Here is a 144,179-nt window from a genome sequence, read left to right as displayed (position 1 = left end):
AACTGGTTATGCTGTGTTCAGTTAATATCCCTGGAAGATCTTCTCTTTTTATTTTTATTTTTTAAAAATGGAACAGTGGATCTGGGGAAGAAAGAAAGTGGGGGAGAATTGGAAAGAGTAGAGGGAGGGAAAGTAAGGCCAGGATGCTATGTATGAGAGAAGAATAAAAGAAAAAATTAAATTATCAATGTGACTATATTGTAAAGCTAAATAAAAAATTAAATCAATATCTCAGGAAAAAATAAATGAAGCAATAGGCTAAGTAAGATGCTTATAGATTTAAAATACTTCAATGGAATAAATTATCTGTTTTTTAACTTTTGAACCCTGAGTTAACTGGATCATTTTGACTTTGTTTTTTCTACAAATATGTGGTTTACCAAGTTAAAGGAACTCTTTAATGATTTTCTAGGAAACCCGTCTGTTTTGCATTCTGTTGTGATGAATACCATTACCAAAAACAAAACAAAAAGCAGCTTGGCAAGGAAAGAGTTTATTTGGCTTACACTTGCAGGATACAGTTCATCATTGGGGAAAGTTTGGGCAGTTGCTCAAGCAGGAACTGAAGCAGAAACCACAGAGAAATGCCGCTCACTGGCTTCTGTTCAGTCCATGCACATTTGTCTAGGGATTGTACTGCCCACCGTGGTCTCATTTCTCCTACATTAATTACCAAAGAAGACAACCTCTTAGAGACATAACCACAGGCCAATCTTATCTGGGCAAATCCCCAATTAAGGTCCCCTTTTCCCAGATGAGGTATCAAGTTGTAGTTAAACTAAGCAGCTTCAAATTGCTGTTGTCTTTCTCAGAGGAAAGAATGTCATTCAACAAATAGATCGGCATCAGGGAGTAAGAGTGGGGACAATGGAAAAATGAGACCAGATTACGGCATCCCTCTCCGTAGGACTCAAGTGTGAAAAGGAAAGCTTCCCTTACTAAGAAAAGCTTGGGTGTAAGATTTTTAAAAATTGATCACAAACAAGCTAGGAAAAAATAGTATTTTTCTAGTGTTAAAGAAAACACTGTAGAAAAGCATACAAATGAAGGATGCCTCTCCCTGACATAATCACTAATATTTTGCTGCTAGAAATATGGAAATCATGTTTACTATTTGGAACCGAGAGTGAAATATTCCAAAGAAGCCTTAATAATATACTTTATTTTCATTTTCCACATGCACTGATATATTTCTGTACACAGTCAAAGCTTTTAATCATCTGATTTTCTACTATGATCCTGCACAGAAGTCACACATTCATTGTTTATACTAAGAAAGGTATTAAATACACTATGAGATTAAACAAATGAAAGCATAGAATAAAATAGAAACAAATAAGAAGCAAGAAAATATAGATGTGTGAAGAAGGTGCAACTGTTAGAAAAGTTCTTGTTTACTCCCATTGCCACCATAAATGCCGTGACCCAAAGCAACCTCGGGGTGAAGAGGCTTTATTTGGCTTATCCTTCCATGTCACCAGCCCTCACTCAGAAGGCAGGGAAGGAATTCAAGCTTGGACACAAAGAACTGAAGCAGAAACCAGAAGAATGTTACTTGCTGGCTTGCTCCCCATGGTTTCCTCAGTTATCTGTCTTATATAGCTCAGGCCTCACTGCCTAGGGATGGCACTGCTTACAGTGGGTTGGGTGTACCTTCACCAATCAGCAATCATGAGAACGCCTCTCTCTCTCTCTCTCTCTCTCTCTCTCTCTCTCTCTCTCACACACACACACACACACACACACATAGGGTAATTTAGTGGAGACAATTTCTCAGTTGAGATTCCCTCTTCCCAGGTATGTCATACTGACAACTGAAGTTAACTTTTCCTTTTTTAGTGTGATACTAAGCCTCAAACTGAAGGCCTTGTGTGTGCTAGGCATTAACTTTATCAACCGAGCCACATGGCCAGCAGTGCTTGTTTCTTGTAATAGTTCTGCTTCACTGAACCCAGGATCATAAGCAACTCATATTTTCAAAAGTAATATACCTTGCAAATATGTTTGTATTTCTTTAAGTTGTCACATAAGTTGTAAAGCATTATTACATATTTGACAAGTGAGAAACAAAAATCTAAGGGATGACATATGGATTGTCCAGGATATTGTGTTAAATGAAATAAATGAGTACAGTAAAAATAAATTCCACTTATATAAAAAAAAATCTAAATAATCAGTTTTCTTGAAGTACACTGTAGAGTCCTAGTGTCCACACAGATGCATTGGTAGTTGAGAAGGTAAACTAATGATACTCAAAGTATATACAACTCCAGATATAGGAATATCAAGAGATTTATTGTAAAATATGACGCCACAGTCAATAACATTTCTGAAAGCATATAGGTGAATAGTCGTAAAGCCTTCCCATTACAAAAAAAATAATTCATGTGAGGCCAGAAATATTAGCTATAGTTAGTTAATCTAAAATGTTTCTGTATTTCAAAACAATATGCTGTATAAAGCAAATACATGTGACTTTACGTATCAGTCTAACTTGGAAAAGATTAAGCAAGCTGCCCATGACATGTTCCTAACTTCAAGCTTTGTTTTTAGTTTTTTCTTCATTTATTTGTGTGTATGTGAATTTGGGTACACCGGCCTGTACATGCAGAGACCATAAATCTTAGAAGTTGGTTCTTTTCTTCCATGACATGCATCCTGGAAATGAACTACAGGTTATAAAGCTTGGCAGCAAGCTTTTACTCAAGGATCCATCTTGCCAATTCTTAAATATCTTTGGTTCTACACCATGATGCTTACAATTACAGAGATAAATGCCTCATGCTCTCAAGAACAAAAGCTTGATGATAGTATGTGCCTCCTTTACAATAGAATCCCTGATTTAATTTTCATAAAGATATTACCAAAAATCAAATATGACCAATAAGTAAAAGGACAGAATACTATAATTATACAACAACAATGCATGCTATAAGTGTGTACCTATAGACCAGAGGAAACATGTTTAAAGAAAACCGGAAAATAACAATAGATGAAGAAATTAAATTAGGAACTGAAGAGATGGCTCAGTCACTGTCAATGTTTCCTGCTTTTGAAGAAGACCTAACTTCAGGTCCCAGTGGCCATGTCAACTGCTCACAACTGTGTGTAGCTCTCACTCCAGGGGATTCAATGACCTCTTCTAAACTCAACAGACACCTGCACATATAAGGCATATAGTCACATAAGCACACACTCATACAAATAAACGAAGTATACATATATGTATATATATGCATATATACATATAGAGAGAGATAATTAAGCTATACTACATTCAGAAATAAAAACTCTTATTGCTGCTTCAATTTCTAGAGGCAAACAGTGTATATTTATATGCCTTTTAATGACTTTTTCCAATAAGATTAGTAGAGACAGAATCATTTTTAGTAAATAGGAATTTTTAGTAAAAATAACATTGGTAAAATCATCTTAAAATGTTGTTATAAAATACCATAATCAAAGCAAAATTGTTAGAGAAATATAGAGTTCTTGCCTCTTTATAACACAAATAAGAAACATATAGGAGTTGGGGTTATAGTGAAAACTACATAGTGCAACATTCATATGTGTTAGTCTTATTAATTATGCCCATTTTAAACAGTGTTCTCAAGTATTAGGATGCTAAGACTTTAATAGAATCTTTTCTAAATCCTAGCAAATCTGCACAAAAAAGTAGAAAGAATATTGTAGTTTTGAAGAAAAGCAATTAAACAAGTCACTTCAGATTTGACCTAAATTCAGTGACGGGTCTGATAGTTTAAATCTATCTGGGATATAGTATATTCTTCACTACTTGAAAAAGCTATACTGCATAGTGATTTATAGCAGTAGTTCTGAACGAATGAAAACCGAACATTTTTACAGTTGAACAAAATTGGGCTTAGACAATAGGGAAGCTAAAACTCATTTGGATTCACGCAGTGTTTCGAAAACACATCACTAGGACCTTTACAATCATCCCAGCACCTGACTGGCAGTCAGGGGAAGAATCTCCAAGTAGAAATATGTTGACCAGATTCTGCATGCTTAAAACCTCAGGGGAGGCATCTTTGTATGAGTTATCTTTTTTATTTTCCAGTGGAACACAGAAGATGGACCTATAGACAGACAATTATAGTAATCCAAGTTGGACATCATAAAAGCATGAATTAAAGTTTCCCTGCCTATCTGTGACAATACTTTCTAACTCGCTCTATTTCTAAACTGATTATGCGCTGGTATCCCCCAGAAGACTGAAGGTAATTCGGAAGAGCAGCCACCAATTAACATTTACACTCTTCACAGATAAGAGAATGGCTATCATTTTAGTTTTGCAACAGAAAGAGATGAAAATCTACAGGCTGGAGCTTTAGAGGCTTTTAGCATGCATCTTTTTCATATCACCTGAATTATATTTCAGGATGTTTGAGACTTCCAAAGCCATGCCTCCAATATTGAAGCAGGTGTTCTTCCAAGTGAACAGTGAAAACTATTCTATAATAGCTAGGTCAACTTCACAATTCTATTCTTATTCTTTTCTTGGTTCATAATATCTATTTATTCCTGAGATACTAGGGCGCTGATCGAGCCATATTACTGCAAGAAATAAAATGAAAGGATATCTAACTTCTGTCCTTTTACCAAAAGGAGTTACAACAGAAGTTAACAGGGACAGAACTGGATAAGGGGCAGGCCCTGCTGATAAAAGACGGTGTGATCCTCTGTAGGTAGCTAATACAAGACTGAGGCTTCTAAGTCTTCGCATGGCATGGATGGATATCAAAGTTCCTAGGCTGGATTCAGGAAATCCAGTTAACATTACCGTTAGGCCTGAACACATGGTTTGAATACAATAGATGGCTTTCATTTTGTGCTATAAAATCACTTGGTGCTTTGGGATTTGACCTGCTCACTGTGCAGAAACTTTGTACTTGCCCATAAAGATAAACAGATAGACAGACATTCATTACCAATACAAAGTTTCTTTTTGTAAACTCTATCAAGCATTTCATTATTAACTATGTTATATAAGTACTATTTTACTTTCATTTTCTTTGTTAGAAGAGAAGTTTTATAATTATTTTTATTCTATCAGATTAGGAGCCACTATTTAAAGGGATTATAAACTATCGACTAAGATTAATACAGCCTGGCCCTTGGAAAGTTCTGTGCACAAAACAACCATTATTTTACAACAATGATGGAATTGATGATGCAAAATGAATACAATGTAATTTATACACAAAAGGTCATTACAAAATTTGTATTCTTTGGCTTTCTCAAAAATCATCAAGTTAAATCCATTGGATGAGTAAGGCATTCTATACCTGTGATCAAATACCTATGCCCTTACCAACACAGTGAGGAGAAGCAGGCCTTACAAGTGATTATGAATTTGTCCAACTGATAACAAATGCATACAGATATATGTCCTTTCTATAATGAATGTTTTATTCATATACACAGAAGGCAGTTTCAACTCCCCATTCCCCTTTGCCTAGACAGAAAGAATAAAAGCTGATGAAGCATTGTAATCTGGCTACTGTAACTTTTCCTCAACCTAGTAAATTTTGTTGATTAGGTGTTAAAAGAGTATTAAATTCAGATCACCACTATTGTTTAAGCTCTGATGTTTAACATACCTTTCTTGTATCATACGTACTATGGAATTCTATTTTAGTATTATGTTTGGCAGAGTTTATTTTCAAAAGGAAATTGTACTATGAGCATCTCGCTTCATTCTACCTTTCTGCAGTCAGGATCTTATACCCTTTATGTATCTAGATCACACATATTAAATGATATATCCTTTCCTGAAGCACCTCCTATTTCTCTGCTTTCACGGGGAAGTGACACCTTCTTGTCACTCATGAACTGTTCATTGCTTGTCTTTACCATCACTATTAACTCTCTCAAGGAGTAATTCACCTGTTAACTCTTCAATGACTAGCCCAAACAAACACAAAATCACTATGTGCTTAGCTTTCATAATGTTTGAGGCCACAGTAGTCATTTTTAATTCTATTATAGCAGATAATAGTATAGGGAAGAAATAAGATAATATTATTCTCTGTCATCACCAGTAATCACTAAATACTCACTTTAAAAACAATGGATTTCCGATTAAGAGTTAGTCTATGTTTTAAGGTATATTTCTTAGCAATTGCAACGTATTAAGTTTTGTATTATTAAATCAATGATTCTAACTATAGGATTGTTGTCAGTATTTAAGGATAGAAAATAATAATTTTATTAAAGTCATCAACAAACCCATTAACTATCAGGCAAATGTCAATAAAAACAACAGAGAAATTCCATCTTTCCCCAGTCAGAAAGACTATTATTGAGAAAACAACAATAACTTCTAGAGAGGATGCTGGGATACAAAACCCTTGTATCCTGCTGGTGGGAATGGAAATAGGTATGGAGACTCTTTTTTAAAAAAAAAAAAAAACAGCTTAAATTAGATCTACCTTTAGATCCACCTTATGACTCTTCCATATAATCCTTAGGTATTTGCCAAAAAAAAAATATCCAACAACATATTACAAGGATGCTTGCCCACAAATTTTATTGCAGAGTTCTTCAAGAACTAAATTATGGAACCACCCTAGGTATCTTCCAAAAGAGGCTGGATTGGGAAACACAATGGTACTGTATAATAATTAAAAAGGAATGAAATTACATCAGCAGCAGGAAACAAAATGGATGCCACAGAAATTATCACATTAACTGTAACATTGTGCTCAGAAAGACAAAGACTGGCTGTTTTATCTCATTTGTAGATTCTAGACTTTAGATAGATATATAAAATCCTATGTGTATATAGGGCATTATGGTGGGAGCAAAATTATCTTGGAGAATAAGTGATAGTAACTGGAGGAAGTGAAAAGAAAAGAAACCAAAACACTTATACTTCTCTTTGTGGCAGCTTTACCAAGAGTAAGATCAAATGTTAATTCTCCACTTCTCTCTCCCTTTGTCCTTCCCCGCCACCGCCTCCATTTCCTTCCCCCTCCCCCGATCAAGTTCCCCTCCCTCGTCAGCCCAAAAAGCAATCAGGGTTCCCTACTCTGTGGTAAGTCCAAGGACCACCCACCTCCATCCAGGTCTAGTGAGGTGAGCATCCAAACTGCCTAGGCTCCCACAAAGCCAGTACATGCAGTAGGATCAAAAACCCATTGCCATTGTTCTTGAGTTCTCAGTAGTCCTCATTGTCCGCTATGTTCAGCCAGTCTGGTTTTATCCCATGCTTTTTCAGACACAGGCCAGCTGGCCTTGGTGAGTTCCCAATAGAACATCCCCATTGTCTCAGTGTGAGACATCACATTTTCTATCTGTTTTCCTATGTAGAAAGTTCTCCTACCTCAGACACTAATAAAAATAGGTGGTTTTGCAGATTTGGCCATCAGTTATGTTTCGTTGTTCACAGTTTTAAGAGGATATAGTGAGAATCAGAGTCAATATTTGTACCAAGTAGAGGGGGAATAATGTGTACACAAAATAGGCCACTTGTTTCTATAAGAAATGTACAAGTTACTAAACTCAGAGAAAACATGAATAATGTTATGTAGTACATCATTTCATATATATATTTCTAATGGCTAATTCTAGTGAAGTACTTCTAATAAATTAAGTTATATGTAAATATATATGTGTGTGTGTGTGTGTGTGTAATGTTGACTGGCGCTAACTATACACACAAAAATCACCAATTAGAATCTCTACACAATCCTCAAGTTAATCTTCTCATTGAAATATGGACACAAAATATAAACAAAACAGGAGAAAGGAAATTAATGAGTGTCATAGCAAAACAAAAGATAGAACTAAAAGCTGGGTCACCAATGTAAATATACACCCCAACAGGAAAAAACCCTCTTATCCATTGTTCTCTAACAAAAGAGTATGGTAGAGGAATACAGAAGTCAAGAATGCAAACAAAAAAGGGAAAGACACATCTACTCAAATGAAGTGATATTCTATGATATGCATAAATGTGGTAAATTCTAAACTAGAATGAGAATATATCCTACCATCCCAAATTCTTACACATACCACATTCGGGATGGAGGCATTATAAATCCATGATGTAGACTTCAGGTTAAATGGTAACCTGAAGGATGAAACCCATCAATAACACCATGATTAGAGCCAAGACCAGTGGCTAGACAAGTCATAAACCATAACAGAGAAGGTACTACTACTTTGTTAAAAGTGACATAATATTAAACAGATACATAGTAACTTTCATTATACCCAAAAAAAGTCATATCTCTCAAACCTTCACCAGAGTAGCTGCTTATTGCTGTAGATGGAGGTGATTAATTTAAGAAAAAAAAACAATAACTAGTCAAAGTACAGAGACTCTGAGATGACAGAATACTTAGCCATAAGTGAGACTATATGTTTGTGAACACACATACATGTAATTAAAAATATGCAGAGTGTGTTTAACATTCTCCCTTCAAAGACTGAAGTGAAGGCCAGAGCCAGAACTTCTGCAGATCCGGACATGAGTCAGACTTCCAAGTCTGTAAGCAGGAGCCAGAGACCTCTGGGTGTACAGACGTGAGTCTGGAACCTCTGAAGGAATAGACCAGAGCCAGAGTCCTTTGCAAGATGGGGCCAGAAGGTCTTGCTCATGCATTATGCAGACATTAAGAACCACGGATGCCATTCCAGGCTACTATACTCAGCAAAACTTCCAATCACCATAAAAGGACAAAACAAGATATTCCATGACAGAACCAGATTTAACCAATACCTAGCCACAAACACAGCCCTACACAAAATACTAGAAGGAAAACTCCAACCCAAAGAAGTTGGCTACATAAACAAAAACATAGACAATACATAATCTCACAGCTGCAAATCCCAAAGAAAGGAAAAATACACAAAAAAATCACCAACAATGAAAACTAAAATAGCAGGAGATAGTAATCATTGGTCATTAATATCTCTTAAAATAAATGGACTCAACTCCACTATAAAAACATACAAGCTAACAGATTGAATACGAAAACAGAATTCATCCTTCTGCTGCACACAAGAAACAAACCTCGAAGAGAGACATCACCTTAAAGTAAAGGGTTGGGAGAAAATTTTCCAATCAAATGAACCTAAGAAACAAGCAGGTGTACCTATCCTAATATCTAACAAAATAGACTTCAAACTAAAATTAATAAAAAGAGATAAGAAGGACATTTTATATTAGTCACAGAAAAAAAATTCATCAAGAGACAATCTCAATACTGAACATTGGTGCCCTGAGTACAATGGCACCCTCATTTGTAAAAGAAACACTTCTAAAGCTTAAATCACACATTAAACCCTACACACTAATAGTGAAAATCATTAGCACTCTACTCTCACCACTAGTCAGGTCTGTCAGACAAAAAATTAACAGAAAAATAAGGAAACTAACAGACTTTATGACTCAAATGGATTTTACAGACATCTATACAACATTCATCCAAGCATAAAAGAATATACCTTCTTCCCAGCACCTCGTGGAACCTTCTCAAAAATTGACCACATACTAAGTAACAAAACAAACCTCATCAGATATAAAAAATTGGAATAACCCCATGTATATTATTGGATCACCATGGCTTAAAATTAGAATTCAAAATTAGAAAAAATTCAAAATTAGAAAACCCACAAACACATGGAAATTAAACAGTGCTCACCTAAAGCATCAAAGGGTTAAGGAAGAAATTAAAGACTCCCTAAAATTCAATGAAAATGACACCCTGCCTTGTGGAACCAAGAAACTACTAGATTCTTGGATTTCCATTCACAGTTAGTCATGGGTTAGCTGGGCTTCAGCCTGTATATAATCCCAATAATTCAGCCGTATGTGTGTGTGTGTATATATATGAGTACATTATGTGTGTGTGTGTATGTGTGTGTGTGTGTGAGTGGTTAACAGCATAGCCTATTCTTCCAAGGTCCTGAATTTAATTCCTAGCAACCACATGGTAGCTCACAACCATCTGTAATGAGACCAGTGCTCTCTTGAGGAAGAGGTCCATCAACTTAGAACATGAAACCCAATATGGGCTGCCCATGAATGTTTCATCATTGTCAGGTCATAAATAAAAACAATATATTATAGATTAGGATAGATAGACAGACAGACAGACAGACAGACAGACAGACAGATAGATAAGAGAGACAGACTTGGAGAGAAGGAGAAAGAGATTCATTCCATAAGTTCTATGACTCTAGAGAACCCAGACTAATACAGGATGTACAGAATTTATTTAGAGGGTTCATGTTGACAAGTTTTTGTCCCACCAGGTCTCACAGTCTTTAAGTCCCAAAGAATCACACAGAGGCCTATATTAATTATAAGCTGATTGGCCCAGTAGCTCAGGCTTCTTATTAACTCTTATAACTTATATTAGCCCATAATTTTTATCTATGTTAGCCACATGGTTTGCTACCTTTTAAGCAAGGCAGTCACATCTTGCTTGCTCTGTGTCTGGCTTCCTCTCTGTTTGGGTGATGACTGTAGACAGAAATGTCTTATGCTAAACATAAAATAAAAACATATCTTGGGTTCATTGTGTTCTAAATGCGAGAATCACATCAATTGGTCCTCAAGAAAAAAAAAACTCATCTTTTGCCTGCTTACATGTGTAAACAGAGGCATGTATAGAAGAAATCAAGCCAGCCTTTTCAAGGTCACACAGTAACTATTTGGAAAAGTTCAAATTTAACTCAGGTACAATCATTGTTTACTATTAGTAACACTAGGAACAAACTACTCAACTGGTATCTTTGGCACACATTAACTTACAGTACTGTTTCCCCACCATTGACTTTTTTGTTAATGAAACTAAAAAATAATAATGATATATAATATCATGGATATAATACAAGTTAGTTAATAGTATTTTCCTCTCGAAGTATGTTAATTCAATTATACACATATTGATGTGTATTCTAACTTATTTGCAGCCCACAAAAGTTCATTCACTAGTTTACATTGTAATGTTTGTAAGAATAAAGCATGAGCAATATACCTATGTTAATTAACACACATCAACCTTCTATGTGTTCAATAATATGATAAAATTCAATATGTGACTTTATTTTATTTCAAGAAAGAAAAATTATGTCCTTTTACTGAAGACCAAATTTTTTGTTTTTGTTTGTTTGTTTATTTACAGAAACAGTTTACCACAGAACCATATTTCAAGCCCTTCTTTCCTTTGCATTTTGACACAGAGTCTCCATAAGATGCCCAGGCTGGCTTTTAACTCAGTTACTTGCTAGAAGAACCTTGAACGTGGAATGGTCTTATGAAAAAATTTAAGCTGAAGTGGTTTACTGTAATTTACTCTCTCTTAAAAGAAAAAATAAGAAAGACTCAAGCTCCACCTTATATTTTCCTTCAGATTTGATTTATACTAATGAAAATTGATCCAAATAGAAATGAGATTTTAATTATTGATAACTTTAGCAAAATGAAAAGCAAGCTACACTAGAAGAATGGGGACTCTCTTTGTAAGCACAACTATTCCAAGCCTTTAATACAGTCATCAGCTGCCAAATTGACTTAGAATTGCTTAAATGCAGGACCTCAATTTCAATTAACCTTATATATTTCAAAATTCTCAGATCCCATTTTCTCCCCCTTAAGTTAATGAGGCCCAATGATAGCACTCCTTCACAAAATAATATGAAAATATGGAAGAGTTTCATTAAAAATGCATTGGTTGAGGTGAGGATTTGGTCATTATTTCAACTAAATCACACACTTCGATTGAGCAAGATGGAGATAGAGCTCAGTAACTACAACCTAGCACCCCATCCGGGGCTTTATTTCTTGAAGAATAGCACTACCAATTAGCTGACTAACAAGGAGGAAAGTTCTCACAGAAGGGAGAATGGAGAGCAAGGAGAAACCCAGCTGTAATGCAGATTTACTAAATGCAGCTTGGGCTAGATTAGTTTGGATTAAAGCCAGCTAAGCAGAACTACTGTGCAAAGCTTTCCCTCGGGATAATCAGGAAAACACAGGTAGCCATCTGTGCAGGATTGTGTCGACATGTTTCAGAGGTTTCTTAAAACAGATGTCTCCCTTTCTTTCTGCTCATTAATATATATATACTACAAATAATATCTGTTTCATACATGTTTGATACTATGGATCAAAGTATCCCCCAAATTTACCCCCAAATTTACTCCCAAAGGTAAATATTATAGGCATTTCCCTAAATTCTAAACATGTTTAGAATTTTAAGCACTATTTTATTTGATCTTTGGATTGGTTTTTTATAGGAACATCAGTATAAGTGATGCTGAGGGCCTATAATCTAATAAATATTTCATTTAAGTATAATACAAATGGACTATAAAAAGCTTAACACAAGTTTTCAAAGCTGTGCAGTCATTAAAATGCTTTAAAGAAAATAAATTAAATTATTGAATGCATACTTTCTCTGAAATTGTGCTAACAATCATAATCGAGAGAACTTGAAATAAATTAATAATCTGTATAAATATATTTTGTGTTTTTTACTTTATTAATTATGTAGAAGGAAAATAACATACACCATAAGCAAAATGAAAACTCTATTCATCATATACAAAGGAAGTCTGGCATTTCAAAGAATTGAAATGTTTTTTGCTTCTATTTCAATAGGTAGTTAGAAAACACCCATCATATTAGGTTTCTAGCTAGGTTTCATGATAGCATCAATCCCTGTGTAGGTCATAGATTTGTTTAGTAAACATTGATTCTTTTTTCTTTCATAATAATACCAATGAAAACATGTGTTTAATTAACTAAAAGTAGGAAACAATGTTATTTTGTTGATCCAAATCTTTCTATTCAGGTTTCCATAGGTATTTTCAGTTACTGTCTTTGTACTCTTACTAATAAGTCTCTTAAATAATCTTTGTACAACATGTTATTCTACTCCTAAATTCTTCTTTGTAAATTTTTCCCAAATAAACAGATGTTATCTGAACTTAAACGTTATTAAAATAGAGCCATTGGCACTTGTTAAAAGGATTAGGAAATTTGGCTTGAGAACATTTCTGAATTTATTTTTATTTGTTTCTCTGCTTTATAAAATATTTTATTACTTTTAAATTTTTGAAAAGCATCTAATGGAGGAAAAACAATTGAGAATATGCTGAGGTGAGCACCAATCACCTTAACACTTCTCAAATGTATCTAGAATTTGCTTATCAAATATTGAGCCTCGTTTCCTAGTGAACAAAAGCTTTTGTTTTTCTGCCTCAATTATTTTCCATTGCTTGTTACTCAAATATTTCTAAATTTACATTTTCTGTTTTCAAATCATTCTGTGAACACACATCAAATCTCTTGTTCTTCCCAGCATTTTCAATCCTTTTTAAAGATGTATTATTTAGATTTTAATATCATTACAAACATGTATATGTGTTTTTAACCATGTAAGTATATCATTTATTTGCTCTATATCATGTAATGCTTAGAGTCTCTCCCAATTCTCTCAGGTCTTCCACTCTCTCATACTATTCTTGGTGAAATAGCCTCGTAAAATATAGATTGCACTGTTCTGGAAGTCAAGCGATTAGTTCAAATGTTAGCTCCTCTGGCTCAAACTGTATATGACTCTAGCATATGAATTACTCACAGCTCTGTTCATCAATAAAATAACGAATTATAATAAATAAAATTAGTACCATATTATATAAATCTTACATCTTAAATATAAATAATATGTTCATATGATTTTCATATGAAGTGGTAACACTCATACCTGCCTGACCATGGTGAGTTTGCAACTTCAATGCCAGAGGGTAGTCTGTACTTAAATTCCTAGAGTCTTTCATTTGCTCAAATTCTAGCTCAAGAGAAAGATTAGCACAGCTTGCCTTACAGCTAGAATACAGTTGTTCCTGGGCCTCTGGGAGTGACCAGGGTTCCAGGCACGAACCATACATATGCAGGTGGCTAAGTGGAAGGTCTTGGATGCACCTTCTTTTGTATAAGATGATACATTCCACTGGATCAGGAAATAAGAAAATTGCTTTGATTGCAAAAGTTGAGGAAAGACAATGAACCAGACACAGTGATTACAGAATGCAGAACATGGGGAAAGGATTTCTCATATGTATTGCTTCCTAAGAATACAGTAGATTTTGCTTTGCAGGTATAGCAGAATAAAGACTCCTGGTCTAGTTAGTCTGAAAGTTCGGTCAGCATCCAACCTCACCAGACACAGTTCGTCCCATATCTTAAGGAAATAGTAAAGTCTAAATTATATAGCAAGATAATTAAGCACAAAAAGGCAAAAACCCTTTGACCAATACTGGCAGAAACGTCTAAGACTACAAAGAGAAGAACAGGAATAGAAGAAGCCTTCCAAACAATGAGTTCTGTGAGCTACAATGACCTAGTTAGAGAAAATCTTCCAGAACTTTTATTAATCCGCATTTACCTACTCATAAAATATTAGTAGGAAAATTAGCTTCAACCATGCTATACTCCTGACTGATGACCTATCAGTGAATAAAGTAAAGAGTCCCTTTTCATGAAGCCTGTATTCTTTTGCGGAAGAGATGAAGATACAAGACAAAATCTCACTATATATATATATATATATATATATATATATATATATATACATATATATATATGAACAGAGTAACTCCAAAATTAATTAGTGAATGAAAATAAAATATTTAAGCAGAGATCCAGATGTAAAGAAAAATTCTCCATAGAAATATATGACAGATGAGTGATTTGTGCTTTGAGCAGAAAAGAGACTAGTGTGTTAAAATAAAAACAAAAAAAAAAAAATCAGCATGAAGGCAAATTCAATGGAACTCCAGGGAAAGTAAAAAAAGACAGAAGGAAAAAGAGTTCTCCACAGTCTTATTGACACATATGAGACTTTGGGTGGGGGTGAGTTTTAATTTTTTATATGCCCAGTTAAGGAAACATTTTTAAGTTTCCTAAAAAATTCTCAATAAGAAATCAAGAACGGCAATCCACAGACCCTTTCTCCACCAAGTATTTTCATTTAAATGTTATGAAAGATCATTAGACTGTCTGCTTTTTTCTCTCTTTCTTTTTTTTTTTTTTTGACAGTAGAGTAGCAAGGTGTAATGTATAGTCACAGAAGATAATTGTAGTTACAATTAGGATGGTAGACAACAAGACAAATCTAAATAGAAGCAGAAGTGAATATAATTGTCTATTATAGTCAGTTTAGGTGATACTATGGTCCAACGAGACTTTGAGAAACATCTATATTTTGGGGCTTCACTAATCTAACAGGACATTCTGGTAGAATAAAGATTGGTTTAATGAGAGAAAACCAATGATGTCTTGAAGACTCTCACTCTAATCAGTTTGACAGAATATGATGCCACTTTGAGTTGGGTTTGGATTTTTTTTCTCAATTTGGAACTAGAATAGTTTTGAAGTGGAGACCAAAACATAAACATCAACTCATGTGATCTCATAAAATTCACTTTTAAGCATAAGAAAATACAGTTCACACTGCTTTGCCTGATGCAAGATGTTAGGAAATGAAGAGCAAATAGTTTCCTCTCAGAGATCGTTGTGTGACAGGATTTTGCATTTCCCGAATTTTTTTTTTCTTTTTTTTTTTTTGATTTTCGAGACAGGGTTTCTCCGTAGCTTTTTTGGTTCCTGTCCTGGAACTAGCTCTTCTAGACCAGGCTGGCCTCAAACTCACAGAGATCTGCCTGCCTCTGCTTCCTCAGTGCTGGGATTAAAGGCATGCGCCACCACCGCCCAGCTCTGAATTTTTTTTTTGTCTGTCTGTCTTCCTGGTTGTGTGTGTGTGTGTGTGTGTATGATAAAGTTGTTATTTTGCATGATTTCTGCCTATGATAAAATACTGTTAGATATTCCTGCTTAGATATTATCCAGTTGTCACTTCCACTCTGTTTAGTTTTCTTGGAAAGGATGAGGTTTTAATTGTGGAGACAGAGTAACAACAAACTGGTCAGTAAAGAAATCAAAAAATAATCATTACTAGCTCTCTCTCTCTCTCTCTCTCTCTCTCTCTCTCTCGTCTGTTAGTATATTCAAGTGAGCATAGGGTGGTACATACATTCACGTACATGTGCAGAAACAAAAATGGGGTACATCAGGCTTTCTACTCATCTCTCTATCCTGGAGACAAAGTGTCTCATTGAACTCAAACAATTTTCACTGTGTGGCCAGTAAGTGAGATCCCAGGATCCACCTGTCTCTCTAGTCTTAATGCCATCATTATAGGCACAGGTTAATATGCCTGGCTTTTGTTGATGTTTGAAATTCAAATTCAGGCCCTCATGCTTGCACAGAAAGTACTCTTACCTGCTTAGTCATCTCCTTCATCCACATACACAATTTCTAATGTTTGTTAACCTCCTTTCAAAAATATACTTCTGTGAAATGGACAAAGCTCCCTAACTTGACATATTTTGATAAATAGCAATGCATTCCACACTACAAAAAAGAGTGCTAAATTCTATTGAAAACATATGCTGCTAGGTTAGTAGGCATCGTTCTCAATTGGAAACAAAGCAATCAATCAATAGGATGACACAAAAGTAAGCAGTAGAATAATGTGTCATAAAACAAAGGAAAAGAAAGAACTGCAGCCACATGCAATCATGTAGACACGTCTAACATGTTTACAAAAGAACGCAAACTATGGCTTTCTTTGTATAAAATTGAAGAGCAAGCAAATGAGTATGTGATGACAGGCTTTATACTTATTTGGCAAGGAGCAGAAATTGACTAAGGAAAGCTATCGCAAATGCTGCAGACTTCCATCAAAGGAATGGTAACACGAGTGAATTTTGATACAAACCAATTCAACACATTACACATTTAATGTGAGTATGCTTATATATACACACATGTGAGAAATTTCTTCTATAATTCATAGAAGTATACATGCAGATACGGGATAAATACAAGCTAACATATCAAAAATAACAATAACGCTCATTACTTTTTTATTTTATTTATTTATTTTTTGATACAGGGTTTCTCTGTGTAACAGCACTGGCTGTCCCGGAACTCACTGTATAGAGCAGGCTGGCCTCAAACTCCCAGAGATCCTCCAGACTCTGTCTCTTGAGTGCAGGGATTAAAGGTGTGCACTACCACTTCCCAGTTTATAACGTTCATCCTTCGTGAGTATTCAGGTTAGTATAACAAAAATATACCAAATCAACTGATGTATTCTACTGCTCTTTGCTTCAGACAAAAATATGTATAGATCATTAGCTAGCTATAATGTTATAATAAGTTACAGTAAAAGTTTTCTGCCCTGTAAGTAGTTAAAGTGAATATTAATTTATAATAGAGTAGGAATAGGACTGTCTGAGGACATGGGACTAGACTATCAGCTTCTCAACTCCTTCTCAGCACTTCAAACACAAAACGTTTAGGTAGGGTTTTGAGGACTTTCCCCTGGACTCTCAGAACCAAAGGAACTGAGAAAGGGTGTTTCTCTGTACAGAGATAACCGTGGTAAACATTCTGCTGCCTTATACTTCACATACTAACCAGCAGACTGTGGAAGCCTAGCTACCTTCCAGGTTTTCTCTCACATTTGGCCTTTACAGGTCATCTGATTGTTCTTGTCATTGTTCTCAACAATGGGAGAAGTCAGACAAATTTCTTACTGATTCTTCTTTATAGAAATAATTTGAGGGAAATGGAAAATCCTCATTCTCCTTAACTCTGTTTTTTTTATTTCATAAAAAGACAATGAAATGACTGCATAGTTTTTTCCGTTTGGTTTCATTTTGGCAAATGCTGTAATTGAAAGTGTAAAACCAATCAATGACACCTCTGGTTAAAATTTACGTCTGAGAACTATCCCAAAGGAGTGATTTCTGAGGAATAATATGCAGCCTTCAATTTACTTTATCACAGCTGGATATGAAGTTAAATCCCCCAGTTGGAATTTAACCACCCAGAACCAAGCACCAGATGGCTTCTCTTCACCTCAACCCAACAGCTGTGTCCTGATATGCACAGCTGGTCTTCACATTTGAATGACAATATTTAAATGATACCATTATGTAATATAGAAAAATGTGTTTGGGTAGCACTGGTCTTGAAAACTAGATTGCCCCATTGCTCTTAATAGAGAATGCACAGCCTCAATAGTAATTCACATTCTTCTACTTGTGTTGATGGGTCCTGGCTGGGGATAGGAGTTTGCAGCCACGTGGAAAGATTCCATTGCCATTCATATTGTACTAGGTTGTCGGTAATGCTTCTCCTGGGTGCTTACCATGTGAGACTACCTTCACATAAAAACCAGCACAACAGTTTCCATTCAGAGGCAGCAGATTCTTAAAATTCTGTGATAATTAATAGATAATACTTCCTGCCAGGATGGAGGAATTAAAAGGAGCTTGGTAGAAAGCAGCTGCTATAGAAATATGCCAATACTATTGGGATGTTATTGTTCATTTCAGAGTGGAATTTTGGTTATTATCGAATCAACAAACATAACTAATATTTAAATTCAACACTTAAAAAATCTTCATGAAGGGTAACTCTCAAAGAAAATATATTTGAATATATTTCAGATACATGGAAAATTGACACTTCAAATGCAAGATGGATGACTGTATGTTCAAAGTCGTAATGAAATAGAGAGTGGCAAGATTTCTGCTTTACAATTTGACAGAAGTTCCCTATGCAGCTGCTCAAACTTTGATAAATGCATTACCCTCATGATACAGTGGAAGTTTATCCTCCCATGTATTCAAAGTAGGCATAGATGCAAAGGGAAAATTGTATTTTATAATAAGGCCTTCCGCCATAAATGATAGAGTTTATCACTGCCACTTTTAGTAACTAAGGGTTATTAGTTAGCAGACACGACAATAAACTTTTATAAGTTCAATGTTTTCACAGACTTAGATGTAATTGTATGTGATACGATTTCTGTAAACATCTTGGAAACAGAAGAAGGTGCTAGGAGTAGCATTGCTTTTTTCATTCTCCCTGGGAATTCAGTAGACAATACTCCAGTTCCTCACCCGCATCTTGAGTCCACTGACATATGAATCAACGTCTGGCATGCAGAAGTCTGAATATCATTTCACAAATAATAATGACTGAGGCAGAGTCTATACTTCATTTTGAAATTCAAATGAACTTCTAGGTCCAATTCTAGAATTTGACACACGTACAACTTAAGAAAGACAAAACAGCGACAAAGAACCCATGCCATTTGCGCAGCTCAAGCCCTGAAAAAGGGAAAAAGATGCAAGTGAGTCTATCTTACCTAAAATTGTTTATCAGTGAAGCTCTTTGAAGAGTAGAAAAACCAATGTGAAAGTGATGGGAACTAGAGATAAAATCCTGTTGGGTGAAGCAGGAACCCCAAGGCAGTCATTCCAAAAATGTCCTGAGCAGAAGCCAGAAATACCAGGAGACAGATCTGGCTGCTCCTTCTTTGTTATTCCCTATCTGGAAGCTCTGTGGGTGGACATGACTGACCCTGAGAATGAAAACCTAGACATATCACAGGTGAGTCAACTGGACTGACAATCTCACCCATCTTCCCATCCATTTTCATAGTTTTTTTATATAGGCCATCAGCCTATATAAAGTTCCCAGACTGGCATCTAGGTGGTACCCTGATGTGGGATTCCCCTCTGTATGTTGTGAATATATTTTATTACGATTGGTTAATAAAGAATCTGCTTTTGGGCCTATGGCAGGGCAGAATATAACCAGGCTGGAAATCTGAACAGAGAGAGAGAGAGAGTAGGTAGAGTCGAGGAGATGCCATGTAACTGACAGACACCCCGGAACCTTACTGGTAAACCAGAAGCCTTGTGATAAAATATAAAGTAATAGGAATGGGTTAATTTAAGATGTACGAGTTAGTTAATAAGAAACCTGAGCTAATATGCCAAGCAGTTTTTTAATTGCTAAAGTCTCTGTGTGATTATTTCCGGTCTGAGTGGCTGGAAATGAACAAGTAGCCTCCACCTATAGTACCCCATTTCCCTGACTTCTTCCTGTGTTAAGAGGGCTCTGCCTTCTTTCTTCCTCTTAAGTTATCTATAATAAAATACTTCTTTCCAAATCTCATCCTCTAGGGTCAGTGGATTTTATTCTTCAAAATTATGAGACAAGAACCCAAAGGTTGCCAACGCAATGGAAGTTCAGTGAGATTGTGAGTGTCTAGCACCCTAACTCCCAAGGTAAAACCTATCTGAGGTGAGGAGAAGGCCTCGGTCAAGCTCAAAGACACCCATTTCTTCCTGTATCATAGAGGAAATCTAAGAGACTGAAAGAATGTTTTCTCATGTTATCTCTTTGTTTTTTTCTTTCTGTATTCTTTTACCCCAGCTAACTTAATCATTAATGGTTCCTGGGTCAGGAACATGATTTTTCTCTTTACGGGAAGATACCAGGAATGAAGAGAAGAACTGTGATCTTCTTCTTATGAACCCATGACTTAACACTTGTAATTACATTCATAGGTGTCCCCTGAGAAAACTGTGAACAACACAGGCTTTGCTCTCAGAAGACTAAGGAATGGGTCAGTTCCCAAGACCTTTTGGTATCCAAAGCCCAGGTCTCATCCTAAATTAGGTTGTGTCTAGTCCGGATGACCAATATAAATAGGTGGCAAATGAAATTGTCTTCTTTCACAACACACACGGGCCATTTCCAACTCTTGAAGGTTATTCCTTCAAAGCTATGTATGCCCTCCTCCCTTCACTGTTCGCATCCCTTCCCAGCATATCCTGTCTTCTTCTATAAGTCCTATTTTAATAAGGGTCCTGGGTATTAGAATTTCTCTGGGAAATTTAATCCTGGAGATGAAAATGGATCCAATCCAATCAAAAGAAGGAAAGCCTACCATCTAGGAGAAAGACTATCTCCAAAGGCAAAGGCATATTTCCTGGACTTGGTTTTAGCATTTCTCTAAGTTGTGACATGGCTTTGAGCAAGGCAGAGACAGGCTGGAAAGTTTGGCTTTCTTTAGTTAAAGTCAAATTTGAAAATAGTTCATTTTCCCACATGTATATGTTTGAATGCTCCATTTTCCCATATATGTAAGTGGTGTAATTTTTCTCTTAATAGGGACAATAATTCAGACCCATAGTCAAACCTATAGCCAGAGGCTGCAGTCACCCTAAGAACCTCTGACATAACATGTACTTATTTAGCAGTTTTAGTAAGTCTCATCAAGGCAGGAATTTTATGTTTTGTTCGCTACTGTGTCTATAATATGAAAATATTATTAATGCAAATTAGGCACCTAATATCTACTTTGAAAATAAGGAAGTTAAGATGGGTTGAAGAGAAATAAGAAACCGGAAGGCAGAAGAGGGAAAGTAAGGACTGGGGAAGAGAAATTCTGGCAAAGAGGGAAATATGAGGAAATGGACAGAAGGGAATGAGGTGGGCAAAAAGGGAGAGGGAAAGAAGGAAAAAGCATGGATAAAAGAAGGAAAGCATAATTGTCAGAGTTTCTAATAGTAGGGCAATTTAGGCTGAAAAACCACCTTTCTCATTTGTGATCTGAGCCTGGTTTGGGGACTAGGAAACAATACTGACAGCAATGTACGAAAGGGAACGTCATCACATATTATAGTCTCCTTAGTTTCCAACTTCCTTGTCTATGCTTTTCCTTTACCAGCAACACAAATATATTTCACATCAACTAGATTCCCTCTGCAACTCTCACGTTTTACGTTATAATTTAGCTGTTTCCAAGGGATACTGCTGAAAGGTAAAGCGTGCCATTCTGTAGCATTCATCACCAGCAGCCGACTTGATTTCCACTGAATCTCCATTCATGCTCCACACTTTGTTACTTACTGACATTTTTAAATGAAACTTTCCATAATAAATCTTCAAAAATCCCTCTCCAACTTCTATTCTCCAGTTCCATTCAGAAGACTGGTGCAAAGTTGGCAGGCGGATTTTACTGCTCGGAGAGAAGATCAAGGCTATCGGGCATTTATTCCTCCATTTTCCTTTAATCTCTTCTTCTTAAAAAATAACTATCTTATCTCCAGGGGAGAATTGCCATTTTCTTTTCCAGCACCCACTGAGTACCTCAGCCATAATTCTGATGTGGAGGGAGGTTTCTTTGATTCTCAGGATCTAAATAAGATTGATTCACAGTCCAAATTTACACTCTGATGAAGACCAAAGTCCTTTTAAAAGTTTCTAGAAACTTCAATGAATTAATCCTCATGGTTACCTATGTACCTGAACTTTTGCTGCTGTAAATGGGGTCTTATTGCACACTACACTGACTCAGAAGAAAGGTGAAAGTCTTATAAATTAATGATTAATAAAAGGAAAGAAAAAGAAAAGAAAGAGAAAAATGTATTATAACCTTTTCTGAAAAGGCCAAATGATATGTTTTTGACCAGAGAGAATAAAATAATATTCTGGAAATTCTTGTATTTACCTGACAAAAACAGAGAAGCCTTTTCTCATTTCCTGGCTTGAAGGTGGCTGTGAGCCCGGAACATCATTTACAGTCATACAGCCAGAAAGAAACAAAGAGGTCTGAAATGTCATAGTGGCTCTCTATACCTTCTTACTTGTCAGAGAAAGAAAGGAAGGAAGAAAGAAAGAAGGGAGGGAGGGAGGGAGGGAGGGAGGGAGGGAGGGAGGGAGGGAGGGAGGGAGGGAGGGAATAAGAAAAAGAAAGGTAAAAGCCACCTTCAAGTCTACTGGTATTTGCAACTGAAAACCTATAAAGCTGATAGAAGATTCCAGAATTGCAGGTGATAAGTGGGCCACTGGATAAGAACAAATCACCTGCATGATTCCATGTAAGATATATGCATTTCTGATTAACTAATAGATATAATTTAATAAATAAATATTTACTACAAGACATTGCTACTTTGGAGGTTTACACTTATTGTTGATGTTAATTTTTCAAAGTGATTTCTAAATTGGAAGGAAGATAAGAGGAAATCTGTTCTGTTGCCCTAGGCCTCTGTTAGAGTAATAGGTCGCCTTTAGGAAAACATCATAGCATCATAAACAACTGCTATAAAAACATGGCTACTATATACAGAAATCTGTCATATCCTTGTTATAGCAACTTTATCATACCAATGGCCTATGATTAGGATTACAAGTTGAAAATATATTGCAGAAAATTTAGTTTGAGCAAAAAAAATCATGTGAAGACCAACATAGTATTTTAATATTTCAGTCCTTGTATATCATTAAGATGATTTTAAAGGTTAAAAAGTCAAAAGGAAGTGTCTGATTTGAATCTGCTACTGGGGTGACAAGTGGTGTATGGGGAGGGGAGAATAACCCAGAAATAATATCTCAGAAGGGAAGAAAACTCTTTTCTCAGAGAATAATAAGATGACATTTCTGTATAATGATTCTAATTACATCCAGAATGTACAATCAGGTAACATTAAGTATTCCTGGATTAGCAAAAAGAATAGATTCAAATTAGAAACAGTTACCACTGCGCTTTGACACCAGCAAAAACCTTTACTTACAGGTTCTGAAATTGACAAGAGCAAATGTCAATCAAATAAATAGACTGTATTTAGATAACCCAAGTAATAGTTCAGTGGGGACTTGTGCAAAAGAAATTATTATTTCAATGCCAAGTCACGTTTACAGCTTTGAACAAGTAGCAAAACATGGGCATGTTTCTAAAATGGATTTCCCAGCAACCACACAAAAGCCAGAGGGGATGGCTTAGTGTTTTAAGCCTGAGATTTGAAATACCTAGACTCCCTGCAAACTACAGCGTTAAATCCTCTGTAGAACCACAGCTTCAAATGCTATCAGGAAAGACTCAACTCTGCATCCTTTAGAGACTGATAAATTGAAAGCCATGAAGTTCAGCAGAAAAGGAGGGGAATTTACGGCTACCCACAACTACCACCCATCAACCTTGAACACACACACACACACACAGTATTTGTAGCAGCTTTTAAGATGAACGGGAGATTTAATTCTTGGAAAGACTTAAGCATTTTGAATGCAGAAATCACTCAACTCTCATATGCAACAGCTTCATAAACATCAATACTAACTTTCAGACAACCCAAAGTGGACGAAAATATTTTGAGCTTCTATTTAATGCAGTCAAAAATCTGTGCTCACTTTAAGATGCATTCTAGGTATCCAGCCACTTCATGGGTATTTCCACATTCTTTACAGATTGTTCCCCCCAGACACTAATTGATAGATATTTGTTAAATGCTAATTAAAACAAAAGCATATTACTTAATTATTTTTTAAATGTTCATCTAACTCTTACCTCATTCATTAAAGCAAAAAAAAGTATTATTATCTCCATATTATAGATAAGAAAAGCATATCTCTGGAAGATTAAATGAGCTAGTCAGAGCTGCCAGACAGTTGCCCTATTTTTAATTGATATTGTTACAGGAACATTTCCCTTATTAATACAGACATTTTACAAAACAGAAATAAATGATGCATTCTACATTTGAATAAAAATAATTTTATAGCTGGCTTTTAAAAACCATCAACACTACATATTTGTTACATATAATTAATTATTGAAATAAGAAAGTGGGGTAGATCCTAAGAAAACTATGTGATATGGGACTGACTGACAAACTCCTAATATAGGTAGAATTGTCTTTAAAATTTCCTGCTTCATGGAAAAGTCTGCTTAATAACTGTTTTGTTATATGTAATTTTACTATATTAAAGTTAAAACCCTCCTTTTTATTTAAACAGAAAAAGGAAGGTGATGTGGGAGTCCCCTCTGTGTGCTGTAATTGCCATTAATGAATAAACAACTGTTTTGAGCCTAGCACAGAGCAGGACAGGGTGGAGCAGAGTTAGGTGGGGAAGATGGAACTGAATACTGGGAGGAGGAAGGCAGAGTCAGGAAGATACCATGGAGCTACCACTGGAGCTGAAAATTTGCTGGTAGGCCACAACCTCGTAGTGATACACAGATTAATAGGAATGGGTTAAATTAATATGTAAAAGTTGGCCAATAATAAGTTATATTACATGAGGGCCGGTTTGTTGGGGTTTCTGTCCTGCCCTGTTCCGACAGCCAACAAGGTCCCAAAGAAATTACACAGAGGGCCAGGCGGTGGTGGTGCACGCCTTTAATCCCAGCACTCGGGAGGCAGAGGCAGGCGGATCTCTGTGAGTTCGAGACCAGCCTGGTCTACAGAGCTAGTTCCAGGACAGGCTCCAAAACCACAGAGAAACCCTGTCTCGAAAAACCAAAAAAAAAAAAAAAAAAGAAAGAAAAGAAATTAGAGGTCTCCGTAAGTTATAACCTGATTGGCCCATTAGCTCAAGCTTCTTGTTAACTCCTGAAATTTATATTAACCCATTATTCTTATGTATGTTAGCCACGTGGCTCAGTACCTTTTTCAGTGGGCAGGTCACATCCTGCTTCTTTCGTGATTTGGGGAGAACTCAGGAGGAATAGGCTTCCTCCTTCCTAGAAGTCTCCTGTTCTCATCGCCGCCATCTCTATTTCCTGTCTGGTTGACCCGCCTATACTTCCTGCCTGGCCAATCAGCATTTATTTAAAACATGATTGACAGAATACAGACAAGGTTTCTCTGTAGTTTAAGTGCTTGTCCTGAAACTCGCTCTTGTAGACCAGGCTGGACTCAAACTCACAGGGATCCGCCTCCTGAGTGCTGGGATTAAAGGTGTGTGCCACCACCACCCGGTTGACCAGGTGAATTTCTTAGACAAGACTTTTATTTCAGGTAAGTCGGGCGGTGGTGGCGCACGCCTTTAATCCCAGCACTTGGGAGGCAGAGGCAGGTGGATCTCTGTGAGTTCGAGACCAGCCTGGTCTACAAGAGCTAGTTCCAGGACAGGCTCCAAAACCACAGAGAAACCCTGTCTCAAAAATCCCAAAAAAAAAAAAAAAAAAAAGAGTGGACACCATGTGAGGAGCTGTCAGGAGAGGGAAGAAGGCAGGCACAGCCTAATCAGCTTATTACCAAAAACCTGGAGTTTCCTTCCAACCCAGGGTTACCCCAAACCTTGAATAGGTCTAGGAAACAAATTTGAGAATGAGCCAGCCTGAGCCAAGTCAGTGAGATTATTAATGATGGTGTACAATTCCAAAACACGGTAAAGGTTTCTCTCAACTGAATTGTGCTTGTGTGTTTTTACAATGAGTGTGTGAGTGTGTGTATGTGTGTGAGTGTGTGTGTATGTGTGAGTGTGTGTGTGCATGTCCGCTCATATGACTAAGTTGCATTCCTTAATGGATACAATTTACAAGGTGTTATAATGTAGAAAGACTTAAAATTTAAATAAAATTTCCTTCAATCTCAGAAATTTGTCCATCTAAGGATATGCTAGGAGTGTTAATACTGTAAAAATCCAAGGTTACATCCGGTCTAAGTAAAGACTGTCATTTTTAGCATTCTTGTTTGAGATGTCCTTAGGAAAATACAAATGTCTACAGAAAATAAAATCTCTTTATCAGTTTTGTTGAAACTTCTTGACTCTCAGCAGAAAAGGCAAATTAAGATCCCAAAAGGGAGGGTTTTCCCCTTCTCTTGTTCCCTTAAATTTGCCTGTCTTGCCGTGTTGCCTCTGTAAGAGTCTGGGTTCTTTCAGCTGAAGGAATTATATCACCAAAAGAACGAGCTGCAGGAACTAAGATCAATTTTCCATGTATTATATTTTATAATTTCTGAAGGCATGTCTCAGTTCTTTGAACTTATAAATAACAACCCAGGTGCTACGGGAAATTAATTCCGAAGACAATAAGTGTTTTCCTTGCTTTCTTATTCCGTTTCATCCATCTTTCCCATCTCACCTAGCATGAGCTTCATGCTCATTAGCACAGCACAAGTAGTTTGGGCCTCCTCCAAAACCCCATAGAAAGATCATGTGTCGTTTCTTTTTAATTACACCTAACTTTTTAATAGCACTTTCCTGCCTGGGGATAATTCTAGGCTATCTTATGCTGTTTAAATTGCAGATCCAGTTTCCAGTCAACAAGAACCTTGAAGATTTTCTAAGCCTCACAACTCCCATGTAGTTCATATTTTACCAGTCTGGATAGATTTATAGATGCTCTTTAAAATTATGTCTTCCTTCAGCTACATGGACAAGCATCCCAGAGCCCCAATGGGATTACTGGTCCATGCTCACACATCTGCGTGCCAACTGAATTATCAAAAGGAGCAGCCGGTACCACGCATGTAAGGCTCCCATTTCTCCTTTTATTCAAACATTTATTTAGTACTTAATGGTGCCAGGCATGAAGATAAAATAAAATACCTTCTGAAAAGAATGGAGTTAGCGTTCCTGGCTGGAGGCGAGCAGTCTGCACTTCAGTGGGCAAGGTAAGGGGAAGTTTCTATTTGCCCAGCATGTCCTTTCCTTCCAGCTCAGGGATTTGTAACTAAAGGACGTCCTACAAAAGACTATGGTGAAGAAATGATGGAAAGTATGTGTCAAACACACCTCGAACGAATCTGGTCCTAAGCAAAAACACGGCACCTGTATTCAGAATCATTTTCAATTTTTGAGGAAATCCGGAAAATGGGTTAGGTCTGATTTTCAGCATTTAATGTGCATCTAAGTCGGCAAGTACGTCGAAGTCAAATAGTATCTGTCAGTTATCGGAAGCTCATGTCGTACCCCTCAGGGTTGCATAATTTTATATTCATTTTTAAAGAGGTCAATCTACCTTTAAATGCAAGCTAAGCAGTATACTTTATACTTTAGTAAAGAACTAAATGTGTATATGTATCAGCACATCAGCACAAAAAGAAACAAAACACAAACAAAGAAACAAATAAATAAATAAATAAATAAAGCTCCACAGAGCTGGCCAGTACAGAACCACGGCACCAGAAAAAAAAAAAAAAAGCCTCCGGGGGCCAGCAGAAGGCCTCATCTCGCGAGAGTTGAGGGAGTTGGCTGGAGACCAAAGGAGAATCACGAGTTTAGAGTCTCCGCTGGCCGAGACTTTTGTCGTGCTGGCCCGCTGGGCGCGCGGCTGGGTGGGACTTTTCTCGCGCTGCTCCGCTGGGCGTTCTGTTATGGCGCGGAAGTCGAATCTGCCTTTGCGTCTCCTTCCGTTGGTGCTGGGCATCGCCCTGGCGCAGAGCTCCAGCCTTCTGCCCCTGGTCCTCAACACTTGGCCTTTTACGAATGCAACGGCTGAAGGTGCGGAGCGGCGGCCCGGGGTGGGTGGCCGCGCTGTACGAGCTCCTCTGCGGGAAGCTGCGCTCGGCCCTGCTAATAAAGTTACGTAGGGGCGAGGGAGCCAGCTGCAGAACCCGGGCCTCCTTCCAGTCTTCTCCCTGCATCGCTTTGACACCTGACCCTTTCTCCATCCCCCCTGCTACTGCTGCATGTTAGGTTCGGGCATATTTATTGCTCCCAGCACCACAGTTAACTGACCTGTGACCCTCAGGCCTTCCTACTTTATTCTGCAAGGGTAACCTGCCTTACCTTTTGTGGCACTCAGTCTTTTGCCATGATGTGTTCTGTCTCCCACGTGCCACTTCTTGTGAACGCTTTATGTTTCTCCCATACTCTCTGGGTTCCAGTTGATCCATGCTTGTCATGTTTTTCTTGTCACTGAGACTGATGGATAGCTTCCACCCTTGATTATACATTAAAATTATCCGTAAGTTTCTTGGGGCTGTTTGTAACCTACAGCCTTCAACCCTGTCACATTTGAGACTGCTATCATATTAAACATCTGTGGGCACAATTGGGTACAGAATTGAGTGTAGGAGAATTTGTATGTTGGGGATGCATAGGAATCAGAGGAATCAGAGAGAATGAGAAATCAGACTAAAAAAGAGAACCCCAACAATAATAAACAATTAATAATAAACAAAGGAAGTCCAATGTCATGTGCAGGGGACAGTTCTGAGTTAGCTGCCACACACACACACACACACACACACACACACATATATAACCTTCAAAGACTTACAAGTAAAGTGGCTGCCCTTTCAAGACACACCCACTCTACATGAATGTCCACAGAACACCGTAAAAATTTGGAAACTGGGCAACCTCTGAAACACACTGTGTGGCCTTGAATCACATCTATCCATTCTCGTGAAAACGAGAATTATAATTGAAATATTATCTCAGAAGCTGCATGAAGATGAGATTTATTCGTCCACGTGACGTTGTTTGCTGTTGTGATATTGTGTTGGTTCTGCTGTCACAAGTGCTATCAAGTTAGTTATGAATAGTTTAGTCATCTAATGTGTGACACATGGCTGTCACCCCAGCTTTCCGGAAGCGGTGGTAGGAAATCCAGACTTCTAGACATGCATTGGCTATGTGTGAATTTTCAGTTGGGCTTGATCGAATGGTAAGACCCAATCTCACAAAGCAATGAAAAAATGTTAAAGCTGTAGTTGAAAATGCTGTTCAGTTCAACTGTTTCCAAAGAGTTTCAGTTATCCCTCTTAAAGATGACGTGTTTGTTTTTTTATTTGGTTTGGGTTTGGTTTTTCAAGACAGGGTTTCTCTGTGTAACAGCCCTAGCTGTCCTGGAGCTAGCTCTTGTAGACCAGGCTGGCCTGGAACTCACAAGAGATATGCCTGCCTGTGCCGCCAGAGTGATGGGATTAAAGGCATGCGTCACCACTGCCCTGTTTAAGATGATGAATTTGTTACAGAGAAGAAACACTGATAAGGTTGTTAGATACTCACTTTCCACTAAGAGCTGAGGTCTTTGACTTTTTAATAGTAACTAGTGATATAATTTTTGTCTGTATCATTTTAAGTTCCTTGCAGCACTTTTGTACGATTTGATAAAATAATTTAAGATTTCGGCTTAGTGGTATAAATGTTAAAGAAAAAAAAGCTTAAATAGGCCTTCCAAAATGTTCTTGGCTTGTTGTATTTCACTTTGAAAAATATATGCCTATAAATGAGCCCTATTGGAATTTAACAGCATGGCGGACATTAGAGTCTGGAGGTTCTGCCCTGGATGCGGTTGAGAATGGCTGTGCAGTGTGTGAGAGGGAGCAGTGCGATGGCACAGTAGGCTATGGAGGAAGTCCCGATGAACTTGGGGAAACCACCCTGGATGCCATGATCATGGATGGGTAAGAACACTCTGCAGGACGTGTCTCTGTGCTTTCATGTCAGGTTGGCTTATCTTCAGGAGTGCGTTCTTCTGAGAATGAGGTGCGAGGTTGCATTAGTGTGGCCCACTCCACGTTCATGATGCTTGTCCTTTCTAAACACAAAGAGTTAACCCGAAAAAGAAAGCAAAACCCAAAGGCCCTCCTGATAGTAGGTCATCACGGCAAAGTAAGTGGTTAAGTCGCTTTCGCTGATGAGAAGCCCAGAATCCAAAGCTGTGCCCCTGACCCGGTGATTTACCTGCCGTCTGTACCTGCTGTGGCTTCAGTAACCTGAAGCCTGAAGGCCTCTTTTAAAAGCCGTGTTTAAAATAAGCTGTTGAGATATTCAGTAAATTGACTTTCTGTTCTTTAATTTTGTCTGTGGGAATCCATGAACTTTACGGGTTGTTTTCGCTTCTGTGGTAAGATGGAGTTTTAGCCTTCAACATATTGCTGCTTAGAGAAATGCAATTTTTCTGGTCAAGTACCAATAGAAAATGCCTTCCGTAAATCTTCCCGTATTGTTGCCTTACAGCACTGCTATGGATGTGGGAGCAGTAGGAGACCTCAGAAGAATTAAAAATGCAATTGGAGTGGCTCGGAAAGTCCTGGAGCATACAACACACACGCTTTTAGTAGGGGAGTCAGGTATTTTTAACCTACTGAAATTTTGTTCTAGTCTTTTTGTCTATGCTCACTGCAAAAAAAAAAAAAAAAAAAAAAAAGTGTGGAACTCACTGTGAAGTAGAGACCAAAGGAGATCCAAGTTAAAATTACAACTGTTTTATTTCATGTCTGGTTAGCTGGATAGGTTACTTCTAAATCCTGCTTTATCTTTCAGACTGCATTTTAAACAGTGCGTTATTATCTGTCAGTGAGTGATTTCTACTGAAACAGGGTCACTATCAGTTGTCTTCCTACAGGTGTGAGACTCCTATTACACTGTCCCTTGAGTCCTTTCCAAGTTCCATTGCAGAAGGTCATAAAGTAGCCTATAATAAACAAATATATAATGATAAATATATTTATGAAGCAACCTTATAGGCTTGAAATAGAATCGCAGACTCTGAGAAGGATGTGTTTTGGTCTTTGGAATTCATTTGTCTGTTGGGTTCTTTTTCCTCTAGTTAGAGCAATAGAGAATTCTGTAGGTGACAGGGGTAAGCTTCAGAGGAGGAATGGGAGATGGTAGAAGTAAGGCAGTAACAGAAATGTGCACTCGGCCCAAAAGTCTCCAATAGATAGTGAGAGAAAAGACACAGGGAAGCTGAAATCCAGAAATGACTCCCTAAAAACTACTTACATCCAAAAACTCCTTTAAAAGCCCATGTTCCACCCTCCTCAGATGTCTTTCCATACCCCATGTGAGAGATGGCTGACCCAGAATGCCTGTAGTGCATGGTTTTGCTTAGAAATGCATGGGCTTATACTTTTCTCTTTCATCTCCAGCCACCAAGTTTGCTGAAAGTATGGGTTTTACCAGTGAGAATTTATCTACCAGTGCCTCAAAAGCTCTTCATTCAGACTGGCTTGCTCGGAATTGCCAGCCAAATTATTGGAGAGTATGTATGTGAATTCAACATGAAAAAGCAAATTGAAAATGCTGAGTGATCCCTGGGGTTGATGACTCCTGCTCTCTGGCAGGAATTTGTAAATTGAAGGTTCACTGTGTGATGAATGGAGTAGACGCCATCAACATTGTTTTGCTTGCATTTTCATGAAACAAGATCCAAAGTCTAAAATATTTCTTAGACATTATCCTGGTGAAATATATGCAGTATGTTGCCCATATTTTGACTAGGTCTCTGGTTTGTCATTCGTGGAATCAATTTTCTTTACTAGGAATTTTAGCATAAATCAGTTTGATTTTTGTAGGCTGAGTTTTCCTGTGCTGGCAGCACTCCCAAATAACCACACAAAGACTTATTTATTGTAAATGCTCAGCCAATAGCTCAGGCTTGTTACTAGATAACTCTTACATTTTAAATTAACCCATATTTCTTATCTACCCTCTGCCACATGGTTCGTGGATTGCTACCTCATATTCTACCCATCCTGCTTCCTCTAACTCTGCTTGCATCTCCCGTGACTCTGCCCTTCTTCCCAGAATTCTAGTACATCTCTCCTACCCAATCTCTACTGCCTAACTAAAAGCCAGTCTTTTTTTTTTAATTAACCAATAAGAGTAATATACATTTACAGGGTACAATGATTGTTTCACAGAAGATTCGCCACACAGATTCCTTTTTGGAATTTCTTAGTCTCTAATCTGTTTCTTTCTTAGACCATAATTATCAAAGTTTTCAGGGTTTAGCTCAAAAAAAAATTCTTCATAAAACAGCTGCATGGTAACCTTGTGCATGAATGTTATAGGTGTGAGTAAAATGAGCATCCCTAAACTAAAAATCTGAAGTGCAAAACTCTTTCAGCACCAGCAAATGCCACAGTGCAAGTTCCAAAGGCCATGCTGCTTCATTCAATGAATTGCCATCAAATCACAAGTGCAACTAAAAGTGTATATTTGTAATCTTCAGACTAATCATATAGATAGGCATAAACCATAGGTGAATTTTATGCTTAGACATCTGTCCACTCATAAGATATCTCATGAACATATAAAAATTCCAAAATCTGAAGAAAAAAAAATCCAAAACACTTCTAGTCTGAAACCTTTCAAATAAGGGATACTGAACCTGTATTAAGTATTTAGCTTAATACCAATCTGTTCAGACAATCTAAATGTATTGGTGTATTCCTGTACTTATAATATTTAAAGGAGTCTTAGACAGCCACTATATAGTGGCTGCAACCATAGGGGTCAGTCTAGGGTTTGCAGGCTACAGGAAGCTGAAGAGAGCCAAAGATGTGAGGTACCAAACACAAACTCATAAAATGCTTACAACATGACATTTTGGGCAGTTCTGTTTTATTATAACTGGAGTGGGCAGTTCTCAAGTGTGAAGGTTAGAGCTGACAATGCCATATGTCTGTAGTTAGATACCTTATAAACCTAGATTGAAAGTAAACATTCTTTTAAAGCAGATTTTTCTTGAAATCTCAGAATTTATCATCTGGGAACCATATTGTGACAGATAAAGGTTAGGCTAGGTACTTGTTCCATTGTGGCTAATATGTAATTCTAAAAAAAAACTTGATGTCTGCCATTATTCTAAGGATTGCATGGATATAAAGAGGGCATCCATCGACTTGGTCTTTGTCTTGTATCTATCTCATCAATAGAATGCAATTTTGAGAATCCTCAGTTTTCACGTAAGATTAAGTGAATTTTTGAGTTCTTAGTTACTGATGTCTTTTTGGTTTACAACCAGTGATTAGCAGTTTTACACAATTATTTGCCAATTCTTTTTTTTTTTTTTTTTTGGCAGTAGGATGAAAGACTGTTTTATTTACTCATTTAGAAATGCATTCTCATTTACACTTTAGCTTTTTCCTTTGATACACGGGTCATTTTTAAAGTATTATTTATTTTCTAAATATTTGGGGATTTCCAAGGGTCTTTCTGTTATTATTTCTATTGTTCTATTATTCTAATTTAACTGCATTGCATTAATATGGCATACTTACTGCGACTTAAATCTTTTTTTGCCAATTCTTAAAACACCCTTTTAACCAAAACACTTGAATCCTGTTTACAGAAAGTTATACCAGATCCTTCAAAATACTGTGGACCCTACAAACCATCTGGTGTCTTAGAGAAGGGCAGTCCTGTTGAAAAAGAAGTGGATATCCATGGTCATGATACTATTGGTAATTTACTTTTTATACAATTTTATTGATTATTTTAGTTATGATATTCTGTAGCTCATATTCATTTTTATTAGTGTTCCAGAAGTTAGCTAGCTTTCATTATTTTAAATGCCAAGTGAATACACCCTTATGTGTATCTTTCTCTCACTATATATAAATGCACATATATACATATATAATGAGCTTAAACACATACAAATTCATGCTTGTAATACATAAATATAATTTTGTTTTAGCATCTATATAAAGTTTTGTAATTACACAATACACCAAATATCCATTGACTATTAAATTGTAGATTATCAAATTGTTAATATTTAATGCTTTGATTATTTCATGTAATTTGCTATTATATAAAATGAATTGTAATAATTTTTCTAAGCTACATTATTGACAAGTTCTCTTAATCAAAATGAATGATTTGGGGGGAGAATTGCCTTTGAAAAGGTTCTGAAAGTACCTGGTAGATTTGAAGAGTAAGAGTATGAGTTTGGGTTTTTTGTTTTGTTTTGTTTTTCTTGGCTTTTTTTGGCCAATGATACTATGAAACCAAGTCATTAGAGTAGTATAATATCACTGATACAGTTTTCAATATTCTTAATTTTTCCTTTTATCCTACCTGTAATTAATGAGAGAACATACTTTATTTTCTTAATAGAATAGGTATGTAAAAGCACAATACCATAGACTTGATGGATTATAAACATCCTTCAAACACAGCAGTCATCATCTGATCCATTATTTGGCTATATTTAAAGGAAGCATTGGGTACTTACTTTTTTTTTTTTTTTTTAACCTCTAGGTGTGGTTGTAATCCATAAGACGGGACATACCGCTGCGGGCACATCTACAAATGGTTTAAAATTCAAAATACCTGGGTTAGTGTTTCCCCAAGAGCAGATTTCTCATCTCAGCTATGTATTCAATGTAAAGCTATATATGCGAGGGCTTCTATAGGGTACCAAATACAAAACTGAAACCCTTCCCTAACAGACAAGTGTGAAAGAAGCATGGTGCCATGTGAGACTGGCCAAAGCAAGCATCACAGCCAGGGCTTCAGAGTTCAGGAGTGTTGGGTTAGTCTGGATCCTGAGTAGTTAGTGATGTCGTCAGTCTAGTGGTAGTGGAGACTGGGATCTGAACACAGAGGGCTGAAGGAGCACACGCAACAGACGGCCAATGCAACCAGTGTATACAAGTAGTACACTTCAGGTTGAGGGCTTCTGCTGGCTGGAACAGAAGTGGAGTGTGTGTGTGTGTGTGTGTGTGTGTGTGTGTGTGTGTGTAGGAGGGTTGTTGTTTTAAGTAGAACAAAGGCATTAAGTAGGTTTATTAAAAGGAGGAACTGATAAAAGTTTGACACCTTACATAGAAGCAGTGTAAGAAAAGAATTCAGAACTATTCAAGTACTGCAGACATTAAGAAAGGTGTAATAATAGAACAGTCACTGTAAATCTGTGTGATTCGATACAACAAACTGACGACAAGATTTTGCTTAAAATTTGAACTGATAGTAAAAGGATGTAGTTTTGAAGTAAAACATGCTATTTTCATTTATGTAAACATGTGAAATAGCTGAGCCAAGCTATTTAACTTATGTATTATCTCACACGCTTTTTAAAATATATACGCTTAGTGGTTACATATCAAATGTGTTATTAAATGTCGCACATCTCTAGAATCCATTCCTCCCATTTTAATTAAAATTTCTTTTCTTTTTCTGCCAGCCAACATCTCTCCAACTACCCGCTCTCTGCTATAGACAAACCAATATTTTAATCTTTTTCTCTAATTCAGTTTTGTTACACTGCACATCTATCTGAAAAGAAAGTCATATAATTAACGTAGCTGTCTGAAAACTATAGTTAATAAACAAGCGGAAATGCAATCTAGTGAGGAATCTACTTAAAGCAGTAACCAGTGGCACACTGTGAAAACAGCCCCTAATTTTGAAACAGTTCATAACATGATTTAGTTTACTTGGTTTCCTGTTCTAAATTGTTCTCTTCTCTACGCACCAAGTCGTGTAGGAGACTCACCGGTACCTGGAGCTGGGGCCTATGCTGATGACATGGCTGGGGCAGCTGCAGCCACAGGGGATGGCGACATACTCCTGCGCTTCCTGCCTAGGTGTGACTTCTTACCTTTGTCAATTTTAGAGATGCTTAGAACAGTTGTGTCATGTCAGGACATAGTCAATCGATTTTTGTAGCGTGTTTTCCTAATTCATGTGCAGAAGAGTCTTTCGTGAGACCGTGTAAGGTATTTTGGTTTGTTGTTGTTGTCGCCATTTCGTTTGTAATCATTACCTTGAGTCACCATTATCTTGGGGAATGAAAAGTGCCTTACTGTGCTTCGTCAGGGAGAATGCTTCTGCTGTGTTTAATGAACTGACGCAAGGCCATGGTGAAGTAGAAAAACTACCGCTGGATGTCCTGAACACGTGCGGGATTTTCTCCCAAGATTGTAGCTTCTTTCCCCATGCTAATGTAACCTCTATTTGTGACTTCTGACTGGTATTACTAAAATGACAGTTATTCAGCCAAAGTCAAAAAAAATCGCCCTCGTCTGAAATTAACGGTGGATGAGTTGAAGAGATGACATTGTAGCAGAGCTTGCTTGCCCTGATGTTAAGGCTGTGACAGGAATTACTGACTCGTGTTCATTCATAGGTATTCTAAGTGTGACAGTATGGTCGGTTCAGATTTTCTGACGTCAGCTTCGACTAAGGTGAAGTTAGTGTTTATTCTGTTCTCTTATATTAAGTTGTCACCTCTATTTCAATTAGCTACCAAGCTGTAGAATATATGAGAAGAGGAGACGACCCATTCACAGCTTGCCAGAAAGTGATTTTAAGAATTCAGAAGTATTATCCGGAATTCTTTGGGGCTGTGATATGTGCCAATGTGACAGGAAGTTTTGGTAAGTTAGATCTGTGTTTTTGTTTGTCTGAATTTACTAGTGATTATAAAGGAAACACACTTCTAAATGTCTGAGCACCCAATATGCCGTGTTCTATCTGAAAAGGGGGTCTGTAAAGTTCTGAGTGAACATCAATAATGAGCTGTCAATACCTGTAAAATGTTAAAATATGTGCTTAAAACCTTATATTGTTTGGCTGCTGGTTGTCATGGGCTACTTTTGGGCTGTCAGTTCTTGTCTTCTGCACATATCCTAAAAGTGTAGTTTTGGCCCGGAGCACATGTTGACAGGCTAATTTAGTCCGATGCTTTTCTTGCCTAGAGATGGTGGGGACAAGTTAATCTCCCTTACTTCTTTCTCATTCATTAAAACATTTCAGTCATTTCGAATCTCTTGGCTCTGCAGAACAAAACCGTTTACTACTGAGTCAGCCAGACAGGCCAGCAGTGGTACTGTGGCAGTGCTTGGCATGTCTCCTATTCTGTTTGCTTTCCATATGAGCCAATCACAGCTGCGAAGCATTTAAGGTCAACCATGCTGGTTCTCATCACTGTGCTTTCAGATGGAGAATATGCGCAGCTTCCCGATCAATAGAGCTTATTAGGTTAGACTGCTCATTTCTGTTCTTTGATCTTTTACTTCCCACACTTTTGTGTTTGAAGAGCTCGTTTGAAGAATTCCGCATTCTTTTTTAAGTTCTGAGATAGAAGAGTCAAAGAAAGTTATGGGGGCTGCTTTATGGATGAAATAAGGCAGTTTAATGATTCCCTTTTAACAGATAAGCCACAGAAGGCCCAAATTTACATTTGGTAGGGTGGGAAGATACTAATTATCTTACTATAAAATTAAAACTGGACTCTTTCCTAATAAAGTCATGGCAGACGGACCTCTACCCCGCAGGTGTGCAAACAGAAACTAAACTTAGAAAGCATATTGGCAAACAACTCTTCTTGCCTTCTTTGAGAGTGAAAGAGCAGGGTGGAAGGGAAGCAGGCATTTAGAAAGGACTTACAGGTAAGAGCATGTTCTTGTTGCTAGGAAAATAAAAGCTTTGGTAATTTCTCCTAAGAAAGGGTTGGAAGAGTGAAATACTAGAGCGACAGCAAGGGAACCAGCTGCTTGTCCGATGTTCCCAGGGTGAGTTAAGGGCTGGAGAAATGACTCAGAAATTCAGAGCACTTGTTCTGGCACAGGTCTGATGTTTGGGTCCTAGTACCCACAAGGTGGCTCTCAGCCATCTGTACTCCAGTTTCAGGGTGTCTGTCTTCTTCTGACCTCCTGACACCAGACACATACATCCAGGCAAATACTTAGACACATAAAATAAAATAAGTTTTTAAAAAACTATATTACCACCTTATTTCCTCTTCTATGACCACCAACTACCACTATAAAGGGTAGCATGTAGATTATATACATACATATACTATGTGAACATAGGCATGCAAGAGCCAATGTCTAGGCAAATGTTATCTTTCTTGGTTCTGAGACATGCCTCCAGTAACCCTCTGTCTCCTTTTTTTGACTCAAGGTGCTGCTTGCAACAAACTTCCAACATTTACTCAATTTCATTTCATGGTTTATAATTCTCTACAAAGTCAGCCAACTGAAGAAAAAGTAGACTGCATCTAATCCCTTTTGTCCGTTAGCATGTGCGTTTAAAGAGGAAAGAAAGTAGGGCTGGGAAAGTTGCTCGCCGACATCATGTAGTGGTCTTCATTTATTTCAAGTTCTTGTGTGAGTTAAGCGCAAAAATAAATTATGCTGCAGTGACATTTCAGTACCTAAATTTTTACTTATTTATTTTTATTTAAGGTCTGTTTCCCACTTGCAAATGAACATGCATATTGTATGATGTATTTTTGAAGCTTTAAGAGATATTTGGATTTCTAATCATTGTGGCAAGAAAGGTCTATAGTGAGGACTTATTTTCACAATGCTGTAGTAATACAATATCTGTATTTGAGTACTCAGAGTACACAGGCATGCCTGGTCCAGGGACATACTAACGCTATCTCAGAGGATTCGACCAATTGAATTTCTGATGTTATACTGATATGTCCCTTACGGGTGACCATTTTGGTTTTACCTAATGTTCTTTAATAGCTTTAAGCAGGAATAATGCTATTAAAATATATGGTTTTTATTCTATATATTATGAAAAGCTGATAAGTGTTACTTGATTTTCTTTGGATTTCTCGTTGATGGAGTACTCAGTAGGGGAAAGTTACTATTCCATAGAAATCTCTGATCTTTGGACAACTAATATTCAGTATAGATCATTTCTTTTGAATTCACATAAGGAATTCTTTTTTATAATTTTACTAATCTCTTGCACCAAGGTAGGGGTTGCATTAGAAAATGTCAATAAGTATATTGTCTAGCTTGGCATTGTTTCCAAATTTCTGTATCATCTATCCATGACTGACAAGTACAGACACACCATACGTCTGATTTCTCAAACTTATTTTTTACTCCAAAATCGTCATTGCTTTAATCTATAGTCATTAATAAGATGGATGTATTATATTGTTGTCAATACTGTTAGTACTGTTTTTTTTGTTTTCTTTATTTTGTTCTTTATTATTATTATTATTACAAATTTTCACCTCCTCCCCTCCTCCCATTTTCCTCCCCCTCTTCCCTCCTCCTCCTCCCTCCCCATCCCTCTCCAGTCCAAAGAGCAATCAGGGTTTCCTGCTCTGTGGGAAGTCCAAGGTCCTTCCCCCTTCATCCAGGACTAGGAAGGTGAGCATCCAAACAGACTAGGCTCCCTCAAAGTCAGTACATGCAGTAGAATCAAAACCCAGTGCCACTGTCCTTGGCTTCTCAGTCAGCCCTCATTGTCCACCACTTTCAGAGAGTCCAGTTTGATCACATCCTCCATCAGTTGCAGTCCAGCTGGCCTTGGTGAGCTCCCATTAGATCAGCCCCATTATCACAGTGGGTGGGCGCACCCCTCGCGGTCCTGACTTCCTTGTTCATGTTTTTTTAATACACACAAGTATTTGTTACCTTTTGAAAATAACCCATGATATTTGTTCTCAGGCAATCCTACCTATCCCAATTACTTGGGAAGCGACTTTCAAAATGTCTGCTACCAGCACAGAGTTTAGAGTACTTAAATTTGAACCCAGTTTAATAAGAATGCTTAAACTACTTGAAATACTAAATAGTTTTAGCCCAGTTTAGTAATGGTCCTTTACAAAGGAAGTGTTTGATGTCAGAAAGAGGAAATACCTAGATTATTTCCCCGAAGGATTCATATGAACACTACTCAAGAGTATATGTCTAAGGCAACAGGCAATGAGAAAACTATTAACCTCAGTCTGTTCTAAAAATGTTGATAATTTCACATTCTTCACATATTTGCACTGACTCATACTGGGATAATTTTCTATGACTATTTCACTAATGACTTCTTATATGTTGATTCTTATTTCTGTTAGCCACGGTATAAGTCCCGCCGAGTCCTTTCCACGAACCATTGCCAACTCCACATTCCTGCGTGTGGTAGTGTTGCTCTTGCTTCCTCTGATCTACTACAAGCGGCTGAGTGGTTCTGGAAATGCATTTTGAGTGAATTTGGAGTGTGAGACCTTCCCAGATTTTTTTTTTTTTTTTGTATTTTGTCAAGCATGGCAACATGCTGATTGCTGCTCCCAACTGCTTGTGTCCTTGAAAATTATAATGAGCAGACATCCCTGACAGTACCCAGTGGAAATAAATTATGATTCAGTATAGACTATCCTAACTAATATATAAAATACACCAATCAGGTAAAGAGTTTTGTGAACACTTCTAAAACAATATGATTATTTAAAAACCTCAAAATGAATTTCTTTTCCTGCTTAGACAAAGATAACCAGGAAGACGGTGATAAAATATTCATTCTAAAAATGTTTTTAAAGTGTTGGGGATAGTTCCAGATGATGTTTTCCTAAGGAATCTCTCATATTTTTTTTTTCAAAGAAGCCTATACACCTGTATTTAGTGATTCCTGACAATGTAGGGGGGAAAAAAGCATTCACACCAGCATGGTACTGCCGTGTATTCAGGAACTGTTTTTAAGGATGTTCCTAGAGCAGAAATCTTACAAGACTGAGAAGTTCCCCCCACCCCACCCCCCGCGCGAGAGGGCACATTTGTTTGTGTCTAATACTGTTCTGTTTCTCTGTGAGGAAAATGGCAGGTGGCTTTGTTTGCAGCCCCTAATAAAAGACTGAGATTTCCCAAGACCATGTGTCATGCTCACGTTGTAGACTCTTTCTGGAATAAACACTCGGGCACCAGGGAGAGGAGGTGCCACAGGTGGATCAAAGCCAGGCTAGCTCCCAAAGGCACTCCATCCCTGGTCCTGTTTGTCTCTCATTTGATCCTCTAAAACCATGGGGTGGGGCGAGCAAGCAAGCTCTTTGTCTCAGACGTGCCTTCCATTCTGTCTTCCAGCTTTGATGACAGTGTAACAGGCTAATTTGTTTGCAGGTGAGATTGTTAGTTTTCACTAATTTATTTGAGTTGAGCCAGAAGATGATGAAAATAGCCCTTATTTAGGAAGCCCATCTAAATCATCTAAATGGTAACTAAACAAAATATTCAGATGGTGACTAATACAAGTTTTAACAGGTGACACAGAATACTTCACACAAAATATTAAATATTTCATGAAGTTCACATTTCCTCCTGTTTCAAAGTATTCTTAGGAGACCTTGACTTATTGTATTGTCTTTAATTAAAAATAGACATTTGTACTATATTTACAAAAATACCTATCTTCAATATCAACAATCAAGTGATTTCTTTTGACTTTAGATGGTAAATCATAGGTAGTGTATTTTAGTTGATATTTCGTACCCAGGCAATATATCTTCAAAGCCCATAATTTTAAACTATTGAACATTTCTTTCAAATATCATGAGTCCTGATGTGCTGTGATTGAATATAACCCCAAGAACAAGAAAGTTAATCTAGGGTCATTAATAGTACAATTAAAATTGTACAATTCAAATTTATTTGAATATATCTATTGCTGACATACATCTTAATTGGAAAGCAATTCTAAAAATAAATTAATGTATTTTTGTCATTTTTTCTGGTCAATTCTTGGTTAAGATCCCAGGCTTTTGGTTTTTTGTTTTTGTTTTTTTTTTAGTTTTTCGAGGCAGGGTTTCTCTGTAGCCTGGGTGCCTGTCCCGGAACTAGCTCTTGTAGACTAGGCTGGCCTTGGTTTGTTTTTTTTGATTATTAAACTTGTCACATATTACACAGTAAGTTTTCAACTCTCTTACACAATTACAAGATGAGTTGATGAGGTCCTCAAAATATGAATTGTGCTGAATAAGTGTTCCGTGATTTCTGTTTTATTATATAACCTAGGGTCAGCCAGTTTTAGAAAAAGAAAGTCATATTTTACTACTGAGGAAATCACATCTACTTAAAGGATAAAAAATGACCACATTCAACGTGGATATAATGGAAGTCGGAGCTGCTGTGTCCAACCTATTTGCCTCTGAGTTAAGGGGAGGAAAGTTATTTATGGTTCCAGTGCACGGATACTGCATTAAGAATTGGTCATTTGATTTAAACTTGTGACCTTTCCGAGTGGCGCATTAGATGTGTTTGCTCATTTATTTTCACTAATTAAAATCTTATTTCTATAATGTGAATGGTGACATATAATATTTTTAAGAAAATCAGAATCTTAGAAATAATAGAGGTAAACAAAGTTATTCTAATTGCTTATAATCGATCTCATTTCTTTCTGACTCGTGTAAAACCCTTGAGCACCATGAATGTCAAAATACTTCTTTCCATTTCTAAACAAAACCGACATTTTTCATCTTTTTTTGTTCTGTTCATTATAATTAAGACTTGTTCTGTTCATTGTAAATAAGGTCAAAAAGAAAACCAGATTTGTAGTAAAATAAATGTCAGACAATGCAAGCTAGCTTGGTTTCATTCCATGAGGCCAAGGCAGTGTAGTTCATGACAGTGCTACATACATTACACGGATTGGCAGACATTAAATTGTGATCCATCTTCCCTCTAGAGAGACAGTTTTAAGATAATGCAGTATATTAGACGCACGCGGAGGCACACACACTGCCTTAAATGAACTTAATTACTTGAATTCAGACCCTGTTCTCTGCCAGTGATTAACTATGTGAACTTGACAATTAGCTTGATTTGATTGTGTCTCAGTTATCTACACTGAAGGAATAAAAATAAAGCACCTACTGCTACAGTCTGATGTTGGTCTCGCTCCTTCCCAAATTCATTCGCCGAGTCTGGTGCTCAAGGTGATAATAAAGGAGATAGGGCCTCTGGGAAATTGTTGAATCATGAGAGCATTAACTTTAGAGATGGGGTTAGTGCTCTTATGAAAGTGTCTCAGACAAGATCCCTTCCCATTCTTCAACGAAGGCCCTGTCTGAAACAGAAAGCCTTCTTCAGACATGTAATATATTGTCTAGCAGTCCAATATTTAAAGTATTTCGGTCATCTGCTTTTACCTTTCCTTTTCAACATCTTAATAGAGCAAAATTTACAAAAGGACAAGGAGAGAAAATGGTATAGAAAGGAGACAGAAGAGGAAAAAGCTGTCTTGCTCCCAAATGAAATGCACAGTCCTGTAGCAAATCTGAAAGAATCAACAGAACACCTTCTAGAACCAGAGTGTCGTGGTACCACAGTAGCGTTCAAGAATGCCCTCCAGGCATTTGTCCCCTCTTATTCCATCCAGGCTGGAGCCCGTATATACCGCTCAAAGGCAAGAGAATCTACTGTAGTGAATCCTTTCAGCACTGTAGAGCAAACCTTACCAACTTGATATCCAAGGACGCATCTTTAAACTCTAGCAATCTACCCCCTGCCCCCAAGAGATTCTTTTCATCTCCTAATGTGAAGTTCATCCTTTTTGATTCCTCATACTTCTGAGGGTTTTAATAACAAAAATTCAAGTCCAAAGGTTCCTCTGAGAATTATGGCTGACTGTACACTGTAATCCCCTATAAAATTAGACACAGGGCCAGCAAGATGTGCTCAGCTGGCAAAGACCCTTATTACCAAGCCTAATAGCCTGAGTTCAGTCTCTAGAACCTTCAGAGAGAACTGAATCCCATATGTTGTCCTCTGGGTCCCACACAGATTATGGCACACATGGGTACAACCTCCAGCACACAAAATTGATTGATTGACAGATCACTGATTGATTAAAGCACAGACAGAAATTCCCAATCTGAGAGGGAGAAATAGGAGAGTAGCAATGGAGGATCAGAGCATAGCAAACTGAAACTCAGTGAGAAAGATATTGAGGTCCTCTGGCTCCTCGAGAAGCCACTGGGGAAGTGTTATGCTGCAAGGCTCAGAGGCCTTACTCATTGTCACCACTATGACCTTGCCTTTGCATCCCCCATGATCACACACTTGGACTGACTCTCTTCACTGCACTGAGTCATTTCTACTGCAAGTAACCCTTTGCCATACCTGTAAGTAACCCCAATGAAACTCATTGGTTTACCAAGTTAGACTATGTCGCTGTCCATATTTTTGCCTTCAATTTCCTATCTGTGGTGTGTTAACATTTATTTATATCTCCCTCAGAGAGGGGCACACAATATTCAATCAGAAAAATTAGGCCTTTACTTTTCAATTCAGCTGCACTCAAAATCTCAGAGCAAGGACAAATTATAGAGAAATTCCTTGACAGCATATCGCATGAACAGACTATAGTTCTATTCTCAAGAGTCCTCGTTTCTGTCTGAAACCTCATAACCATAGTCTTTGCAGTCCACATATCTTTCACCATCGGCTTTTCTGCATTCTGAATAGAATCACACATCAAGGTCTACTTGTAGTATTCTAGGCTTTCTCTTGCATGTTGTTCCACACTTATCTAAATTCTTTCTGCTTCAGGGCCTGACGCACAGGTTTATTTACAACAGTGACCCCACTTCACTGGTATCTATTTTCTCTATAAGTTACTTTTCCATGTCACTGACCAAAACACCTGAGACAACAACTTAAGAAGAGAAATTACTTATTGTGGTTCACAGTGTCAGAGGTCAGTCTGTCACGGGAGGGTCAGCATGCAGAGAGGGTTATATTGTGGCAGACCAAAATCACACAGGAAATACAGGACTAGATCAGGGAAGGCCCAGCTCCCAAACACAAATTGACTCATTCCTGAGTTAGGCTTCATTTCCTACCTTCTTTTCTTATACCAATGAAGGTATTATTCCAGTCAGTAAGTCAGTGTCTCATAATCCAGTTGTCTTTGTAAATGTCCTCACAACCATCCTCAAATGTCTTCTTTGGATTCTGGTTATTTACTAGTTTTTAAATCCCCCCAGTTATTTACTAATCCAATCACGTTGGCAATAAGAATCATCACAATGTGAAATAAGTAATACAGGGCAAATCTGCTTGGTTCACAATTTCAGAGTTTCTGTGCACAATAGCAGAGAGGGTATGATGGGGCAGATTAGCTCACATCATGGTGGCCAGGAGAGAACATTACACTAGTGGAATTTTCCATATTTTAGCCTTTTGCTCCAGCCAGGCCTCTAGGCCTATGAATCAGACTGCCCACATTCAAGGTAGGTCTTGCCCACTTAGTCAGTCCTCTCATAAGGAAATGCAATGTGTTCTCATCTTGACGCTTACAAAGCCAAAGCAATCATAGCCAATAAACAGCAAATGAAGAAATAGTATTGATAGCAGATTGTGGAACGTGAGTGTGATTTCCAAAGCAATGCTCTCTTGAACAGAAGTGTGGCAATTTTATTTGGGAAGACTGAACAAACTCATATAAGATTACATTTTAGGGGAATTCATATTCCAGAAGGTGCTCAGTGAAGGAGTGCATTTGTACACATGCTTAATTTGACACAAATCGAGAAGGAAGGATGATGGATGAAATTTGGGTCATGCTTATGTAAAGGTGATGTAACACATGTTCAAAAGGCTCAGTTGGTAAACAGGAACACTTGGAAATATGTTCCACTGGTGTCATGAAGTTGTAACTGAGAAACACAAGGATATGTTGATGGTGTGTTGATGAAGAAATGTGTCCCTCAAAGTTATGGCCTCATTTATACACAAACTCTCTGAAATGCTTTCAACCACAGACACATCTACAGATGTGCTTTACCAATCTCTTAGCCACTTCTCAATCCAATTAAGTTGCCAGTGAAAACGACTTACCACAACTGGTTAAAATGACATTAAAAGCAATGATATAATTAGTTCAAAAAAACCTAACAGCAATTCATATAAAATCAGTCTGAGGAAAACTGCAAAATTCTTATGGAGGATATAAAAGTGGACATAAATAAATGGTTAGTGTTAAGAGAAATCACAAGCATCTGTTTAAGGGGATATCAAGGATTTATTAAGAGATAAAAGGGGAAATATGCTTACAAATAAAGGATATGATAGATCTAGTTGCAGAGTCCTTAGAAAGCTGGGGACCAATCATAGTCTGCTTAATGCCACTGCCTCGGTCTTCACCACTTAGGAGAGAGTGACGACCCCCTCCCCCCTTCCCTGTAAGAGATCATGTTAGCAGACAAGAAGCATTACCTCTATTGGGCCAGATAGTCCAAGATCATGGGCAGAGAGTCCCCTTTTTATCTAAACAAGAAAGTTCTAAACCTAATACAAAACTATACAATAAGAACAATTATCAAGTATTGTTCAAGAGAAAAAAAAAGTAATAGCAAACAAGATGGAACTACAGCCAACAAGAACAATCTCAAGGAACTCATACTAAATTTCAAGGTCATATGTAAATTGCAAATTAGAGAGAGTAGTCCAATAACTGTCCTATTCATGAAGAATCTGAATTTAGTACCCAATACCCTTTTAGTAAAGATATGAAAAGATGGTAACTGTGACTATCTAGTCTTCAACACCATCAAAGTCTTGAAAAGGAAAATAATATTACCTGAGTAAGTAGGAAGTGTAAGCAAGCAACTTCTGAAAAATGCAAGAAGTGACAGAGACAGCTGGCTGCCTGGACAGTCACCAGATATTTCTATGAAATGGTGGGCACCCACTTTTAGCTACAGACCTAGAATATCTGACAGACCGTTTTCAGAAACAGGAAATTTTGAAAGACTGTACTACCCTGTCTTGGCAAGGTTCAGTAGATGCTTTTCCTTGTGTCCTGCTCATCCAGAATTGACAATATGCTTACTGTCAGCAGGCAAAGCAAGGGCAGTTCTTTGCCAAACAGGCTATTTTGCCAAGAAGACAAATTTTATATGGAGTGTCTTCAAGGCCCACCATCCTCTCATGAGTGAACTGGTGCAATCATGTCTCACATCAACAGAATTCTAAGTTATTAAAACATTTACATGTCATGTTGTCTAGGTTTATGAAGTGCTTGAAGATTACCTATCCATGTGACATATTTCTGTATATCTAGAAAATCAAACTAACATGACTATAAGGATGGCAAGCATGAGTAATTATTAACCTTTAATTCTTTTCAACTTAAATAGCTTAAAGGCTAAGGATTCATATATAAAAATAAATAATCTGTAAACAGATGTACAGTGAATACCCACTGCAGGTGAGCTTGTCTATGATCATAGATAGATCCATTTATGTCAACAGGCTATCTCTTCTGAACATAATGCTGCAGATTTAATACAACACTATTCAAATTTTCAGTAAGTTATTTCATACATGTTAGTAAGCTATTTCTACAATTTATAGTGAGAAGTAAAAGACCAAATCGGCTAACCTAATGGTCCTACCTAATTTTAAGATTTAAAACCACAGTAATAAGCATATTGTAGCACTGGTGAGAACAGACAGTTGGGTCACTGAAACTGTTTACAAGACTGGAAACAGACCCACTTTATATAACAACTGATCTTTGAGCCAAGAGCAAAGGTAATACAACAAAGAAAAAAAGTCTTATTATCAAATAATAGAGAACAAAATAGATGTCCAGAAAACAAGATCAAGACCCAGAACTTCCACACATCACAAAAGTCATTCAAAATTGATCACACTTTAAATGTAAAATTCAAAACTATAAAGAACAGAACATACAGAAAGTCTAGAAAAACTTGGGCTTAGAGATCAGTTTTACATATAAAACCAACAGCAAGATCCATGAAATAATTGTCTATGAAAGATACCAGCAAGATAATGAGAATGAGGGACAGATTAGCAGACAAAATTTCCAAAAGACTTTTCTTATAATGAACTGTTTTCAATACACAAAAACCTCTTAAAACTGAACAAGGGTTTCAACAACCTTTGTGTGCTGGAGGTAACAACAATGGGGTTATGAAATGGGTAAATGCATGAATCATACACACAACAAGTAATGGAAAGATGCTTCACACTGTACAATAGGGAGGAAATTTGAACTAAAACCACAATGACATGGTGCTATACACTGAGAATGTCAAATACTAGTGAGATTGTGGAGCAAGAAGAAACTCTTTCATTGTTTGGGAGAATACATGATGGCATATACAAAATGAGAAACAATTTACATGGGCCTTATAAAACTAAACATGGTTTTACAATGTGATCAGGCAACCATTTCTTTGCTCTTTATCCACACAATTTGTCATATATATGTATATGTTTTTACATGGACATCTTATGAATAACTTCCCAACTTGGAAAGAGCTAAGGTCTTTTCTTCCTGGTGAGTTTAGAAAGAAACTGTGCTACTTAACATCTGTACTGTTAGTCAATCAATAGTAAAAAAAAAAAGCTTGCAAGCACGGGAATTCATGAATCTTAAATAGATATTACTAAGAGAAAGAGAAAGATGAAAAGGTTGCATAGAGTACAATTTCAATTGTGTGGTATCCTGTGATATAAGTGGAGACAGTGTCTGTGGTTCCCAGAGTTGATGGAAGGAGGTCAGACATGAGTAATTTTCATGTAAATAAACTATTTTATTCAGTGTTGTTATATTGGCAGGTACTGACCATTATTCAATATTAATTTATCAAAACCCAATGGAATTCACCAAGTAAACCCTAATAAAATCTATGAACTTTGAATGACAATAAGGTTCCTAAATTGCAGCAAATATACCATTTTTTTTTTTGGTGTGGTGTTATAGCAAATGTTCCATTGTGATAAGCAAGGCTATGGTCAGGGCAAGATAGGTATATAGGAACTCCTTGGATATTCTGTTGTGAACATAAAAACTTCTCTAAAATATAATCTTTTGAAAAGAATAAAAATAAAAAAAATACTTATAACTTCATTGAAAACTTGAAAGATCAGTGAGGCCGTTACAACTACATTTCACATGGTGAGAATTCTCGGGAGTTGTGTATGAACTGCCCTCTTGGGATATAGGCAAGCTCCATTTGTCAGCACCCTGCCAAGCCTGCTTTATACCTTTCCATTCTGTGCTGGGCCCTGGGTGCCTGAGTTTGTGACCCCTGCTGTGGAGGAGCTGTAATGGCTTCATTCCCTTACTCATTTGTGCATTCGACTTTGAGATTTAGTACTTGAGTTACAATACAGACAACACTGAGTGGAAGTCAGAACACAGGGTTCATAGAAGTGGTGAGTCCAGAATTCCAAATAGAAGAGAGGAATGGCAATTTCACTGAAAAGAAGAGCCAGGAAATTGTCTTTTAAAGATTTATTTTATTTATTTGTGTGTGCATGTGTGTGTGTTCACATGTGTTACGTGGATACCTGCAGATTTCAGGAAGCAGCTGTTGGATCCCTTAAAGGTGAAGTTACAGGCTTTTGTGATTTCCACCAATTAGGTGCTGGAATCCAAACTCCATTCCTCTAACAGAGCAATCAATGTTCTTAACTTCTGTGCTATCCATCTCTCCAGCCCCAAACCCCGGGAGTTCTTGTAACTCTGTTTTCATAATAAACACACATACAGTTTTATATGAATTTGCCTCTAAGACCTCATTTTAACATGGTACCAATCAGATTTCAGCTCTGCCCCATGGGATCCCCGAATTATGAGGTAATAGGTGTTTCCTTTGAATCTTACATTTCTCTCAGTCTTGTATTTCTCTATACCCAGTACAGAGTGGCAAACTAGGAAGTAGCTATTCCTGTTCCCCAAACTCAAATAACCAGTGTCATCTGGAAAGTTACTGAAGACACAGGATTGCAGGATCCTCCCCCAGTATAATGAATCTAAATCTGTACTTCCCCAAGATTCCCAGATAACTCCTAAGTCCATGAGAACCTGAGCAGCTCTAACCTAAGTAGTACCAAGTTCTTTGCCTGATAACTCACTGCGTGAATTTGAAAAAACACAGCACTTGAATTTGACAAATCTAATCTGGAATATGTTTTCCAGTGATGCTACCAGGGTATCACTGGAAAAAAATTTCACTTCCCTGGCATTCATATCTGTCATATTAAGGATATTAATGCATGTTTTATAATATTTAAAGTATTTATAAATAATAAAGTACCCCATACAGGGTCTGCTCTACAGTAGGACTGAATAGATTTTATTTTTACTCCTTGCTTGTGGGATCAATCAATAGTCTATAATTCCATGGCTTTCGGTCCCTGCTACAGATCTTACTTCCTACTGCCTGTGCCCTTATGAAGAAAAAATGCATGAACTACTAAATCTTAACAAAATTAATTTTAGATTCTTTAAATTAATTCTTATTGAGTAGCGCACTATATAGAATTAATCCAGGCTTTACTTATTTATTTATTGCATGTGAGTATATGTGAGTGCATGCATGCATGTGTGTATGTGTGCATATATGTGTATCTGTGTGTCTGTGTAACCATGCATGCCATAGTGTATGGGGAAGTCTGAGACAACTTGTAGTAATTGGTTCTTTACTTCCACTGTGTGGATTCCAGGGAAGGAACTAGGGTCCTCGGGCAAGCACTAAACCTTCTCACTGGTCCACATCTTATTTTTTAAGTTATCAAAATGATACTGTTGCTTGAAGGAGAGATTTGAGTTTCCCTGGAGTGACAGGGCAATTATTGGCTCAGATGATTCAGTTGCCTACTAAGCATTGTAACATAACCGTAAAGCATTCTTACAGGAGAGAGACATCTTTGAAGACATCTTTCAAAAGGCTGCCCCACTGTGCTTTAGATGATACACTTTTCTCTTACTGAATGTTTTTGTTCAAACATTATTCACTTATCTATACATTTTCTATTTTGAATTCACTAGACTGTGACTTTTCTGTAAATCCTTTATGAACTAGGTCCCTCATGGGCCCTCTTTAATTGACTAAGGATTATCACCCAGACCCAGAAAGACAATTATCACATGTACTCACTCATAAGTGGTTTTTAAACGTAAAGCAAAGAAACCAGGCCACAAATCACAATCCCAGAGAATCTAGACAACAATGAGGACCCTAAGATAGACATACATGGATCTAATCTATATGAGAAGGAGAAAAAGACAAGATCTCCTGAGTAAATTGGGAGCATGGAGACCTTGGGAGAGGGCTGAAGGAGAGGGGAGAGATAGGGAGAGGAGCAGAGAAAAATGTAGCACTCAATAAAAATCAATTTTCTTTAAAAAAAAAAAAAGGATCATTAGTAGAGAACACTGTCAAAACCCTAGGCGTGCTTCCTCTTAAAAACTCATGGCACAAAACTTCCAGGAATATGGTGCCAAGGTACAGATGAAAACAATTCATGTCTTCATACTAATAAGCACTATCAGAACTTGACTTGTCAAAGCAAGACATGCTTTCATGAGCAGCCATGTTTTAAGAGAAGATTTTTTTTATAAAACTAAATCATTAATGATAGGATTGTAATAAAACTACTTGAAAGAAAAAAAAGGGGATTGGAAATCTCTGCTACTAATATATTCTGGTATCCATTCTTTCAAGACACAGAGTATCAGAAGAGATCAATTCTCTGGTCTACAGAGGGTTCCCTTCTGTCATCTTGCAAATCTGAACGGCAATTTTATCATTCAATACGGAAGAATAAACACACACTATTCAGGCCCCTCCCAAGATCATTGTCTAAATCAAAAAGTTCATGTCCAAGTTTGTTCTGGCCTCATTCAAAATCTCCCTTTGCTTTCTTCCTTCTTTTCCTATCCACACTTATAAATAAATTCTCAGTCCTTTTTCAATATTCATACCACAGCATGAATATTTCTTTAGATTATATCATGTACGTTCTTAGGTAGACACACTGGCCAACATGAATATTTCTACATTGTTATTAAAAGGCTTTTTCAAACTTGCTAAACTTGAAGTTGATGCTGTAGATAATATTCATGTCTTTGGGTCTAAAAACTTATGACCTTATACTTAGGCATTCTTAGGCTTATAAAAATTATTTTGGTGTTTAGGGTATATGTAAAAAACTTGCCAGGTTTAAGACTTTTTCTAGATTTACGCATTTGATCATGATAATGAAAGTAATTGTATTACCTCTAAATAATACGTCAAGTCATCCTATTTTGGATTTTGAACACATTGTGTGCTTTTATATATATATATGTTCTCTTAGGTTTTATAATTGCCCTTTTCAGTCCTTTGTTCACTTGGATACTTTGGGTAATTCTAGCACATCTGACAGAGTTTGGATATTCCCCACACCTACTTGCATTCAGATAAGTCCCAGCCAGTCATTAGTAGAGAGGGATTATCCCTCCACTCCTGCAGGAGAGAGTTTCACCAGGCACTAAGACCAGAGAGCCATGGGCTCCCAGGGCAGGTGCCTTCCTCATCCTTTGAGATTCTTGCCTGCTTTAGGAAAGCTGCTTCAAGGGTCAGGGAGAGCTGAAAGAATTTTCATGGGGCACAATTTTTATACATGTCTTTTACCTGGAGATTTTTCCATAAGCCAGCTCAGGACCTCTCTGCTTGGTATACAATACAGAAATAACTGGGTAAGTCTTACAAATTGAATTGAGCTGACCATGGATTTGGAGTTACTGCCTTTCCCACTGAGTTAAAGCCAAATAGAGTTGCCTCCCTGGGCTAGGCTTTGATCAGTTGTAGGGTACTTCCCTCTCCCTGACTTAAATACATCCAGTCTCCAGCACTGGTTTTATTTAATGTTCTTGTTCACTTCCCTGGAAATGCTTTTGCTCGGGCACCTGCTGGCTGTGAAAGTGATTAGGATTTCATGGGACCAGAGCATTTCATTTCTAGTAAGCCACACCACGGCCCATAAATTAATATAGGATTATGCTTCAGCATCTACTCCGCAGGCTTGTTTTGAACTGAAAAGAAAAGGCAATTGAAGGATGAAGAAAGAGGAAGGAAATGATGAGATGAAAAGTGAACGCTGTTACAAACCTGACAGTATGTATTAGCATAAGCACGTTCTCTTTGGAAGGAACTGAGGAACTTCTCCCATTGTACTGTTGTTCTTTGTTAGTACTGATAGGGGTCATTCAGTCCACTTGAAACGGGACTCATCTTACACATGAAAAATATCTTACCCTTTGTCAAAATGTATACAGGCAACCTTAAGTGTCTCTGAAAGCCAGTTCAGCAACTGGAGTCACAATCCCAGCTGATCTCAGCATTATAGTCATCCCCACTAAGGTGTCAGAAGCATGAATAAAGGGGTCTCAGATCCTCCAAGTGCATGCTCCCAAAGCCAATTGCTAGCGAGTGACCGTGGTCAATGTCAAGAAAAGCAGGAGATTCATACTGATATTCACAGAGATATACTCTGCCTTAGTTCTAATACTTCCAAATAAAATAAATAAAAATGTTGTAACCAGCAAACAATGACCCATGAGTCAATATAGCCCACTGCCCGATTCTACACAGGCTCCAAGTTAAGACTAGATTCTTCAAAATAGAATGGTTGAAAAGTTAAAAGCAACAATATTGATTATACAAGAAAATTATCTAAAATTCCTATTTTAACTTTATGTATATGCTGACAGCTGCTTTAGTTCGATGAAGGAAGAATGAAGCAATTGAAACAAAGATCTCCAGTGTGTTGTGTGTGTGTGTGTATGTGTGTGTGTATAGTTTCTCAATTTCTGTTTTAAAACAAAAGTTTGGTTATTATACAACAGAAACATAGTAATAATAGATGTTAAAAGACAATTCTAAATTTGCTAGTGAAAAATATAAGAATGCATTTAATATGATAGTTACTTCTTATGGTTAAAAATCAAAATGAAACTAGCAACTGAAGAAATTTAGTTCTAAACCTACTTTTTTTTTTCTTGTTTAATGCATTCAAGCAAAATTGTATTTCAGGTGATAGAAAACTGTAGACTTCTAGATAGATCAAGCACTGTGTCAGGTAACTTTGCTAAATAAAACCAGATAAAGAGGCTATTGTTTTGAAATTGATAACCAATGGGGAAGATGGACAGTAATGAAGCAATCCCACAATGCAATCTGTGATGGGCATAAAATACTCATGATAAAAATTCATTTATTAATGTTAAAATGGTCTTATAACTAAGTAAGTGATTAGTTGGCAAAATGTGACAAGATGTGAATTAAACTGTAATAATTCGTGTTTTGGAGGTTTTCCACAAGCGTAATAGCAGGATGCCGCCTTGACAGTTGGCAGGATCCAACCTATGAAACAAGAAATTTGAAATGTCCATGTAAAAATCTCTATCTAAATTTCTCACTAGCTAAATAACATTTTAGTACCAAAGTAGAAAATAAAAAAGAGAAAATTTAGCATTCTTTTTTATTTAATTTATCAACAGTTATGAATGAACTTTAATTCTTTATCCCTTTTAACTTAGCAGGTATCAAGCACTATATAATGTGATCAAGAAAAATGAGGGGCATTCTGGCTGCCTAGCAGCTGGTCACCACCAACTTGCTCTTATCACATCACTGCAGTTCTGCCACCTTTGACCTTTCACATAAATTTCAGCATAAAAAAGCCACCAACCTGGTGGATATTTTCCTCCCACGGAAAAACAATGCCACCCCCGACTTTTGGACTAGCATGTCAATGAGTTAAGCAAGTATATTAATTTAATACAAAGCTCTTGCTGCAGAGAGAACAAAAGACAGTTTATTCTGAGTCAAATTCAAATGACGGTAGTGGAGGAATATGCATTTGGGTTACTCTGAATGACAAGTTCTATTGTGGAAGAGTTGGCGTTGAACTTTCATAGTCACAGGACAAAAGAAATTCATAAATAATGCATCGATCAAGCATACTGATGGGGACTCTGGAGTGAGCAGGTTACAGCATGGTGGGGAAATCTCATCAGTAGAATTCTTTCCATAGCATCCTGGCTTTGGGTTTTTGGGTGCCTAGGGTTCTGCTCTGCCATGTATGTGACTGACATCACAGTCACAAAGACAGTGTGATACAAGTTAGTGACAAATGACTATTGAGGGAACTAACAAAAGACCATGTAGTTTTGACTATCAGCCTACAACATTCCATTTTTTCATAATAATGAAGTTCTAATCATTCAGTCAAAGGATGCTTCAACAAAGGTGTGACTTTCTCAGAAAACGTAGGTTTATATGTCAGTGTTCTTTAGCCAGAAACAGCCTGACAAGAGAAAGGGAGGAAGGGGGGACAGGAGAGGCCAAAAAGATAAAGACGACAAGAGACAGGGAAAGGAGAATGTAAAGGAGATAAGAAGCAGGAAGGGAGGGAGAGAGGAAGGAAGAGTTAACTTTGTGGGAATTATTTTTGAATGTCAAGATGCTATCTAAAGACATTTATTGACATTGAATAGATAGGAATAAGACATTTATCATATTAGATAGATAGATAGATAGATAGATAGATAGATAGATAGATAGATAGATAGATGATAGATAGATAGATAGATAGATAGATAGATAGATAGATAGATAGACAGACTTTCTCTTCCAACCAGGATAATCTGTTTATAGTCAGTATGGATGTTTTCATTCAATATTTTAGAGTCATTGTTACAAGGTAAAAGAAAAATGAGGTTATTATTATGAATAACATTGTGGTTTGTTGAGTTACCTGGGTCCGTTTGCTTTCTTATTAATTTTGTGGATAGGTGGTACTCTCCAACTGTTACATGGAATCCCTGTATTTACTTGTACCTTGAATGACTTTCCCAGAAACTCTGTTAAGCAAAATGCTAGTTTTCTACTTTAACCCTTCTGCAGTCTCTTTGCTTGTATTTGGGGGCAAACAGCTTCTCATATTTTAAAGAAAATCTTAGAACTTCTATTCCAGTTAACTCCGAGAACACCCTAAACTACTGAATACCGGATATGGCAACTTCTTACAGCTTTGTGAAGAGATTTGCCACCTTTTTGTTTGGGTTGCTGACTCAGGAATTTGACATTCTACTGTTGTGCTTTTAAAAGTATTTGCTGTGCCTTCATTTCTCCCCCCTCTCTGACAGTTGAAGCGGAAAGGTATATTAACTTTTTTGATTCCAATTATCTTTCCTATAGTCTATTGCTGATACACTCTTGTGTCAAGTAAGCTATGTGAAGAAAAAGAAAATGTCATCTGGCAAATGTGATGGCGTTTGAGGGAAGGTGTGAAAGGTATTTCTTGTCATTGGTAACTCTCCAAGAACTTTCTTTAAAAGGCAAGTAGAATTCTTTTGAAATATTTGAATTGGATAGTTATTTTTTTCTGCCAAATTTACTGAAAGATTACCATGCAAATGCCAACGTTTGTTTTTAGAAAAGATGTCAATTGAAGAAGGGTGTTTGCCTTGACTTCAGTCTACATTTTGTTGAAAGTGTTCTGTACAGCATGATAGGTCTTCTCTTTTGTTTACTTGTTATTTCTGTTCTTAAGACAGTAAGTCCTGTCTCAGGAAGATAAGGTTTTGACTACTGGAGAAGAAAGAAGGGCAAGGCGATGAATGCTAGGATGATATCTGGTGAACATGGAGACTATGTGTGTGTCACCTGTTTGATTTTGTGTTTCCAGATGTTAAAAGGTCTTTAGTGTGCCCAGCCACTGCCTTTTTATTGAGCACAAGTGTTAAGGGTTTCTCGATAGCTTATGAAGTGGAATTTTATTTTCTTAAATTTCATTCATTTTGTTTAATAATCATTCATTATTATTTTTAAGTGTTTGGCTCTCCCATGGCCCTATTGAATCAACTGTATATTGTTGTTTAACATATTGAGCAAATTAGGTTACATTTAAAATGTTATCCTTTTTAGATTCTTGTTTGAAAATTGCATACATGCATGAGCTATTGATGATTTTGAGGAAATTCACATCCCCCAAGCTTTCTGGATGGGTGACCAAATTGCTTACAAGGGGGGGGGGGGCAATTAAAAAGGAAATTTGAAGATTTCTTTTTTTAAATCTAGACAGAAAGTGGCAGCTGGGAGTTAGGTTTGAGTTCTTTGTCTTGAACATTACATCACCATGTCTTTGGATGATGTTGCAGTATAAGGGGAAAAGAAAGCTACTTAAGAAGTTCTGTTGTTAGAGGTTGGGCTTTCTCAGTTTCTCCACAGGGAAACAAAAGTCATTATTTCTGAAGTCTCACAGGGACCACAACTGTGCTAGGGAGACTGAAGACTGTTTCTTAACAATTACAGTCAAAAATAAAAGTTTTCAGCAGTAAATCGGTTAATTCTTTTTCCTCTTTATTTGGCAGAAGAATTCTTGTAAATTTCAATAATGCTCGATGCTAAGTCTCATTCAACTGATGACCAGCATTTCAATGTAAATGCCACACTCTCAGTGAGAGTTCCTGCCTGGCCTTCCTCTTAGTATTTATTTGGTCTATAACAATTAAATAGAGATGAATCAGCTCCTTTAGTTCTCAATTTCCTCTACTTTAGTAATTGAGCGTTGCCAGAATAAGAACGCTCCTCTAATCATTCTCAAGATGTTTTCCCATTCGCTACCCAGTCTCCTCATCCTAATGAGCAATCAGCACAACATTTTGTGGCCATGCCGAAGCTACATAGCAATTTTATTGCTCTAGGTTTAGTGAACAAAAAAGGGAGATCATGTTGATTGAATGGGAAGAGGAAAGAAAAAAAGAACGGACAGCAGAACTTCCTCCAATTTTAGAAAAAGAAATGAGAAGACATAACATAAATGAAAGGAAAGGGAAAGGACTCTTGCAGAAAATACAAAGAGTTTCCATCAGCAACGCTTCCGATGGGTGTTGTGGATATGACCCCTATACACACTTCAGTCTCCTTCACACGCTTTGAATAACTGAGTTTGATCTGCAAGGTGATTCCCATGAAACGGAAACAGGAAGTTATCTACAGGGAGATGAATGAAACCTCAAACCTGCAAATGCATGACTCCTTCCCAGGTCAACTCCTATGCTAACAGTACTTAACAAGTTCCTGGTTTTCCCCTCAGGAAATCTGAATGTCCCCAAAATGTGAACTGAGCAAGATTAGAAATCATAGGAAGGAAGGCAAATGCAAATATAGTTCCCATTAATAATAATATTTTTTAAATGGGAGCAGCTGACAGAGTAACCCAAGCATTCAGTTTCCACAGAAATATTGATTAGAATGGTGTGGAAATTCAGAAGGACTGACTACAGACTGTTGATGTGACACAGCAGTCAACAGCAGTTGCTACTCAATGAGAAACAGAGTTTGGATACCAGCATCCATGTCATGAGGCTCGCAAGCACCTAGAACTCCAGCCACTAGGAACCCCAGGATGTCTTCTGACATCAGCAGGCACCTCTATGCACATGTGCACTTATGTTCACAAAGGTACACACACACACACACACACGTTTTTTAGTAAAAGATTCTTGAAAAAGGCAAATGAATCTGGAACTTGATGTGATCCAAATAATCTAGTACTTGATGTGACTAAAATTTTACAGAGCCCAGTCCAATCATCAAATAGAAGTTTTGTTTCCTTTCTGAAACTGGCCTTTGTGAAATTCATCTTTGCTTTTCAAAAGTGAGAATCATGGAGCTGGAGAGAATGTTAAGTAAAGAGTGCTTGCTTCTCTTCTAGAGGACCTAGTTTCTATTCCCAGCATCCAAATGGTGGTTCACAAGTATCTGGAACTCCATTTCCAGGGTATGCAATATCTTTTATTGGCCTTTGTGAGCACTAAGCACACATATAATACAGTTCCATACATGCACAGAAAACACACACATACAATAAAACTAAATTAAAAAAAATGAGACTCAGAGGTCTTTGTTCTCTCTGCAGATATCATTATTTCCTGTGTATCTATTAAACCAAAATGTGAATGATGTGTATCATGTGCCATGTATAACCAGCCTACTTTATTCATTACTTTTATGTCCTTCTTAATGAGTTATATTTAATAAGGAGCAATATGTTTTCAAGATTCCTGGTTGCATTAAGGGTTTATCAAAAATAAAGATTATAATACAATACATTTGGAACTGTTACACAGGTTCTTCATCCATATACTACACTGTCAATTCAAAATAAATAGGGTCTGAGGCAATAGGTCGGTAATTCAAAGGGTTTGCTCTGCGTAAAGACCTGTTTACTACAACATAACTGTGAAATAGAAGGAGCATTAGGACCATGAGAGTCCAGGGCATCTGCTCTGGGTCCTATGTAATCTGTGACTCCATAAAAGGATATATATTTCTCTGGTCAGAGACGGACAACTTCCCAGCTTGAGTGGCCTTTCAGATGACCAAACCTTATTCAAGACACCCTCAAGCCTCCTCCTTCTCACAAAGAAAAAGAAATAAAGATAAATGTGCATATAGTTCCTCAAAAATACATTCTGAAGCATGCCCTTTTCATCTCTGAAGAAGCCTTAGTAAATATCAATGATTTAAAAGCACACTTCAATGCCGCATAAAGGACCTTACTTGCTAGTAACAGCTCATTTACAACTCGAAGAAAACCATCTGAAATAAAACGTGCGAGTATAGCTTTTAAGATATCTTAGCCACTGCAACTTGATAGTATCGATGTTAAAAAGTTCTGGCATTAACGATATTTACCTCAGTAGCCCAGCATGAAAGCGTCAAGGTCACTTCCCCAATCTCCTCTCACTGTATTGCTCTCCAAAAGCGTAAATATGACTGAGTGTGTAGAAGCTGCTCTCAGTGGTCTCATCATAAATCCAGAGTGATGAATGCCTTTCAGACAGTCCTAAGCATCCACAATGGGCTCTAATAATATTGAGGGAAATTTTTATTATGAATACAAATTACCCCTAAAACTCGCAATACATCATGCTGAGTAATATCACAATAAGAATGAGAAAGAATTGAAGCTTTAAATACGCACATACTTTTATGTACTTTGACCAGAATTTTTTTTTTTCCACTTGTTCATTCAATCTAGCCATAAATGTTGTCAGGGAAAATGAAAAAAAAAATACCTGAAACATTTATTTGAAAACTTGATTTGTAAAAATAAAATAAAACAATATCTAATCTCTATTATAAGATTTCAATGGTAAATTTCTAATTTATATTTAGAATAATGATAATGTTCCACCTGGGCTGATTTGAAAAGAACTTTTGATGTGTACTCTTATCATGTAAACTTTATTAGCAACTTCCAGTAATAAATATTTATACTTAGGCAGAGGAACCAAGATGTCAGAATGGCGCTTTAGTTAGCAAAAATTTATGAACGGATAAAGTCACAAGAACCTTGTCTGCTTGGAAATCATATGTTAGCTTTACCAACTTCTTAATATTTATCTAAATAAATCCTGGACACCTGTTCTTATTAGAAGTATTTTATAAAAATGGACCCTAAACGTAAAAGCTCTTGGTGTTGTTTGATTCAAGCCTTTCCTGATTGAGAGTATTAGAAGGTCACAGCGAGATGATTCTCCCTGGGGTCTCTCATGCCATTTGTCCAGATGTTGAGAGGGCATGTACTTGTCTGAGGGTCAGCTAGGCTGGATGCATGAATGGCAGCCTCACTCATGGTTACAGTAAAAATGGTCTGGTGTCTCAGAACTCAGCTAGACTCCACTCTGGAGGCCTTCCTACAAATGGCTTCCCAACTATGGTATCACAGGGCATCAGAGAATCAGAACTTTTATCTATATATTTATTTTAATAAGGTCTAATTTACCTTAAAGAGAATGTCTCAGGAGGGCACGCTCTTTTAGAGTCGAGTTTGTGGAATTTCGTTTTTTTTTTTTTTTCCATTGTACTTAGGTAAATCATCCCCAAGCTCATTGAGATGTTGGGATTGTCAAATAAGTATGTCAGTTTGTTTTTAAGTACACTGGACATTAAGGACACTTGTCTTCTCTGATTTCATGCCAACCCAATATACTATTAATATTGAACGTAAGTTGAGCTTTTCTAAAAGACCTTAAAAGAACACTAATTCATAAATGCTATGTGATCCTATCACGTAATGTGAAGCTAAGAGGTACAATTAATTTTCTCCTCTGTTCAAAATGAAATAATTTTGATTAAAGAAATGGTATCTTAAGATCAGCTGTGGTCACACAGAACAACAGAGAAAAACAGGCAATTCGAAACAGAAGTGAGCACGGCAGTGGTGGCACAGGCCTTTAATTGCAGCACTCGGGAGGCAGAGGCAGGCGGATCTTTGTGAGTTCCAGGCCAGCCTGGTCTACAAGAGCTAGTTCCAGGTAGGCACCAAAGCTACAGAGAAACCTTGTGTCAAAGAAAAAAGAAGAAGAAGAAAAGAAATAGAAGTGAAAAGGTGATTGCTGCATGTACTGAAGAAGATGAGCCCAACACTTTTCTGTGAGGGGAACCTGATCCCCTGTAAGTCACACAAGTAATGAAATCAACTTCTGTGAACCCTGTCAAGCTCGTCTTTCTGACATGTCAGGAGCTCTTTCTCAAACTGAGTAGAGAAAGCATAATTTAACTGGACTTAAAATGTTTCCTCTACCAATCGTCACTGTAGAGTGAAGGAATTACTTGTCTTCTACATTCTGCAATCAGAATGACATGTGTATACAGTATGTCATTTCATGTATCAACCTTTTCTATTATTTTTTTTAATTGAGCATATTGCATTTGTGTCTGTCTGTGTATCTGTCTCTCTGTCTGTCTGTGTGTCTGTCTTCTATCTCTATGTGGTTATATGTACACGAGTGCAGGTGCCATGGAGACCTTATCATTGGATTCCCTGGAGCTGGAGTTACAGGTTATTATGAACTCCTTGTCATGAGTGGGAACCAAACTTGGGTACTCTGAAAGGCAAAGCTTGCCATTAGGCAGTGAATAATCTTTCTAGTCCCTCTATTATCTCTGAAATGCGTTCGGCACACTTAGACACAATAGATGGGGAAAACCATGTTTACATTTAAGGTATGCAATTTGGTTCTATGTGATAGTTTGCATTTGTATTTTGTGTTAAATTTTTGGAATGTTTCTCAAGTTGGCTTCTTTTGATTCCTACAACAACTCTGTAAGGTGCACACACTCAGTATTTGTTACTCGTATTTCTTGATAATGCAATGAAATTTGTAAAGGCAGCATAACTTGCCCACAAAACAGACAAAGGGGACCTGGGCCTTGCTCAGGCAATGATCTTCACATCATGTTTTGAACCGAGGAAAGGCCAATAAAACAACATAAAGTAGCACTAGGTCTGCTGGTTTGGCAAGAGTAGGCTTGATCTCTTTAAAAACCCAGGTGATTTGCCGGGCGGTGGTGGCGCACGCCTTTAATCCCAGCACTTGGGAGGCAGAGGCAGGCGGATCTCTGTGAGTTCGAGACCAGCCTGGTCTACAAGAGCTAGTTCCAGGACAGGCTCCAAAGCCACAGAGAAACCCTGTCTCGAAAAACCAAAAAAAAAAAAAAAAAAAAAAAAAGAAAAGAAAAAAATCCAGGTGATTTGAAGAATCAAAGGTGTTCTTAAACAAAAAAGCATGCGTCAGTCAAAATGGAAAGGGAATGCATCGGAACAGGGTTTGAGGAGCACAGGAACTGGCTGCAGTGTGCTCTCCCTGCCTCAGTGGTCCTGACTTTGTAGCCTATCATGGCCAGAGCATGCTACACTTTGCTTTGCTGTGAATCTGCTTAATAAACGTCTTTCCTGAGTTCTCTTTATCTTCGTGCGTTTTGCTACATGAAGTTTTCGAGAAAGAAATAGGCTGATCCCCAAATGTAGATGTAAATATCTGTAAGGTACACAAGTGGAGGATAACAAATAAACAGAAAGAGCTGTGACAGTTGGAGCCCTGGGGAGAGGTTTTCTTGTTTCCATCATGTCAACATACTGTATTTTCAGGTTTAAAATAAACCTGAATTTTCTCAAAGTGTAGCTTTGTTAAAAAAAAAAAAAAAAAAAAAAAAAAAAAAAAAAGATATGTTTGCCATAGGGGCACTGATGTTATACTAACTTAACTTATGCTTCCCCTTACGGGACTCCTTGTCAGTTTTACTCTGTGTTGTGGTAGTTGTCTCTATGTAATCATTTACAAATAGGTGATGGGAAAATATATTTTGTGTTGCTCTAAATTAGATTTTTGTTGTCAGAGTCCACACACTCGGATGTGCTAAGGAACCCTAGTTACTTAAAAATAAACTATATTATACTCAAAGACCCATTCTAACTGTTTAGTGAGACATTTAATCTTAGTCTGTTGAGGGTCCAATATTCCAGAGTCCTCAAAGTCCCTTGTGCTTGAAGAAGCCCTCCCGAAGCCGACGTGTAAGGACAGTCGCCACTGCCACCAGTCTACCTGTATGTCTCAAATGTATTGGGTTCCAGATCTCCTTTATTCTCTGGCACTCAGCTCTGTTCCTTCTGTGCCACTCATAGCTTTTGAGAAGACTGAGGGTTCCATCTGTAAGTCCTTTTTTTCTGTCAATCAGTCACTATGCAGCCTATCCTTTTGGGCATTGTGGTCACAGACACCTGGAAGCCGCTAGTCTCTCTTCCTTCTGCTGACATTCATCTTTCAAGGTGCAGGTGCCCAGAATGGGAAAACAAAGTTTAAGGGAGTGATTTACTAGTAACTTTGCCCACACCCTCACCCGCACAAGGAGTTATGAAGGTCTGCCTATCTGCTTGGCCCAGACGCAGAGCTACCAAGGAAGAACAAAAAGAATTGAAACCTGTATCATCAACAAGTTATGCAGGTAGTGTAGGGACATGGAAAATTTTAAGAAACTTTGCTTGATCAGGAGCTGGTTAAGGCACTGGGTTCCAGAAACTTTGCAGCATCAAGAGTTAGCTGGAAACAGGGACCTCTGCAAAAGTGTAGACCAACTGTCCCTAACAGTTAGCCCCCTGTCAACACCCTGCTTTGTGGTCTAGACAGGAGCAGAAATTACTGCTTGGGGGAAGGGTGGGGGGAATGCACAGAAGCAGAAGTAGTCCATACCCTGTACTCAGCAAAACCAACCCTCTTGACTCTAAGTAAACCTGGCTTGTGGTTTTTGCCTATATATGTCAACCCCAATGAGGAATGGGAGCTCTCCCTACTGCACTTGCACACGTGTAACGGGGAGCTCCCAGCTAGCTGGCAAAAGAAATAAACCTTGATTTTTGCATTCTGGACTTTACTGGATTCCGGTGGTCTCTCTGAGGGTCTCAACTTGGACACAACACGATGTATTTCATGCCTCAGCTCTTCCAAGCCTCAAGTATGAAACCCCCAAATAGAATCTTTTAAACTCTCTTGCTTCCTATCTACTGATTTGAGGTAGAAATGATCTCAGAAGCTTTATATCTAAATTCGCTTGCTCGGATGAAGATCCTAAGCAGATTAATGGTTCCCCTTATTAAGGAAAGAAAGTTTTTAGAAGCAAAGTGGTTTCAGACATAATCCCTGAGAAGACAAGAAGAAAGCTAGAGAGGGTATTGTGTCAACTCCAAAAGGTCTAGATCAACAAACTCAAGGGAGTGTCTACGAGGGATTTTCGTGATTGGGTTAATTATCAAGGTTGGTAGAAAGAGGCACCTGTTGGAAGCAGCACTGCAAGTGCTAGATAAACAGGCTGGATTCCACAGGATGCTAGCTGAATACTAGCTCTCATCTCTTTCTACTTTGTAGGGATGGAACCTATATAGCCTGCTGCCTTGTGACCATGTCTATGACCATCTGTAACCATGTCATCCCTAGTATGATGAACTGTATCTTTGAACTATGAGCCAAACAAACCATTCCCTCCTTAAGCTGCTTTTACTGAGTGTTCTGTTGCTGCAGTGAGAAAATTAACACATATGTGTACAGACAGATGGACTAGCAGTGGACAATGGGAAGGCTACAAATACTACCCAACTAGACACAGATGCATGTTCACTTCTGGTTTACAGGCTCTCTCTCCTATTTAGACTGTTTTGTTCTAGGTTTCTCTTTCTCTATAGTTTTCTCCTAACAGAGATACCTGAAGTATTTCTCTCTTTTGTGGGTCTTTCAACCAGTGACTGTACCTAACTCCATATCCTTGGTTTTATATTCACGATCCATTATCCACTAACCCATCATTGTACTACGGAGTGTCTTGCTTCCCTTACGTTATAACCTCACCCCACTCAGAAGACTGACTGCATATAAACCCATATAATCCCTTCTCTGTCATTTTTACTAAAGCAATGATATTGCCAGTGCAGACCGTACACTATCTTTAGGTCTCCCTAAAACTCCTAACTACTGTCTGAAAATTATTTGAATGATTCTAGCACATTCCAATGCCTTCTTTTTAAAATCCCTATAGTATTTCTGGGAATTTGTACTTAATAATTTTTTATGTTTTATTGAAGTTTCATTAAAAGAACTGATATTGAAAATTTTTCATAATCCTTCCAAAAATTATTTATATTTATTTATATTTAGATAACATGAAAAGATGTTTAGTTCAGATAGGTAATGTATTTCAATATATCATTGAAACCATTTCAGACCCTGTAGAGCAAGTTATCCAAACAGATCACAAAAGTGGCCTAAGAGCAAAGGGGAAACAAACTAAAAATGTACCTGCTTGCTTGTGCTTCACCCCACATCTGCAGGAAGCTCTTTGTGGGTAGAGGTTTGGTGTAATTTTGTCTCCTAAACATTTTCAACTACCGCTTCACCACTCTCTCAGCCTCATTTTCAACAACCATGACTGTTTATGGAAGGCACTTTCACCGTGACAGTAGTCCACTGTTATAAAAGCAAGCTTTATAATATATATATATATATTATGGTCTATGATCTCAAACTCAAAAAACATATGACCAACTTCTGGATTATAGAATTTTTTTACGTGCATCTCAGAATGAAATGGCATGCTCGTTTAGAATCTGTGACTGAAAGAATACAACAGAAGCCCATGCAATATTCATTCTAGGACTGAGGTGGATGATAAATAAAGGCCCCAGATGGGGAAGGAGAAAGCTGTTTTAATATACCCTACCTTCCAGCTAGTGAGTCCACATCAATAACAAAAGGAGTTGTGGAACAAAGCTATATATAATGGAAGGAGTGGAAGACTTACAAATGTTCGGATCTATAATAACACAAATCTGAACTATATGATATACCTGCCTGGTATAAGTGTGCCATGGCACAATGAGAGAGATACAGCAAAGTGTCCAATTCACTTAAAAAGAACTTTCACCATGGGGGGAAAATCTAAAACCTCTAAAGCCTACAGAGCTAGCAAGGGCAAAAAGTGGGTCCTAGGCCTCATTTGTCTACATTCTGTTCTTCATAGCCTACTTTTCTGACTGGCAGTTCTCACTGCCTTTCACCCACGTATTACAAAAGCTCTGATACTTTCAGTTTTGTCTTCAGCATTTAAATCATCCTTTCACTCAAGCCGAGCTTTCTGATCTGTAACAACTGCAGAATCTTCGTTGCCTGTAGGTTCCACACAGTGTGTCAGAAGGGAAGGGTTGCGGGGGAGGACCAGTACACGAGTCAGGAAAGGAGTGCTGAGAGCATGACACGACACTCTCTGAAACAGAAGTCTGAAGAAGTACAAGCTAAGAAGAGCTATGACAGAGCCAGTAATGACAGAAGAAATGGAAATGAGTGAGGAAAATGCCCATGAACTTGAAAGGGATGATTCACGGGAAAATTTTAAAGGTCTGAGAGAAGCGATAGTTTAATAGGGTGGATATAAAAACTAGAAAATCCTACAATGGGACAGATATAAAACTAGAAAATACTAATCTGTGAAATGGCAAGTGTAAAAACTATAAATTGGTGCCAGCTGGACTTGGATGTGCTTGTAGATTGTTATATAACATTGCTTATATGTTACTATCTGGGAAAGTCTCTAGTATTTGAAACATAACTTTAATTCTTTTGAGATTAACTGATTGAGTACATTTATTTATTCTTCTGTGAAAGTAGACTCAGAGATAGGATTAGAGACAATCAATTATAGAAAAATTTAAGATTTTCATTCCATGAAGAAAGATATCTCTTAAATCTATCTATGATTTGAATACTTACTTGTTTGGCCAATCATTTATTCTTTCTTTCTTTCTTTTTTTTTTTTTAGGGTGGCAGTCTTAAGTAGTTTCATTATTTTTTTTTATTGAAAAAAAAATTTTCCGCCTCCTCCCCGCCTCCCATTTTCCTCCCCCTCCTCCTGCCCCTCTCCCCCTCCTCCCCTCCTCTTCTCCTCCCTCTCAGATTCAATGCAATCCCCATCAAGGTCCCATCAAAATTCTTCACAGATCTTGAGAGAACAATAATCAACTTTATATGGAAAAACAAAAAACCCAGGATAGCCAAAACAATCTTATACAATAAAGGAACCTCTGGAGGCATTACCATCCCTGACTTCAAACTCTATTACAGAGCTACAGTAATAAAAACAGCGTGGTACTGGCATAAAAACAGAGAAGTCGACCAATGGAATCGTATAGAAGACCCGGATTTTAACCCACAAACCTATGAACACCTCATTTTTGATAAAGGAGCTAAAAGTATACAATGGAAGAAAGAAAGCATCTTCAACAAATGGTGCTGGCACAACTGGATGTCAACCTGTAGAAGAATGAAAATAGACCCATATCTATCACCATGCACAAAAATCAAGTCCAAATGGATCAAAGACCTCAATATCAATTTGAACACACTGAACCTGATAGAAGAGAAAATGGGAAGTACCCTACAACACATGGGCACAGGAGATCGCTTCCTATGTATAACCCCAACAGCACAGACATTAAGGGCAACATTGAATAAATAGGACCTCCTGAAACTGAGAAGCTTCTGTAAAGCAAAGGACACTGTCACTAAGACAAAAAGGCACCCTACTGACTGGGAGAAGATCTTCATTTATTCTTTCTAAACCTAAAGTTGGTGTATGTAAAATGGGAGAAGTGATAACTCAAAGTAGGATTTGAAAAGGAGAAAGATGCATATGTATGCAATAGTGTTGGAATATGGTACTTGAAAAAATGTTATAAATATATGCACCTTCCCTATAATTTAAAATATAAGAAATGCAAAAAAGCAGGAGCAGGGGAAAGGAAGGGTATAGGAAAAAACAGAAATATTATTCCAAATGGAATATTCCTTAAGAGTCCTGGGTGATAGATGATTTGAATCTGGTACAGTGGAAAAATCTGACAGTGGAAAAATTAAGAAGAAGAAAGAAGGAGAAGGAAGGAGGAGGAAGACACACACATTCATTAATGTTAAAGCACATGGAGTTATACAATGTGAAAATCCAAGGAAGGGAAAGAATCATTATAGCTCTACTATTCTTTTTATAGGAGTGGCAATGCTGTAGGCAAGGTTGTTTAAGTGAAGTGTAAATGAGTTATGGAGGCTGTGCATGGGTCAGAAGAACAGATGATGATAGCCTGAGACAATGTTCACCCAAGCTCTGAGCCTGCTGTTGACTATAGTCTTTCTATTTGCAAATCAATCTTCTAGATAGTTCAGTCTATAAATATATGTGTAAAAGCCCACGTGATCTTTCACTGGGTGGGAAGAGTAGAAGATAGGAATAAGAACAGGAGTCATCACCGAGGAGGTCTTACTTCCCCAGGTCTTAAAAGTATCACATACTGATAACTAAAACAATGTGTTTGAATTAACAGTAAGAACAACAAGAAAAACACAATGATATTTTAAAAACAAATTTAGATATTACCAACAGCTAAATATCAGGCCTGACCCTTCATTCTGTGTCCAAAAGCATCTAGAGAATTAATTCAGCTCTGTTTAAGGGAAAAATTCAATGCTTCATGGTCAATAAGGCTGCAAAGCTGTTCCCTGTGGCAACTTGAAAGACAGCTATGGATGGAAGGCCAGTAAAGCTTGAGACATTTATTTCCAGGCATTTCCTTTGCCTGCCTGAAATTTCTCCTCATCTCATCAATCTCTTGATATACTCTTAGAAAAATCATTATCCTCTTCTTCTCACCTGGAGGAATTCTCTTCTCTTTCAGACCTGAAGCAGCAGTCACTCTTTGGTGTTATATCAGACAGTTTGACAGTAGCTTGGAAAGTCAATGTATATGAAAGGAGAGCAATACCCCGACTCCTGTCTTAGGTTCTATTGTTCAAATGTTATTTTCTCAATAGTTTTATCACTGAGACTAGTTTTATCAAATAAACTAGGGGCTAGTGCACTGTGGACCATAACAGAGGACAAGACTTTTTTTTAATTTTGTTTTGTACTTCAACTTGTCTAGTGTTATTAGTCACCCGATATCCTTAGCTTTATTTCATTTTTTGGGAAAAAGAATACCCCCGTGTGAAAATGATACTATAAAAAATAGGCTATCCTTTAAATTTTTTTTTTTTTTTTTTTTTTTGGTTTTTCGAGACAGGGTCTCTCTGTAGCTTTGGTGCCTGTCCCGAACTCCGAGATTTCCACCAGAAAAAAAGTCATAAACAGAAACTTTATTTTTATAATAGTGTTAACCTTTGTTTATGACCTAGTTTTTATCGTCAGCTTCTTATTTATAGAGAGCAGTGATGTAGCATGTATCAAGAAGTTGAGCTTTGTTCTTGGGATGCCAGGGTTTTCCACGTAGTAAATCCAGAGCTTAGCAAAATGCGTTGTATTAAGATGAAATTTAATAAATTGCAATCTTTAATAATTTCTTTATGCTCATTAGCAAATAAATATAGGGTGCTTTATTCTTATATAGCAGGTTTGTGTAGTAATCAATAATACTTTTTAAAGACCAAATATAATAAATCCCCAATAAACCCAAATGGCTTAAAGGAAAAGTACTCATAAGTTTAGGAAACATTTTAAAATGTATCCATTGTCAGTAAATAAGAGAAAACTATGTAAATCAATATTTATAATCTTTTGATTGTTTTTCTTTCTTTTTCCTTTCCTTCTTTTACTTTTTCTTCCCTTTGGGGGCAGCTTGAAGCAGGCTTAGACTGCCCACACTGGCCTTGAAGTCATTATATAGCCAAAATGACTTTGATCTCCTGGTTTTCCTGCCTCGCATCCCAAATGCTGGGAACACAAGTGACAAAGTCATGTGCCACCATGCCTAACTTTGATTGTTTTTCTAACAACAAAGGAATATAAAAACACATTTAAACCTAAGAATATATTTGTATGTTTATATTGGTTTTCAATAGAAAACAATGAAATTCCATTTCTGAGTTCCCCAGTTAATTGCACAATCTAGCTGACAGTTTATTGACCTTTTACTTTTATCCCCTCTTCACTGAAAGGAAGAAATGATTCAAATAGCTGAAAAAGAGTCATGGCTAAGAACCCTTCACAAATCCAAAAACCTCAGAAAAGTTAGGACAAAACAAGGAGGTAGAGGACACAAGCCTGTAAACAGATTCAAATACATAAAAACCAGACCAGTCCCTGGCAACTTTGATAATAATGCCAGAAACACCTGGGAAGCTTTGTGCAAAAGATTGATGTCTAGAGTAGTCTTTGATGGCCCATGTCTGTAATCCCAGCTCTAGGCACGCTAACAGTGGAGAACCGAAGTTGGAGTTCAGTTCAACATATACAAAAAAACATTGCCTTAAATGACCACCGCCATCCATAAAATTAATAATACCTGTTCCCTACTTTTAGTGGGTATGATTTAATTGATTCAGACTTAAGCATGGAATATCAAATTTTCTTGAGGCTATTTTAATTTTAATACAAGGTTAAGAATCGTCAGTAGCAGGCAGACACTTTAAGTGTGAAATACTAGGCCTTGTGATAGATGTGAGGGTCCAGAAAGAGTGTTACATTGTCCATGAATTCAAAATTCAGTTTATGATGAAAATAAGGTTCATTTGCTTCTTCCCTGTGTTGATATTGGTAATAATGGTATAAAAAAAGCAACAGTTAAATTTCAGTACATTAACACAAATCAAGACAATGGCATGAAATGGAGCTGTCTACCATGTACTTTCTATAATAACAAATATACTTGAGGTTAAAACAAAAAAGAAGCAGGTTTCTCTAAAAAAAAAAAAACAGTGAGGAAAGAGAAAACACTATTAATTTCATTAAATATCAACTCTTGACTATATATCTTTTTAATATTCCATGACAAAATAGGAATTATACACAAAGTACATCTGGTGTGTACTGAAGTATAATGTCTTGAGGAAAAACATTTGTGGTGGATGCAAGCTAAAATTAGGCCGTGTTTTCACAAAACAACAATTTAATTTAAGGCAGTAACAACTGCAGTTATATAGATTTGTGTGTTTGGTAGACTTTTTATTGAAAATGATTGAAGTAAACCTAATACTTCAAGGCAAGCGTCAGTTGTATTCTAAATGGTATAATTTGAATTTTCATGTGATAATTAAATCTTTTGAAAACATAGCCTCCAAAACTGTGAAATTTACTAGTTTCCTGTTACTCCAAGACTTTCCTTATAAAACTGATGATTGCAATAATAAGTATGATTTTTATAATGTAGCACACATTTTCTTTGTGTGTGTTTCTTTGTGTATGCACAATGTAAATGTTCCTGTTGTGTGCACATGTACAAGTTGACCTTGAGTGTCTTCCTCCATTGTTTTCCTTTATTTTGCGGGTATCGGATATCTCACTGTGACGAGACTTACTGGTCGAGACTCAAGGAATCCCACTACCTTTTCCTTTTCCAGTTCTGGGGCTACAGATGAGTGAGATACATGACTTTAAATGTGTGCTGGGGATCCAAATCCAGATTTTCCTGCTTGCCAGGAAACACTTTGTCACCTGAGCCTTCACCCCAGCCTGCAATCATTGTTACTAAGATCTGCATATTATCACGGCTAACTAAACACTTAATGTGTGGTAATAGAATATTCTACATGCGTAAAATAGACACAATAGAGTACAATTCAGACTAATGAATTTTAGTTTAATGCTGTTAAAGAGCTCATTGATGGACATTTCCTTTCCACGTGGTATATAATCTTTAAGAAATGGCCACTTGTCAATGTTTCATTGTGATAGCAAATTAAAAATTCTGGATTGTCTGAAGAGTCACTAGTAGAATATTCTATTTCTGTTGGAGATCATTTTTATTTAGGGACTTCCGAGGCAAGAAGCCATTGCAGCACAGAATTCAGAAGCATAAATAGGAATCCAGTACTCCTAGCTAACTTTTAAAGAGATAAACAGAAGTTTTCAGCAATTTAATCTGCATACTATATGTGTTTTCATTTTGAAAAACAAAATGTATTTTCCTCAAAAGTATTTTGCTGATTTTTTATTAATGAGTTTATAAAGCTGTTTTGACTACATAAGCATTCGAATACACACACACAATTATTGCAGTTCTTACTAATTTCAAGAGTGTAACTCCCTCTCTCACACACACAAATTTTAAAAATGGATGTTCTGAACTAAAGGAGTCGATAATGAAGACAACTAAGAGACTGTATAGTCCAGCTAAGAATAAATAAAAGGAAGTTAGAGACTTGAAATGAATTTAATACACAGTTCCAAAAGGAGTGTATGTATGTATAGACATACATGTACACATACATGTATATATGGGGGCTAAAGAACAATCTCAGGTATCATTCTTGGAAATTCTATCCTCCCTATTTCAGATTGGATTCCTCATTGGCCTAGAGTTTACCAATTAGGCTTGAGTTACTAGCCAGTGAGCACCAGGGATTCTTCCATCCCTTCCGTCCTAGCTTGGGGGTTGCAAGCATTCATGACTACTTTGTACACGGGTTTTGGGGATTGAATTCAGATCCTGACATTTGCAAGTCCCAGTTAAAAAGAACAGAGAATAAAAATTGATGGTCTGCACAGCGGAGAGAACTACAATAGCCCAGGTCTGGGTTACAGTGATTGAAGATTCCATCACTCCTCCGTGGAAAGTAAAATGCAAATAGTATGACTATTGTAAATTATTCTGATTTTGAAAGTGAATCAGAATTTGCTCTGCGCCTTTTGTCCTAGAGTAACTACCACCATTGATGTGTATGCAATGATCTTTAAGGTTGGCGGGGGGAGGGGAGATGCTAAGTGGAACATGGGAACATGGGAAAGTAAACCATGCTTACTAATGTAGTGGTTGCTTTTCCCCACATTCCTCTCAGTTTAGCTGACTATTGTCAATGTAATGTCTGAAGGAGTGACTGAGGGTCTCTGTGTGACCTCTTGGGTTCTGTTTATCCTTACGGTCTTGGATATGTCATAAAATACACATTTTCAGTACAGATAATTTAGAAGAGTGGGATAAACCTGCTGTGAAGATGTGATTATTGACAAGGTCTCAAGGCACAGTCAGAACCTAGAAGAATACGGAAGTGGGGCCTTCTGGGAAGTGATTATGTCTTAATGATCTCCTTGTGATCACTGCCATTTTAAAAGAGGCTGAAGAGAGCTTCCTTGTTTTCCTTCACTTTAAGATAGAGAAACACTGCGTGGCCTTGAAGCTGAGGTCGGGTATCTCCCAGATACTAAATCTACTGCTCACTCAATCTCAGACTTCACAGAGTGCAAAGCTGTAATCATCGTGTGTCTTTCCCTTTTTCATAAACTACTCTAGATGTGTTTTGTCATAGTAGCAGGAAGGTACTGAGCTGTTGTCCTGATTGGCCTTCATTCTCAACTCAACGTGGCCTAAATTTGGCTGAGGGGAAAAGCCTATTTTGAGCAGCTGCCCAGATCAGGCAGCTCTGTGAGCACATCTGTGAGGGATTGTTTTCATTGTTAACTGATGTAGGAGAGCTATGCCCGCTGTGGGCAGCAACATCCCCCAGGCAGGTGGTTTTAGTATATTAAAGAGCTTACAAAGCATGAGCCAAAGAAGTAGCTAAACCAGAGAGCAGGTTTCCTCCCTAGTATCTACTTTGCATTCCTGCTCCAACTTCCTTCAAAGGGATGTATGTACCTGGTCAGCTGAAATAAACCCAATCTTAGATAAGATGCTTCTGGTCATGGTTCCTGCCATGGCAGCAGAAAGGAGACTAGAACAGAGGCCTATCGTGAGTCTCTAAATTGTAACTTGAAACCTTGAAATATCTTTCTCCTCATTGTGGTGTAAGGATGTGGATCATGCTCCCAAAAAACCAGTGATTTGAGGATAAAGGGTAAATAGTATAGAGAAGATTTTTTTGTTCTTAATTGCACTTATTCCTTTTCTTTATGCGTCTCTGCACATGTGTGTACACACTTGCCCTGGCGTACACGTGGAGATAAGAGAACAACTTGGGGGAATCAATTCTCTTCTCCCACCATGTGGGTCTAAGGGATCAAACTCTGACCTCCAGGCTCAGTGGCAAGTGCTTTTTTCCTCTGAACCCATCACCCTAGAGAAGGCACTTTCAATCTTTGGGATACAGTCAGTTTCTCAAAGAGTTAGGCTTGTTATTTTAGTCTGTGATACTTAAGTAGGTTTGATAGAATACATTTACAAGAGCTGACTGTGGCATGCTGCTCTTGCTTATCCACGCTTCCTATGAAGTGCCACTTGAAAATCAAATTGCCACATTGCATTTACATCACATGTTATGCCTGGAGTATTGTCCTTTGAAATAGATTGGTCAGGGTATGCTATTCACAGAAGAGCAATAACCTACCAGCTTGATATTGCCACTGAATCTTAGCTCTCATGGAGAGAATGCCAAAGTAAGTTATCATATACTACACTTGAAAAATAAAGAGCCTCTTTTGACCAAGTAGAATATGAAAAGAAGAGAAAGTCTCTTTTTAACTAAAAGTGTCTTTATTCCCCAGCACTGTTTTCTATTGGTAGGAAGAGTTGCAAAGTTCATGACAGCTTCTCCTTCAGCATTCCCCTAACTACCCATTTTAACTTTACTTCCAGTCCCTTTGCCCATCAAATATCTACATAGTGGCTATGTACAGTCACGGGTCATTAACTATGCACACATTTCCACTCACAGCTACTAGGAAAAGGCCAAGCACTCCACTTCATGAGAAGTGAATATAAAAAAGACAGTTTTAAAGAAATTTATTTATGAAACAGAGTTCTTAAGATAAGATTAATTCTGTAATGCTGATAGAGAAAAAATAATAACATCCTTTTGCTATCTGCATCCCTAAAGTCATGCTGGAAATATATTCGAATCAATTAGTTACCTGTAGTCATTGTATGCTTTTTAAGAAAGGAAATGCTGGCCGGGTGGTGGTGGCACATGTCTTTAATCCCAGCACTCGGGTGGTAGAGGCAGGTGGATCTCTATGAGTTCAAGGCCAGCCTGGTCTACAAGAGCTAGTTCCAGGACAGGCACCAAAGCTACAGAGAAACCTTGTCAAAAAAAAAAAAAAAAAGAAAGAAAGAAAGAAAAAAGAAAAAAAAAGGAAATGCTGAAGCCAAAGTAGACCCAGAAGCCACTAACATCTCATCTCTGCAATATGCTAATTAATATTTCCAGTGCTCTTGAAGATCTAGTATAATATCTAAATATCTATTATACTATTATATAATGCGATGATGAAATATTCTTAAAATATCTCTTACATTCTAAGAGACTGGAAATTTTCTGGACCTTGTACCCAAAGTTAATAATACACCCTGATCACTTAAGACCTAAGACAGCTATCCTACTGTGTACTCAAATCTTTAACCTGTCTTTTAGAGAAAATGTAACAACCAACTTCACTTGCTTTTGATTTCCATGCAATCATCTTTTACAATGTAAGGAAATGCTTAGCTATAATCTAAAATTATACACCCTTCTGTGCCCCGGGCCGAAAGTAATGGATGCATGTCATTTGCAGAAAGTCGCAAATACAGATGCTGAAAGCAGCTTCCTAAACTCTACGATAAAAGTTGAAAGCAATCATTTATGTTTATTGGTTAAGTCAGATGTTTGTTACTGGGTTAGCTGGGAAAAGTTGGAGCCCTGCAAAACTCTGATATCAAGGTTATAACTTGCTCTTCACAAACTGACCTCAAGGCTCTATTGTTGGACATGGGCTTCATCTTACGGAGTGAGCATTAAATCAAATCCGTTATTGATTGATTACTCCCATAAGCTTTGTGTCACCGGTGTCCTAGCATATCTTGCAGGTAAGACTCATTGATGATCAAATGGTTTGTGGCAACACCTACACAATATTTTGAACATGGAGAAGTAGAGGTGGTACCTCCCTAGAGCATTCACCATGAGAGGCTAGTGGTTTGGGAATCTGAAGATACCCTGCACTGCACCAAAGGGAATAGCACCAGCTCAGTCACAAAACCTTCAGTTTAGAGTGGTGTCCTGCTTGTAAGATATGCCAGGGAAATGGTGGCACAAAGTTCCTGAGAATAGCCACACAATGTCAGATTTGACTTAAGGACTCCATAAGATTGGATCCTTGCCAAACATTGCTTGCGTGACCTAGAACCTGAGAACTACATAACCCAGGGACCTAGGGGAAAACCAAATACTACTAGAAAGGAACATACTACAGGAATATAGCAATAAGATGACTCCTAAGGACATTCTCCTCTAATAATAGATTAATGCCTTGCTCAGTCATCATCAGAGAATCCTGCTCCTGTAGCAGATGGGAACAAGCACAGAGACCCACAGTCAGACATTATACAGAGACAGAGAGACAGACAGAGACACAGTAAGAGACAGAGAGAAAGAGACACACCTTGGAACACTCAACCCCCAAAGGGTTGTCACCATCAAATCCTTCCTTCAGAGCTCAGGGAACTTCCATTGAAGAGGGGATGGAAGGAGTATAAAATCCAGAGGGAATGGGAGACGCCAAATAAACAAGAAAATAAGGTCTACTATATACTATATTTATGACAGAAACAACCTCAAGGCTATGATTTCAGTGAACTACTATAACTAGTTAGTCTGCTCCTCCTAAGGTTACCACCATCTCCTAAAATAGCCTGACCAATGTAGGACCAAGACTTCGGTATATGAACCTGAAGCCAACATTTCACATTCAAACCAGAAGACTAGATATACACTATTAGTTTAATCCATACTATTTTTGATTATTCATTACAATGAGAAAGATCTTTTTATTCCAGATTTTAAAATGATTAGACATATTTGTTTGATATTTTTATTTTCTGATATTTTAAAATTTTGATCCATTTTGACATTATTTTAGTATGAAGGGAGAATGACTGTTGTACTTTTTTATGAATGATTTCTCCTTAAGTATTCCCATTTTCAATTCTAGGACTCCCATCTCTTATGACATTTGGATTCTTTTAGCTACATTATTAAAAGTTTTCACTCTCCATAAATCTTTCATGATTTTGTATTGATGGGCATTTTGCAATGTGTCTGTTGGAAAAGAACCGACACATTTAGAATTTGGAGATTTCCTTTCTAAAAAGTTGGTATTTTTATGTGTTGATGAAACCAGGTTTTTAAATATTTGATTAAATGTCATATTTGCAAGTACTTAGGGATAATACTTGCAAACTGAACTGTGAGCGTAGACTATATCTCTATTCTCTTTTTTTCAGCATATGATATTTGTAGTAGTTCGGATGCTTTAGAGAAACTGAACTAATGGAATGGATATACATTACATAGCTTATCATTAGATTGACGTATACAATACAGGCTGGATAGTTCACAAAATAATGTTCTGCGTGCTGGAGAGGCTGTAAATCCAGTAGCTGTTCAGCACACAAAGCCAGAAGTCTCAGCAGTCCCAGCCTGGCACTGCAGGCTTAGAGGATTCCTGTAGAGCTGCTGGTCCTTAGTCCATACTGGGAAGCAGAAGAATCAAGATTCTCTAACAGTACGGGATGGCCACAGCGATAGCAATGGGATAGACACACTTACCAGCAAGAAGCAGTGGTGGACAAGGAGACAGCATTTCTTTATCTTGGACTTTTAAATCTCGACTACCCTTAGAAGTGGCTGCCCACTCTGATGCAGGTCTTCCCACATTAGTTAATTCTTCCATTCACATCCTTATGTGAGGTATGCCCAGATGTATGCCTCATACATGGTTCCAGATCTCACACGGTTACCATTACAATGTCACTTTATTCTTTTTAGACATTCTCTCTCTCTCTTTTTTTTAATTTTTATTGAGCTCTATATTTTTCTCTGCTCCCCTCCTCCCCACTTTGCCTCTCTCATCCCCTTCCACCCTCTCCTAAGGTCCCCATCCTCCCAATTTACTCAGGAGATCTTGTTTTTTTCTGCTACCCATGTAGATTAGATCTACGTCTGTCTCTCTTAGGGTCCTCATTGTTGTCTAGGTTCTCTGGTATTGTGATTTGGGGCTGGTTTTCTTTGTTTTATGTTTAAAAACCACTTACGAGTCAGTACATGTGATAATTGTCTTTCTGGGTCTGGGTTACCCCACTCAAAATGATGTTTTCTAGCTCCATCCATTTTCCTGCAAAATTCAAGATGTCGGGGTTATTTTTTTCCTGATGTGTAGTACTCCATTGTGTAAATGTACCACTATTTCCTTATCCATTCTTTGGTCAAGGGGCATTTAGGTTGTTTCCAGGTTTTAGCTACAATAAACAATGCTCCTATGAACATAGTTAAGCACATGTCCTTGTGACACAATTAAGTATCCTTTGGATATATACCCAAAAGTGGTATTGCTGGGTCTTGAGAAAGGTTGTTTCCTAATTCTCTGAGAAATCGCCACACTGACATCCAAAGGGGCTGTACCAGTTTGCATTCCCACAAGCAATGTGAAGTGTTCCCTTCACCCCACAACCTCTCCAGCATAAGTTATCATCAGTGTTTTTTATCTTGGCCATTCTTATAGGTGTAAGATAGACATTCTTTCCAACTCCCAAAGCAGTACTTTATACCAACCTTTATTCAAGTCAGAAGACAACTTTTAATTTTTGTTTCCTAACAACACAGAGCTGGCTCACCTCCATTCCTTTCTTCCCTTCCTCCTGTCTGGGTAATGGGAAGCTTGCTCAAGGCCTCATGCTTATTAGGAGACCATTGTATGACATATTTAGTACCATTCATGAGCCAATATCAATAATATAATAACAGTACTGTATTAATAACAATACTGTTATTAAATATATATTTTATAACTATTTGTTTTTTCCCTTCAAATCTATTAAGTGTTTCAGAATACCATCTATTTCCCCAAACACACTTTGTTGTCATGCCTCCTGAGGTGCCTCTGGGGTCTGACAACTGGTTCTCTGATTTCTTTTATGAAGAACTTTTGATGACCTTCATATTTCTGAGAGTCACTGGTCAATTATTGAGATAAATGTCCCTCAGCTGAGATCTAATGTTTCCCTTGTGAATGGCAAGGAATTCTGTGTGTTGGGAAAAGAGGGTCATAGCAGGAACCTGCCTGAAACCACATAATAACTGTGACTGTTAATCCTGACTGCCCGACAAAAGGTGTCCGATGAGTTTCTTCAGTGTAAAGTCACCCCCACCCCTTCCAATCTGGAAACAAGCCATTAGGTGCAGTCTAAATTTGACTCACTGCTAATAAGGAGGAGCGTTTCCATTAGAAAAAAATTGTCTTTTTCAATTTAAAGTACCCTGGTTTTCATTTAATCTACAGATTCCTTAAATATTTCACATGAAATAGTTCCTGTTTTCAGCTAATAGGAATGTCTCCAACATTAGGTTGTTCTAATAAATTTATCATTCTTAATTTCCACTGTGTTTTTAGGAAATTTATTTTAATAGTATCAATCCATCACTTGGACTCTAAAGGCTATATTTTAAAGTTCCAGGTGCTTGAATGTTTATCATAAAACAGCAGGCATAATAATTTCCACTTTTATAATTAATGAGAGGGTCTGGAACCGTAATTCTAACTGGTCAGGCAAGAATGACTGTAATGCCTTCTTAAATTTTCATCTCGGTCCTTAAATATAATTCTTCCTCTTATGAACATATTTTAATTAGAACAGACAGAAGAGGTACACTGACTAAAAGCTAAGTCATAGACATTTAAATGGTTAGAAGTGTCACAAGTAATAAAGTGATTCTCGGGCCATACTTGATATGTATTTTCCCAAGGACAACGTTATTTCTGGAGGCATTTTTGTTTTATAATTTTTTAAAAATATTGTTTAGATTTAACTCTTTGGTCCTTTCATGAGAGAAGCCTAGCCTGATTTTTATGACTAATTGTAATTCTGATTGTCATCATCTAAAAATTCTAAGGTATCAAATCTATCTGTTACCTTTATCATCCTTTTGTTCAAATTTGTTTTCTTAAGCTTTGTGTCAGTTTAATGGAGCCTTTGTTGAAGTTGTCTACTCTCCAGTTAAACTAGATAATAATGTGGTTTGCTTATTTTTCCCTTCCATTGTTTTCATTTTATATAATGCCCAAGGCTCCAAACAGTTATACTTGACTTGAATTTCCCATTTCCTCCTTGCCTCTTTCATCTCAAGCATTTCTAACATATACCCTTACCACAATCCTACCTGCACTGAGATTCTTATTTATATCTTAATCATTTCAATATCAAATCCTGCCTTCATCTCATTTATAGTCTTCTTAAATCTCGGAGTTTCAGAAGATCTAGAATTCTGCTGCTGCACTGCTAACTATTCAGTTTTCAAAGTTTTGTATTCCTTATCTTTTCTGTGGCGATTGATGACTACATTAACCACTGCCCCACACTACCTTTTAGCTCTATATTAACAACTTTCTTGGCTGACTCTTTATCTGATTTCTGCCACCTCACACCCTCACCTTGTAATCCTCTCATCTTAAAAATCACGATATAGGACTTAATTTCCATTACGTTTCTGTGAAAGACCCGTACATTTTGATCTGGATATCAGCTGTTTTTTCTTTAATTTCCTGTATGTCTATTTTCTTTTTTAACTTGTTTTCCTATCAGTAGGGGTACCAGTGAGCAACTGTTTCTCTGTTCTTCCTTTCTTTGTGTGCATGTGTATGAACTGCATGAATATATGTTTACGTGTGCGTGCCCGTCAGAGGTTAAGCTTGGATTTCTTCTCAGTCTTAGTTTTTAAAATGTGTTCTCTTACTGAACCTTAATCATCTGGGCTGTCTGGCTAGCAAGCTCAAAAGTACTCCCATTTTCCATTCTCTAGCCGTAGGATTACAGGTGCCTGCCACCATACATTGCAGTTTTTGCTTGGGTTCTGTGAATACAAACTCAAATCCTCAACCTTACAAGACAAACACTTCTCCAGCTGGGCCATGTTCCTAGCCTCCACTTCTGCTTTTACCTGCTGAAATCTGGTACACACGACTATCAGTGTTGTCTAAATAGTCTACAGTCGGTAAGTCACCATAGGATCATATCTTTATCTTTAGGGTCATAGGCATTCGTTTCAAAATAAGTAATAGAAATGCAAAAGATGTCTATTTGATCTCATTGAATGCATGTTGCATTAGTACTAAAGTCTTCCACTTCTATCAGTTCATTTGATCCATGGATTAAAAGAAAAAGATTGATTTTTAACATATTAGTGAAATATCTTAAGGTATATGAAAATGTCATTCAATCTTTAAAGTGCATGTACCATGGTCATTCACTTAGGTTAATAAGACTTAACCTTTCTGAAAGGATTATGGTATATATCAGAAAAGCTATTTTTGAAATAGAAAACAGAATTGTTTATAATTTTCTACTTTTATAAAAATATTTTTCTATTTTATAGATTTTTATTTCTATTTTCTATTCTAAAACTTCCATTTTCTATTCCTTATAATTTTTTTACTTTGTTTGTCAAGAGGTTACATTAGTCTATGTGTTTACCTTTAGTATATGTGTTTATATATGTTTAGTCTATGTGTTTACCTTTAGTATATGTGTTTATATATGTGTTTAGTCTATGTGTTTACCTTTAGTATATGTGTTTATATATGTTTAGTCTATGTGTTTACCTTTAGTATATGTGTTTACCTTTGTAAAAAACACCTATCCCGTGTTTTTTTTTTTTGTTTTTTTCGAAAGCAAATAGACATAAAGATGGAGCAAGGAATGATCCTGCCTTTAGAAATGGGAAAGACAGCAATCCTGGCCTCCCATGTTTTCACATAATTTCAGAGCGTGCAGGGATGTGATGGTGGCACTCTCATCATTCCAAGGGTGTTTCCATTAGTGTAGAGTCTCCTGCACACACGTGAGTCTCTAGGAAAAAAAAGAAGAAATAAATCAAAGCCAAACAACTATTTTATATGATGCTAGCTGTAGCATGCTGGAGGGGCTAGTGGAACATCTGAAATTTAATTGCCATGAATACCAAGAAAAAATTTTTCACTGTTAATCCAAAGAGTCTCTGAACTGACACAAACAAGCAAATGCCTTTACCCTGTCACACTTTTCTGCCGACTGGAAACAGTACACACAATGAGCCCCAATGACCCCAATCTTCAGCGTTTCTCAAAGTCTCTCTGTCTCTGCACCCTTGGAGCTGTGTTCAGGAAGGGTGGGGGGAGTGAGATGTAGAGCTGCTACCTGACACCAATTCACCTGGGAGAAAGCGGCTTAGAAACTAAGTCCTGTTTGTTTCTAATGTGTGATATTGAGCAGCCATTTTTCATTAGTTTTGACTCTGCTTCTGCTTACTCCGCTTTTCTGATATGTTGCAGACATTGTCGTAAGCTCACATTCCAGGCCTCTGATGAAAAATTCACGAAAAGCCCTCTTAGTCTTTGTTAGGGGTTATATGTGAATCACTTTCTACCATCGCTCCCGAGATGAGGAACAGACAGTCGGAAAGGCAGAGAACTGATAGAATTTGTTCTTCCTATACGGACAACTAGTTACTTGCCAGGCCTGATTAGTATAGGGGAGGGAAGAAATGTCTCCCCAGGAGGTTGAGATAAAGTCACCCTCCCAAAATAAAGTCAAGAAAATTCAAATGGAATGGATGAGATTAGCTATCTGTAGAAACACCTTTCCCCACGGAATAGCCAAAAGCATTATGTGGAGAAATTTAGAAAGACCCCAAGGAATCAGACAATAGCAGAAGCTTGATTGTATCCCTATATTTCCAGCAACAATCTAATCATGGTAAATGGATGAAGCTGTAACACAATCAAGCAGTAACTTAATCAGTTATAGTGAATAGATTAAGTGCTCTAATCACAGCCAATTTAGATGTAACCCAACTAAAGAAAGACCGTTCTAACAGAAGGGGGTGTCTACAAGGAAGTGGGGACACCAAGAAGCTAGGCTTTGTCTGTGACTGCAGCTCCCTCCAGTGTAAGGTATACAGCTACAAAGTGCTCAAAGAGGCAGGGGGAACCAACGATTGTTTCTATAGTAATTTGAATTTCAAAAACTTATCAACTAAGTAACAGTTCTTATCAGCTCCAAGGCCAAAGGACTGCATTTCCAGAATCAGAAAAGAAACACACACACACAACAAAAACACAGTTAATAAAGGTTATAAAAGAAGAGGTTTCATATTCACACAACAGTCATTCATGTAATGGCTTCAGAAATACTTTAGAAACTAGCCTAGATGCTGAAGGCTCAGTACTAAATAAAAAAAAAATCTTTGTAGGTTCTCAGGGAATATTCTTTCTGAAAAAGAAGATAGATGCTCCACCTTGTCTGCTACATTATTTTATTATCATGGTGATTATTTCTAGGAAAAAAAATGTATAGGAACTAAAAAACATCACAGGAACCCTAAAATGATCTGAGACTTAGAGAAAGATCCTTTTGGTTGACCTACTTACACCTTATCAAAACAAAAGAGACTGAGAACAGGAATGAATATAAGTTGAACTAAAATTAGGCTAATACTGTGAATTAAGTAGGTGACAATAAGTTCCTCAAAATGATCTGTGACAAACACAATAATTTGCATAGAGACTATTTAGATATACAGTTGCTAACTTGCCTTTAAGAATAGCACAGAGAGAGGCTTATGTGTTAATCCCCATTCTATACATGTACTATTTAGAGAACTACTTCTAATATTTTTTAGAATAAAAGCTTCAAAGATTGTATACCTTTGGACTTGACCATGGACTAAAATGTGTGCTCTTAAAACAATATGAGGATGCTGAAAATGTGTTATTCTTCCAACCCCATTGTAACGGACTATCCAATCAACTACAGCAGATAACACCAATTGGAGCATGCAAGATAGTAAGGCATAAAAGTGCAATGATTACAAAGTGAAGCTCAAATAGAGCATTCTTCTATAATTTCCTATCCAAGACAGACAAGTGTTACTGAAAAGTTTTACAGCAACCAGGTACATGCTCTAAATGGGTCTCAAGGGTACTTAGGCAGAAACTGCATTGCCCAAGAATATATTATAAGTTGGCATTCCTGGACATAAAATATGGAGTGCTAAAATGCCACACAGTGTAAGATACAAAGAAAGTACAGGTATATGTTAGCTCTCTAGTCACAGGTCATAACAGCAAAGAGCAGGATCCCATGAAGCAGCCAATAGGCCCATTGCAAAAGCATACCTCCTGGCAAAAATACAGAGAAACAGTTCCAATGATTGTAATGAGCTTCCACGAATTGACAATATCCAGGATTATAAATTACCATGTTATTTTTCTTGACATTTATTTTTTTAAGCTTTTGTTGAGCAGTTGTTTAAAGTATTATGGTAAATGTAATAAGGATGGATAACTCGTGTCTTTTGAAGGTTTGTAGTTTACATGTGTAAGGTCTGATGAGGTAACAATTCAGCAGAAACTGCAAAAGCAAATGGTAAAAAGGAAGGAATGAAAGGAAAGGAGAGAACAGAAAAGTCTAATGCCCTGTGTCGAGACAGAAGGATCTTTTTCCATGTGGGTGTCTTGTCTAATTTTTACTCCCCAGCTTCAAGTCAGTGAAACATTTCCCATTTTATTACTTCTCAGGTTCTGTGAATTGTTCAATCAACATTCAAGAGAGGGTACTTCATACACTGAGATGTGCTATTTTATTCTGGGCTCTTCTAAAAGTCTCTCGGGGGTGCAGGGATTTAATCATGAGCTCTTCATGACAGTTAATATTCATGAGAATATGAACCTCTCATTCTAAAGAATCATACTATGAACATTTGACCCCAATCGGGAATGGAGAACGGAACTCTGTTTTAACTTCAACAGATAAGAACAACATATAAAGCGCAACCCACTCTTTAGAGATAGATACAAGGGACTAATGAACAAGGAGGAATCCAAAACGAGGCTGTGAACCATACATTGCTTCAATCTGCAGTGATTATTGTTTTTTAAAATATGGAGACACTGGGGGAGGTACTAGAGGTATTCTAATCAAATGTCCAGTGTTACGTCTAAGGACTCTGAATTTGGAGAAGTTCAGTGTCTTTCCAGAGTTTTTTCCTAGTAACAGCAGTATTAGCTCAACCTTAGTACTTGATGACAAATCTGCAGTCAGGCATCAGATCACCTGTTCCTACTTTACCTCACATTCCTATTTCCCTTCTAACAAATTCCATCAAAGTACTACAATAATATTTCATCTGGTTAGTTCACTATATCTGGAAGTGTTCTATAGACACTCTACCATGCCTTATTAAACGCTGTCCAACAAAAGTGCAAATGTTTTGCCAAAGAAAGAGTGATGATCCCCTCAAACAACATCCTATGCGTCTTTAAGGGTCAGTTGATGAGCTCGTTGATTAAAACATTCCTGGTCCTTAATGGTAGAGAGTCTAGGAAGTTCTGTTGATTTTGCTGGGCCACCCCGTTTTATTTATACTCAGCAGGACCCTAGGAAACAGAAAAGAGTTATTGTAAGCCCACACAATGTTCTACTGGTACACTGGGCAATATCAATAAATTTGCAATGAATGAGCAGCATGTACCAAATTACCACAGTCAGGGTTGGTTGATTTTCACTTTATTTATCTGTTAGAAAATATTTCCCCTTCCTATAGTATCGTTCTAAACTCCAGCTGCCCAGTGTTACCACTTTGGGTGCCCAGCAACCTCCAGGTTGCAATGAGCTTCTTTTTGCAGTTGAACTTCTTTCCCCATGCATCCTCTCCGTAGCTCTTGCCTTTTTAACCTATACCTGCTGCTTTGCATGCTCATTTACTTTAAAGACATTAAAATCCTTAAGGCACTCTGCTTAAACTGTTATAGTATCTAGCATGACCCTGACACAAGAAAATGTATTCCTTGTAGTCCTTAACAATGAAGATAAGGGGTGTGGGAGGCGGTGGCACACTACTGTAATCCCAGCATTTGGGACACAGAGTTAGGCAGATAGATCTCTGAGTATGAGGCCAGCCTGATCTACAGACAGAGTTCCAGGACAGATTACACAGCTATACAGATAAACCAAAATAAATAGATAAATAAATCAAATAAAAAAAATAACTGAAGAGAAAACAAATATAAAATACTTTTAATAATACTATCTATGAGTAAAATTTAGGATTCTTAATTATATAACCATGATCTATTTAATATGATATAGATATGTCATCATCTATTATATCTATCAATCTTATTTATATATATAATTATCCATATCTATCCTACATTATTTTTAATAAAATTATTAAAAAGATGACTAATAAATATCCCATGAGGAAAATAAAAAACAGAAGTAAAGTAGACATTCTTTATTGAAAACTTTCCATGCAAGTATTGCAAACTTATCTCCCAAAAGTCCAATACCATCAAAGGTAGTTACATTCCTTCATTGCTGTGACATTCTCATGAGTTTTACTTCATAGAATCTTAAAATGTGAAGAAACTTTGATGGAAACCCTGGTCCCTTCTAAGCATACTCACCTTCAAATGAGGTTCATATATAGAACCCTCTGATGATATCACACTGTATCAATTTTAGTTTTAAGGGTGGTAATTTACTTGGGCCTGGTCATACAATTCCAGCTATTCAACTTGTTACAGATGGCAAAACAAGAGGATTGCAAGTTGAAGGCCAGCTTGGGCAAGTGAAATAGAATTTGTCTCAAAATGAAAAATAACGGGAGCATAGCTAAGTGGTAGAGTGTTTGCCTAACATGCGCAAGGCCTTAGCTAGGTTCAATCTTCAATAATGACAGAAAAATACGTTTGTTTCTTTTTGTTCTGTTTTTCTGGATAAGTACTGAGTAAATATAATCCTTTCTTTTTCCATATTTGTATTTCAACTGTTCCAATAAAGTTGTAATGCTTTTCTTAGAACATTTTTATTAGTAAAAATAGAACAGAAAAAGAGAAAGCCACATTTTTAAGTGAAATGTTTCTCTCTCTCTCTCTCTGTCACACACACACACACACACACACACACACACACCTTGGTGCTATTAATCAGATCATTAAGAGAGATTGCCAGAGATTGCACAATGTGTGAACTTAAAAAAACATGACTGAAACACACATATGAGATATTGCTACTTGATCCCTGCTCATTGTCTTGTTTTAAATTTCCTATGTTATGAGTTATTTGTAGTCATTGATAATGTTGTTTCAATTATTTCAGTTGCAAATCTGTAGTTATGCAAAAACGTACCCTCATAAGGAAGTTTCAAATGGCCATGTACAATCAAAATGTTAGACTCTCTCCCTAATTTTGTTTTGTAGTGACACTCCCACCAAGTTCAAGACACGGCTAATGACTCTCCTTCCTACTTGAAGCCTCCATGTCTGATAAAAAATGGAATAGTTGAGTTTATGCAGCTGTTCACAGGCTAATTATCTGCAATCATTTCTGATTACTTAATAGGCCATGGTAGGATGTGTGTTTGCTGCTATGTGGAGTTTACACATTAGGCTTTAATGTGCTGATATGGTTAATTGTTGTGCTCAGTGCTGCCTGCTAATAGACCATTCCTGAAAATGAGACCATATCTCAATGGAATTTGCTTGTTTATTTTAAATAAGTAATAACTACAGACCCAGGTCCAAAATCCAGTGTTTACCATTTTAAGGGTGCACTTTCTAAATGCTGTATCATTTGAATTATTCAACTTTGCAAAACCAAGTTGCTAAACTAGTGAGTCAATAACCTACTCAAATATATAGATTTAACATTTTTTTCCCACTCTGATCAGCTTTCTAAACTGTTTATTTTTTTTTTTTGCCATAGATAGAGAAATAAATTCTTTTAAATGGCACCAAACAAGCTAAATGGGATAACATAACAATGAGAAAAGTAGAGGCTTATCAAATGCAGACAAGCGTCTATTAATACGCAGTCAAGATGACCATACTACCATTTGGGAGCAATACAGACCTGTGAATATAGAAGGTGGATATGGCATTGTTGTCACGAGACTATTGATTTCTTTTGTAGTTTTGCCTCCTGTAATAACATTTAGTTGGAAAGGCTTGAATACAGTGGAAGAAATTAGAAGCCTAGGACTTTGTTATTGATGACGTCACATGTCTGATTTCTGTTATTAACATGGATGTTAAGAAATACATGTGATGTTTCAGGGGTTTCCCTTCACTCGGTTTTGCTCTATTCCTTGTCCTGTTATCAACCTTTTACTCTTTCATCTATTTTAAACATCAAATGTTTTCTCCTCCAGTGTTCTTTTATTAGAGAAGTTAGTAGGTGTTAAATAATAAAGAGACATATCAATCCAAATATTTTGTTTGTGTCCCTGCAACTTCTAAGAAAAATCAATGTCTTCCATTCCCTGCCATTCCCTGCTCTGTCTCCTGTAGTGCTGGATACATCCCATTTTAGTAGATTTCAGTGATCAGGACCCTTTGCACTTGGTTCTATGAGACACTGTCTTCTGATCATACAAACCGGCTCTTGCAGAAGTTGTATATACTATATGTCCTGATCTTAAGGCCACAACATGAAAGAAATGGGGAAAAACAATAGAAATAAAACAACTTTAATCAAGTGTCAAGACTCATTATCCTGATAGAAAATTTCTCTGTTAAAATCTCTGGGTGAATGTGTATGGTGTGTGTGTGTGTATGGTGTGTGTATGGTGAGTGTGCATGATGTGTTTCTGAGTTCTGGTACATGCACACCAGCATGCTCATGTGGCAGACTGGGACCCTCATTCTTGCCATAAATGTATTGAGATCGGATCTCTCTTGCTGCAGTTGTTAGCTCTTACTCCAGGGTAGGCTAGGTGGCTTGTGATTTTTCTGTCTTTGTCTCACATCCTGCTGCAGTTAGTACTGCTGGGGAAAGACTGGTCACCACAAACTTTTTATAGGGTTCTCATACTCTGACCCATGTTGTTAGGTTGTGTGGCTAGCACTTTTACAAGCTGAGCCATCTGCCTGGGTGCTATTTCTATTAAGAATAGTACATATGCTAAACACTAGAGTCTCAGCTTTTTATGAATTGAAACGTTTATTCATTTTCAGTTTTAAATTTTGGTGTACCATTGACATCATAAAGTTCACCCCAGCATCTTTCTATTATCTTTTTGTTAAAAAGTTCTGACACTAAAATGTTCTGTTCCTCAAACATGCTGTTTTTCCTTGTCTTCCAATGGTTTTCTTTTCCTGTTCCTTTCAAGCATTTATTTCTTCTCTGTCCAATTAAATTCAAGCACTGCAAGGTTCTTACGTTGCTATTTCTTCTCTGAAACATTTGGTAAAAATGGGGCAGATAGTAGTGGTGGTGCTATTAATAATGATAATGAAATTTAATCCAGTCACTCAATTGTTAGTTTGTGCTGAACCCCTTCCATTGATATTTATATTTTATTCTCTCAGCAGTCCTGTAAGAATACTACCATTATGACCATCTAGCTGATGAGGCAACTAAAACTCAGAACACAGTAGCCCAAACTTTGTAAAATATGAGTTCAAGGTCCTATGGTCAAGGTCAAAGATGTAACCTGCATATAACATATTTTTCTACACAATTCTGTTGGGTGTACTCTGTTCCCATTGAACTTTGTGTACTCTGGGAGGAATGCCTTGGGCTGTGTGCAAGACAACAGGCTCTCCCATCTCAGCAATACTGCTCAGCCAGCTCGACGGTATTATGCAAACAGACCCCATTTGGCCATGAGACCTTCTGTATCCTCAGCACATCCGCTGATAGGGATGAGCAATACTCTGTATGTTTCTCATTGTTTCTTTGTCCCTCTTTTGAACTCTGAACTATCCAGAACAAAAATGTCACAGAACGCCAGAAAAGAACTCTTGACCAGCATAGTCTTGAGTTCCCTGTTTCTGTTGAACCTTGAATTTGACTTCAGTTCCTTGGAAACAGTCACTAGCATAGAAAGGGTTGGTGCAAATATTTGAAATGACAGTCTTGACTCCAGAACTCACTCCTGTCTCAGTCAGAGTGAGTAAAATGTAGCTCACCTCCCTCATCGGTAGCTGAAGAGATCCCTTCTTACCTGTCCAAGCACTAAGCATCCCAGTATAGCCTGGCATACTTTTTTGCCAACAGTCTCCGGACATGGAAAGAGAGACTTATTCCGTAGACTCTGGTCATAAAACTAGTCCAGTTTAAGAGCTCCACTTATAGTCATGAACAGGGACTTGATTCTTTACATTTACCTCCATGTTTCCCTCCAGGTATGCCACAATTATCCAGCTAAGAACGGCTGATTGATTGGTTTGCTGTTCCACCTAACTCTTCCATGCCTGTTCCCACAGGTCTCATGCTGTGCCAATGGTCTGAGATGTTCCAGAGAGGCTAAATCTTCACTATGGTCAAATTCCAGCTGCTCCTTCCCGAAGCTCTTCTGATTGACAAATGAGGTATGAGCTTTGCCTCCTATACCCCTAAACTGATGTTTATTGAGCAAGTCTCATTTTCAATGACATTTAGGTATATTCATATTTGAATAGTGGCAACAACAAGGTTTAAAATGTTTAAGAGACCGAACGTATATTAAAGCTTGTCTACTACTAAATTCAACAGATGTCCATCATGTTTCTACTGTGTGTGAAGGAAAATACTAAGTATATTTCTATGAGGAGTAAAGGTTTATGTATGACCTGAAATTTCCTGAAAATGTGACACCCATATGGAAGATTCTACAAACTAATTAGAACTTCTTGATTGTGGGAAGTCAGATTGTTTTACCTTGGGCTGTCTTTAGTTCCTTTAAGAGCCATTTATCACCAACCTCTGCCTCTAACCTAACAGCCCTTTCATTCCCAAGCCTCTGAGAGATATTGATATGTCAGCTGACCACTGGCTTCCACAAACCTGAAAGTTAAGAATGTTATTAGACGGAACCTGAGACCTGTAGTTTTGCCAATTTGCTGTAACTACCTACCAACAGCCTTACCAAAATGTCTGAACATTGATTTATGTTCATCTTTTGTTACATAATTCTAAGAGTTTATAATTACTCCTACAACAGATCAGATCAAATGAAATAACCCAAATTGTTCTGAGGCCATGGTTGCTTCTGTGTGGCTTACAGCAAACTATTTTTATTTTCATTGCAACAGGGCCTGTTTATATATATATATCTCAACATGTACAATCTCTTATGGAAATAAATGTTAAGAAATATGAAGGGTTTAAGCCTTACTATAGTTGTAGAGCTCTATAGACAGAAGAAGGATAAAGAGTCAGCTATTGCAATGCCCCCTTGAAAATATGAGATGGTGCAATATATACAAAGTAAAAAGATCTTGCTTTTTAAAATATATTGCCACTTCTACACAAATCTTGCAAATATTGGTAAGATATGACAAAGACATTTTACTGGGCCAGACATGAGCCAGGAATCTGAATCTGCTGTGTTCATCTATGCATTTCCTTATAAATTGTTTTAGCAAATATTTCATCAGATTAGTCAGAATTGCCTCATGTTCCATATTCGGACAGGTTCAGGCATCATCTACCAAATCCCAGATGTTGTTTGATCACCCTGGCTTGTCTTCATTAAGAATCCTGTTAGATTGATTGAGCTGGACTCCTTTATTATGGATGTTTCTTCTTAGTAATTCTGTATTCATTGCTTTCTACACTTCTCTGAAGCTATAAATTCCCAGTTGCCATGATGAATTCAGAGCCCAATCTGTTATAGTATCTATACTGTTTATTATAAGTTCTTTTTATTTACCTTTTTTTTTTTTGTGGAGGTGTGTGGGAAGTGTCTCATCATGTGGTCTTGACCGACCTGGCACTGCTATATATATCAGACTAGCTTCAAACTAATAGACCCATGTGCCTCTGCCTCCCAAGTGCTGAAATCAGAGGCATGCACCATGCCAGCTTCTATGGTTATTTTGAAGGTCCTGAATAAAATGTTCCTCAGTCATGCCTTAGTGTGGTTCTGTTCCCATTGTACTTCCTTATTTTCAGCTGCATGGTTTAGGACTGGGCCATTATGGAAGTCTTTCAGTTGTGGCCTTTTCCTCTGCTACACATCGTTTGTTTTTTCCTTCATTCCTGGCACATACTCTCTACTTAATGTCAAGTCAGAGAAGACTATCAGTTGTCCAGTTCAGTTCCTGGTTTGTCACACAGATTTGTTGCCTCATTGAGCTCTTGGGGTAATGACCGTTGATCTTAGGTTGCTTCTAACTTTGCCTTTTCAATACAGACTTAACACATATAAGACTATGAATGTGATGTGTTGTTGGCTATCATTTCATGTGTTAACTTCTATAGTTCTGCATGGTAGAATCGTGGACAACTTAGTAGAATAGAAAGGGTTTGCTCCCCATTTCAAAAATACATTGACCCTTCTCTGAAAGGATTTTTCTACAGACATGCAAAAATACCTTAATTGATCATTATTTTTCCCCTTGAGAAACATAGGTAGTTGATCTAATTTTGAAGCAAAAGGCAAAAATGAGCGCTAAAGCAAAACTAAAACTAAAATAATAACATAGGTGTGAAGGTCTATATTAGAATCCATGAGCAAGGACCTGGGTTTTATCACCTGCATCACACATCTTTCTCTCTCTCTCTCTCTCTCTCTCTCTCTCTCTCTCTCTCTCTCTCTCTCTCACACACACACACACACACACACACACACACACACTACAAATAAATAAGTTAAGATTTTTGGATAACATTTCAGGTCACCATTAGACTAATACATTAAGATTCAGAGGTGCACTTACCCTTTTACATTAGACTTAAGATTAGGAAAACATCAACCCTCATCTCTTTATACACCTGCCTTCTGTCCTGTCACGTTAGTTTGGATCCCCACAATTTTCTATGAAAACACTGAAAATCATCTACCATCTAATAGGAGCTTGATATTCATAACACAATGATTATCTTATAATGCAATATATTCCATAATCTCCTAAAAACAAAATATTACTGCTCACCAAAGAAGTTATGAGAGACCAAAACCATACTAAGTATACTTTATTGTCATTATTAGTAGATGTATTAAATGTACACTTTAAAGGGAATGTACTGTTCACCTGGTGAAATACAGCATGTTCACTGTGACAAAATAAATGGGAAGGTGACGAATGCATTTAAACAAAGAATACTTCTCAAATACTACAGTATCTTAATTTATATGTACCATAGATATTCTATCAGCCTTCTACTAAACAAAGGGGACTGAACATTGTGAGTTTGAGAAGTTCATATGCCAGACGTTCTATAAAAAGGGAAAATATCAGCATCCTGAAATAATTTCCATTCCTGGTCCACTTTTTGCCCACTGGAAAAAATTACACTGCTTTCCTTTCTCCAAAGGACATACAAAAAAATTCTTCCCATTATTAGGTCCAATCTTCAGCACAGTTCTCATAATGGAGCGTTTGCCATGTCTGCAGAGTGGGAAGGCTAAGTCTGCCCACTAAAGGAGGAAAAGACACGGTATTAGGAATGCATGAAGTTCCAATGTGAACAGACAACACTAGCCTCATTTGACGTGATACTGATTTCACTGCTGTGACTACCAAAGTGAATAATTTACCAGAGTAAATTATTAGGTGCTGCGTATTGAAAAGCCATATTCTATAAGAATCACACATTAACTGTCCTAATTGCAAACTTAAATTTATCTAAAAACATATAAAAAGTTTCTCCCGTAACTGAGAACTCTCAGAATCTAGATAAGAAGCTATCACCAGGATCCAAGTTTTATATTTGTTCTAGTTAAAATATTATCAAATATTGATTATAACTGTAATACTACATTCTATCAGTCTCCTAGAAAGAGGAAGAGCACAGCAGGTACTTACCCAGACTAAATAATCAAACCCATTCCTAGTATTTGGTCTCAAGAGAGGAATGAAGGAGGCTGTGATAGTATTAGCAATATAAAATTACTAACATCATTTTCCATTATATTTAAAATGGTTCTTGAGGAAATCTGTGAATCTATCATGATAGAAGCATATCTTAGGCATAGGACCTAAAATCATCTAATTTAACCTGGCAATGTCCTTAAGAAAGTTTGCACACTGGGCAGAGAGACATTTTATTTCTCAGTAAGACAAACCAGAAATGTTTCTGCTTCAGCACTGAAAGGGATCAACATTTGCCTTTTTCTATTAGATGTCATAAGGAGTTTAACTAGGGGAAACGAGTGTCTTTGAACATCAGACTAACATTCAGCATGGTGAGAATGGTGTACTCTGAAGAAAACAGGAGACTGACGGATGGGACACACATTTCTGTCCCCTATCCCAGGTACAAAGAATCGCCTGGGGCTGGATTACCATAGGCTGTTGTTCCTGTCTCCTCCACACCCCTCAACCAAGTTACACTTACAGTAGAAATCACTAAGGTTATTGTAAATCCAAGGCAATTATCAGCATGTAAGCTCACTTTTCTCATGTACTAATGCATAATTCATTGGTTTTTTTTTTTTTTTTTTTTTTTTTTTTTTTTTTTTTTTTTTTTTTTTTTTTGGTTTTTTCGAGACAGGGTTTCTCTGTGGTTTTGGAGCCTGTCCTGGAACTAGCTCTGTAGACCAGGCTGGTCTCGAACTCACAGAGATCCGCCTGCCTCTGCCTCCCAAGTGCTGGGATTAAAGGCGTGCGCCACCACCGCCCGGCTAATTCATGGGTTTTAAAGAATTCTTATTCAGTATTTCTTAGTAACTTCACGCCTTTCTGCCTACTTTCCTCCCTCTCTCCTTCCTCCTTTTTTGCTATAAGGTTTCACAGTCCAGGCTGGTCTGGACTTCATTATATGTCAAACTAAAGACCTTCTTGTTTCAACTTGCCCAGTACTTGGATTCCAGAGGTGAATCACCACATCTGACCTCAGTATTTTTCTACCTATCATTATGAACAAAGAACAACATTGATACACTTGTGATTACAAATATGAAATGTTGTATTAATCCAATAGCTATTCTATCAGTAATATTAATATTATTTGCTGAACAATATAACACCATATTTTACTCTGTACACTAGTATGACCATTTAAAATGGTGTGTAACTGTAATCCCAGAACTTGGGAGGTTCCCGCCACAAATAAATAAGTAAATGATTGAGAGATAGGTAGATGATAGATAGATTGATAGATAGATAGATAGATAGATAGATAAATAGATGAGTAAAGATGCAAGCACTGATATTTGCCACATTACAATAATTCAAATTCACTTGATGCATAGCAAGCATGGGAAATATTACACATACTTCAAAAAATCCGCACTGTGCTTCTCTGGGCAGAGGGCAGGCATAAAACTGCCTCCCCTTGTTCTCTCCATCCTTCCGCACCACACGGAGAACACAAAGGCGGTTGTGCTTCTTGCACCGAGGAGTGCCAGCATTTACAGAGCGAGGAACATCCACTGTATTGGTTTGGAGTCCACTGTAATGACAGGTCACACAATAATGGTCGCCTAGCAAGCAGCACTAACAGGGTCACTCATACCACCTTGCCTCAAGCACTTAGTTTTACACCTATAGAAAGCAACTTTAGGTTATCATGTTGTTGATTTTTTGTTTTGGGGCAATTCTAATTGTAATTAACTTGTAAATTCACTATGTGTCAAAGGCACAAAATTTCTGAAAAAAAGGAAAAAGTGAATTCATATGTGGTATATAGGACTTTTTCAAGCTTTCATTTCTGATGTTCAGTTTTTCCCTTACCATATATTACACCATATTTACGCACTTCTATTTCCTCTGAGATATTCTCAAGTCTACCCGGATCAGCCACATCTCACAAAGCAAGCTGGGTTACACAATCATATCTAATTATTTTCTCATCTGCACAAACACTAAGTGCACTGAGGAGGCCATCCTGTGAGCAGCTATTGTCCACTTTAAAACAATTTTCTGGGCTTTTCTTTGATCAGGGCTATTATTTTAGTCTCAATAACGTTGTAGTAAAAAACAGGCATCTGGGAAGAGCAACAATGTGCATTTTATGAGGCTTAGCAAGAGGGCTTTCATCTCTTTACAATTAAAACCCAGGGTGTTTGGAGATCATCCCCGCACAGAGCGAACACAGACCAGGAACCCTCCTGGTCTTGTCCTCTTGTCTTTCAGCTATATATGCAATTTCTTCATTGAGAAGAGAATAGAGTTTCATTATAATTTTTAATTTTCTGTATCTTATATATTATAAGCAACACATATATAGTGACCTGCTCAGAATAAAAGTGTTCATGTCAATGAATGGAAAGGGCGGGCATTCACCCAGGTTGTAGATGGTAGACTTAGCATGTGCAAAATGGGTTTGACCACCAGCACCAAAACAAAACAAGACCAGAATCATAGCATCCCAATTTTTAAAAATTCTTTTAACAGTAAAATAGTCTGCTTTTCACATTGTGAGAAATTTCAAACAATAATAATAATAATAATTGTCCTAAATACCTAGAAATCAAGAGTATTTTCCTTTTTTCATGGCCTCCAAGACTAAATTTTGCAATATGTGTTTCAATAAGGATGCTTCAAGCAGCATATCTAATTGAAATACTCAGAGAATATGATCATTCACTTGTGGTGAAATTGATTTAAACTTTATAAAAGATATGATTAAACATATTAGTTTAAAAATATCTATTGGCAGAGACCTTAACCAGTCTAAGCACAGCTTTGGGGCTGCTCATATAGCAGCTACATGGAACACAAAAGTAGCTATAGTCATAACTATGGCCAGCATTATCATTAAATATTATCATTAGATATTTCATCAGTAGTAAATATCATTAAATCATATTATCATTAAATATTTCACCAGCAACTATTTTGTTGCTTCTCTCTTCAGAGTGGCCAGGAGGTGATATTAATATCTTAGAATGATGGCTCACATCATATCTGGAATAGGAAAGTTGAGAGGTAACCACAGGGCTTTTATTCTCCACACCCTTCCTTGCACCAACAGTCCCTAGAGAAGTCAACAGATGTCAAAACAGAAGTGGTTTCATAAATAGTAATAAATTTAAGGGAGAAAGAAGATAAAGGTAAGGGTATTGGTAGACATAAATGAAAAGGGGCTTTCCGTATCTGCACACATAAACACAGTTTTCATGTACATTTGATAGCCATGTTGGTTCAGGCTTGCAACTCCAGCTTTTCAGGAGAATGTGTCAAGAGGTTTGTTTGTTCAAGGCCAGCCAGCTCACTTTAGCAAGAGCCTGTCTTAAGGAAATACGGAAGGGTTAAGCATGGAGCTTGGTATTGCACACACCCACTGTGAGAGGGGCCTTAGCTACAGCACCCACACCAGAAGAAGAAGAAGAAAACAGTTTTATGCATGATTTCTAAAGTGCTGCCTTTGGTAGTACTTAGTTCAACCCTTCCTAATTCACTTGTCTTATGTGTTAACCCAAATTTCACAGACCTTACTAAGGACAGCTCTCAATTTTTTTCCTATGAAGCTTTTCTGGGGTACAAAAGTGGAAGATAGGACTCAAGAGGCTGCAGGCCTGCCTCTTCTTCATTTTGTCTTCCATGATGTCTTCTCTGGCATAAAGCTGGTTGTACGTTTTTCTAGTTGTTGTATCCTACAACATGTTAGCCAGAATGCATCCTACTAACTAGAACCGTTAGGATCACCCAGAAGCTCCTCAGACATAGGGAGCTACGCGCTCCTCCTCCAAGTCCCCTTGGGATCAGTATCTGCTTGCTAACAAGAGTCCCAGGTGATTCATAGGCACATTAAGTTGTGAAGTGGGGAGCTAATGGAACCAAGCTACTCCTGCCACCTGCGATCACATCAGCTCTAAATATGCACAAGCTATCCTGTTTTATGATAGAAAACATTATCTTGGCTAATTAAATATTCAACTTAATCGAGGATATCTTGGTTCCTCTTTGTTTCTATCATTATTTAAAAACTTTCCAAATAGAGCAGAGCCTTTTCCTAGGTAAATTTGGCATAACGGGCAGCTGAAGTTATTGTGGTGATTAGGCTAATCTTTTGAATATCGATTTATAAGTGGTATAGTGATATTTAGACCAACTTAGCAAACCCTTTTCAGACATGTATGCCAAGCTTGTGAGTCTCTGTGGCAACTATTCAATTTTGTGTTTTTTAACACAAAAATAACTAAACAGGTGTTTGTTGAATCTGGCCTTCCTGGGTGAAGTATACTGGAGTAGGCATCAGTAGGACCATGGACAATGCTTGAGGCATAACAAGTTCTCCAAAAATAATAGAAATGCACAAAACACATGGGTTGCATCCTAGTAGCTTAAAAATAAAGAAATCAGAGATTAAAAAAAAAATCCCTGGGATGAAAAACTGTTATATTAGCAATCATTAATTTAAATTATTGATTTATAGATTGAATGGTTTATTATAACAAAAATACTTTGTGGAAATAAGTTTTTGATTAGTCAGCCCAACTGGATGTAGATTTGACAGTCCAAGATTATTTCAAAGATTGAAGTAAGCAGAAATTAAATGAGTGAGGCAAGTAGGAACTCCAAGAGGTGAGAGAGAAAAAAGCGCAGGGCTTCCAGCTACTGATGGGAACAGACATGGGAAAACAGGGACGATTTCAATGGGGCCCTTTACTCTGCCATGCGGGCCTTTGTGTGATATTCCGGCGAGAACACACGCTTTTTCTGAAAATGCATCACTATGTTTTCTCTGTGTTTACAGTAATTGGATCAAAGATTTAAAACTGGTTTTAGAAGCTATTGTTAACTGCTTAAAAATTCGTTCAATTATCTGATTTATCATCTGGTAACTGGATAACATTCAAGTATATTTAGAGATCAATCCAAAAATAAGCCTTATCAACATAGCATGCAATGAAATGGCAAAGAGATTGCTAATTAAGGGAACAAAAGTCAAATTAATTACCCTATGATTATTAAAGAAAATAGGCTGGCTATAAATTCTGAGTGGACCACCTGTTTTTAACAGGGCTTTGTGGTGAGGCTCTGCGAGGCATCTTGTCCATGAGAGGAACACTCTAGCTGCCAGACAAGGAGAAAAATGAAATAAATGACAGTAATTTGCAATTTATTCCTTGTAAAGTAGCTGGGTGCAGAAGGGCTGCTGGGAGAATTCATTTCATCACTTGACATTTATTCTGCTAGTTGATCATGATTGATCGTAAAGTTTCTTCCTGATTTATTCTCTTCAACACATACAGATACACACACATACAACTGTAGAGTTTCTTCCTGATGTTCTTCTCTTCAGAACACATACACACACACATACACACACACACACACACCGTAGAGTTTCTTCCTGATGTTCTTCTATTCAGTACACGCGCACACACACAACACACACAGACATACACTGTAGAGTTTCTTCCTGATATTCTTCTATTCAGTACACACACACACAACACGCACACACACTGTAGAGTTTCTTCCTGATGTTCTTCTATTCAGTACACACACACACACAATACACACAAACACACACTGTAGAGTTTCTTCCTGATGTTCTTTTATTCAGTAAACACAAACACACACACACACACACAGTTATAACTTTCTAGGCAATGCTGTGTACTATGATTAATCGTATGATTCTTCTGTTAAGAGCTTATGAAGAAATCATTTAAATTTAAGTTTTCATTAATTTTTTAATCCTTAATTCATGAATTAAATTGGTGTTTTTTGTTTATTTGTATGAAAAAAAAATATGCTAGGATATTTCATCTGGGTACAGTCAATGGCACAATATTTTAAAGCAATCACCACCACTTCCTTCCAGTTACACCACTGAAAAGCAAAACTGCCTAAAAGCTATTTTCTTCTCCAGGACCGCCTCCCAACTCAGACTGTAGCTCCTTCCTGATTTTCATCACGAGGCATCAATTAGAGTTAGAAAAAAAAAGATGCATTTAGCTACTCAGTTAAAAGTTCAGGCCTCCGTAGCTTAATTCTAATATAACAGGAGCAACAGATAAATGATTATGGGCAAAATATTTTGAAATAATTAGCTTAGGGTCAATTATCAGGATTAACTAATGATAGAAGATATTGAGGTAGGATAAGAAGGTGGAGACAAATGCATACACTGGGCAAAAACTGTCTTGGAATTGTTATGAAATAAGCCTCAAGGATTCCCAGAGTTTAGATTAGGAGTTTCCAACAAGTGGTTCATAATGCCACCCCCAGAGGTAGAATCCCCCATCAATAAAGCAGAGATAAAGGAACAGCAACAAATCCAAATTCCCCAGAGATTACTTCAGGTTCCATGGTAACTGTCTTCCATTGGTAAGAGAAGACATGTACAGGAAGAAAAGACATTATTTGCTTTATGTACTCTTCATTTAAAATGTTACAAAGGGTCAGTGAGATGGCTCAGTGGGCAAAGGTGCTCGATGCCAGCCTAAAGAGCATGCTTCCTGGAACCTACAGGGTGGAAGGAGAGAACAGACTCAGGCAAATTGTCTTCTCACCTCCACACATCACGCTGCCCCAAATACATTAATAATGTTTTGAAAATTAAAATGCTATGTATAAGTATAGCAACTGATTCGCGATGAATCAATTTGAAAAAAAAATTGTGGACAGGTAGTTTTTTGATAGCTGCTTATCTAGCTGTTGCTGGGGCATATTATTTTTAAGGTGCATGATTTTGTTTGAGCTGCATTTGTTTAACCCTGTGATGCTGTGATCTTTTGCCTGTCTAAAACACCTGATGATCTAATAAAGAGCAGAACAGCCAATAACGAGGCAGGAGCAAGGGTAGGTGGGGCTGGCAGGCAGAGAGGATAAGTAGAAGGAGAAAGCTGGAGAAGAGCAAGAGAACAAGGGGAGAGGGACATCAGGAACCAGCCACCCAGCCATCCAGCTACCGAATAAGACTGAAAATAAGATACACAGAAGAAAGAAAAGGAAAAAGCCCAGAGGAAACAGGTAGTGAAATAATTTAAGAAAAGCTGGCTGAAAACAAGCCGAGCTAAGACCGGACGGTTATAAGTAAGAATACGCTTCCATGTGATTTATTTGGGAGCTGGGTGGCACCCCCCAACCCCCGCGCCAATAAAACAGCCAACCACAGGCTGTGATAGAAAGGAGAGGGAATGAGGTCAATAAGGGTGGTCTACAGCTCAGCTAACAATCTTCTGGCCATGTTGCTGGTAGTTTAAGGAAACACATCTGGTATGTGTAGAACTTAAGAGGAAATGTAATTTCATTTCAGATACAAAAAACAGCATGAATGCTCTTTGGGAAATTTTGGTTAAAATAGGAAAAAAATTCCACATGGCTAAAGATATAGCTACTTTCTTTAACAAAAATGCAACCGCAGGTATCTCAGCTTCCCTATTTTAAAACAGAGGACACACACTAAACTTTTATATATAATGGTTTCCCTCAGAGCTTTGCTTTATCGGGAAGAAATGCTTGGGCCCCACAGATACACTGTTACCCATGATGCTCTGACTTTTCCATAATGAAGCAGTGACATGTATACAGTAGAAGTGAGAGCTCAAATTTTGGTTTCTACTCAGGCTGGTGGCATGGAGGCTAATAATCTCTCTTGATATAAATAATTTGCATTGGTATGGATTTTAAGGCCAATTTTGTTATATGTATATATATTTCTGATCTTGATTAAGGTATTGTGATTGTGTAGTTCATGTAAGAATGTAATGTATAATTAGGAAATATAGGTTAATGATTCCACCGTCTGCCCAGGCAGGAAGAGCTGAACCAAGGACATGATCTCAGCTACTTTGTTCCCGACCCCGTGTGGGCACAAATCAAACGTCGGGGCCCAGAAATGCTTTAAAGCCAGAGTTTGCACTGGCGGCACAGCCCAGTTTTAAAATGGCACGTCTTTTTTCTGCCGCTATTGCTGAAACAGTAAATCTCTCTACAGCACGTGCTAGCAAACAGCAAAAAGCTGTGTTTAACTCTATATTTGTGTCTAGAATTCATTTTTAAGCCCTCTCAGGTTTTATGTGGAGTTCATTACCACGCTGGGCACCACTTGTAAAAGGAATGGCGGGCTATGTTCCAGCCTGGATCCCGGCTAGCTTACCCCTGAAATAACCACATCAAATTGTATTTATTTAAACATTGCCTGGCCTATTAGTTCTAGCCTCTTATTGGCTAATTCTCACATCTTGATTAACCCATTTTTAATAATCTGTGTAGCACCACAAGGTGGTGGTTTACCGGGAAAGATCTTAACCTACATCCATCTCGGGTGGGAGAATCATGGCGTCTGCCTGACTCTGCATTCTTCCTCTCAGAATTCTGTTCTGTCTACTCCACCCACCTAAGGGCTGGCCTATCAAAAGGCCAAGGCAGTTTCTTTATTAACCAATGAAAGTAACACATAGACAGATGACCCTCCTACTCCACTCTCCCAGTGACTGACAATCTCTAACTCCCAATCAGGTACATGGCATGAGTGAGAGAACTGGGACCATACAGGGTTGTGTATGGTTAGACTGATGGTAAGGTTGGGGAGGGGAATGCATTTTCAACCTATGATAGGTTTACTGGGATACAACTACCTTGGAAACCAAGGAATATCTATATATCAGATATCAGCAGATACCTGGTACGATCATGGGTGTTTTAAATCATTTTCTATATTTTCTGATATTTTCCAAATATGTCATATTGAACATATGGTTGTATTCTGGAAATGATGGAAAAAAATACTTGGAGTTGCAGTAAAATCCGTTTCCTTTCTTCCCTTTTCTAACATCAATTAGCTAGAGAAAGAAAAGCAGGCAAATTACTATAATGATTTTTCAGTGCTTATGTTATGAAGAGCAATTTAACTTTCTTAGCAATGGATGGATTTTCTGCCATCCTAGAACTTGATGCAATAAAAATGCCTTACTGATCTTAAAAATGCTTATAACAATAACAACAAAAACTTAATGCCAGTACTGTAAAGACCCAAGTTAGAAATATCATACCTGTTAGAAAGTCCAGGTCTGTAATGTGTGAGGTCTGCTTCTGAAGAGTGAGTGGTTTTCAATTTTTTATGTGCTGAACTAAATAATTTAGACTGGACACAAACTCTAGGCGATATGTTTACCTTGTTGGCTGGCTGAATGATAGAGTTTGTTCCTTCTGTAGAGGGGTGCTGTAGATCACTAAAACATATGTCTACAGGAGGAAAGTTTTGAAATTCCCCACCTATTATCTGGTTTGTGCTTTTCTTTCTGACCAAAGTCCTGGATTTATTACCGAAATCAGTCAGGACAAGGGTCGTACTTCCAAATACAGTTTTCCTGTTGATCTTCACTTCTTTATGTGTATTCTCAAAGTTATTACAAGGGTACTTCACTAAGTTGCTAAAGTCAACAGAATTCTCTCCATTCTTGAGCACCGAATCTGGAAAAAAGAGATAAGGAATTCTGCAGTATTCCTAGAAATACAATATACTGACTATTTGAAATAGAGCTGATTTAAACTTTTAGTTCATCACACTAAGCAAATATGCACAACCATGTTGCCAAGCTCACTTGAACAAGTTATAGCAGATTATCTTCTGCTTAGGTAATATATTATCAACAACCGATGGAAACCAAAAAATGGAGTTAGCAAAGATTTGTATTTGCTTTTGTATGTTTAAATATCCAACGATTATTCATCTATCAGTTTTGTTAATATTAGTTGAAGTAATAAGCATTGGTAATTAAGAATGATGTCCCATAGGGCTTCAGTTCTGCAGCTAGAGATTAATGTATAGGCAGGAATATTTATATGGTTGACAGGACCAAATGAAGTTTACTTATGATTAGTAAAGAAGAATTATAGACACTTGATGTTGATGAGAATGTTTCAACAAATATCCTAGACTTTTAGAATCAACATCATGAATGATCTATATTGTACTTAAGATACACATCTTCATATTAACAAGAAATAGTTGATGAGACATATAAAGGCGTTTCAGAATGTAGAAAACTAAGACTGGTTTCCCAGCTTCTCTCTTGGGTGACTGATACTGAAGGAGGTGCAGTCCCTCCTGAGACTTAGCAAAGCTGTCTGAGGGGAGATGCCTGCCTCACAGGCCCAGGGAACAAAACACAATACAGCCGCTACCACAATGCAGGGGTCCTGAAGTCAAGAACGAACTTTCTCATCTCTAATTGGAGAAAGAAATAACACTTTGGGAACACAATGGGAGCCGCATCAGCGAGATGGCTCTTAATCACAGGTTTCCTCGGAGGTTTTACATTCTCTGAACGCTCGAGATTGGGAGTTCTAAAGAGTTATTTTGAAGGATTTCAATGAAATCAGTACAATTGTCTGGGTAAAGATTTTAATAACAAGGGGTAGGAAGGAGAAAGAAGGGGAAAAATTCAGCATTTTTCAATTCCACCTGCAAAGATATTCTTACAGAATTCCTCCCTTTCAATTTATGAAACACTTGGACTGAATAACAAACTGGAAAGTTGCTGAAATCTGCATAAAACAAAGCTTTATTGAATAATTCATTAGAAACAGTAGAGAACAGATGTGATCATCTCAGTGCTTGAGATACAAAGGCACATACTGTTTTAGGAAAAGCATCTTTTCCCTCCCTGTCTTTTTTTTTTTTTTTTTTTTTAATATTTTCCACAGACAATGAGCTCAGTTTACATAAAAAAGGCTGGCAATTCCCCTAACCATCTGAGGAAGAAAGCACTATAGTTGGTTGTGGAATTAAAGGTGGAGCAAAACATATACCTGACTATACGATAAATGCTCTTAAACACCTTATAAACTCAGACTCAAATGTCACTCTTACCAACAGGCCTTGCGGTCAAGCAAGCATCACAGGACTGAGCGGAGGGTTTGTTTATGAGGGTGCAGACTGCACAGGACCACTCCTCTTCGCATTTCCGAGCCACTGAATCCATCAGGCAATCATTTCTCCTGGAAGTCCAGCTGGTTACAGCTTTGTTGGTTGGCAGTTTGCTGTAAGATAATTATTTAAATCAATCATTTATACTCTTAATGATTTATTATACATTCTGGAGTTTGTAGAAACTATTGTAGAAACACTAATACCCCAATTCCGTTTATTATTATTTAGAAGTCATTAGCGATAGATGTGAAAACTGTATCCTAAGCCCTACTGAATACTGCTAAATTCAGAAATAAACCTTTTATAGAGAATAAAAGTACTGCGTTAAAAAACAAATAAACCAAAAGCATTTGCTCTAACCAGCAGGAAGTATTTTGCAAATATTTTAAATACTACTTTCCAAAAGCAAATATTATTTATTCAATTAAGTCAGAAAAAGAAAAGGTTACATTAAAAATAGAACACTGAAAAAATGAAATAGAGGAGAGACACTTGAAAGAGAGCAAGGAGCCGGGCGGTGGTGTGGCGCACGTCTTTAATCCCAGCACTTGGGAGGCAGAGGCAGGCGGATCTCTGTGAGTTCGAGACCAGCCTGGTCTACAAGAGCTAGTTCCAGGACAGGCTCCAAAACCACAGAGAAACCCTGTCTCGAAAAACAAAAAAACAAAAAAAAAAAAAAAAAAAAAGGAAAGAAAGAAAGAGAGCAAGGAGAAGAATACATGAGGGCTAGGAGGTAGAAAAGGGAAGGGAGAAATGACATAATTAGATCATAATCCCAAAAACAACAACGCAAAATATAATTACACTAAAATCTCAAAAACAAAAACGAAAAATGAAAAAAGAGGAAATGAGAAAACTTTACGTGACTTCATGTTTCCAGAAAAGAAAATTCTAGAAATTCTAGATTTTTTAATAGTATTTGCTAAGCAATAAATTGATTGCTTAATCCATAATGCTGAAAAAAAAATGTGTTAGTTCTCACAAAGCCTTTTTACATCTACTAAATCATCCCTCTTAGATTTGTAGTTATTAGGTTAAGAAACAAACAGCCAAAATGAGCCTGAGTTTTAGTGATGAATGTAAATCACCATCTCTGCCTGGAATCTACTGGCCATTACTGACAAGAAAGCGCCCTTCTAAAGCTTTAGCACAGTTCCTGTCCTGGGTCCCCTGCAGTTAAGCAGAGCCATGGCAGTGCCCTGATCTCAAGAATAGCTCTTTCAGAAAAGCCTACGCAGCTTCATTTCCTTCAGAGTACAGGTTCTCTGACTCTCAAAAGTAGCCTTGACTTTTTTAAAGTCTTGCTCCTTATACACAAACACACTAGCCCTTGCATCCAGGCTTGATTGCTAAGATGATGAATAGCACAAGGAAACCTGAAAGGAAGACACATCTCATTACAATTCCTTTATCTTTACCTTGACTTCTAACACTTAGCATCTCATATGCGTATGGAATGCTAAACCTTCAGAATTTGTTCCTCTGACCTAACTCCTGGTCATGACTTACTCTGAAAGGCAGAAGGCTGCATTTATTCCTAGTGGAACACAATTTAAGGGACCTTAAGATTCTCAGTGTGCCTCAAAGCCTGAATTATTGCCATCTTCCCCTTTTGTAATCATGACAGGATGTACACAGTTTCACCTAGAGGCTTTTGGATCCCTCTTTGCTGATGTTGTTCTTCCATTTCTTAGTCACCCAGTAATAAATTTTCCCCAGTCATTGCATGGCTACGCAGCAAGAGTTCACCCTTAACGTGCTGTAGTAGGCTGAAGAAGGGCCCTCCGAAGACACCAGGCCATATCAGGGAACTGAATATGTTGGTTTCTAAGGAGTCTTTGCAGGTGAAACTCAGGATACTGACCTAGGAAGAACTGTCCTTAGGAGAGGGGTTAAGGCAGACTTCATACATAGAGAAAAGAGAAGATACTGTTACAGCACAGGCAAAGACAACATACAAGCATTTGTCAAGGGGTGCTGGCAGTCACTAGAGGCTCAGGGAAGCAAGGGGTGGATCATCCCCTAGGACCTCCCAAAGGAACAGAACACATCTCTGTCAGCACTTCATTTTGGTCTGATGAAATTATTCAAAATTTTGGCATCCGAACTTGAGTGGATAAATTTCTCCTGCTTTTATCCTGAAAGTGTGGTAATTTGTTAGAAAACCCAAATGACAGCGGTGCACATAAAATCCACGCATAGTTCCCTAGTCTGTAACTCCCCTACTTTGGTTCATACGGGTATTAGCACTTTCTCAACATAACTAGACAAAACTCTAGACTCCATCTGAACACATCCTTACATCTTACACCCAGTCCATCAGCAAAGTCTAAGCTTGATGCTCTGCAGCTTGGTATGTCCCCCTGACAGCAGAAGGCGGAGAAGGCAGGGGATAGACGCATCAAGACGAATTGCCTGCTGGAGGCACCCTGACAGCACTAGCAATCTGGGTCAACCTGTCCTTCCAGTCCTCAGGCTCTGGTTCCTACAGCTTTTCAGTTAAGCCTACAAACTATCCCAATAGTCATTTGACCATATGATCCCTTTAGCCTATATTTTATCATGGCAACTGCAATCAAACTCTCTTCCCCAAAGAAGCTCATCATATCAAGACTAAGTCACCATAGGGTTTCTTCATGTCTTCCAAATGCCCTCAAGTTGTTCCACGCTCCTGGCAGGTGAGGCCCACAGGAAGAACTTGCTTGTAAATTGCACTAAATTCTCAGTAACCTGCAGCCAATTACAAGCACTTTCTATCCTACATGGTTAGAACTGTGGATATATCCAAAACACCCAAGACCGGTGTGGTGAGTCTCCAAATAAGCTAGACATTTCCTCCCCGTCTCCCCCACATTCTGATTCCCTTCTAGGACATTCTAGAATTCCTACTTCCATCCACACTAAGCTTAGGAATATGACCTTGTCCTCACTTATAAGTGGCTATTGGTTGTAAAATAATGGATAACCATGCTACAATTCATACACCCAGAGAAGGTAAATAACAAGGAGAACCCAAGAGGGAAGTGCTTGGATCTCCCTGAGAAGGGAAAACAGAATAGATTTCGAGGGTAGACTGGGAGCAGGTGGGGATGGGAACAGGGGGATCAGGTGGGGGCGATGGAGGGGGAGAACATTGGAGAAAGGGGCATTTTAGAATGAGCTAGTAACCCAGTACGATGGAAACTCCCAGAAATCTATGAGGGTGACCCTAGCAAAGACTCCCAGCAATAGGGAATACAGAGCTTAAACTCCTCTAACTTGGCCAGACTTCCAGTGGAGGGATTGTGCCAGTAACCTGACCTACAATTTGTACTACCTACAAGATGTCCTAGGGTAAAGGTGGCACAGAAATCGTGGAGATGGCCAATCAATGACTGGTCCAATCTGAGACCCATGCAACAAAATAAGCCCATTCTTGACACTGCTGGGTCACCAGAACCCAGAGGCTGATACCCCAGAGACTTAGGATAGAAAACAACATGACTGGAGAGAAAAAAGTCAATGTAATGATGCCCAATGATACTTTGCTATACTCCAGTTATCACCAGAGAGGCTTCATCCAGCAACTGGTGAAACAGATGTAAAGAACCTCAGCCAAATATAGGCAGAACTTGGGGAATCCTGTTGAAGAGAGGAAAGGATTGTAGAAGGCAGAGGGCTCAAGGACACCACAAGAAGCCCTACAGAATCAACTACCCTGGGCTCCTAGGGGCTAACAGAGACTGAACTGATAACCAGGGAGGCAGCATGACTGACCTAGGCACGCAGCATATTTGTTACAACTGTAAAGTTTGATCTTGTAGAACTCCTAGCAGTGTGAGCAGGGGCTGTCTCTGATTCTTTGCTGGCTTTTGAGAGCCTATTCCTCATACTGAGGTGTTGCGGGAGCTCCTTCAGCTCCTTCAGCCCATAGCTGCTGAGATACCAGCCTATTGGGGCGTGGTCTCTCTCTCTTTAAAAAAGCTGCCTCTGCCTCCTTCAGCAAATCCTACTGGCATGGTGTACATATTTTAATTTACCAAATTCCATAAAGTGGAACACATCCATCTGCCAGATTTCATTCATTTGAGTACCCTTTGGGTTACTCCCTGCAGGCAACGGTGTTTGATTATAGAAAGAACAAGTAGGACATCTCTTTATAATATCCTTAGCTTGTATCTCAGCAGCTATTGGCTGAAGAGGCGGAAGGAGCCCCCCGCAACACCGGGTTGCCTTATGCAGCCTATGAGGGGAGGTGCCCAGTCTTACTACAACTCGAGGTGCCATCCATGGGAGGCCTGCCCTTTTCTAAACAGAAATTGAGAAGGTGCAGACGGGGGAATTACACCGCCCACAATATTTCTAATACAGCCACGCCCACAAGAAAATCTAAATCCCTTTCAGGAACTCTATGAGTCTTTAAATCTCATCTCCAAGCGCTTTGGAATTGACAAATATCTTGCTTATATGATTATTATTTATTGACTACTTGCAAGAACAAAGGAAAACTATCAAACTCAAACCTGGAAGAAGCTATAGATTCTACACGAACACAGAACATTAATCCTTTATCCAACAGACAAATACAGGGAAGGTCTTCTATGAGCTAGTTATGGTGTTAAATGTATGGAGTCAAATAAATATATAAGTGTATCATGAAAAGTAAAATCAGAAACCCATACAAGAAATACAATTAGCTGTCTGAAGATATTTCCTATCTGTGACAATCAATTAGGCCGACAGAAGGGGGATATAATACTTGGGAGGCAGAGTGGGGGTTCTATAGAAATAGAACACGGGGTGGGGGGGAAGCAAGTGGATGTGGATATATTTATGAAAACAAGTCATGCCTCTATGCTCGTCACAAAGTAAAGGCTCACTCTCCTCCTTGGGTGTGGCAAAGCTCAGCAATGCTGGCTTTCTTCCTACTCCCAATCACATCATTTTGTTTGCCCCCTCTCAAAAGTAATAGGACACCAGAGCTAGGTCTCGGTTCATTTCTTTATCTATTCTCAGTGAGCTGAGCATTTTATGCTTCACCTAACATGTTGGTAACCCTCAGCCATTCCCCATCTTGTCATGTGGCCCATGAAATGGCCTTGCTGGACAGTCTACTGCCACTTCCCTCAAAATTTTTCCTCATTCTATCCGAGCTTTCCCAAAGTCAAAGCTTCTAATAGTTGGTTTTGAGTTTTTTGCATCGTTCTTCAAGTTAGAGCTATTACAATTCATATTAACTTTTAAAACAAATGATTCTGGTTCTAGTTCCAGTGTGTTGGTTCTGGCCCGACGATCATTTTCGCTCATTCCTCTGCAGTGGCTTTTCATGAGTGTTTGCAAGTTCTTTGTTCTGTGATAACTACAGTAGCCTGGCACTCCTTGACTCACATGTTTATCATTCAGAAAGATAATCTAAATCAGATATCTTACCAGAGTTGAACGTGCTGAGGGTTTTCTTTCTGACAGTGAGGACAGAAATATGTCATCCTGCTGTTCTCCCCTAAGCGACACACAATAATTTTGCAGTGGCATTGCCCACAGGTAGGGCGTTTATAAACCTTGTAGTGGTTAGAAATGGCAGATCCTCCTTTACGGCACTAAGAAAGAAAATAAATAAAATCATCATGTTATGCTCAAGACTGTTGTTATGGGGGACAAAGATATATTCAGGAAATTAAGTCATCTCTGCTAATATCAGAAATTTGTGCACAGTTCCACATAATAGTTTTTCATCAAAGTAAAAGGTATTGACAAAATTTAGTAATGTCTATCAAATAAGATTTGTATGAAATAATTGAGTCATTATGTTTTAACTTATTAGTATTCCAAACTGGTCTCGGCTTTATCCTCTTATCTAAATGATATATAAAAGTTCTATATTTTAAAATGTCTTTTATGCTTTTAAGGCTTTCTTAATTAAACATAATTACATGGTTGTAAGAAAAGGGCTAGATTAGCTTCAAATCTGATTGCTTTTAGAACAAGGAAGCTACTCACTCAGTTTCAACGGCAAAAATGTTATTTTTAGGGAATAAAATTTAACGAGAGCATTTTCTTTGTTGGCCTGATAAAGGACTTTTTTTTTTTAACTCTAAAGATTTGCTAGAAAAGAAAATAAAAACTCAAATACTATCCTCACAGAGAATATGTTCTATTTTGGTATAAGTTTCATTTCAAAAGACATTTTGATTTTTCTGCCATAGTTTTATTCTATACACATGTGTTTAAAGTACCTACAAAGAGAATATTTTCTGTTTCTACCAGGAGTATAAAAATGTAAAAATTCAGAAACATTACTGTATATGGGCCAAAACTACACAACAACATATATTAATTTAGCAAGGTACGGGAATGCCCAATTTGCTGTGGGCAAAATGGACTCTTTTCTATAGTCATTTTTCTCTGGAAGAATAAATGGGCCTAGGTCACTATAAAATTGCCATTGTTACAGAAGGTAGCCATGTATTGTAAGAGGTTCATTAACACTTTATATCAATTAATAAAGGCCATTATAATACCGTAATCATGAGCATAGTGAAAACACACATATTAAATTGTGGTGGTAAAACAGGCTTAGTTATCACCCAAAGGTAAAGCATTTTTACTGAGGTCTACGTGAACATTATACAACTTGCTAATACGTCAAGTGAGTACCTATATCATCCTTAGAATAGCTTTTATTGTACATACAGAAGTATAATCTCAAATTACAGATTTAAAAACCCTAAATACTAAATATTATCTAAATAACCTAGATTCTGCATAATCATTGGCAAAACTTGAACAAACCCAAGTCTATTTATCACGTATGAAGTCTGCCTAAATGCTTTCTGTTTATATACCCAAATATAACAAGAATTCAAGTAAAATACTAGCATAACTTAATATAAATATAACTAAATACATTCATAGTGAGGTGAGTTGAGATTGACTTCTGACCTAAAATTTTAAGGCACTAATTGCCACTCTTGCTCCCTGAATCTCTGCACTCTTACCACTAGAGGGCTACCTGTGGCCTTAACACCCTGGTAGCATCAAGAGAGAAAACTACTGGCATTAAGATGTGGTTGAAAATATTCTTTCTCACCTTATAGAAGAGAATGCTGAACTCACGGACCATCTTCACAAGGTGATGGAGCTGATCCTCTGACAACTGACACACCTTCATGGGAAAACATTTCATAATTTCTTCACAACTGTAACTTTAAAATTCATGCCCATTCTCTTTATTACTCTCTCTTACGCACTCCAATGTTGGGGATCAAAACCAGGGTCTCTACACGTTAGACAAGCCATCTCCCATGCCCTTGGTTGGTCCTTTTCTAGAAAACATCTCCTTAGAAACCTAACTGATTTTTCAAAGGCCCATTTTTGTCAAGACCCTATCTGTTCTAAGTGTGAAAAAGCATAGCCTAACTTCAAATCATAATTAACTGGTTTGCTTTAAATTTTAATTACCAATGATTTGGATTTTACCAAAACCAGCGGGAATCTATAGGCACAAAACAAATACAAACTAATGTAAAAAACAATTTACGTAACAAGCTTGCTCTACTTAGAAATAGTTGATAAAGTTAGAATTTAGTTAATAGTAACAAATCTGGGAAAGAGCCTTAAGTGCCAACTTCCTCCCTAGAAACAAACGTGGGGATGGATGCTGCCACTCCAGTCTGTTCTCTCTCAGACCCTAATTAGTTATTCACTATTCTCAGTACCACTCTTTCGACTCATTCTGTCTCCTAGAAAAATGAGAGTTCCGGTCTCTCCAGTTGGAGAACAAACAACAAAACCAAATCCATTCAGTGTCCTGGTATCCCATTCTAGAAGTCTAATGGGTTTCCCTTCAGGCCTATCTAAGCTAAATGAACGAGGGCTGGGAATTTTGTTTCTTTTACCCTCTGCTCCTTCATTCTTTAGTCCCCGCTACCTTAGTTTCATCTTTATCATTGACCAAAAGTCTTTGTCTGGTACTCGCAGCAATAAATGTGAATTCATACATGTGTTGTAGAAAATATATTTAATATGCCAGATAGAAAAAAAAATAAATGGTAAGCCTAATTCATCTGTTTATACATTCCACAAATATCTTTCTAAAGCTAGACACTGTGCTATTTCAGTATTTCAGTGAAACATCACTGCAGAGGAAACACTTGCCCTCCTCATAGGTGACATTCCAGATGGAAGAGATACTGGTTTTTTTTGTTGTTGTTGTTGTTGTTGTTCTTTAAAATAGTAAGTGTAATGAGTAAAATACCTTTGAAAGTAAAACTAGTACAAGGTATAGGGAAAATAAAATCAAAGCAAGCTAAGGACTCCTGAGGGTAGCAACTGAGATCTGCAGTTCTCACAGGAAGTCAGAGATGGCCGCAATGAGAAGATGACCCTTGAAGCCAAGACCTAAAAGATGCCTGCAGTATGTAGAGAATATGCTGCTACAGCACAGATTTCTGTTTCTCGTTGGGTCCTTAGGCATTTAAAACCAAGCTCAAAACGAATTTGACAATACTTATACTTTAACAGCTGGATGGAGACCGCTGTCAAAGAGAGCTTCGTTCTTGATGATGTTCCCGACACCAGGTAGAACTCTCTGATCCAGGACCACATCACACAGCATCCGATCTCTCTGCTTTTTCACTTCACTTTCTGCTCTTGAGAAACTGAATTTTGGCGAACACACATCCAGTTCTTCCATCATTCTTACTCTTTGTTGGCTTTCCATTGAATTTCTATGGAACAGCGTATATAACACATTAAGCATAGGTCTGCTTTGTAAGTTTAGGGTGGGCTTTGATATAAATAAATACAAGCACTTATATAAACTATGGCACATGAGTTCTTTGGATGAACAGTTGTTGGAATATATTGCTGGTTGGTTAGAGGTCACAGACACCATAAGCCTAGCAGTTTTTTTTTTTCTCTAAGCTTGGCAATGTAGAAGTCCCTCAGCAACCAGCAAAGCTTCCTTCTCTCTACCTTCCCTTATCTGGAGAATGTCCTTGAGCCTACAAGACAAACCCTATCTGAAAATTCTCTCTAAATTAGATGCTTGTCTCTAAACTAGATGCATGGTTCATCTTTAGCCTGACCCTTGGCACAGATCCCTGCTAAAAAGGTTTGCGCTAAGAAGCTCTGCTATTATAGGACCCTACTGCCACAGACTAAGCCTTGTGATAGGAGCGTGCCACTTCATGCAAATTAGGGTTTGTCCCCAGGTTCCCCAATCCTATATATTATACTCTAGAACAACTTTGATATGATTCACTGAAAATCTGTCTCCTGGAGGGCTATCTTTGTTAATGCTCATGGGATGTGTCTAAAACTTTCTGCCATCCTTTCTGGGGCTTTCCCCTCTCGACCTGGTGGCCAACACTCAAGAGGGCAAGAGAGGGCCCCCACAAACAATGACGACCCTAATAATATTTGACGCTTCCTTTACAATGACATTTTATTGATTATAAAATTTTTTGTTAAGTAACACATGTGATGTTGAAACCAAGCTACAAATACCAGCTATGCTGTTATGCAGCTAAAGTACTAAGGTCCCTTCTCAGGATCTTCCTCTATTAATCTTTATACTCTGTGCAATAATTTCAGCATCTCTGTTAGTTCTTCTCTCATCTAACAAAAAAAAAAAAGTGTAGGGGCTTGGCAAGTTCAGATGAGGAACAAAAAGCAAAAACAACTCCTTGTCCCGGTATCTCAGTTTTAGTTTCTATTAAATAGTTAAAAATTCTTTGGTTTGTTTTTTTTGTTTTGGTTTTTTTTTTTTTTATTTATTTACCTGAGTTCTACTGAAGAATCAAAGAAACAGATCAAGTCACTGGTGAGCTGTACTTGGAAAGTCGGAGAAACCCCACCTCTATTTTCACACTCACGTGGGTTAATCAGGACAGAACCATTCATCCCGAAATGAATCCTGAAACAGAGTCAGCCCATTTTTGAGTAACAGAAGCATATCACGTGTCACGTTATTTACCTTTTAAAATTATAAGCAAACTAATGCCACACAGGGTAGTTACTGTTAAAGAGGAGGAAGAAGAGATGGCTATAACGCTAAAATCACTTCCTGGAGAAACTGGAAAGCCCCAACACTTAGCCCTCGAGTCAGATAAAATTTCTTTGTTCAAACAGTTTAACATCATTCCATACTTCCTTATTCAAAAGCGTAAGTCTAAAAGAATGATTATGGCTTGTTTATACATTCTACAAAGCCACTAACATTCAGATTCCTTAGTTTAGTCACAGAGAATTGGAAGTGTATAAAACATGATCTACAGTTTAATACATGTGTCTCTTCCCCACTGTTTGAGCTAAGCATTTTATGCACACATACACAGATAGATAGATAGATAGATAGATAGATAGATAGATAGATAGATAGATAGAGATAGATAGATAGATAGATACATAGATACATAGATAGATACATAGATAGATACATAGATAGATGATAGTTGGATGGATAGATAGATAGATAGATAGATAGACCCGTGATAGACAAAAATGGAGAGAGGACAAGTCAAAACTAGGTCCAATTCTTTTCATTTTCATTTACTTTTATAGATATTGAGAAGAAGGGATTTATAAATATTTACAGTTAACTTCAAAGCTACAATGGACTGATGAAAAATTCATAACCTTTCAGATTTTGTAGAATTGATTAGCATGTCCAGTTAAAAAGAAGTGATTTTGTGGGACCTCCGATGAAGATCAGAAATTATTCTCAAGATGAAATACTGTGCTCTGCCTTTCAGATCTGTTTCCTTATAGCTTTGTTGAGTTAATAAATATGGTTCTCCTGGCAGCAAACATTACCGCTCTGTGCTTCTAATTCCAAAGCACCGCGTTACAGTATTGGACAAGGTTAACAAGTCTAACTTTTAAAATGTGGGTTTTAAACTCTGTGTGCCCTACTATCAATCATAAATGAATTTTACATGCCCCATAGTTCTTGACAGGAAAAATGTGTGCCTGTAAGTACTTCATAATTTAGCTTATGGAGGTTCAGCCTCAGAGAAAGGTGTACAACTGTCATGCCCAGAAGCCATCATATCTAAAATCTTTTCAGCTGCATGGCTCATAAAGTGGATTCTAAATCACTTTCCATAATGAAACCACATCCACATCAAAAACCTCAAAGGTTAAGACCCCTGTCAAAAGCAGGAGTAGCCCCAGTAAGAACTACAAAGAAAGCAAGTGCACTTTTGTCTTGCAAACACGTTCCATTTAGGGGCAAGATGCACATAAAAGTGCTTTATTTTGTATTAATTTGCATTTATACCATTAAATAGCTAACTATTGTGATGATTGAGCTCCAATCAAAGAATAATGCCTCTGTATTGTTACTTACCTTTTAGAAGAGGAATAAATCGCTTCATGAAAATCATTGAGGCACAGCAAGCACCTATGTTGTTAAAGCAACCGACACTGAGGTTTTATGCTCTATCAGCTCATGGGGCCATATTACATTCAGAAAAGAGGTTTTAAGTGAAATCCACCATTAACAAAATAGGTAAGTAGAAAAGCTAAATTTTGTAGGAAAGTTTTAAATGTCATGTGTGGAGTATTGTGAGGGTTTATAATCCCTGCCTGATGGAGGAGCTGGGTATGAAAAAGGATGCACCAGGCCAGGAGACTGAAAAGGTCTGCCTTTTAAATCATTGAAGCATCCTAATGAAACCCTGTCTGCTTCTGGAACACTTTTCTGACATGAAGCAGAAGAACTGAGCGGTGTAGTTGAGGGAATAGAAGAAAACACTGCCTCTCTCTGCAGACAGGAAACCTCCTCTGCCCAAGCAGCATGTTTGGCCCTAGTTTACAAGATTTAAAAGCCTTAATGGGATAAGATAGGAAACCCTTTGCTCTGGGGGGGGGGAGGGGGGCTCTAAAGTGCACTTGCTGTTAAGGAAGAGTGAGATGGAAACAATGAAAACAAAAGCAATCATAATTCCCCTGAAGTGAACCAGCAAGCTAATGTTGGCACAGAATCCAGAAGAGAATGTTCCTTCTCCTTCGGAAAGAGAAAGGGGCAAATTTGGGCCTCAAGAACACCCACAGAAGCCATGAGAGAGACTGCCTGTAAAGGCCAGGAGAAAGGCTGTGTGCCTGAAAAACTGCAACCCTGTGGTTCGCACGAAGCCCTGTTGTGAAGAAACCTCGCCTCCATCGTTCTTAGAAGACTTCCATAGGGTAACTTCAACAGTGGTCTACTGCTAGGGAAGGGAGAGTGGGAACCTGTGGCATGAACTTACAGGGTCAGATGAAAGCTGGAAATGGGGCAGAAACAAGGAGAAACCATTACCATCATCCATGCAGCAATGATAAGAGCTGGATGGTTTCCCTTCCTTTTTTTTATGTTCAAAATTAATTATTAGCCGGGCGGTGGTGGCGCACGCCTTTAATCCCAGCACTTGGGAGGCAGAGGCAGGCGGATCTCTGTGAGTTCGAGACCAGCCTGGTCTACAAGAGCTAGTTCCAGGACAGGCTCCAAAGCCACAGAGAAACCCTGTCTCGAAAAAACAAAAACAAAAACAAAACAAACAAACAAACAAACAAACAAAAAAATTAATTATTAATGTTTAAAATGTTTTCAGAATGGGAGAGAAGTTTGCAAGACATGTAAAGACCCAGAAAACAAAACTAGAATGAAGAATGGCAGGGCCCGGTGTGGTGGCACAGGCCTTTAACCCTAGCATTTGGGAGGCAGACACAGGCTGATCTCTAGAAGTGTGAGGCTAGCCTGGTCTACACAGTGAGTTCCAGAACAGCCGGGCTAGACAGCGAGACTAGTCTCAAGACAACAACAACAACACAACAGCTGGAGGAAAAGAACGAAACAGCTCACCTACCTTCACAAGAACAGGAGGGAGGGTGCGCAGAAGTCACTCCGTAGACAGGCAAGAGCAGCCAGAAAGCAGTCTTATAGATATGGGAGCTCTGTGATGTAAGAAATCCCCCCCCCACACACACACACCACACACAACCTTAGCCCACTGCTTGAGTGTGCACTATGGAAACAGACCCCAAAAGACCCCCTGCACGACTGACTGTCCATCCCTTGAAGTGACCAAAATCTAAATGGTCCCTGGTCCTGCCAGAGTGTATGGAAGTGCTGGGATGCATGAAATAAAGCCCATTGCTGTTGTATATAGCAGGTAGTTGTGCTATTCAGTTCTGAAGTTTAAGCTCAAACCCTGGCATATTCTGGTTTTATCCCTGAGGTATAAACCAGCCATTCTTTTTTCATTTTTTCTTTCTTTCTTTTTTTTTTTTTTTTTTTTTTGAGACCTCACTTGTACAGACTATCTTAGAGCTTTTGATTTCCCCTGCCTCAGTCTCCTGAATGGCTATGATCACAGGCATAAGCCAGAAGGTCCAGTTATGGGAGTGTTTTTGTTTCTAGAATACTGCTGATCACTTTTCAGCATCTGATAGGACCTCGTAGGCCTCCACCAGTAACCTAAAAGTTTCAGCCTCTTTGTTTGGCAGGTTCTTGTTGGGGTGCCACCTCATTAATTTCCTTGAAGTAAGCATTTGACCTCACACCTTGCAAATGGTAATAATTGACCAGTGTAGTGGAGGGGACTAGGTGGACTGATGACGTAATCTGCAGCTCAGTGTGATGAAGCCTGGCAGCTGACTAGGTCACCATGGCCCAGGACAGAAGCTGACTGTTGCAGGTATTCTGTGGGGTGGAGCCTGATGGACAATGATCTCTAGGAGCAGGGCTAATACTGATGTCATAGAAAACCCTTTCAGAGGTATAGCACATTTCACAGCCTACAGCTACTGCTTAGCCCAGACTATCCCCCACCCCCACAAGGACAGGAGGTGGGAAGAGGGGAGGGTTACATTTTCCCAGGTTCCCTGGGAAGTCTAAGTGGGCATAGAAGGACAGATGGGCTGGGTCAGCAAATGGCAGGGGCCTTCACTCTCTCCTGGTCTGTCCTCTAAGAACAGAACTGCCCCTTTTTTTCCCATCGGCCTCAGTCTCCCTAAATTTGTGAACCCAATGAAAGTTAGGGGAACAGGGGTGGGAGTAGGAGGGTGAGGATATGCTTACTGCCTGCCCAGGTCCATCTATCTCAGTGCATCTCACAAGCAGCCCTTAGTCCTACAGGAAAAGGACCTGAAGGGAAGGTGCTTGCCCCGAGCCCTGAGATGGGTATTAGAAGGAAGGACCCCTCCTTACTAGATGGACTCTCAGAGCACGCTGGACCTGCCTCATGTTGTTCTCCCAGCGGATCTGTAAGGAGCTGAAGTTCTGAAGTTATTTTAAAGCAGTGGAAAGCAAGCCCAACCCACCAAATCCAATAAAACTTAACTACTTACTAGATTCACTCAATTCCATATTCTAAAGACTCAACAAAAAAGTCATTTCCATTTCTAAGCTTAAATATTTATGTAAGGCTCTTCTAGAAATGATATCTAAGATTTTATACATATGTATATATTCATATACATAACATAATACAATGAATATTGATATGGGATTCCCCTCTGCATGCTATGAATACGTTTTATTATCATTGGTTAATGAAAAAGCTTCTTTGGCCTGTGGCAGGGCAGAATAGAGCTAGTTGGGAAAACTAAACTGAATGCTGAGAGAAAGAAGGCAGAGTCAGAAACACCATGAAGCCACTGCAGGAGATGGATGCCAGAACCTTACCAGCTCGTGGTAAAATACAAAATAATAGAAATGGAGTAATTTTAGATGTAAGAGTAGCTAGGAATATGCCTAAGCTATTGGCCATGCAGTGTTATAATCAATACTGTTTCTGTGTGACTATTTTGGGTCTGGGCAGCTGGGAACAAACAAGCAGCCTCTGTCTACAGAATATATATACTTATACATGTTTATGAGATACACAAAAATTAAAAGATTGAATATTAATTATGATATAGATGTCAAAAAGTAATTTTAATTAAAAATAATAATTAAAATACTAATAGTTATTTTATTATATAATTGCTCATTGACATATTAAATTAAGACACCTGAATAAATGAGGAATTTTAAGATATTTAACTAAAAAATATCAGAGATAAGGAGTCTCTTCCGTGAGCAGATCAAGAAACTGCACTTGTAAATGAATGTAAACATTGAGTAATAGAAATAAAACAAAAGGGAAAGGCAAAGATTTAGACACACTTTAAGACAAAAAAATTATTTACTGCTATATTTTCTCTGTTTACTCTTCTTTCTTCCTGCAGATTCAAATTTCTACCAGCTATTTATCCCATATGTGAGACAGACAGAACTTTCAACATTACATGTCTGCTGTTGTTGGATTCTCAGAGCTTTTGTTCATTTGTTTCTTTCAAGTCTTTATCGTCCCTTCATTTTCAATACATATTTTTAGTGACTTTAGAATTCTCAGTTGAGAGGTTTATTGTTCTGGCAATTTGGAGGCCTCCCTGCTGTCTTCTGTCTTGCAGAGTTTCTGATGAAAAGCCCAGTGTATTTTTCAACTTTGTTTCTTCATATGTCTCCTTTAATCTAGTTGTTTCCAGGACTTTGCTTCATTCTTGGCTTTTAGCACAATGAGTAGGTATGTGTGAGGGATATTTGTTTTTATTTGAGGTTCTTTGAGCTTTCTGCTACATAAGGTTTGCCAAGGAAAATTCCTATATAACTCTATTAAAATGTCTCTTTGTTCATTGGGTTGCAGTTACAAGTAGTTGTTTTAGAACTTCTGATTTATCCTAAATTGTCATTCACTCTGTGAAACACTTCTGTCTTTGCTAATTTTTGTGTTTTTATGCTGAGACACCCTGACAAAGATAATCTAACAAGGAAAGAAGGGTTGGTTTTGACTGAAACATCAAAGGTATATACATATATATTCCTATCATGGCAGTATATACCCCTATCACGGCAGTATACACCCCATCAAAGCAATATATATATATATATATATATATATATATATATATATATATATATATCATAGCAGTATATATCCCTATCAAAGCAGTATACTCCCCTATCAAGGCAGTAAACACCCCTATCAAAGCAGTATATACCTCTATCAAGACAGTATATACCCCTATCAAGGCAGTATACATCCCTATCAAAGCAGTATATACCCCTATCAAAGCAGTATATATCCCTATCAAGGCAGTATACATACCTATCAAAGCAGCTTATACCCCTATCAAGGCAGTATATAACCCTATGGAGGCTGTCTGGGCTTGAAAACTCTGGTTACAAGTTTCTCTGCCATAAAGAAGAAGAAAGCCATTTGTGTTCTCCTCAGCTATATTCCACCATCCCCCTTTTTATGCAGCCCAATACCCTGGCTGTTTTGGGGTTGAGTTTTCATAGTTCAAACAACTTTATCAAGATACTCTTTTACAGGCATGGCTAGAGGCTAATCTAATCTAGATAATTCTTCACAGCTATGCCCAGAGGCTTATCTTCTAGATGATTCTAGATCCAGTCAAGTTGACAGTCAGTATTAAGTATCACATTAGTTGTTACATTCTTTTAAGTCATTTGCTTTGCTTTCTCTTTTCTCCAAACACAATATGCAAGTTAGTGCATCAAAACAAACCTACATAAAAATCAGAAAGGACAGAGAAATTAACAGTTCATTGTTGTAAGACAGTATTACCATAAGGTCACAAATAATCAGTAAAGTATATAAGAACATACAACTTTAGGACAACATCTTGCATAAAAACAAAAACATTCTCAGTAAAAGACTTATCTAGACAGATGCAGAAAGGATAACTCATCATAACAAAGTAGAGGGTATGGTAAGAATACAAGAATCACTCAAAATTAAATCTAAATAATTCACCATGTATATGAACTGCAAGAGATAAGTTATAACAAGGAAGTTGAGCTAATGTCACATATAGAAGTTTAATACAGAGCTACCATATTATAGAGGAGACAATACTCAAACTATACATCATATGATACCAAATAAAACCACCAGTACCAGGGATGGATTACATCTTTTTGAGTCACTGGGAAAACTGGTCCCATAGACCCCCGCCCCCCGCAACCATAACTGTTTTATCACCAAACTTGACAGTAAGACCCTGTTGCTATACCCCTTAAGGCATAGAACATGGACAGAACCAGCTGGTAGTCAACTGGAGGCTTCATCCCTATTGGCTAGAGTTCTTAGTATGGGAAGCTTTAATGTACACCACTGGAGAAGAAAAGTAATCATGAATCTCACCCAGTTATGTACCTTGTGAGCTACAAAAACAATCAGTGCAATAGATATGTTCTCTGGTGCAATAGTGGCAGAAATATTATGGGAGCAAACAGACACTTTTTCAAAAACGTATTTAAGTCCCACTCTATGAGACAGAACCCATACCTGACATTGTTAAAGAAGCCAAGAACCTGAGACTAAATAGGTCATGGGCCCTAGAGGAAACCTACTAACTACTATTTTGCTCAATGAACATAGCAATAAAATGCCTCCTGATGACATACTGTTATACCCATACATGAGTGTGTCATTCAATCCTAATCATCTTCTTATTGTGAAAATCCAATATCAAAAATCAATCAACTACTATAAATACACTTTCTAGTCTCTGAATAGGTTTACAAATCACAGTCAGTAAGAGTCATATAAATCAGAAATTAGAAAGAGCCAAGTGCTTAGAAATGGAACAGTTGCATCCATTTTGATGGTTAAAGTTAGTCTGTATAATACTGTTTAGTATTCCACTTCTTGTAGATGGTTATTAATACAGAGACCCAGAATTAGACAACAGCAGAAATTAAGAGACTTTAGAGCCCTATAAAGGATGCCTTTATCACACCTTGGCTCAGAGACCTATATGAAGGCATGGCGGGGTCAGGAGGTGGGGAGCAGAAAGAAAGACTGTAAGAACCAGAAGTGGTGGATGACTTTCCAGGAAACAGTGTTTTCGATACACAACAGGGCAGGTGCACATACGAACTCACAGAGACTGTGAGAGCATGCAGAAGACCTGCACAAGCTCAAAGCAGACAAAATTCCAGCATCAAGAGGAGAAAGTCATACCCCTAGCCAAGAAGCTATTCACAGTTGATAGCTTCTGGGAGAGTTCTTCAATGAAATATCACTGGACATACCAAACAGACTTCAGCGCAGGCCCTATGAGCAGGAGTGGGTAGCACAAATCAAATTCCATTTTTGTTTGTTTAAAGAGAAAAAGAATATGAAATTCGCTGGGTAGAGAGGATGGGAGGATCTGGAAGGAGTTAGGGGAAGAGAATACAATAAAAATATATTGAAATTCTTAAAGAGCAAATAAAGACATTAAAAAACGAATAAAGCAAGATAACTCATTTATCATATTTAAACTTACTTTAAAAGTCTATGTTATTAATTAAAATGGATGCCTGGATCCATTAAAGATGATGGTGATCTCAGAAATACAGATGAGGTCAACTATTTCTCAATAACTTTGCAAAGAAATTTACTAGAAAAAAAGGTAACTGCCACAATAAAACTGACAGGATAATTGGATAAAAACAGGGGAAAAATATTATAAATAACCTCAAATGCTCACATGGGCACACTCCATAGTCACATACACGTGTTGCAAACACACACATGCATACACACTTACAAAGAAGTATAATCCAAGGGCTGGAGAGATGGCTCAGCTTTTAAGAGGACTTGGGTTCAGCTCCCAGCATATGGTAGCTCACAGTCATCTATAACTTCCATCCCAGGGAACTTGAATGTCCTCTACTGTCCCACAGGGCATGCATACAAATGGTAAGCATACATACATGCAGGAAGAACATCCATATGTGTGTGAATATGAGTACTATGATTCTGACATATATGGTTTAACTTAGAATTCATATCATACTTAAATTTTATCCTTCATGTTTTGTGATGGAATACAAAAAATTATCTGAAAATATAACTCTTTTATAACTAGTTTAAAGATCCCACAAAGACAGATTAGTAAACTAGGAAGAGTGGTTGCATTATCTAATGTATATCAATGGAAGGTTCATAGCACTTAAACTACAAAACTTATTATGAAAGTTCAATGGTAAAAATTTATCAAATATTATAAATACACTTTCTAGTCTCTGAATAGGTTTACAAATCACAGTCAGTAAGAATCATATAAATCAGAAACTAGAAAGAGCCAAGTGCTTAGAAATGGAACAGTTACATCCATTTTGATGGTTAAAGTTAGTCTGTATAATACTGGTTAGTATTCCACAGTACGATTAAGATCCCTTGGATAAAGCATTTACTAACAGAAATATTCCCCTCTCTAATTTGAATTCTTCTTAAGTGGAGCTCTTTACACAGCTAGCTCTGTTAGACTGGACCATAGAATTATTCTCCTATAGTATATTCTACTTTTATAAACACATGAATCCCCGAAGATTCATAATTTCCCTGTGAATGAATATGCATTCTGACTAAAATTCAAAGGGAATTTTGACTATGCCAACCTTGGTGTTTGGAGAACTGAAGGAAATCTAAGCATGTTTCCTGCTGTATACTCTCTGAGACACAGACAAGCACTGTGGTTAGAAAGGTGTTGTATGGAGAGTGGGTCCTTTGTTCCTCCCGGCCATCCGGCTAGCTTACACCCGAAATAACCACACAGAATTTGATTAATTAAATTACTGCTTGGCCCATTATCTCTAGCCTCTTATTGGCTAACTCTCACATCTTGATTTAACCCATTTTGAATAATCTGTATGTCACCACGAGGTCATGGCTTACCAGGAAAGATTCAGCATGTCTGACCTGGTGTTTCCATGGCAGCTCTCTGACTCTGCTTTCTTCCTCCCAGAATTCAGTTCTGTCTTCTCTGCCTACCTAAGTTCTGCCCTATCAGGCCAAGCAGTTTCTTTATTAATTAACCAATAAAAGCAACACACAAACAGAAGGACCTCCTACAACAGAAAGGAAGTCAAAACTGAAGACTACAATGCAGAGACCTGCCGTTCCACACAAGTGCAGTCTCTCTTTGTTGGAGCCATTTATTCCTTAAGAAGCATAGGTTAGGAGTACATTTTTTTAAAAAAAATAAAAAATAAAAATATTAAAGTCATATTGTAATATGGGATGCAGTTGAATTTTGATTGCTAAGTTCATCTTCCAACATCTGCCAGCGACCTTGAATTGTTACATAGAACAGTCATTAGGGCCGCAGGAAATTCAATGTAAGCAAGGCAGTGAATTTTTTCCCACCCATATATTGAGAGAGGTACTCTCCAGGGATGCTACTTATTCACTTATTCACCTAGCTTGAAGATGTGAGTGCCCTTGTTTAGAACTTCATGGAACACTTCCTGACAGCTCTTCACCGAGAAATGATTCCCTCCTTATCAGTCTGGTGGGGAACATCTGATAAAAAGCCTCCCTTTCCCCCCACTAATATAAATCTCCACCTACAACCAAGAATCAATAACATATCAATGTTTTCGACTATCACCCATGGATCCCCTTGCGTATGGCCCTGTCCAGAGCTGAGTGTTTTCCATCACATCAATCTACTGAAGTAATAATGGAACTGGCAATATATCATTACTGCATGAACCAGCAGACATATGCCGATGTTATCAATTCCAGACTAAGGAAAACCATGAGGTGACAATGTTGCCCAAGGACAGAAGCTGCTGACAACTAAGAGAACACCTCACAGGGGAAGCAATTACAGGAACACGAAGTACTCCAACTATGCAGTAGATGAGACACAATAAATAACAATCAGAGAGCCATGTCTCTCGGCCTCCCTGAGTGTTATTCACCTTTTGTTAGAAGCATGGGATCCAGGAACAGTTCTTTTGCTTTTCAGCTTTTCAGGTGGTAGCTAATCAATGTCTAAACACCGAAGAAAAAAAAAAAAGAGAGAGAGAGTTCCAGGAAATAAATCCATAGTCACAGATTGTCAAACCTGAGGCTGACCTCTAAAGCCTCACGACGACATGACAGACTTGCCAACTCACAAGCCTGTCTCATTTACCTCCAAGCCAAATAGGTGGTCATGAGAATCTAATTGTCAGCAAGTCTATCAAGGCCTTCTTTGCTAATATACTATCCATATATTCCCACAAGAACTTCAGTCGGTCTGTGGGAAAGTTTATGAATTCTTTCAATTCCCAAATTCCCTTCAGAGCTTAGGAGAAATAAAGAAGAAATCGAGCAATGCACGTAAACCAAACTAGCGTCTGTCACAAATATAAAGTAACCCATGTCACCAAACATAACTAACATGTGCTGAAAATCAAAACAGAGGCGTGGCTCTGGTGTACTAGAGAAGCCCACCTAGCCCATCCATGTTTTCTTCCTAAGAAAAGACAAATTATTGAACTCCAAGTAATGATGACTTCACAAGGCATTCCTCTTGCGCTTCTTTCTTTCCACAGTAGAATCACGGCCTCTCACATTGGAGCTCTCTTATATCTGGACCACTTTCTACAGGACTAAGTGTAAAACCTGGCCAGCTGCAAGCAAAGGCTTCCCCATACATTCACACACGGAGCATGATGATGTATTGTACAGGTTTGTCTTACCGTAAGGCTACTGGGCCAAAGTACATAAACAGCTCCTTCCCCAAGGTTTCCACACCACTGTAAACATGTCCATTAAACAGTCTCAAGAATTTCCAGCCAGAATCCTGAGTATTCATTGTGGCAGCCTAGTAGAAAATACATACATATGTAACACACACACATGCAAACTCTAAATACAATTATAATGCAATTCTTAAATCCACTCCTATTATCCCATGACCAGGTTCATTCCTAAAAGAAAAGCAACCTCTGTGAAGCCAAATAATGGAATCATCTATACACTTGCATTTTGTCCAATTACTATGCAGTGACTCGAAAAGACAACAGCCAATTTTTTAATTGAAAAATAAAAGTCAGTGTAAACAATTAAAATGACCTTTTCCCAAGACCATAGTGTGTATGTGTGTATTTGTGTGTGTGTGCGTGTGTACGCACAAGAAATTACAGTGAAGTTATGGGAATGTTGGAGACCTAACAAAGTTTTTTGCTTTCAAAACTATATACAATCAAGATCCTTGAAGGGGTATTCCAATTGGACTGCTAAAAGTAATGAATGAAATATGAAAATATAGATTTTAACTGTACTGGTGAAATTTTAGGAAAATATAGTTAAGTCAAAAATCCACACCAAAAATCCACCCAAAGATCCACGTGGAGAGAACCAGCAAAACCCTGAGCTAACCTGTAGCATAAGGCCCCTTAAGAGAGCTAAGGAATGAGACTTCCCCTTCCCATGGTCTGTGGATGTTACAAATTAAAGCCTGGCATCCAGAGTGGGAGATCTAACACATGATATGCTCCACCATACGTCAACCATAATGTCAACCCAAAGAAAAGGAAATTCACTTCCCATCAGCCTTCCAAAACCAAACAATATAGTTAGGATTACAATTCATGTAATCATGAATATAAACTAATGCAAAACATAAACACAAAATATAGGTTTTTTCATGGGGGAAGATAAGGAATGGGATTTAGTTTAGATATTGGTAACGTTTGTTTTCTTAAGCTCAGCAGTATGTATACTAGTGCTCCTCATATCATACTTTATCATCTAGGTATGTTTCATAGGCATCATTTAGTGAACACACAAAATTTAATAAAACTATTAAACATATACTCATAACTCAGTCCAATTCTAGAGGACCCTATGCTTTTTCTCTGGTCTCTACAGGTGTTAGGCATAGAGGTGGTGCACATGCATAATGCAAGTAAGACATTCATACATATAAAATAAAAATAAATGCATCTTTACATAAGATAAAATAGGCACAAATGATAACCACATATTTTTAAAGGATTTAAAAAATACTTTTAGTGTGTTTTAATGTGTGTGCAGAGGTACAGGTTAAGGACAGACAAAGTTGTTGATCCCCTTAGAACTAGAATTACATGCATTTATGAGGTACCCAGTGTAGATACTGGGAACCAGTAAGAGCAGCAAGGTCTCTGTAAGAGTAGCAAGTGCTCTTTGCTGTGAGGACTTCTCTTTAGCCCCAATCTATGCACAACATTTTTTAAAATTCTATTTATGTTTATTTTTGTGTGTTTCAGAGCTGCATACATACCCACTGGGGTCAGAAGAGGGCCTTGGGTCTCCCTCAGTTCACTCTGTCTTTTACCATATGGGGTCCTGTTTTCTCAGGGAGGCAGAAATTTAGCAAACCCCAGTGACTGTCCTGTCTTTAAGCCCTCCTGGATGGATTACAGGCACTTGGTGGGATGCTCAGTTTGTGAGGTATTAGTTACAGGCTCAGAACAACTGATAAACACATACAAATAATGGTTAAAATTATAAAAGCCTTCTAGTTCTGCAAAAAAAATCAGGAAGAACCTGGGAGATTCTGGCATCAGAATTACCAGTCCAGATGTTACCATGTCCTTAGAACTTCAGCTTCTGATTCTTTTCTCTTCCACAAATGAACTCAAAGACCTCTGTATGATTAACAAGTTCTAACAAGGCAGGCTAGAGTACTCAGGGAGGGGAAAACACGCATTCCAATCTGCTTTGTTTTTGTAAATGAATATGTGACTGTCCTGGATTGACTGACAGCAAGAGTCTTGCTTTTCTGTCTCCTGCAGTCTCTAAGCCACTTATATACACTTCAAGCCAAGGATAGACTACAACAGCAGATTTCAAGGTAGGTTTCCATGGCAACCAATTATTATGTACAATGGCCTTTAAACTAGCCAGGACACTTTTAAGATGATGGAATACAGAGCAGACATAGATCTTTTATGAGTAACTTTTGTCTAAGTAAGGTTAGGTCACACTTTTGCGATCCGAGATGTAAAGTCCTACTGTCATTTTAAATTTTCACTTTCACATTAATGTCTCAGAACCTTGTTTCTTCGCCATTCCAATGACAACTATCTCTTCTTCTGCCCTGTAAATTCTTCATTTGTATCTGGTTTTAACCATTCATACTCTGTGAAATGTTCTCGGGCTTCCAGCAGACAGCCAGTGATCAATTGTATCCCGTTTAACGTTTAACACCACACACACTTGAGCCTACCATGTTTCCCAGGTTCTTGGTTCAAAAGGAAATAGCTCATTTGGCCCAATGTTTTTACAAGTTAAAGAACAAACTTAACATCTGCCCAACATCCGGTCAATGACATATGCTTTTGTTAGCTGCCACATTGATGTTTTTCCCCTTAGAGTCCTAACACTATGTCCTTTCCCTACATGAGAGCTCATATATCTGGACGGTTCTTTCTACCCACTTATTCCCTGCCCAGATGTTTTTCTTTCTTTCCTTCACCCAGTTCTAACTTCACCATGCTTTATAATGGCTCTTGGCAAGGACTCGGAGGCTGTCACAATACGAATAAAGTAGTAAATGAGTTTTAATTATCTCATGTGAAGCTTCCTCAAATTGCTAAATTAACAGCTTTGACAAGAACTTACATCACTTACATAAAAACTGTAGATGCCAACCATTATGACACTTCATGTTATTCTCTTCGCTTTGTCTACAGCTGACATCCAAAGTGGCACATGACATCTCGAAAGACAACTCTTTCCATTACACATGGCTGATTTGTGACTGTTTAATTGGATTAGTTCCTTTCAGAAAAGTTTGTTGACTTCCCTGTATATTTCAGACTGTGTTCTAGAAGTTGGGCAGGTATCAATAAGTAGAACAAACTAAATTCCTCCATCATTGTGGTGTCCATCCTCTAGCAGGGAAAGGACAGGGGGAGGAGTATGAGAATGGTTTCTTAGGATATTTGAAAAAAAAATAGAGATGAAGAGATCAAGGTTGCAAGGAGGGTGCAGCCAGCTGCAATTTTAAATAATTCCAAAGGGGAACTGGCATTTGCCCAAGTTGTAAAGGATATAAGGGAGTGAGCCATGGCTTTGGTAAAAGGAATAAGAGTGCAATCAATGCCTCTCTTGTGTCACAGGCCAGGGTGGCCACTGCAGAGAGAACTCGTGGGATAAGATAAGTGAGATTTGACATATACAAGGAATCTGATTGTGTGGTTCAAGGTCCAATTCGTGGAGTGGCTTTTTCTTCTTAATGGAGTGAAGCAAAAATATGATCTACATTAGTATTTCAAATGAAATCAGTGGCTGCTGGATTTGGCTGAAGGAGTTGAAGGTTAGAATCTGAATATTCCTTGAGACAAGTGCAAAGATCCAGCTAAGGAGCGTAAGGATCTGGATCAGTGAGGTCCAGCATCCTGAAAATGGCCAAATTCTTTTTTTTTTCTTTTCTTTTAAACACTGCTTAGCCCATTAGCTCTAGCCTCTTACTGGCTAACTCTCATATTTTGCTTTAACCCATATCTAATAATCTGTGTAGCACCACGAGGTGGTGTCTTACCAGGAAGATTCTAGTGTACGTCCATCTTGGGCTGGAGCTTCATTGCGTCTGCCCTGGAGAGGAGAAGCATGGTATCTGGCTCACTTCCCTTCTTCCCAGCATTCTGTTCTGTCTACTCCACCTACCTAATTTTCTGACCTATCAGGCCAAGCAGTTTTCTTTATTGATTAACCAATGAAACAACAGATTGACAAATGACCTTCCCACATCACACATATCTCTTGGTAATCTGTTTATAGTGTTTTTCTTTGGCTTCCTTAATTTTCTCTTTTTTTATTGAAAAAAAAAATTTTCGCTTCCTCCCCACGTCCCATTTCCCTCCCCCTCCTCCCGCCCCTCTCCCCCTCCCCCCACTCCTCTTCTCCTCCCTCTCCAGTCCCAAGAGCAGTCAGGGTTCCCTGCCCTGTGGAAAGTCCAAGGTCCTCCCCCCTCCATCCAGGTCTAGGAAGGTGAACATCCAAACTGTCTAGGCTCCCACAAAGCCAGAACATGAAGTAGGATCAAAACCCCGTGCCATTGTCCTTGGCCTCTCGTCAGCTCTCATTGTCCACCATGTTCAGAGAGTCCGGTTTTATCCCATGCTTTTTCAGTCACAGTCCAGCTGGCCTTGGTGAGCTCCCAATAGATCAGAAATGGCCAAATTCTTAAGACACGTTTTGAAAGTCAAACAAAGTATTTGCAGATGAACTGAATGAAGAGCAGGAGAGATGGAGAGCTGAGATGATTAGTTTGGAGCACGAACCACAAGAGAGACGTCACAGAGAGACCCGAGGAAAATATACAGGACAGAAAAAGTGGGTTTGGTGGGATACATGTGAAAGTTGAGGTGTCTGGTGCTGTGGAGGCTCATGTCTTTAACCCAAGCACGTGGGAGGCAGAGACATGCGCATGGAAAACGTTTCAAGGAAGAGGACGTGTCAGCGGGTGCTGGCAAAGCAAGACAAAGTCTGAGCTGGGCCCCTGAACTCAGCCATATAGGAGTAATTCATAGAAAGAGATTTAGAGGTGTGAGAACGGGAAACACCTGATAAGAGCACAAGGCCCGCGAAACAGAGAGCAGGAACCAGAGCAGGGAGGCAGAACGAATGCACAAAGGCGGGAGATGAGAGGAAGTGGAGAAAAGCAAATTTTGTTCGTTTTGAGATGATCCGCGTTTGCGTATCAATGGGAAAGAATCAGGCACGGAAAGCAATCACACAACACAGCACCTGCTGCACCACCCTTAGGAAGCAAGATGGGAAGGCTAAAGCACACACAATGTGCTGGTTTTGATGGAGGCACAGAATTTAATATCAGGACAGAGGACAGACAACACAGGTATAAAGGGGAGTCGGTATGGAGTCATACATGTGGTATTTATCTACTGATTGATAAGTTTTCTGAATAAATCAGGAAACTAAGAGCAATATAGCCCCCAGGGACCTGGATCCTCAAACACTGTGTGTAGCACGTAAGAACATTAGTCTATCTTATCATTCTCAGGTTGAAGCCAATGTCCAAACACAAATGGTATCACCAGGTCCATCCACTCATTTGAAATCTGTCAAAAGACATCTATGAAAAAGATGGTCTTGAAATCACATTTGATAGCACAGAACTAGGCACACCTAGTTAGCCCAACTAAATCTCATTAATGGAATAGTCCTCATCTCACTGAAAGAAAATGCTCTTGATCGCTTACCTAGTTAATCCTGTGCTTACCTACATCATAACTCTCCTGGTATTTTTTAATCATATAAATTCTAAAAACCTGGCCTATATGTGACAGATATTTTGTCCTCTATAAGGACAACTGTTCCACCGTCAGAACACTGAAGTTTAATTCAGGAGCAAATGTACCACTATTTATTGTTATAACTGGAGAACTGAAATATTTACAAGTAAAATTCACATCTAATTTTTGGTACCGTTCAAAGATAAACTACTATACTCAGACATATATCTCAGAAGCATCCTATAGAAAAGAAAAGGAAAGAAAACAAAAAATATGAATCTTAAGGGAATTCTAAACTTTTGGCTATTGAAACACCCAGGGCTATGGTACTTGTTAGGGAGAGATCCAAAACATCTTCTGGATTTTTCTCAGGTAATTTCTAACCATATCCTTACTGACTATATAGAACATAAAAGGTAGAGAATATGGTTTCATGTACAGTCTATGAAGAACACCTAAAACACCACACTCTGGTTGATTCAACAAATTTTTATTGGCCTACATACCCATACATATAAACACACACACAGAGTGTAATCAATCAAGGGTGGTCATAAGCATTCATTAGTACATCTACTGCTAACTATCAGAAACTGTACAGATATCTAAATGTGAAAATTTTATCCTTTTAGTATTATAAAACAAGACCTTCATGGATTGTCCTTCAAACCTTTATGATTCCTGGACCACTTGCTTATTAACAACTCAGAGGAGACCATATGCCCTTGCAAATCAATTCCATTGTGCCTAGGAGGAGGAATTCAAAAATATAAAGGCCAATATGCTTAAAATGCATGAGAGCATTATATATCTTCACACAGCTGTCAGTGAAAAGTGAAATATGTTGTCGTGGCTGAGAGAGCCTCAGAGAGCCTCAAACAAGATTCTTAAAGGTGTAAAATGTGTCTCACTTGCCCTACTGGTATTTTCAGCTATTCTTCATAGCTAGAAACAATACACATTATGACATCAAGGAAAAACTGGAAATAGTTATGAAATTAAATATGTTGAAAAAATGTTTATGGCCCAACGAATGTCAAAAGTATAATGTAGGTGGTAGCAGAAGGGCAGGCAGAGGAATGAACAGAGATGGAGAAAATACTTAGTTATGGAAAAACAATGACCTGAAACGATCAAATGACTTCAGCATGGCAGAAAGTCATCCAGCCACAGATACTGTGGGACCTTAGCTTGAATATGTTTTAAAGAATTGGCTCTTTTTGTTTTTTTTAACCTAATGAGGTATTTAGGAATTAAAGGGAAACATTGAATAATTCATATCCTATCATATATATATTGAATAATTCATATCCTATCATATATATATATATATATATATATATATATATCATACACATATAGTTTCTAAACCTCTCTGGCTCCCACATTTCCCTGTTGCCAACCTGGGGAATTGAATAATCGTGAGGCTTTCTGCTGGCCACACTTAGCAGATTGTTTGTGTCTCCACTGCCATGGTCCTTATTACACTGAACTATTATGTGGCTGTGACTTGTATTCCTCCCTATCTATAGAAGTTCCCTGGGGACAGTGATTCTGTTTAGCTAATATTCCCAAGGGCTATCTACAGTGTCTGGGGATATTTGTAACATTCAGGGAATTAAACAGACCCTTTGCCCCTTCCCACCTAAAATCAGGACTGGATTTAAAATATAGGACTATGTCTTTACCACCATGCCTTTTTTATAATTACTATTACCAAAATTTCTTGACAAAAAAAATAAAGAGAAGAAAAAAACAGTCTGTTATTTTCTAATTATCTGCAGTGGAAGAAACACAACTCAGAAGATTATCAAAGGCTACACGTAAGTTAAAGTTCTGAAACTACTCCTTCAAATTTCCCTTAGAGAACTTTATCCTCTATGTGATCTTTTCCAATCAGATTGACTCATGTTTAGCCCCCAAGAAGAACCCCATCCTGCTGTACCTCCCCCTGTTTCACAGGTTCATTTGGCATTCAAACACGGCTTTAAAAAGTGCACTCCGATATTTCATCTTTGGAGGAAAATGACATGTAAAGATCATTTTTAAATTTGGGTTATCCATTATGCAGGTGCTTTGCCCAAGACATCTGATTCCCAAAGACACTGTCACTTTTAAAGAATCAACTCTACGGAACACTTGGGGCAAAATAAAATTTTCAACTCTACTTGACTGTCTCCCGCAAGCCCCTTCATATATTTTTCACTGCTTCTTCTTCCATACCATCTCATTTCGTGAGTTTCTGCGTAAAGACTGGGCAAGGCTCTTGCAATAAACCTAAGATATTTACAAGATATTCAGTTGTCCTGCTGTGGAATCTAAGGTTATCACCTCTTTCTACAAGCTTCTGTTGCCCAGACAAATTCAAAAATTAATTTCCAGAAAGCTATTATCTTTGCTATAACTACACACAATTGCCCAATACGTAATTGACTTTCTCATGTTGACCTTATAATCCTGTTACTGTGTTATCTGAACATTTGATCCTTTTTCTTTCTTTGTCTGAAATAGAGATGAAAATCTCCTTTGCCACAATTTTAAGTATGATTGAGTAGGGTTCACCTTCCCATTTTCAAGTGGCTTAATAATATGAAATGTTCAAAGCAACATATATTTTCAGAGACAGCACATGATTTATTGTGCTGATTACCATTTATCTTGCCTATCCATGGGTGAACCAGGAAGATGAACTTTTCAGAGAAAAATGAGACTTTCTTAGACAAATGTTTTGACTCTCATTCAGTTGTATATTGTTGTCGCAGAGAATGTCCTATCCACCCTCATAGTCACAGTAATATACTTTTTAAAATTATAGGTCACTTACCTATCAATCCAAACCCTCAAAAACCCTAATTTCAAAATGATTCCCAAGATCTAAAATAATGTCTTTAGGTCCATAGATGAAAACGTGTTCTACACCCTTGAGAACTTTTGCGAAGGCTACACACATTGTACCCCACCTAATGATATCAACGGATCACACCCTCTTCATAAAAGAAGAGGGTGTTCTCACATACTCTACCATAAGTGGGTCTGTTGGGAAAGCAGTGCTCCAGGAAAAAGAGGAGCAATCACAGAAATGTTTATTTTGCTAACTACTAAAGCTAAGAGCTTTTAGGTCCTCTGGTTTGCCCTTGATCAAATAGAGTCAGATGTGAGGACCAGCATCTCCAGATGGGGATGTAGCAAAAGTGAAGATGACCAGATGTTCTTTACAGCATCTGAAACAATGTTGGATCAAAGCTACAATGGCCATAGACAACTCGCCACCATCATCTATAGAATAAATAGAATCTACGTTGTTACCCTTCCCTTCCTGAGTCTGTGAAATGCTGGGTGCTATAATAAAGCCCTTGAGTCTCCAGAGAAGTCATTATCAGTATCCATTTAAAATGCAAGAAGTATATAATACATATCCTATAAAATATATAGGAAACCCTTTTGGATATTTGATTAGCTTATCCTTTCAAATAAAAGGCAAGAAAAAACATCTTTGTTTTTTTTTCTACTTTGAATGTGGGAAGACTTTTACTCTGGGGCATCTATACTTTGATGTACTAATACATATCTCCAAATGACACATACAACTAAAGGTCCATATGGTCATAAGAAACTCCAGACAGACTCCTAAAAACATACTTAGCCTCTTTACATTATTCAAAGCTTGGCTTTTCTCCATCCATTCAACTCATATTTAAATGCCTAGCCTGTTCATGAGGCTTTAAAGCATCATGCAGATGATTCCATGTAGGTAACATATTAAAGACATGTATGACATTTTAAGAAATCATCAGAATAACCAGTGCATGTTTCTAATCGGGGTAAATACTTATGCACAGACAGTTTTATTCTCGTGAAAGGAAGTTAACAACACATGCAGATCACACACTGATTTCACTAAAATACCATATCCACCCAACAATTAAAATTGGAGGATTGACGCTTCAAAGCTCATTAGCTGGATGTGTTCATTTACATTCCAATATTGTTTCCTACCATAAGGTCCCACAAGCTCCAGCAGAGTTTCATGCAATGTGCTTACACGGTTGCCTGAATTTAAGCTGACAAGACAGTGGGCCACAACTTAGAAGAGTAATACAGCGTGTGGATGACTGGCAGATGCCAAGATCTTCTACAGGGAGCGTTCTTCAAAATAAGGACGGGTTGTCACAGCGGGAGGGGAATTAGTGGGTTTTCTATGGACTGTAACCAGAACAAAGAGAAATGCTATATGATAAACAGAATAAGTGGTTCACCCTGGCAGTAGCTCCCGAGGTAAGATGTTTTATGTTTGGTTTTTGGAATGATTATCTGAAGTTCGAATCTTTTATGCTAAATGGCCACTTAATATTTCCTTAGCTCTCCTTTGTTATTTTTTCATATTTATAGTACTGTAAAGAATACAGTATGCAATTATTTTTAAATGCTGCTTTGAGAAAACTAATCATTTCAAGCCAGCAGTGGAAACATTAAATAGCTTTAGCTACTTGGCATATATGCCGAAGAAACAGGGGGTCATCTGTTACAATAATGATTGTGCCAGAAGTTTGTGACAATGGTCCATATTTTAATAAAATTTAGTACAGATCCAACATCCTTCTCAAACGCAAAAGACTGTTGATATTTACAAAGTTTATTACTATGCTTTTATAGATCAAAGGCCCAGAAAATGAAGCCACAAGGGAGTATTTAGAATTTTACTGAAAGCCACATTATTAATTTCATATTGATGTTCAATCCAATGTCGATAGAAGCAGATCCTTCATCCTAATCACAAGGCTCTATTCCAATAATTAGTTCTTCTTTCTATTAAGGCATTATCCATAATAGCTTTAAATGCACGGCTATTTATTTGCGGACTATAGCTCAGTGAGTACTGTTGCCAAGGGACTCTAATCATTGCTCAACCATTAATAAAGCACTTATATTAGGTTATCAAGATGCACTCTTTGGTGCCATCTGAACACAGCAATGAAGAGAATTATCAGAGCAGGTAATTGACTGAGGTGAACAAAATTTAAATGGTGGAGGACACCGCCAAAACCCAAGGTCATACTTCTTCACTTAATAAGAAATCACTCTCATGTACAGGGCCTTAAGGTGTACCAATGCATTAACCACTCCATTACTGAATATTTTATTACTGATCTGCTGTAACATACATAAAAGTATTTGTTTTGAAGTCTGAAGGGAGAGCAAATCTTGGCGCAACACCTTACTACATGTGAGAGTGTTTAACTGATTTAAGCTCACTTTGAGGCCCCATATTCCTTTTCTGTACCAACGGGTATATCTTTATTGTGGTATTATCCTTTCTCATGCCTAGCTATGCCCCATGTTTTGTTGCAGTTAATCAAGATAAACCTAAAAGAAACTGTTAATACTATTTTGCCTAAATATCAATGAGATGATTATTTAAGACATAATTTTGATTTCTTGCAACAGGACTCTTATTTGGTTTTATTTTCCCAGTAACTAGCACAGAGTCCATCACAAAACACTATTGTTGGATGATATAGAGCATGGTATCACTGAGGATGTGCATATCTGAAGCATTGCTAAGTCCTACAGTCTCTGCTTCTGAAATAGCGACTGGCTTTCTTCCCTTAATTTCTACCATCAACAGCTGAGCCCAAGGTCCTCACCTGGACCGTTGCAATGCCTACTTGAGATTTCTTCCATTTTTTTTCTCTTCTTCAATATACAGGGTTCCATTCAAACTGTAAATAAATCTTAACTACAATGCAGGGTTTCTCATGATGCCTAAGGAAGAAAAAGTCCCTAATGTGAAGCATCTGAAATGGTGCAGCTGGTAAATGGTACAGCACCTAAGGCTGAAGATGTCAGTTTGGTTTGGTCCCTGGAACCCACACTAGGTAGAAAAAGAGCTAATCCTGCCAGCTGTCCCATCTTACGCTCTGACACACATGCAACCACATACACAAGCAAACACAAAAAATAAAATTAAACTCAAAAAATACATGTCCCACATGTGGTATATGGAGGTCTTTATAATCTGCCTATCAGCTTTAATATAAAGCCATCCTCCTTTCTCATCCTTAATATGGGAGGTCCTTCTGTCTATGTATTGCTTTTTTTGGTTAATGAATAAAGAAACTGGCTTGGGCAGATAGGGAAGAGTAGAGCTAGTGGGGAAATCTAAACTGAATGCTGGGAGAAAGAAGGCAGGGTCAGACAGAGAGAAGCCATGTAGTCCAGTCAGAGACAGATGATGGAACTTTACCTGGTAAGCCATAGCCTCATGGCGATACACAGATTAACAGAAATAGGTTAAATTAAGCAATACACAGATTAATAGAAATGGATTAAATTAAGATTTATGAGTTAGCCAGAAATATAATTAAGCTATTGGCCAAACAATATCACAAGTAATATGGTTTCTGTGTGATTATTTTGAGCAGCTGGAAACAAACAAGCAGCCTCCTACTACACACCCTTTTACATACACACACACACACACACACACACACACACACACGCTTTTCTTTCCGGCCCTTGAATGATATTTTTCTGTAGATTGGCCCACCTTCATTCCAAGAACTCTATATCTCCTATTCCCTCTTCATATATCAGCTGTGTTACCTCCCCAAGGGACACTTCTCTTGTCTCCCAATGTCCTAACAGAGAACCACAGCCTTCCTCTGTGGTTCTATCAATTTGTAGATGTTAATTTGTAAACATAAATTTTTATGCTATCCCTTATTGAATGCATTTCCCCAACTATAGTATAAAAACAAACTTACTTTCGCCTCCCCATACTCTGGTACTTAAAGGATATTCAAAATTTTGCTGAATGAGTGATCTTCATCAACATTAATATTTTAGAGGAACCATTAACATGGATCTCCATAGTACTCTGAAATAACTTTGAAAAACATGATAATTTTAAAAAAGTAGAGAGCACTCACTGACATATCAAGTCAAAATAAACAGAAGCACAACTGTTAGAAAGATCGAAAACATTTTTTCTCAGCTTGAAAATATGTTTTCCTCATTTCTTTCAAGTTGGGAACATATGTCAATTTCATAGCAGAAAACTTTCCTAGACCAAAGGTGATGAGAAGGTTTTGCAAGAGAAATTGAAGCACAGCACAACATTGCAAGTATCCATGAAACACAATCAACCAACCATCGAAAGGGCTTTAAAAGCATGATAGTTTAATCAGAATATTTTTAGTATAGTTCTTAGTTCTTACTGAATGACTATCTAGCCATCTGCAGTGTACGCCTGAGTGGCAAGAAGCTGTGCTACAATTTACTTTAAAAAGGCCTAAATTCACTTAAGGAAACCAGAAGTAGGTTTTACTGCCCCTTCATTAGATGGCAATATTCAACTGAGTGAGTATTTAGTGCTAAATTTTCCATGTGCAATTTTAGAATTATATATTACTTATCAACTGCAGGTTTTTAGGCAAGCAAAGGGGCTAGAATTTTATGTTAAAGGTTCAGTCTCACAATGTGAAGAAAGGCACCAGACGTTGCACAAATCCGATGATATTGTCAGTGAAAGTAGACGGTAAACATTAGAAGACACCTTTTGAGGAATGACTTACAGAAGTGGCTCGTAACAAATAAAATGCCTTCCATGGCATTGTTAGTCAGCTTTTGGCTAGGACTCATTCACTTTCCAGTTAACGATACATGTTGGGAAACACAGGCCCTAGCACACGGGGACCAGGGTAGATGCAGAAACCATGGGTCCCAGAAACAAGTTGTTTCTTCTGTCGCTCCAACTTCCCGCCGCAGATTCCAAACGGGGCACAGGACTGACTCACCTGGGGAGAGACCTCAGCTGGAGAGGCTCCGGGGAGCAGCGCAGCGCCCACCAGGCTCTGCAGAGCTCGTCCCCGCAAGCCGGTCACCGCTTGGCCTGGTCGCACTCGCGCCCGAATCTTCTCTCCATTCAGAGTACAGCCTGGCCCTTCCACCATCTCTGCAGACTTTCCTGAGCTCCTGATAATTACAGGGCCCGAATGAAAAACAACCAAGCAACTTCACTTCCTGGATCACAGACTGGGCGCCAGGAAAGTTCAAATCTCCCGCGCGTCCGGCCCCGCCTAGAGCACTAAACCACGCCCACAGGAAACCAAGCCCCACCTACCGGCGTCCATGCCCCTCCCAGGAATGCCGACTCCCTCCTAAACCTTGCTGGTCACAGCACTTCCCGCCCTGCAGGTCACACAGGTCCTCCAGTGCGTGGTGAAAGGAGCCCAAAGACCAAGGTTAATGAAAGAACGTGGGGAATTGGGATGAAAACTTAGAAACTCTGATCCAGCTACTTAGCCCATGCACTTTTCCTAAACCAACCTCTAAAGCAGCCCTAAAATGAGAAGTTATTGAAGACAGTCTGGAGACCCACGGAGACCCACACTTGATAAGCCTTATTCTAACCTGAGAGGCAGGACAAAGCTGAGAAGCAGTTTTAGGAAACCAACAATACTGTCTGTATTAAAGACTATGTCACTTTCAGATAACTAAGCGTGCTGAGCCCAAAACCATACATCCGTTTTGTTTTGACTTGTACTGAGTGAATGTTAATTTGACCTTTTCCCCTTTTTATGAAGAAGGACTCTCTATAAATTTGAGGGGAATACACGGTTTTTCAAACCACCCACAGCGCTGAGCAAAGAACCAAATCTGCACATATGATTCTAGTCGCTCCACAAAGTCTGTAGGTTACAAAGAACTTTCTCCGTTTGGCACTGAAATATAGCACACTAAGACATCAGTTTGTGGTTTCATACAAGCCCAGCACTGTACCGCAGTTAAGGGGGAAACAGAAATGTGAAGGCTTGTGGTGACTTTCTAGTGCCTACTGATGAGTAGCTGCACTTGTCTACATCGGACTCAGGACTGTCTCAACCACGGTTAACTCAGATTCAGTTCTGATCTCTGTGGATCGGGAGAAGTCTGAAATAGCCTTTTCACTTTTCACCTTTGTATTGTTTACTGTTAGCTAATGAATGACATCATTTCTTATTTAAAAGTTTGTGAGTCATAAGTTGGCACAGTCTAGCTGGATGGTTCTGGCTCCATAGTTCTCTAAAGGTTGCAAGGTAAGTTTGATTGATTGTAGCCAGGAGATCCTCTTCCAACAGGGTTCATTTATGTGGAGACACTTTGCTATAAACATTCCTTATAATTTCCAGTTCTGGGAAAACACTGTAAAGTGAAGGAATTCAGTTCTGCTTTCTGTTCCCAAAATACACTTTGTACTTTCTGTGTCTTCTTTTCCGGAGCAATTCTAACTTTTTATTCATCTAATTTTATTTATTTATTTAATCAGAGGATTAGAACTAATAGTATGACTATATAAAAAGAGGGTTATTAGATTGGCTTACACATGCAGGCTAGGCAGTCCAACAATGGCTGTCCTCACACTGAAGCTTTTCAGGTCACGATGAAGCTTAGCAGTCCCAGTCTGATGCTGAAGACCTAGGGGAGTCCTAGAGGGTCTCTGGTCCTTGGTTACTGGAAGCTCAAAGAAACTGGGTTCTGATGCCAATGAAGTCTGGCAGCAGCAGTGGCAATGATAGCAACAGAGTAGATGAACCGGCCAACGAGCCGTGAAGTGAAACTGCCAAAAAGCAAAAGCATGTGTCTTGGATTTTCTTACATATAGGCCACTGGAAGGCATTGTAGTCATTTATGGTGAATCTCCCCATTTCGAATAACCTAAACAAAAGAGCAAAATCTTTCATAGGTGGTTAGAGAGGATTATCTCATGGGTGATTCTAGATTTTGTCGAGTTGGCCATCAAAATTAACCATTTGTTTATCTGGAATGAAGTCCTGCTGTGTAGCCCAGATTGGCCCCTATCTGTTGATGATCCTTCTTTCAGGCCTCCTGAGTGTCAGTCACGCTCCGCAAATGCATGGATAGTCCAATGGATTGGTACTTTTTTCTTTTTAAAACTTTTCTCTCAACCCTAGTTAACTGAAATTCAAATCTCAAAAATAGTTCTCCTCTTGAAATCTTTCCAGATATGGTTAGAATAAGCCTCTTGTGCTATGTAGCTGGCCCATTAGAGACTTCAGCAAAACACCTTTATATTAATTTGTGTGTCTACTGGACTTTCACAAGAATAGATTCTCATTCCTTAGTGACAAGTGAATATCTTGCTTGCTCTATTTCTTTGCATTGTTATAGGATGCTCTTTGGCACATAATATACATTCCGCAAACATGGAATTTTAAAAAATTTCGATATCTTTCCCCAAATACCTCTCATATTAACTACATCTGTGTTTTATATATTTAATATTATTTATTTGACATAAAATTTTATGTTTTCAGAAGCTATTTCTAGAATAAATGTTATTGAGTTTGGTTAATATATAAAATTATCCTTTAACATACTTGCTCTAGAAGGGCAGCAAACCCTTACCTTGGTTATTCCATGGGACACGAGATCTACAGTAAGAACAGCCATTTGTATATAACATTTTAGATGTATTCGTCTTCATAATAACTTTGTATCATAGTCAGAATAGATGTCATTAATATTTTATAGGTGTGATGATTAATTATGATTGTTCACGTGATTGGATTAAGAACTGCCTAGGAGATTAGGAAAGTTTAACTCTAAATGTGTCTGTGAGGGTATGTCCAGATCCTGCGGCACTGATCTAATCAATAGCTTAATTCATTAATAGAGTCAAAAATCTAATAGACTAGTGGGAAGTGATGGAACGATAAAAATTAGGGTCTGACTGGAATCAGTAATTCATAGACAGCATGTTTTTCTTTTTTCCTAATTCATAATTCAGTTTACATATCAACCAAAGTTGCCCCTTCCTCCAATAGAAGTGGAGCTCCAGGCAAGTACAAAGGTCAGCTAAGGGAATTCATAAAAGGCTAAAAGGAAAAAGTTGTGATATACTTGAGCAATGGTGATTAATGAAATAATATCAAGCAGGGACAAGATGGACAACATTGGAAAGATTACTGGTAAGTGTATTATAGAGAATTTAGGATTATGAAAAGTTAAATCCACGGGGGAGGTAATAGACAGTGAAGGTTTTGAGCAGGTATAATGGTCCTTACCTCACAAATTTCAATACTTCCTTAATCTGAACTCCTGACTTACTAAATTCACTAGACTTAAACCAAAAACAGCATTCATATGTGAGATGGATTGAAGCAGTAGTCTGGATATGGGTTTTCTTATTCTTCCTTAAGGATTGTTGCAAGTGACAGGTGGGTTTCTTTGCTTTGTTATGCTGTATTTATAATGGTTTGAAGAATGTTTAAGGCAAAGTTTCTCCTAATAATTGTCCTGTGTTCTCAGTGTTCTAAGAATCAAATGATGGCCAAAAGTTTTCAGAAGCATTTGCCTTTGATTTTCACCATAATCCCTCATGGCTGGAACTGTAGCTGTCATTTACAAGTGAAGGAAATGAAACCCACAGAGGCCCTGTAACTTGTGCAAGGTTATACACTTGGGATTGACTAGGCAAACTATAACCCACCAAATAGTTTCAACAACATCAGTTATATCACAACCAGATATTTTTATCAACAACTCGAACTGTTTAGTGGAAAAGAATAAAATCTTTTATCGACCTCACATGGAAATTAAAGACAACTTAAAAAATTCTCCGTTGTTGCACTAATTCTAATTGGTCTTAATAAATAAAACCCAGAGTCAGATATTAAGGGGGTGAAAGCTGAAGGATCAGAGAAGCAGTGTGGCCAACAACTAGAGAGACCTTTTACCTCTACCAATGCTCAGATTGAAGGGATAATCTCATCCTCAGATGGTCTGTCTCCTCAGACTGCATCCTGCCGGGGTGATAAGCAGACTGCACTGAGCTCCTGTCTCCTCCCACCTTATATTTCCCTCTCTGCCCAGCCATAACATTCCTGTCTCCAGCTCCTTAGTTCTGGGATTTAAAAAGTGGGATCCAAAGTGCAGGGATCACTTTTGTGTTACCTCTGTTTCTCTTTTAGATAAATTGAACCTCCTGTAGCCCAGGGTGGCCTTGAACTTGCAGAAATGCCTCTGCCTCTGTCTCCCAAGACTTGGGATTAAAAGAGTGTGCCACCACTCCCTGGCCTCTAGTGGCTTAGCTCTGCACTCTGATCTTCAGGCAAGCTTTATTTGTTAAAAAAAAAAAAAATTACATTTCTACTGCTGTGAAGAA

At 37.9% G+C, this 144,179-nt stretch overlaps 2 protein-coding genes across 4 annotated transcripts; one reads left to right on the top strand and one right to left on the bottom strand.

The window, feature by feature from the left end:
* Nucleotides 1–27,967: 27,967 nt before the first annotated feature.
* Aga (aspartylglucosaminidase) lies at nucleotides 27,968–90,599 on the top strand. 3 transcript variants are annotated; one of them, XR_009055693.1, is made up of 10 exons: nucleotides 27,968–28,150; nucleotides 29,910–30,063; nucleotides 30,620–30,732; nucleotides 31,534–31,646; nucleotides 33,741–33,852; nucleotides 34,655–34,730; nucleotides 35,875–35,982; nucleotides 36,641–36,774; nucleotides 38,306–39,522; nucleotides 40,224–41,217. XR_009055693.1 is itself a non-coding variant. In XM_057753002.1 (9 exons), exons 1-9 carry the CDS (start codon nucleotides 28,024–28,026, stop codon nucleotides 90,518–90,520), a joined length of 981 nt encoding a protein of 326 aa, XP_057608985.1. In that variant the 5' UTR covers nucleotides 27,968–28,023; the 3' UTR covers nucleotides 90,521–90,599. The 3 variants fall into 3 exon arrangements, 2 of the variants coding, with proteins under 2 accessions (XP_057608985.1, XP_057608984.1); XM_057753002.1 differs by lacking the exons at nucleotides 38,306–39,522; nucleotides 40,224–41,217 and adding an exon at nucleotides 90,477–90,599; XM_057753001.1 differs by having other exon boundaries at nucleotides 38,306–41,217.
* A 2,600-nt stretch (nucleotides 90,600–93,199) lies between these two features.
* Nucleotides 93,200–139,993, bottom strand: Neil3 (nei like DNA glycosylase 3). The gene is made up of 10 exons (XM_057752728.1): nucleotides 139,810–139,993; nucleotides 126,467–126,591; nucleotides 114,734–114,868; nucleotides 113,465–113,678; nucleotides 112,040–112,114; nucleotides 110,383–110,549; nucleotides 104,914–105,083; nucleotides 103,091–103,511; nucleotides 95,415–95,589; nucleotides 93,200–93,613 (listed from the first exon to the last, which is right to left on the bottom strand). The coding sequence occupies exons 1-10, from the start codon at nucleotides 139,963–139,965 to the stop codon at nucleotides 93,431–93,433; spliced, it is 1,821 nt and encodes a 606-aa protein (XP_057608711.1). The 5' UTR covers nucleotides 139,966–139,993; the 3' UTR covers nucleotides 93,200–93,430.
* Nucleotides 139,994–144,179: the final 4,186 nt, after the last annotated feature.

This window comes from Chionomys nivalis, chromosome 20, assembly GCF_950005125.1.
Source record: "Chionomys nivalis chromosome 20, mChiNiv1.1, whole genome shotgun sequence".
In the NCBI taxonomy this organism is placed as follows: domain Eukaryota; kingdom Metazoa; phylum Chordata; class Mammalia; order Rodentia; family Cricetidae; genus Chionomys; species Chionomys nivalis.
The sequence above is the reverse complement of the archived record's forward strand: the minus strand, read 5'-3'. Positions and strand labels throughout refer to the sequence as shown.

Bases quoted from the DNA above. Each gene is read 5' to 3' on its own strand.
- Aga (XM_057753001.1), top strand. From the start codon at position 28,024: ATGGCGCGGAAGTCGAATCTGCCTTTGCGTCTCCTTCCGTTGGTGCTG. The intron at 30,064-30,619 runs GTAAGAACACTC...GTTGCCTTACAG, and splicing joins GATGCCATGATCATGGATGG to CACTGCTATGGATGTGGGAG. The intron at 34,731-35,874 runs GTTAGTGTTTCC...CTACGCACCAAG, and splicing joins TTAAAATTCAAAATACCTGG to TCGTGTAGGAGACTCACCGG.
- Neil3 (XM_057752728.1), bottom strand. From the start codon at position 139,965: ATGGTGGAAGGGCCAGGCTGTACTCTGAATGGAGAGAAGATTCGGGCG. The intron at 114,869-126,466 runs GTAAGACAAACC...ACTCTGTTTCAG, and splicing joins TTTGGCCCAGTAGCCTTACG to GATTCATTTCGGGATGAATG. The intron at 113,679-114,733 runs GTAAATAAATAA...GCTGTTCCATAG, and splicing joins GATTCTTCAGTAGAACTCAG to AAATTCAATGGAAAGCCAAC.